The 132,830-nt window shown below is 32.1% G+C and overlaps 11 protein-coding genes, 4 long non-coding RNA genes and 1 pseudogene across 22 annotated transcripts; 7 read left to right on the forward strand and 9 right to left on the reverse strand.

Moving 5' to 3' along the window:
• Positions 1–192: 192 nt before the first annotated feature.
• LOC107929207 (CMP-sialic acid transporter 2) lies at positions 193–6,844 on the reverse strand. 3 transcript variants are annotated; one of them, XR_001692767.2, is made up of 5 exons: positions 6,385–6,844; positions 5,693–5,740; positions 1,409–1,457; positions 678–772; positions 193–366 (listed from the first exon to the last, which is right to left on the reverse strand). XR_001692767.2 is itself a non-coding variant. In XM_016860584.2 (4 exons), the coding sequence occupies exons 1-4, from the start codon at positions 2,341–2,343 to the stop codon at positions 312–314; spliced, it is 234 nt and encodes a 77-aa protein (XP_016716073.1). In that variant the 5' UTR covers positions 2,344–2,396; the 3' UTR covers positions 194–311. The 3 variants fall into 3 exon arrangements, 1 of the variants encoding a protein (XP_016716073.1); XM_016860584.2 differs by lacking the exons at positions 5,693–5,740; positions 6,385–6,844 and adding an exon at positions 2,309–2,396 and having other exon boundaries at positions 194–366; XR_005906167.1 differs by lacking the exon at positions 5,693–5,740 and having other exon boundaries at positions 196–366.
• Positions 6,845–8,687: 1,843 nt separating this feature from the next.
• Positions 8,688–9,489, reverse strand: LOC107929213 (BON1-associated protein 2). Its single transcript, XM_016860592.2, has one exon. It carries the CDS (start codon positions 9,375–9,377, stop codon positions 8,835–8,837), a length of 543 nt encoding a protein of 180 aa, XP_016716081.1. The 5' UTR covers positions 9,378–9,489; the 3' UTR covers positions 8,688–8,834.
• Positions 9,490–18,152: 8,663 nt separating this feature from the next.
• Positions 18,153–20,424, reverse strand: LOC107929222 (transcription factor MYB3R-3). Its single transcript, XM_016860600.2, has 7 exons — positions 20,158–20,424; positions 19,993–20,047; positions 19,653–19,710; positions 19,456–19,550; positions 19,233–19,336; positions 19,022–19,150; positions 18,153–18,947 (listed from the first exon to the last, which is right to left on the reverse strand). Exons 1-7 carry the CDS (start codon positions 20,226–20,228, stop codon positions 18,263–18,265), a joined length of 1,197 nt encoding a protein of 398 aa, XP_016716089.1. The 5' UTR covers positions 20,229–20,424; the 3' UTR covers positions 18,153–18,262.
• Positions 20,425–43,434: 23,010 nt separating this feature from the next.
• On the forward strand, positions 43,435–45,536 carry LOC107929256 (uncharacterized). Its single transcript, XR_001692771.1, has 3 exons — positions 43,435–43,484; positions 43,932–44,009; positions 45,434–45,536. It is a non-coding gene; the product is annotated as an uncharacterized lncRNA (long non-coding RNA).
• Positions 45,537–50,117: 4,581 nt separating this feature from the next.
• On the forward strand, positions 50,118–52,371 carry LOC121210889 (uncharacterized). Its single transcript, XR_005906168.1, has 3 exons — positions 50,118–50,167; positions 50,615–50,692; positions 52,095–52,371. It is a non-coding gene; the product is annotated as an uncharacterized lncRNA (long non-coding RNA).
• Positions 52,372–53,031: 660 nt separating this feature from the next.
• On the forward strand, positions 53,032–53,910 carry LOC107929281 (uncharacterized). Its single transcript, XR_001692773.2, has 2 exons — positions 53,032–53,290; positions 53,483–53,910. It is a non-coding gene; the product is annotated as an uncharacterized lncRNA (long non-coding RNA).
• Positions 53,911–54,737: 827 nt separating this feature from the next.
• LOC107929221 (uncharacterized) lies at positions 54,738–55,805 on the reverse strand. The gene is made up of 3 exons (XM_016860599.2): positions 55,799–55,805; positions 55,429–55,728; positions 54,738–55,116 (listed from the first exon to the last, which is right to left on the reverse strand). The coding sequence occupies exons 1-3, from the start codon at positions 55,803–55,805 to the stop codon at positions 54,983–54,985; spliced, it is 441 nt and encodes a 146-aa protein (XP_016716088.1). The 3' UTR covers positions 54,738–54,982.
• A 1,998-nt stretch (positions 55,806–57,803) lies between these two features.
• Positions 57,804–60,086, reverse strand: LOC107929220 (digalactosyldiacylglycerol synthase 2, chloroplastic-like; annotated as a pseudogene).
• A 155-nt stretch (positions 60,087–60,241) lies between these two features.
• On the forward strand, positions 60,242–64,054 carry LOC107929218 ((+)-neomenthol dehydrogenase). Its single transcript, XM_016860596.2, has 5 exons — positions 60,242–60,353; positions 60,866–61,112; positions 61,885–61,953; positions 62,051–62,227; positions 63,512–64,054. The coding sequence occupies exons 1-5, from the start codon at positions 60,331–60,333 to the stop codon at positions 63,887–63,889; spliced, it is 894 nt and encodes a 297-aa protein (XP_016716085.1). The 5' UTR covers positions 60,242–60,330; the 3' UTR covers positions 63,890–64,054.
• Positions 64,055–67,798: 3,744 nt separating this feature from the next.
• On the forward strand, positions 67,799–70,867 carry LOC107929190 (phosphomannomutase). Its single transcript, XM_016860555.2, has 12 exons — positions 67,799–67,987; positions 68,101–68,177; positions 68,294–68,338; positions 68,461–68,527; positions 68,619–68,695; positions 68,849–68,884; positions 69,072–69,127; positions 69,241–69,340; positions 69,573–69,668; positions 69,757–69,846; positions 70,319–70,370; positions 70,486–70,867. The coding sequence occupies exons 2-12, from the start codon at positions 68,109–68,111 to the stop codon at positions 70,542–70,544; spliced, it is 747 nt and encodes a 248-aa protein (XP_016716044.1). The 5' UTR covers positions 67,799–67,987; positions 68,101–68,108; the 3' UTR covers positions 70,545–70,867.
• Positions 70,868–71,809: 942 nt separating this feature from the next.
• Positions 71,810–82,448, reverse strand: LOC107929257 (K(+) efflux antiporter 2, chloroplastic). The gene is made up of 21 exons (XM_016860627.2): positions 82,180–82,448; positions 80,319–82,015; positions 79,815–79,986; positions 79,615–79,705; positions 79,223–79,359; positions 79,066–79,125; positions 78,867–78,986; positions 78,389–78,457; positions 77,843–77,908; positions 77,151–77,240; positions 76,629–76,733; positions 76,401–76,529; positions 74,753–74,962; positions 74,257–74,406; positions 74,082–74,135; positions 73,880–73,938; positions 73,360–73,426; positions 73,113–73,289; positions 72,966–73,022; positions 72,618–72,692; positions 71,810–72,198 (listed from the first exon to the last, which is right to left on the reverse strand). Exons 2-21 carry the CDS (start codon positions 81,941–81,943, stop codon positions 72,082–72,084), a joined length of 3,630 nt encoding a protein of 1,209 aa, XP_016716116.1. The 5' UTR covers positions 81,944–82,015; positions 82,180–82,448; the 3' UTR covers positions 71,810–72,081.
• A 2,072-nt stretch (positions 82,449–84,520) lies between these two features.
• Positions 84,521–85,975, reverse strand: LOC107929208 (uncharacterized). Its single transcript, XR_001692768.2, has 2 exons — positions 85,123–85,975; positions 84,521–84,866 (listed from the first exon to the last, which is right to left on the reverse strand). It is a non-coding gene; the product is annotated as an uncharacterized lncRNA (long non-coding RNA).
• Positions 85,976–100,795: 14,820 nt separating this feature from the next.
• LOC107929214 (LIM domain-containing protein PLIM2b) lies at positions 100,796–102,515 on the forward strand. Its single transcript, XM_016860593.2, has 5 exons — positions 100,796–101,279; positions 101,424–101,523; positions 101,663–101,682; positions 101,833–101,922; positions 102,034–102,515. The coding sequence occupies exons 1-5, from the start codon at positions 101,145–101,147 to the stop codon at positions 102,313–102,315; spliced, it is 627 nt and encodes a 208-aa protein (XP_016716082.1). The 5' UTR covers positions 100,796–101,144; the 3' UTR covers positions 102,316–102,515.
• Positions 102,516–103,500: 985 nt separating this feature from the next.
• Positions 103,501–108,157, reverse strand: LOC107929274 (acetyl-coenzyme A carboxylase carboxyl transferase subunit alpha, chloroplastic). The gene is made up of 11 exons (XM_016860646.2): positions 108,015–108,157; positions 107,330–107,746; positions 106,979–107,053; positions 106,434–106,541; positions 106,181–106,341; positions 105,911–106,025; positions 105,641–105,795; positions 105,232–105,283; positions 105,090–105,158; positions 104,898–104,975; positions 103,501–104,770 (listed from the first exon to the last, which is right to left on the reverse strand). The coding sequence occupies exons 2-11, from the start codon at positions 107,717–107,719 to the stop codon at positions 103,757–103,759; spliced, it is 2,217 nt and encodes a 738-aa protein (XP_016716135.1). The 5' UTR covers positions 107,720–107,746; positions 108,015–108,157; the 3' UTR covers positions 103,501–103,756.
• A 2,175-nt stretch (positions 108,158–110,332) lies between these two features.
• On the reverse strand, positions 110,333–114,231 carry LOC107929295 (uncharacterized protein At3g61260). The gene is made up of 5 exons (XM_016860675.2): positions 113,824–114,231; positions 112,022–112,072; positions 111,588–111,675; positions 110,899–110,980; positions 110,333–110,744 (listed from the first exon to the last, which is right to left on the reverse strand). The coding sequence occupies exons 1-5, from the start codon at positions 113,999–114,001 to the stop codon at positions 110,550–110,552; spliced, it is 594 nt and encodes a 197-aa protein (XP_016716164.1). The 5' UTR covers positions 114,002–114,231; the 3' UTR covers positions 110,333–110,549.
• Positions 114,232–118,438: 4,207 nt separating this feature from the next.
• On the forward strand, positions 118,439–121,373 carry LOC107929294 (tRNA-specific adenosine deaminase TAD1). 6 transcript variants are annotated; one of them, XR_001692776.2, is made up of 11 exons: positions 118,439–118,711; positions 118,794–118,914; positions 119,022–119,167; positions 119,264–119,311; positions 119,420–119,533; positions 119,687–119,856; positions 119,932–120,008; positions 120,095–120,214; positions 120,289–120,376; positions 120,739–120,847; positions 120,942–121,044. XR_001692776.2 is itself a non-coding variant. In XM_016860671.2 (11 exons), exons 1-11 carry the CDS (start codon positions 118,555–118,557, stop codon positions 121,020–121,022), a joined length of 1,236 nt encoding a protein of 411 aa, XP_016716160.1. In that variant the 5' UTR covers positions 118,443–118,554; the 3' UTR covers positions 121,023–121,373. The 6 variants fall into 6 exon arrangements, 5 of the variants coding, with proteins under 5 accessions (XP_016716160.1, XP_016716163.1, XP_016716161.1 ...); XM_016860671.2 differs by having other exon boundaries at positions 118,443–118,711; positions 120,734–120,847; positions 120,942–121,373; XM_016860674.2 differs by having other exon boundaries at positions 118,443–118,711; positions 119,264–119,302; positions 119,423–119,533; positions 120,734–120,847; positions 120,942–121,338.
• Positions 121,374–132,830: the final 11,457 nt, after the last annotated feature.

Raw genomic sequence — 132,830 nt, forward strand, 5'->3', positions numbered from 1 at the left:
TTTTTGAAATTTGAACTTTAAACAAATTTGAACTTTTATGGATAAATAAAAAATATTAATTAACTTAAATTTTCCATTAAAATTTAAACTTCAAAACTAAATATAAAATTTAATGAAATTAAATTTAATACATAAACATTGATTCAATATGTAATTTAATACATAAAAAAACACACAGGCAGAGACACACAAAGTATTACAATTTCTAAAACAAAATTCATCCTGCTGAGAATATAATGCCAAATCATCATCACCTCTCATTGCAATGCCTGCATATATAACTTAGTGAAGTACTTTGATCTTGATCTTGGTTAAGACTTGTTCCAGCAATAAAGAAAATTGTTAAACGGAATCTCGGTCACCTGACTGAGCAAAACAAGGAAATTAGCTATACCATCTACTGTAATGAAAGTGAAATCAGTAAAAAGTAAACCCATAATAAAAAAACTGATGCTAGGCTAATCGTAAATGCTACTGTAGTGAAAGTGAAATACAGAAATTATACATAATTGCTACATGTTTTGATCCAGACGAAATGCTATCCTCCCTATATGTATGTGCAGGACCAATTACCAGGCGGTGATGCTCTGAATTATGCTAGATGCCAGATTTGAAGCTTCAATACAAGAGAGACTATCTATTGTATGAATATTAAAATGTGGCCAGAGATAACTTACGTAGCACCGAGGAAGAAAGCAAGGGTAAGATTGAAGCCGAACAGAAACACTGAAACAACGGCAGTGAGAAGCATTGCCACTAAAGTAGAATAGACCTGCACCACATTGAATAGACAATGGAACTTCAACTGAAGGATTCAAAATGGTTACTAATATGCTATGAATGTACCATTTGATCCCTTTTATCACTTCTCTAAATAGGCTGATGTTTACTTTATGTTAAAAAGTTAATTTGCATAAGATTTGATCCATCGAAATAATTTTAGTTTCGAGTGTGGTTAAATAATTCACTGGACACGTGGAGTATATCATTAGGAAGCTACAAAGTCATTCCTTAGCTTCAATTTCTTTCGAGGAGGCTTCTAGTATGCAGCTAAAGATTCTTAAAATATTATTAAACCGCATACCACTTAGCTTGGGTTGCAGCAACGTTGTAAATAGTATAATCAAAAGACAGAAGATGACATTCTTGCTCAATAAAATAAATCACCTTACTTACAGGTTTCAGCAGCAAGAAAACTGGATATTACATATAGTGGAAGCAGAGGAATAAACAAGTAACCCAATCAACTTAAGAAAGAGAAGCAACTTCCTTCATTATGCCATGCAAATGCATGAACATTACTGATAACCATGACATGCCTAACAAGTTTCTTAAAAAATCAGAGAGATGGATGTAAATGCAGACAAATCAATGATTGACTAACATGAAATTTTGGGTCATATCTTACCTTCACAATATTGTCTGCATATTTCATTACCATTGATATAGCAATTCCACTGCAAATGAAACAAATATAAGCATATTTCAGAAAGCAAAATATGGAAATTAAAAGGTCTTTAAAATAGTACTTCACTAGGAAAACATTAGCAAGCTTGCAAGCAGTCAACAAAGCATCTTGAACTCTAGCAATCTGGTAAGTGTTTGAAGTTAAATACATTAGCTTAAGCCATCAATATTTTTGAGGTATTGAGAAGGAAATAAAAGGAAAGCTTTCGATGGTGCAAACACTAACAATGAAAATGAAGGAGGCCATATAACAATGATTTTAGGAAGACTTAAAAAAAAACTTTCTTTATAAAATGATTTTCAGAAATAATTCAATATAAAATGATTAAACGATTTTCAATCATTTAGGTTGTTCCTTGACAGCAAGTTTAGAGAGTTAAGAGGAAATAATTGACTGAGGGTGGAAATGCTATGAAATATAAGAATGTCACATGATGCATTCTAATAGGCTTCATGTGTCTGGGTTTCAAGTATCAAAGTGGACAAAAAAAAATGATATAATTAACTAATTAAGGGTCAAACCATCAATAAAGCCTAGAAGTTAAGATTCAATCTAATATCTTTTGCCATTTGCTGTTCAAATACATTCATTATTATCATTAACAGGTGTAAGGAATGCTTTATAACATCCTATCAAAAGGCTCACAGACAACTTGTAATGCCAAACTTAACCAAACCAAAAGCATTATTGCAATTAAGGATGAAATGTGTTTTGACTGAAGCACTTGGGTTTTAGAGTTGACATGTAAACTAAATAATAATAATTTAAAATTGAAAAAATGTCAGTCAACTTTCTGCAATCCCAACAGTTATCAAGCTGTGTAATGAATTCATGACTTACAAGTTCAACTTTATATCAGCTTCTTCTACTATCATGTTCAAGAGCTAGAGTTGGTAAATTGCCATGGCCTCACCATCAAGAATAAGAAGCTCGCTGTAACGCCCCAATTTTCGGGAATCCTGTGAATGTTGGCATAGGTTTAATTATGTTAGTGGGCCTCTAGAAGGCCCAAGCTTAAGATAGAACCCGGTAATTTTAGTTAATTTTTGTTCCATAAGAAAAAGGGAGTGAAATTATGAAATAGGACCTATGTGAAAATGTTTGAAAATGCTATAGGCTAAATTGAAGTGGCCAAATAAATAGGAGTGCAAAATAGAAGGATTTGCATGACAAACCTCCCATTTTACGTGAAGTGGCCAGCCATCATGTTGTTGTAGACAATATGAGCACTTGATATCCATAATTTATTGTACAAATTGATACAAATTGATAATAGGTTAGGTAAATGTTCCATGATAATGGGTTAGGTAAATGTTTCATGATAAGAATTTCATGTCATTTGTATTAAAGAATTAAATGAATGAAATATGAAGTTTTATTAAAAGAAAAAGGGGTGAAAAGAACAAAGTTTTGTCCATCTTTGTTCATCATAGCTGAAAGTTAGAGAAGAGAAAGGAGAGGAGAAAGCTCTTGAGTATTCGGTCATTAGGAGGAGGAAAATTGAAGGTAAGTTCTTGGTACCTTGCTTCTATTTTGAGGTTCATGAGTTCTTCTTGATTCTACCTTAACTCTTGAAGCATATTTTGGTTTTTGGTTGTGTTGTGAGCATTTGGTCCTGAATTAAAATGAAGGAAATGGTTGTTGTTTCATGTTCTTTTGATGAAAAATGGAAGATATGTGAAGTTGAGCCAAACAAATGAGCATGCATGTGCCTTAGATGCTAAAGGAAAAAATCGGCTAACATGTTGTGCTTTAAAATGATGAAATGGAGATTATGCTTAAGTAAAATCATAGATATGTCATGATTGATTGGTGATATACATGTTTAAATAACATGCATGCAAGATAGGTGTATGAAAGAGTGATTTGGTAATAAATCTGCTTGGGACAGCAGCAGTAACGTGACTTTGGAAAATCACCATAAATTGTGAGAGATGAATTAGAAGCTGAATAAATTATGTAATTAAAGCTTATTGAGTCTAGTTTCTAATGAAATAAACAAGAACATATTTTGAATTCTGTACAATGAGAAATTTGATTCGTAATGAAGAGTGGTCAGATTAGTCAAACAGTGAAACATGGGAAACTTTGAGAAAAATCTGGTATTGATTGGCTAAACCAAAAATTCTGAAAATTTTATAGATAGAAGATATATGAGTCTATTTTCAAGGAAAATTAACGGAACTTGATTTGGAGTTTCGTAGCTCCAGTTATAAATGATTTAGTGACTGTTGCTCAGGAAGACAGCTTGCAGTGAAATTATGATTATGTGGTAAACATTGACAAAAATTTGTTAATGAGTTGCTTATTGATTTCTTATAAGCTTACTATGATCTGTAGGTGTGGTTGGCCGAATATTGTAAGGGGTTAATACGTAGTTTGTATTTGAATAGTTAGATTAACGTGTTAGTAATCCAATTGTAGGCGGTTCGTGTGTGGATCTCGTCAGCATATCGTCGGAAACAGGTGTGTAACTAACACCCTCTTTCTTAGTCTAGATCGTCAAAAGTCGAAAAGCCGAAATGCCGAAAACCGGTATTTTGTAGATTTGCGAGTGTGCGAATGCTCGTGAGGTAAATCGATTAATGTTTTTGGTAAGCTACAATGTTTGGACTGCAAAGTGCATGATTTCTGTGCCCTCGATATTTTTGGGCTTAATGGGCCAAAATTGGAATGATGGGCCAACGGGCCCAATTCGGTAAGAACCCTCGGTACGTGATTCTGTTAGTACGTGAAAAGTAGGAATATGCATGAAAAACCCTGAAATAGATAAATTACTGAAATACCTTTAAAAGTGGAAAATTTACAGTTTTACCCTTAGTAGATAAATTACCGAAATACCCCTAGAGTTAAATTGACCTAAATGCATGTTTGACTGTTGTTATTTACTGCATGCCATGTTGTTATTATCTGATGCATGGGATTGGGATATTGACAGAGGAAGTACTGAAAGTGGCTTGTCCACGTACTGGAGGCTTTGCCTCAATTTACTGTTAACTGAGCAGCAAGGCTGCAACTGTGGAGTGTTGGGCTGGGTGGGTTGAGCTATTCCCCACATGGAGTGTAGGGCTGGTACAGGTGGAGTGTAGTGGTTGGTGGGTTGAGTAGTCTCCCCAAATGGGCTTGCATATGTTATTGATGTAGCATGTATTTTGAAATGGGCCTATGGGCCATACTGTCATCTGAATAAGGGGCTAAGGCCCAGTTTATTGTAATCTGAAAAGGGCTCTGGTCTAGTACCACTGTTACCTGAATGGGCTTAGGCCCAATAGGCTTGAGCTGACTTGAGCTTTGAATGGGTCTTCCTTACACACTGAGTTTCCCCAAACTCACCCCTTTTATTATCATCCACGCAGGAAATCCCCAACCATAGTGGGCTTGGAGCTGTGAGGGAATTCGGAGTGGCCACCCGTTCTGAAAGTTTGATTTTCTTCTGGTGAACTGGACATCCTTTTATTTACGTTTGAAGTTTTTGGGCTTTTAAATGTAATAAGGCCGCTTAATTATTTTTGATGGTTTTAATATGTATTACTAAGATAGGTAATACTTATTTTAACTGTTGAAATTGGATAGCTTTAGGGCGCGTTTTCAAAAACAACAATTGATTTCAAAATAACACGACAACAAGCAAAGCTTCCGCAATGAAAGTATTTTCCAAAATTAATCACTTTTCCTAAAAATGACTTAATCAAATCGGTTTCCTAGAAATATCCATGACGTTAAGGTGTGGCAATGGTGGTATGCATGTCTAGGATTGGATCCGAAGGGAGCTTGGTACTTAAGCAGTCTGATGGACTCACCACCTCTTTTCCGGTTTCCTACCTGGTGCACAGCTTCCATTCACTTTAACCCTTAATGAATTAATCTTTTGAACATCAAGTACGATTTTCTGGACTTAGAATGGAAAATTTTTTTTAACATTTTTGATGTGGCATGTCGGATCCGGCCATAACTTCTGGGCCGGGTTTGGGGTGCTACACTCGCCATTCTTGAAGCTCTTTGTTGATAGTTTTGCTCTGAACTGTGTAATAACACCGAAAGCATTAAGTCAAACACTACAATCTGTTGTTAAATTTTGAAAAATATAAAGGAGAAGTAAAAGTGTTTATGAGCAAAACTATCAACAAAGTGCTTTCGGTGTATGCAACTTATCTGTTGTTATATTTTTTTACTCAATTCAGGAGCAAAAATGTAAAAAGTGTTTATGAGCAGAAGAATGCTTACATTTAAGGCAATGATGAATTGATACAGACACTGTGCTTTTGAATTTATCTATCAAATGGAAAGCAGGAAACATTAAACAGAGGATACAAACACTGCTTAAGGTGATATATATATGATACAGAAGATTCATAATCATGAGCAACAAAACTGCATCACCAACATACAAGCACCACTTTTGGTTTCATGTACCAGATAATTTTATGCCACAGAAGTGCAGATGACAGTCGATTGATGAGACAAACCGTTTGCAGGCAATCGCATGAAATATAATAAAATTAGCATCCAAGAGGTAACAATTCTAGGTTCACAATACCATAGAACAAAGATGCAATCGTTACACAATCAAAGATAGGTCAATAAGAAACTAAAAATAAGCTTAAAATGTTGTATGAAGGCTTTAGATCGACATCACATAGAATGACAAAAAGATTAAAGCATATTAGAATAAAGCAAGCAGCAAATAGCGTCCAGAGTAATACAATAACAGTACAAGTGCTTGGATTGCATATTACATATTTTAAAAAAAAGAAACTTTAAATAAAATGAAAAGTCATAGACAGACATAGACATGATTTACCGAAGTACTGAACAATCAAACCGAGAACTTATTTAAATAATTAAAAACAACTATGGCGTTTGATCAAAGGGCTTCCTTAATGTTAACAGCAGGATTCGCAGGAATGTTAACATACCCTATTTTTTTAGGGCTAAATTCTTCGTCAGACTCATCATCCTCATGGTACTCGCAACGGGCCGTGAAGATAATCCAGACCAAGTAAATGGCGGTGGCAGTGAGAGAGCCGCGAAGAGATATATTATGTAACGAAACTGATAGCAGAAAGAGAAATTTCAGGTGACTTTTTCTTTTTCAATATACTTGACAGTAGATGTCGACAGAGATACAGCAGCGGGCTACCGACGGAGATGCAGAGGGCTGCCGATTTGGGGAAATTAGGGGAAAAGATAAAGGGAATCGGGGTAGGGGAGAAATGGTTTGGGAAAAATAAAATGAGAAAGAAAAGAGAAGAAATTTGAGTGAAATTTTAGGATTTCTTTGGGGAGGGGGGAGGGAACCGATTTTGGGGAAAGAAAGGAGGGAAGAAAGAAAGATTTCTTGTCAAATTTTGGGATTTCGGGGGGAAGGGGGGAACGAAAAAGTCTAATGCATTTTGGGTAACAAAATGGCACCGTTTTGTGTAAAAAATTTTGCGGCGTTTTTTATAAAAAATGCCACTATTACTTACTTTTTGCGGCATTTTTAATAAAAACGCCACAAAAAGTCATTTTCCCGTTTTTAAAGGTATTTTTAATAAACTTTATCATTATCTCTTAAATAATTTAAACTATATTTAATTATATGTATACACTTAAATTTTGATAGAGATACATTTCAGAATTATATATGAATTTCGGTTTGATGTGTAATTGTAGACTTGAAATTCTAATTGTGCCTTAAATGTATAGTTAAAACTTTAATTTTGATTTAATCATACACGTTTTAAAAAATAAATACATCAATATATTTTTATATTGAATAAATATAAATATTTATGTATGCAATATATAAATATAAAATGATGTTATATCAATAATTGTGTTCATAATTTATGCTTTTGGGATTTAACCCATTTTGATATATATTTTTAAAATAATAATTTATATTAATCTTATTTAGATTTATATTATAAAAAAAATCCAAGATACACAAGTTAAGTAGTTCACTATATTTACCCCTAAACCCTAACCTTTAAACCCAAAACCCTAAATCATAAATCATAGACCATAAACCCCAAACATTAACCTATTATTTAAACTATAATCATAATTTTAATATATTAAAATTAATCTTATCTCTTTTACAATTATATAATAAATTATTTAATATATAATTTACAAAACATTAATTAATCTAAGCCTTAAACCCCTAATCCTTACCCCCTAAACCCTAATTCATAAACATAGTCTATAAACCCTAAAAACCAAACACTTAACCCCTAACTCCTAACCTCTAAGTCTTAAACCCCAGCCCTTAAACCATAAACCATAATCACTAAACCCATAATTCATAAACCTTAAAATAGTAACTCATAAACATTAAACCCTTAACCAAATACCGTAAAACCTAAACTATAATGATAATTAATTCAATATTTTAAAATTAATATTATCTCTTTTACAATTATATAAGAAAATATTTAACATATAAATTAAAAAACAATTACTCATATACCAAAAATCTTTAAAATATAAACTAAACCCTAAATTCTTAATCCTTAATCCCTAGACCCTAAATCCTAAATCATAAAATATAAACTCTTAATCCTAGACCCCTAACCCTTAAACCATAATCCCTAAACTCATAATCCATAAAACTTAAAATAGTAACTCGTAAACCTTAAACCCTTAACCATATGCCCTAAATCATAAACCTTAAACTATAATGATAATTAATTCAATATTTTAAAATTAATACTATCTCTTTTAAAATTATATAAGAAAATATTTAACATATGATGTACATCAACATCCATGTGATGTTTTTTGGGGTTTAGTATTTTAGGAGTTATAGTTTAGGGTTTAAAATTTTTTAAGGTTTAAGAGTTTAGTGTTTTAAGGATTATAGATTAGTGTTTATGATTTTTTGATGGGTTTAGGTTTTTAAGGGTTATATGACTTTTAGCAGCGTTTTACCGAAAGCGCCGCTAATACTTCGATTTTTAGCGGCATTTTACCAAAAACGCCGCTAATGCTCTGGTTTTTAGCGGCGTTTTACCAAAAGCGCCGCTAATGCTCTGGTTTTTAGCGGCGTTTTACCAAAAGCGCCGCTAATGCTCTAGTTTTTAGTGGCGTTTTACCAAAAGCGCCGCTATTGCTCTGGTTTTTAGCGGCGTTTATTGCTCTATGTTTTATAATTTTTGTGACGTTTTTTGATAAAACACCGCTAAAGCCCTATTTTGAAATATCACTTGTCATCTGATTGGTTTGCGGAATTGAATTAAGAGAGTTAATTGATTTTTTAATTTCCTTTTATGTCATGACTGGATCCAAATTGATTGGATTAAACAAATTTGTTGGAATATATGTGTACTTTTTGTACAACTTTTGCAATTACTTCAATTGAATCACTACAAAAATCAATCATTTAAAACAAAGAATTAGATGGATAACCAGTCCATATTGGAATCCCAGTAACCACACCATAATCTCTTCGTCCATCAATGGGAATTCCCAGCCCTATCGCCGCCGCATTACCACCACCACCACCAGCCTGTGAAGAACAATCCTGCAAAGGCTCTTTCACTCTCAACGAAACATTAATAATCCCATTCTTCAATCCCTTGGGATCCCTTAACCGGTAACTCAAGAACTGCAAACAAGCTGCCGGCGAATACCCTCCGACGAAATCCATCACCGGTATCCTTGCTAACCCCACCGTTTTTTCCCCTCTGGACCCCTTGCATTTGACTAGAAGGGTTACAAACCGCGTCTGTGACGGCATTTCCATCACCAGCTTGTCGTTCCACGAAGGATAGCTACCTCCTTCTCCGTCGACCTTGGTCGCCTTGTTGTTGAAAGGGTCGACAGAAACGACGACGTAGGCGTTCTTTTTCACCGGTTTGTTGTCGATTCTCAGGTCTTCTGCTGATAAAACTGTGATCTCTAGAGTACGAGACTTGGTCTCCATTGATAATGAAGATTGAAAATAAAAAGGTTTCTAAGTATTGGGTTTTATTGGAAATTATGAGAGGCTATGGCTGATTTGAAGTTTTGACAGAGTTACATACATATATGTGTGTATATATATATGTATACAGAGGAAGATGACATGAAAGGCAGTGGAAAGAGAGAGGGTGGTTCAAGTTAGACCGTAATATCTTACAACCATTTTAGACTTTAAAAAAAAAAGGGTTAATTTTACTAGACATCCTAAACTATATCTCTGGTTCTAAATTGATCTTTAATCTACAAAATGTTGACCCCTTTTAGACAAGTCTTCAAAATGTTGCCCATTTGGAGGTGATGAACCCTTCAACAGGTTGGTATTGTCTTTGGGTTAAGTTGGGATTTTGTTCTCCAATTCTACAAAGAGCCTGAGTGTCTGAAAAGGTTGCTTGCAACACGAATTCACAAAGTGAGAATGCTTTATGGGGATGCACATTGGTAGGGTGCCCCTGACTTATGGCATATTTGTCATTGTGAAAAAGGGATGGTACCAGTTGATCTAACCAAAAGAAATGGTAGCATATGTGCCCTTAAATGCCATTTAGGGCTTGGGTTCAAACCTTATCAAAGGAAAATGGGCACTATTTCCTTGGTAGTGGCCGTGTGTCGCGAATGGCTCAATTCGACGAGGCATTCTTATTACATGAACTCTGTGCGGCTTTCAAAAGAGTCGGGGGATAAAATACTGACTTAGAACAATGCCAAACTTGTTGAGGGATTTGTTGACTCTGTGTGAATGAGTCAAAAATCACTCAATATAAATAAAAGCCTTCCAGGAACTTAAATGTAAGCTTAGGAGTTAAATATTAGCTTGGAATTAACAAGGAGCATATTTAAAACATATGTATCCATATCACATGGACAGTTTGGATTAAACATTAAAAATAAAAAGATGACCCTTATGATTTTAACACATTAGATTTAAACTTCTTAATACAATAGGTGGACACACATTTAAAATCTTATTGACATAATTTAAATATGCTTTACGTTAAATCCACACCGACATAATTTAAATATACTTTACATTAAATCCAGACCGACTTTAATTCTCAAGTTGATACCTAGACTAGCAGAAGGACTTGATTAATATGGACTTTATCAGAATATTTCAAATTTTGGGACCAATTTAAAATTAAGATCATAATTTAAGGATCATGTCGGAATTAACCCATATAAAAATGCGCACGTCTTGAAGGGGAGCGTGTCATAGTTGGGTCATTCAATATCGGCGTGTGCTGCGTTTTTGAATTTTCTACTCTAAAAATTTCTAGTGGCCGTCGCCGTAAATTCAACCTTTAATTTAATATTTAATATTTTGTACATAATTTAATATTTAAATATTGCCAAAGACAAATCTTCTTATCTTTTAACCCTATTTTAAGGGAAAAAAAATTACCATTGAAGATAAAAAATTATATATTCGAAATTTGAATTACGAATTTATTAGATATTATCTCATAAATAAAATTTTAATTTCTTTAAATTTAAATTAAAAAACTAAAAATAAATATAAGTATTGAAAAATACAATTTGAATCATATTCCTTCTTAAATCTTACACGGAAAAGTCTTGGAAAAAAAACATATTTAAAAATATTTTCAACTTTGTGTGAATTATTCTTAATATTTAATTTTAACTATGAAAAGGAATCAATTTAATTTCATATTGATACTTATCAATTAAGTCTTAACTCGATTGACATAAATATTATTGTTAATGTAGGAGGACGTAAGTTAGAGTATATTGAAATGCATTATTCTTTTATTTATAGATTAAAAAAAAGATTATAAATAATTATAAACATAGTATAAAAAGCACATATGATGAAAAGATTATTAAAAATATAAGAATGAAATTCAAATTAAAATTGGATAAGGAAAGTTTAGCAGACATGCTTTAATGAAACTTTGGAATTATAAAAAGGAAATTCAGAAATAGAAATTTTATATTAAAATATCAATAGTAAGTAATTTTAAAGAAATTATTTTCTATTATTAATTTGAATTTGAATGTGACAAGTAATGTCACTTTTTAAAGTATAATTTGGACAGTTTAATTTGAAAATTGTGGGCTGAATTTTGTGTTAAACAACGGGAGTTGAGCTGTTTGAGAATAATGAAATACAGCTGCCACTTTTTAATTGAAAATTTAATTTAATTTAAAAATAAAAAGTTTATAATATTCAGATTGGTTCCGCTTAAATTTAAACTGTTTCATTGATTTAAATTTCAAAACTGATATAAGTTTGAAATAATTCATTTAAAATAATTTAAGTTAATTAATTTTATGATAATTTGGCTCTAAAATTGAGTCTTAAACCTAAATAATTCGAACAAAAAATAATTCTAAACTGAAATTATCTAAATTTATATTGAGTAAAAAAATTTTAAAATTTAAATTGTTCTAATATAAAATAAATCAAATTTGAAATTGACACGAATTTAAAATGACTCAAGCATAAATAATTTGAGCATCAATTGATCAAAATATATACCGACCCGACTTAAAAATTAAACCTAAAATTCGAATAATTTGAACATAAAATAACTAAAAATTATTAAAATTAAGATAATTTAAAATTTTTAAAAAAATTAAATTAATCAAATTTAAAATCAATTTCACCGACCCAATTCACAAGTCTAATTAAAGTCAAGTGGCAAAGCTGTGCATGATGGATGGTGAGTGTTCGCAGGATCATGGAAGGAACTAAGTAATATCAAAATTTTAATTAATTTTGGACCATTTGATTGGAAATTTCAAGGCTAAATTAATTTGGTTAACTATCCTTTGACTTTGAAGTCTTCATTTTATTTTTGGGTAATAGCTTTAGGTATTTAAATTTAGCAACTTCATCTGTTTTGTACCTATATATTTTTTTGTCGATTTTGGTACTTGAATTTGACAATTAGATCCATTCTGATCATTGAACTTAAAAAATGTAGAAATTTGATAATTTGACACTCTAAGGTAATTCAAGTGATAACATGACACAATCTTAAAATACCATTTAGCCCTAATATAATGGTAAAATTACACTTTAATTCTTCCAAAAAAATTATGATTCATCTTTGCTCCATTCATAAAGCAATTTTCTAACTTCATCTATGCAACTAATTGTCAAGTTTAAATACCAAAAATAAATAAATAAAATACATATGTCAAAATGGACTTAAATATCAAATTTGAAAACCAAAACTTATAGTAACCCTTTTATTTTTAACCCTATTACACTCTCCCTCAAACCAACGTGATTTGCACTTATATTTTACCAAAATCTTTTAAAAATTATAGTAATTCCTCCTTAATCACGTGTGGTGGAAAAATTGTATAACAGCTAATAGATTATTCACATTGCTTTGACAATCTGCAAACGGGTACTTTAAGTTGACCATGTCAACTCAACTGTGTTCTTTCTTCTTGGATAAACTGAAAAAAGTTGATGAATCATGGCCTTGAGAGCCAACGCCTCTTCCTATACTTACATCACCACTCAATCGTCACTACACTACATCATGATTCATGAGTTGCATTGAGTTAAAGCTGGATTGATTTAAAATTTAAAATTTAAAATTTAAAATTTATTTTCTAAACTCTGGTTTGTAGCACCCTAAACCCGGCCCAGAAGTTATGGCCGGATCCGGCATGCCACATCAAAAACGTAAAAAAAAAAAATTCTATTCTAAGTCCAGAAAATCGTACTTGATGTTCAAAAGATTAATTCATTAAAGGTTAAAGTGAATGGAAGCTGTGCACCAGGTAGGAAACCGGAAAAGAGGTGGTGAGTCCATCGGACTGCTTAAGTACCAAGCTCCCTTCGGATCCAATCCTAGACATGCATATCGCCATTGCCACACCTTAACGTCATGGATATTTCTAGGAAACCGATTTGATTAAGTCATTTTTAGGAAAAGTGATTAATTTTGAAAAATACTTTCATTGCGGAAGCTTTGCTTGTTGTCGTGTTATTTTGAAATCAATTGTTGTTTTTGAAAACGCACCCTAAAGCTATCCAATTTCAACAGTTAAAATAAGTAATACCTATCTTAGTAATACATATTAAAACCATCAAAAATAATTAAGCGGCCTTATTACATTTAAAAATCCAAAACTTCAAACGTAAATAAAAGAATGTCCAATTCACCAGAAGAAAATCAAACTTTCAGAACGGGTGGCCACTCCGAATTCCCTCACAGCTCCAAGCCCACTATAGTTGGGGATTTCCTGCGTGGATGAAAATAAAAGGGTGAGTTTGGGGAAACTCAGTGTGTAAGGAAAACCCATTCAAAGCCCAAGTCAGCTCAAGCCCATTGGGCCTAAGCCCATTCAAGTAACAGTGATACTAGGCCAGAGCCCTTTTCAGATTACAATAAACTGGGCCTTAGCCCCTTATTCAGATAACAGTATGGCCCATAGGCCCATTTCAAAATACATGCAACATCAGTAAACATATGCAAGCCCATTTGGGGAGACTACTCAACCCACCAACCACTACACTCCACCCGTACCAGCCATACACTCCATGTGGGGATAGCTCAACCCACCCAGCCCAACACTCCACAGTTGCAGCATTGCTGCTCAGTTAACAGTAAATTGAGGCAAAGCCTCCAGTACGTGGACAAGCCACTTTCAGTACTTCCTCCGTCAATATCCCAGTCCCATGCATCAGATAATAACAACATGGCATGCAGTAAATAACAACAGTCAAACATGCATTTAAGTCAATTTAACCCTATGGGTATTTCGGTAATTTATCTCCTAGGGGTAAAACTGTAAATTTTTCACTTTTAAAGGTATTTCAGTAATTTATCTATTTTAGGGTTTTTCATGCATATTCCTACCTTTCACGTACTAACAGAATCACGTACCGAGGGTTCTTACCGAATTGGGCCCGTTGGCCCATCATTCCAATTTTGGCCCATTAAGCCCAAAAATATCGAGGGCACAGAAATCATGCACTTTGCAATCCAAATTTTGCAGCTTACCAAAAACATTAATCGATTTACCTCACAAGAATTCGCACACTCGCAAATCTACAAAATACCGATTTTCGGCATTTTGGCTTGTCGACTTTTGCCGATCCAGACTAAGAAAGAGGGTGTTAGTTACACACCTGTTTGCGACGATATGCTGACGAGATCCACACACGAACTGCCTACAATTGGATTACTAACACATTAATCTAACTATTCAAATACGAACTACGTATTAACCCATTATAATATTCAACCAACCACACCTACAGATCATAGTAAGCTTATAAGAAAACAATAAGCAACTCATTAACAAATTTTTGTCAATGTTTACCACATAATCATAATTTCACTGCAAGTTGTCTTCCTGAGCAACAATCACTAAATTATTTATAACTGGAGCTACGAAACTCCAAATAAAGTGCCGTTAATTTTCCTTGAAAATAGACTCATATATCTTCTATCCATAAAATTTTCAGAATTTTTGGTTTAGCCAATCAATACCAGATTTTTCTCAAAGTTTCCCATGTTTCACTGTTTGACTAATCTGACCACTCTTCATTACGAATCAAATTTCTCATTGTACAGAATTCAAAATATATTCTCGTTTATTTCATTTGAAACTAGACTCATTGAGCTTTAATTACATAATTTATTCACCTTCTAACTCATCTCTCACAATTTATGGTGATTTTCCAAATTCACGTTACTGCTGCTGTCCCAAGCAGATTTATTACCAAATCACTCTTTCACACCTAACTTGCATGCTTGTTATTTAAACATGTATATCACCAATCAATCATCACATATCTATGATTTTACTTAAGTATAATCTCCATTTCATCATTTTAAAGCACAACATATTAGCCGATTTTTCCCCTTAGCATCTAAGGCACATGCATGCTCATTTGTTTGGCTCAACTTCACCTATCTTCCATTTTTCATCAAAAGAACATGAAACAACAACCATTTCCTTCATTTTAATTCATGACTAAATGCTCACAACACAACTAAAAATCAAAATACTTCAAGAGTTAAGGTAGAATCAAGAAGAACTCATGAACCTCAAAATAGAAGCAAGGTACCAAGAACTTACCTTCAATTTTCCTCCTCCTAATGACCGAATACTCAAGAGCTTTCTCCTTTCCTTTCTCTTCTCTAACTTTCAGCTATGATGAACAAAGATGGACAAAACTTTGTTCTTTTCACCCCTTTTCTTTTAATAAAACTTCATATTTCATCCATTTAATTCTTTAATACAAAAGACATGAAATTCTTATCATGAAACATTTACCTAACCCATTATCATGAAACATTTACCTAACCTATTATCAATTTGTATCAATTTGTACCATAAATTATGGATATCAAGTGCACATTTTGTCTACAACAACATGATGGCTGGCCACTTCATGTAAAATGGGAAGTTTGTCATGCAAATCCTCCTATTTTGCACTCCTATTTATTTGGCCACTTCAATTTAGCCTATAGCATTTTCAAACATTTTCACATAGGTTCTATTTCATAATTTCACCCCTTTTTGTTATGGAACAAAAATTAACTAAAATTGTCGGGTTCTATCTTAAGTTTGGGCTTTCTAGAGCCCACTAACGTAATTAAACCTATGCCAACATTCACAGGATTCCCGAAAATTGGGGCGTTACATGGTTAGTCTGATTTAAAAATTAATCTAATATTTAGTTTACGTTTAGCTAAAATTTAAAATGTTAAAGTCGAGTTTGACCTGGTTTTGCTTGTATTAATATTTTAAAAGTTTATTTTTATATAAAAACAAATTTAAAAAAATACAAAATATCTAATACACAAAAAATATTAAAATAAATATTTTTCAATAAATTGAAAATACATTAAAAAAGTTTTTATATTTGAATAACATTAAGATAGTTTTTACAATAGTAGTAAAATTAATAATAAAATAGAGTTAGACAATACCCAAAGAATAACAATAAAATAATAACATTATAATAACAAAATGGTGGCAAAAGAACAATGAAAGAGAAAGTTTAGACTGATCCAGGCCGGGCCGAGCAAAAAAACTCCCACCCAAATCTAAATAGGCCTTATTTTTGTCCAAGCTCATTTAATTGGTTTATATTTTTACTCATTTGAGCAGACCTTTAGGCCTAGATGAGTGACCCAACTCATGATCAACTTTAATCGTCATCACTTTGTGATTAATGTTTTTGTAATGTATGCTAAGTGAAGTTAATAGTTTAAACTTATAAAGATTAGTTTGATATTTATGAGAGTTAATTAAAGATATTAGGTTAAAAAATGAATTTAGGTGGAAAGATTAGGGGTGAGTTTGGATGGGCAGTGCGTTTACCTGCGATTAGTGTAAAAACAGCGGTGGCGGTGAGATTGGATACTGTAGCGGTACTGTAGCGTGAGACAAAAAGTAAGCTAAACGCACTACACCGCACTACACCGCCGCCCCAAACCCACCCTAGATTCGTTTAGATTATAGATTCACCTTAGATTTTTATATTTAAAGTTTGAGATTCATTAAATTTGTTTTTACTTTCTTAATCATAGTATTTATAAAAAATAAATATAAAATATTAAAATTAATATATATAACTTAATCCGTGTGAATAGCATAGAATAAAAAAACTAATTTATTTAATATGATATATAATATTTAAAATAAATATTATTTAAGTTGTTAATGTTTAATATTTGAATAAAAGAAAAAAAATTGTATATAACAATAGAAAATATTAAATTAAAAATAATATATGTTTTTAATAAAAAATTAAAAAATAATATAGACATGCATATAAGCATAAAGGCTAGATATGCATGTTAAAATGTATAGTTTTTACCCAATATAAGTATCATACTAAAAAAAATCACATTAAAATGTTAAAACTCAAATATTAAATAATTATTAAACTTTAAAAAATTTAAATAAGAAAAAAAAATATTCTTTTATAAAAATAAACAAGTTTAAATGTCATGCAAATTATAATAGTTCAAAATAAGGATATAAATTAAAGATAGTATATAATATAATTAACCCAATCAAATTTAGACAATATATATAACTATTCAAAAAAATAATTTATATTGCCAAAGCCCAAAAGGCTTATTTAACATTCCCCTTCTTAAAAAAAATTTAAAGGAAAATTATGATTAAAATAATTTTTACAATTACAAATAATGGTGTATAATGTTGTAAGATCTTCACACATGATTAAATTGGTTAAATTATCAACTAAATCATTAAATTAATTATTAGTAAAAAATTAAAAATAAAATTTATTATTAATTGAATTGATTAATTTTTAAATTTTTATTTTTAAATATATAAAATTAATCAAATCATCTATTCTAGATTCAGTGTGTGACTGATGGATGAAACAATAAAGTTATAAAAATGGAAATCACTTGCACAACCTACGTTGCTTCATTGAATTAAAATAGTTTAAAATTGAAAAAAAATTAAAATTTATACATTTAATCCGAAACATTTTAAATTTCTTTCCACCAGCACTTATTATTATTTTATATTTACATATAAAGTAAGCATGTAGCATAAATATATGATTTAAATAGCCATATTCAATCTTTTATTGATACAAATAATTAAAAAATAATTAAAAGCAAAAACAAAAACAAAAACTACTAATTTTCCATTTCCCATGCTAATTTTCATGAGAACAAATAAACCTAAAATTATATATATTGTAATGAAAGGAAACAAATTGTTTACATTACATCTTACTGGCTTAACATTTATCTCACGCACACACAAAAAAAAATACAAAAATCAAATACATTAATATATTTATTTGGATCCTACTAATGGGAATATAGAAACTAAACTCATTATCACCAGCTAATGATCTAGTCATAACCTCGGATGTGCTTTGTTTTCGAGTTTAGGAGACTTTGTAGGTGATAAAGGAAGCTGATTTATATTGTGATTGTCAGCTTGTGTTCTAATTTGAGTAGTTCTTTTTCTAATGATAGATGGTGTGTTTTTAAAACTTTTAGCTGCACTATTCAATATTGATTCCAGACTAATGTAACTATTTGTATCAGGAAATTTACCAGTCATCTCATTGCTTGAGGACCCAAAACAAGAAGCTGAAACAGGAGCCTGTAATGAATCACTCAATGGTTGAGATGAAGATCCGGCATGCATTCTTGCAAGAAAGCACTGTGAAGTTATTCTTTCATGATCCCCAAAAGTAACATTATAGTATGATCGAGAATCACAAGAATGCATTTGACAGTTTCTTGGCAGAGGATCACAAGAGTGCACTCGGCAATTTTCGATAGTCAGATCTTCGTATCTCTTAATAGATATGTTTAGAGAAGATGGTTTCATTATCCCATTTGCATCTTTACACATTGAAAAGAAACTGATACTTCTTCCATGATCAAGATTCTGTTCAAGTGGTTTGCTTATGTCTAATGATATGCACTCCGCTTTTGGGCTATGATCGACTGCATTAATTCGAGAAGCAGCCATAGCGTCTACTTTCTTCCTCACCGAGGAGTTCCAGTGATTCTTTATCGAATTTTCTGTCCTGTAATAGGGAAAAATAAAGCTGTTGTTCATTTATTTTGTTCTGCATAGATCCATTGGATACTTTACACATACCTGCCAGGAAGAAGCTTTGCGATTTCCGCCCACCGGTTCCCATACGCCCCGTGCGCACTAATAAGAATCAATTCTTCGTCTTCAGTCCAAGCAGTTTTCTTTATATCTGGATTCAAGTGATTACACCACCTGAAACAAAAATGTACATATCAGAAAACAACATATGAATCAAAGCTATACGTTATCATGTTATCGACAAGTGATCAAGCACCTTTCTCGACATTGCTTGCCGATACGTCCTGGCAAGAATTTAGCTATTTCAGACCATTTCTTCTTCCCTTGCTTCTCCACAAGCTCAAAGATAAGATCATCCTCCTGAAAGACCGAAAGGGAAAAAAGAATAAAGCATTGCCATATCTAGTCTTCGACAGAGTCTTATCTGATATATAAAGCCGATACATAAAAAAGGGGGAAAACATCATTCCAATAGCAACCTCTTTGGTCCAAGGTCCTTTAACAAGATCGGGATTTAAAACCTTCTGCCATCGATGCAGGCATTGAACATCTGTTCTGTGAGGCACCGATTCGGCTGCAAATGATTAGGAAAACCATGTAAACAATCAATGTGCAACATGATACACTAAGAGATCATGTTCTGTCACACTTCATTTAAACACCAACACACACATACCTATCTTTTTCCAGTTTTTGCCATTAAACTTTTGGACAGCAATGGTCAACATGTTGTCCTGTTAAAAAAGACAAAGCTAACATTAGCAACTAATAAGAAACAACAAGTTAATATAAGCAATGGGATTCAATTAAATCGCAATAAAATCACCTTCTAATTCAAGCAATCTCACACACAAACACTAAAAGAGTCACTAAAGTTGAAACACTCAAAAGGATTCAACTTGCAATCATGTCACGTTTATCACATTTGTGTGTTTATGAATATCGTTCATTATTTAAATAGCATCTAATGGCACTTATCGTGCACATATCATCATTTAAATACTAATGATACTAACCTCCTCCTCTGTCCAACCTCCCTTAGTTGATCTTCTAGTAGGACCCGAAATCCTCCTAAAAGAACAAAATAAGCCTGGTTAGAGCAAAATTTACGATGAAATATATACACATTCATATTCATAATTGATATAAAAAAGAGTTAAAATAAGAGAAAATTAAAATACCCTTGAACAGATACTGTCGATTGAACAGCATCAATGGTTGTGGTGTTATTATCAGTATCAATTTGTTCCATGCTTGAAAATACACTAATCCCAATATAAGTAACTTTTTCTAAACCCTAAACGAAGCCTTAACCAGCAAGGCAGAGCCACAAATCCTTTTTTTTTTTTTCTAAACAAACCTTCAAAACTTGAACTTTGATCTTAAATCCAATGAAACATAAAAAAGGGTTTTCTTTTTTTCGAAAAGGACTGTTCTAAAAAGTTTCTAACTCCTTTAAAAAATATTTGAAATAATTAATAAAATCCAATAATTTAAAAAAAAAAAAAAAGAAAGAATGAAGGGGAATTGATGATATTAATAGATAAATACAAGAACTGAAGAATAAGTAGCAGAGTTGTCAAGAGCTATCTTTTTATTTTATCATAAAAATTGGCGGGAAAGTAAGTGATGGAAAGCTGGGAATAATAGGAATATATATATGATTTAATTAGAAATTTTAAAATTTTAAAATAAATTTATTAACAAATTTAATCAGCATATATTTTAAAAATAAAGGATAAATATCAAAATTACACATGAACTATGGTTTAATGTGTACTTGTATACGCGAACTTTGATTTTGTGTAATTTTATACACGAATTTTTGATATGATCCAATTCTTGTAAATTATTAACACACTTATAGATATAACATCATTTTATGTTTATATACCGCATGCATAAATAATTATATTTATTGAATATAAAAATAATTTAATGTATTTATTTTTTTAGATGCGTATGATTAAATCAGAATTAAAGTTTTAAGTATACATTTAAACCACAATTAGAGTTTCACGTGTAGATTACATCAAATTAAAGTTTATGTACATAATTATAAATTAAATTAAAATTCATATATAATTTTGAGATTTATCACTTAAAAAAAAGCATTAAAAGTCTTATATAAAAAATAAGTTGTTAAACCATCTCAAAAATGTCTACTAGTTGGATGGATAACATTTTTTTTGAAACATTCAAATTTTTAATCTTTTTGTTTTATTTTTTGCATTTAAATTTTAGATAACGTTTTTTAAAAATATTAAATTTTCTTTAATTTTTTGTTATCTATCTATATTTTTATAAAAAAATTTAGCCCGAACAATAAACACGACTAGTGCGACTCAAACCCAAATCACATTTGAGCCGATAAATACTTTTAACCATCATACTATTACATGTAGTTTATAATCATCCTTCTTCAAATAGCTAAATTACAATTTTCACATATAATGTTTAACTTTGTTAATTTAGTTAAACAATTTATTCCTGAATTTGTAGCAACATTTTATTTGAGGACCAACTCCTATTTGTCCCTATCAAACTTTATTAATTTAAGCTCTCTATTTTCTTTTTCTTTTTCTTTCTAATATGAAACTCACTCTTTTTCTTTATATATAGAAATCAGATTAAAATAGTTTCTGTATTATTAAATTAATTATTAAAGGGATTAATTTAATCTAGTCCCTATAATAAAGCGATTTAATATTTGCTTTTACTTATATATATAATGACAAATTAATTTATTTAACCCTCTTTATATAAACAATCAGGTTAGAACGAATGAAAAAATTAACGTTCATTAACTTTGTTAATATGGAATCCACGTGGTATGACATGTCAGTAATTATTTTTTTTATTTTTTATAATTTGTAATAATTTTAAAAAACAAATTTTATACTTTTTAAATACATCTTAGAACACCCATAAGCTCTATACAAAGGTTTGAAAGCTTGCAGAGTGTAGCAAAATGTCATAGAAACTCTAAAATATTTCTCTATAGCTTATTTAAGTGTCGTAAATTTGATCTTACACTTATATTCTTTTGTAACCATTAGATTGAGAGGACTTGACCTATAAATAGAGAGATATTTTTTTTTATTAGATTGAGAGGACTTAACTTGCATATATTTAAAAAAAAATTATATAAAAAAATATATTGTTAAATCATTTCAAAATTGTCTGCTTGCATGGATAATTTTTTTTTTGAAATATTAAATTTGTTTTAGTTTTTTGTTATATATATATTTTTTAGTTTTTTGTTATATATATATTTTTTAGTTTTTTGTTATATATATTTTCATTTAAATTTTGGATAACATTTTTAAAATTTTAAATCTTTTGTTATATAATTGTCGAAACCATTTTTTATATTTTGAAAAACGAGGATCGACTTTTAAAATAAAGCGTGGAGTCGCCACCAATCCTTTTGTTTAGGTGTGATTAGATCACCTAATAAAATATTTTATTTTATTTAAATCAATTTTAACCTACGAAATTTGAGAAAATGGGTTCGGGAGCCGGTTACGTTCGAGGAAGAATTAGCACCCTCCCTACGCCCAAAATTGGTACCAAATTGATTAAATAACGTCCTTTTGTCTAAGATTTCAAAAAATATTTTGAAATATGATTTCTTTTAAAACATTTGAATGACTCACATTGGACATTAGAATTCTCTTATTTCAAAGGAGTATAGTATCACATCCAGCACGTTAGGACATGATCCTTTAAACCCTCGAAACCACGATCAATTCTTGATTTTCAAAAGCTCATACATATTAAAATTACAAAAGGATGTTCAATTATTTGGTCCAACGAAAAACCGAAACCCAACACGTTAGGGCACGATTTCTAGGATTTCCAAACATAGAACATTGCCTTATTTTAAAATTTAGAAAACACAGATAAAATTCTAAAGAAATATTTGATTATTTTGGACAAACGAAAAATTTAAACCCAGCACGTTAGGGCACGATTTCTCGAATTTCTAAACATCAATCATTGCCTTCGTTTTAGGGAATTTTCAAATAAATAATTGTAAAACTAGTTCAAAACGTATTAGTTTGACTTGAAATAAAATGGAATAACTAATTTTAGAGCAAAAAGCTGAAAATTACAGAGGAACATTTGTGAACAAAAGGCGAAATTATAAACATGGGACCATATACACGAATAACGTACTATATTTAGTGAGTGAAAATAATATAATAGTATAATCTTAAGAAAAAAATTAACAAACAAAAAATAAAATATAACTAATCAAAGAAAAATATAACCAAATTTCAAACATGTATGAATAACAATTGATATAATAATACAAAAAAAACGAATAAATAATATGCAACAATAATATATGGAATAATATAAAAACAATCAACACATAATGTACAAAACAAAATAGAAACTAGGAGCTAATATGATACAAAACAATTTTAAAAATGATAGATTGATAAACAAATAACACATGCTAGAATTTGAAATAATTTACATAAAAAAAACTAAGAATATATAAATGATCATTAAAATAGATTGTAGCAACGTAAAAATTTACTTGATCGCTAATTGTGGCGATTTATTAAGAAACTTAAAAATTGAAATTTGATTTTAAAATAAACCGGGAGTCGCCACCGATCTTTTTTAGGGTGTGATCGAACACCCATTAGATTCCTTTATTTTTAAAATAAAATGAAGGATAATTTTAGGTCCACGTCAAATTCCAGAGACAAATTAGGGTTCGGGAGTCGGTTACGCGCGAGGAAGGTATTAGCACCCTCGCGACGCCCAAAATTGGTATCTTTTAAACATGTGTTGTCTTGATTTGCAAAAATACGAGTTCAATTTAAGTTCTAATCGTGATCTGATTAAAAAACGAGAAATTTTAATTTTTTGTCGGTTTTTTGAGAATGATATACCGTTTTAACACGAGCCGACAAATTCCATCCAACATAGCGATGAAATTTATGACTTAATGTTAAATCGATATGTTGCCTCGATTATTAATTAAAACATAAAAATATTTATGAAGTAAGAATTGAAAATAAATCAAAGATGCAAACAATAACATTATTAATGAAAAATGTTAACATGGGATACTAGAACATTCGAAAAACAATAATAATGATATAAAAATAAAGACAAATCATGAACAAATACAAAATACACTTAGTATTAATAACATAAGATAATATATACATAAGGTAACATGAAAATATATACAACTAATGATATGAGAGATACATACATAATGTAAAGTTAAAAATAATGTGCATAAGATAGTTAAAAATAATATCTATACATGTATTTATAAGATAAAATGTAAAATGTAATATAGCTTGAAAAATATATATATGACGTATATGAAGATATAATATTAAAAAGCTATGTATGCGTAATGCAAATACACCATGAATATATATATATATGTATTATAGTACTAAAATATTTACATAGTATATACACATTGGGAATAATAATAGAAACCTATTACGATACTACATAGATATACACCTATATACATATACTAGAGATATATATACATGCACACATAAAACATATGCTAAAAATTAACAACAATAGTAATAAAGATAAAAATATATACATACTAGATACATGTATACATAATATAAATGAACACATACAATATATATTAGGGATACTATAAACATAGAAAATATATTTATATACTAATAATAATAATAAAAGATGTATGTACACCAAATAATAATAATATATAAATGACAATAATGAAAATAATAAGTATAAAAATGAATAATATGATATACGGAAATAATACAAATAAAAAGTGTATATATATGTATAATAAAACATGTGTACTAATTATGCAATAATATATGTATAGTATGGTATTAAAAATATACATATACATGTAAGAGTATTTAAGAATATATATACATAAGATAATATGAAAATATGTACATGGAATAGTATATAAGAAATAACTAATAATATTGAAAGTATATAGATATATATAATATATGATAATGAACATATACCATACATATTAGAAATGCTAATAACATAAAAATATTAACAACACTACATAAATGTGTTTATGGGACAGTATAAAATATATACATGGAAATATATAAGTAATATATAACTAGTAATATCAAAATATATACATGATAATATATATAAAAATATATGTATATAATGTAATATGAAAATATATGTAGTATAATATTAAAATATAATAATACAACATTAAAAATATATGATATATATAAAATACAATATTAAAAGTATATATATAACATATAAAAATATATATAATATAATACCCAAGTATACTAAGTTCATATAGATATATAAAAGATACTATACTATATGTGTAATAAATAAATAAAATGACTATATAGACTATAATTTATAATAATATATAATAAAAAATAATAACAAAATAATTTGAAAACAAACAATAAACTAACAAAAGGACTAAATCGAGCACAAAAAAAACTTTGGGGTGAAAATTGAAATAAAATAAGCCACGGGGCCGAACTGCAACGCGCAAGTGACTCAGAGGGACCAAGAGCGCCATATTCCCATTTATACAAAACGTAGCGTAGCACGGGGGGACTAAATTGAAAAAAGGAAAAATTCTGGGGCCAAATTAAAATATAAAAACTTGATTGTAAAACGTTTAAAAAGCGGAAGGGCCGATTGCGCAAATAGCCCTTCCGTTAGAAAACACGCGGATCCTGTCGGAGCGGGTTGGGTCGACCCGACCTGGGGCCCAAAACGATGTCGTTTTATTATTAACCCGGGGGGACCAAAACGGTGCGTTTTGGTCCCCTATATAAGTCAAAAAATTTTAAAAAAAATCATTTTGAGCCGGGGAAAGGAAAAAAAGAAAAAGAGGGAGAGGAACGGGAGAGAGGGAAGGAGAATCTAGTGGGGGGAAGGAGCACCGGTCCGTTACCGGAGTCTCGCCGGCGTTGGTCACCGTGCACGGTGGCCGGATATTCGAAAAGGTAAAATTTTTCTTTCTTTTTTTTTGTTATTGTTTACTTTATTATTTTATTATTTTATTTAGTATGTACACATATAAAATAAAAGGCCGAAACTGAAATGAAGAAAAAAAAGAAAATCACCTTAGTGTTGATATCGATGCTTGGTTGTTTGGATATTTTGCTTGTATTTGAGTACTAATTAAAACTGCTACTTTGATTATAAACTTGAGATACTTCTCTTGTTCTTTTGTATTTTAGGTTGTCTAGAAAAAGAAAAGAAAGGGGGAACCCCCTTTCAATTTTTGATTTGGGTTTTTATAACCCTTTTACACCCATTTTTTATTGCTTTTGTCTTGTTTGATTGCAGGGTATGGAGGAGTTGGTGGGAGTCTGTGATGCCTGGGAATGATGCTGCAGAGGTGTGGGGTGGCAAACATCATGGGGTTGCCAGGGTTCTTTTTTTTCTTTGCTATTTTTTATTATTGGTCTGGGCTAGGGTTAGTAGTTTGGGCTGTTTTGTATTGGGTTTTAAGGGGTTTGAGTAATTGGGTTGTATTTGGGCCAAAATTAGCCTGCAACAACTGCCTCTCTTTGCTCATTGTCGTGTAATGGGAATAGAGCAAAGACACAAAGAAAGGTCAATTTTGCCCAGTCTCGCCGAGTCTTGACTTCCTTTGTACTCCTCTTGTTCAGGTAGTCTCTTTCCAGTCCACCGCATCTTGTAGCTTTGGTTCAATCCACTACATCTTCTGACATATGCCTTGTAGCTTCAATCTACTTCAAATTAACTTTGAGGATATGAAATTTGTGGCTTCGATCTGCTTCACTGCAACTTCAGGGAGATAAGATCTACAACCTTAATCTGCTCTTCTATTGCTTCAGCGAGATAAGGTTTGTGGTCTTCTCTTCTGCCACTTCAGAAAGGTAAGATTTGATATTATCGATCAACTTCACTGCAACTTCAGGGAGAAAAGATCTGGTGTCTTCAATCAGCTCCAATCTTCATTCTTTACTCGGCATGTGATCCTGAGCTTAACTCATTTCTCGTAATATGAATTGACTCCTTAAAACTTGACATGTGAACCCACGGCTCAACTCACCTCTCGCAATATGAGTTGATCTTTGAAAAATATAAATTGAAAAAACATAAATTGAAAATACCTCAGCATGTGAGCTGAGGCTCAACTCACCTCTCGCAATATGAGTTGGTTTTTTTTTTGAAAAGTGAAAATTGAAAAACAGAAATTGAAAATACCTCAGCGTGCCCTGAGGCTCAACTCACCTCTCGCAATATGAGCTGATTTTTGAAAAACATAAATTGGAGAAAACAGAAATTGAAATTACCTCAGCATGTCCTGAGGCTCAACTCACCTCTCGTAGTATGAGTTGATTTTTGAAAAACAGAAATTAAAAATAGAAATTGAAAAGACCTCAGCATGTGAGCCGAGGCTTAACTCACCTCTCGCGATATGAGTTGATTTTTGACAAACATAAATTGAAATTACCTCAGCGTGTCCTGAGGCTCAACTCACCTCTCGCAATATGAGTTGATTTTTTTGAAGAGCAGAAATCGAAAATACCTCAGCGTGCCCTGAGGCTCAACTCATCTCTCGCAATATGAGTTGATTTTTTTTTTGACAAACATAAATTGAAATCACCTCAGCGTCTCCTGAGGCTCAACTCACTTCTCACAATATGAGTTGATTTTTTGGAAAGTAGAAATTGAAAATACCTCAGCGTGCCCTGAGGCTCAACTCACCTCTCGCAATATGAGCTGATTTTTGAAAAACATAAATTGAAAATGCCTCAGCATGCCCCGAGGCTCCACTCACCTCTCGCAATATGAGTTGATAAAAACAGAAATTGAAAGTGACTCAACACGTAAGCCAAGGCTCAACTCACCTCTCGCAATATGAGTTAATTTTTTTGAAAGTAGAATTTGAAAATACCTCGGCGTGCCCCGAGGCTCAACTCACCTTTCGCAATTATGAGTTGATTTTTTTGAAAACAGAAATGAAACATCCACATACCCAAAATATGTCATCTGGTGGAGCTCAGGTGTCTTTTTCTTGATTCAGTATAACTAACATTGCATCCTCTTGCTCCGCTGGAGTACCTGTATATGTCATTCATGATGTTATCATGATATGCCATGTTTGTCTTAAATGCCTTTATGCCTATATGATTATGCTATGAGCTTTAGGCATGTTTGTCATATATCTCTTTTCGTCACGATTTTTGATGATCCGCGTTCATTGCTTCGACTCTTGACTTTCTCTTCAGTACCCGTACCCGTCCTTAAGCTTCACGAATAATCTGTGTTTCTCAGATATCACTCTTTTGCCCCTGGTTGAGCTTTGTTCTTGCGTTGAGACTCTTTTACTTATCAAATTCTTACCTGGGTAATGCTTAACATTTCTTTTGTTTAGAGTATGTCATTTCACTATTTATCATGTAATTGAACCACATAATGAGATGTATGAAAATGGTCAGGTAGGGACAAAAGGATACCTCACATTTATTCATTTCAAATGTAGCAAATAAAGAAAGTTAACCAATGATAGTAAAAGAGTGTCATAAAGAGGAAAGGGATTGCATTCAACGAATACAAATGCTCTAGATATTCAATGCATGAACTCTTCCACGTTCCTCAATCAAGAATATTTTCGAGCATGGCTTCTTGCGTAGAAGATTTCGAGCTTTCAAAAATGCTTCAGATACTGTAGTCTCACTATTTGACCCACCGTTCAAAACACCTTGTTCTTTAAGCCCGGGTTTGTTTCATTAGAATGCCCTTTCGAGTTTTCATCCTAATCTTTTGTGTTTAATCAAGACGCCCTTTTCGGGTTTTCACCTTGATCCCTTTTTATTCTCTCTCTCTTTTTTTTTAAGATGCCCTTTTCGGGTTTTCATCTTGGTTTCCTTTTTCAAGCATAATATTTCTTTACAGCATCTGAGTTCACTAGATTCGGTAACTCCTTCCCATCCATCTCGGTGAGAACCAAAGCTCCGCCCGAGAATGCCTTCTTTACAACGTATGGTCCTTCCCAATTCGGTGCCCATTTTCCTCGCAGGTCTCTTTGTATTGGGAGAATCTTTCTCAGCACGAGTTCTCCTTCGTGGAATTCTCTTGGCCGTACCTTCTTATCATGAGCCGCGATCATTCTCTTCTGGTACATCTGTCCATGACAAATTGCCTTTAGACGTTTTTCTTCGAAGAGGTTTAACTGGTCATATCGAGCTCGAACCCATTCTGCTTCCTCTAATTTCGACTCCATTAAGACTCGTGGAGAGGGGATCTCAACTTCGATAGGTAGCACAGCTTCCATTTCATAGACCAGAGAGAAAGGAGTTGCCCCCGTAGATGTCCGTACAGATGTGCGATATGCATACAAAGCAAATGGTAGCTTCTCGTGCCAGTCTTTATATGTCTCGGTCATTTTCCCAATAATCTTCTTAATATTCTTGTTGGCCGCTTCAACAGCTCCATTCATCTTTGGGCGATAGGGCGAGGAGTTATGATGCTTTATTTGGAATTACTCACACACTTCTTTCATCATCTTGTTGTTCAAATTCAAGGCGTTATCTGAAATGATTCTTTCAGGCAAGCCATATCGATAAATGATTTCCTTTTTCAAAAACCTGCAAACCGCAGTCTTCGTCACATTGGCAAACGATGGGGCTTCTATCCATTTTGTGAAGTAATCAATAACTACAAAAATGAATCAGTGTCCATTAGAAGCTTTGGGGGAAATTGGCCCTATAACATCCATGCCCCACATAGAAAAAGGCCACGGAGAAGTCATGACATGAAGGGGCAAAGGGGCTACATGAATTTTATCACCATAAATTTGACATTTGTGGCATTTTCGTTAGCCAGTAATATTAGAGTCTCATAATCTTCCTGGCCATAGTGAAACCATTGGTATGTGTCCCGCAAATTCCCTCGTGGACATCTTTAAGTATTTTTCTGGCTTCAACAGCATCTACGCATCTCGAGAGCACCTGATCTTTTCTTCTTTTGTACAGGATGTCCCCATCAAGAACGAATCCCGCTGCCATTCTTCTGATTGTTCTTTTGTCGTTCTCGTTTGCTTGTTCGGGATACTTTTGATTCTTGATATATTCTAAGACATCATGGAACCATGGTCGTCCATCTGTCTCTTTTTCAATGCTGAAACAAATGCTGAAACAATGTGCAGAGACTTCATATATGCTCATTTGAAGAGACATTATTTCTGTTTCTCTGTTTGCTTTGAACATTGAAGCCAAAGTGGCCAGGGCATCAGCCAATTGGTTTTCTTCTCGTGGGAGGTAATTAAAAGTTATTTCTTCGAATTCTTTAATCAACTCTGCCACTAGATCTCAGTATTTAACCAGTTTCGAGTCTCTCACTTCCAAATCTCCACGGATTTGGTAAATCACCAAGGCTGAGTCTCCGTATACCTCTAAAGTTTTGACGTTTCGTTCAATAGCTGTACGAAGTCCCATGATACATGCCTCATATTTCGCTATGTTATTAGTACAGAAGAAGTTCAGCCTGGCAGTGAGTGGGTAATGGTTCCCTTCTGGTGATACTAGGACTGCTCCAATCCCATGCCTCAATGCGTTCGATGCACCATCAAAGCTCATCTTCCATGACTTTTTTTTTGATGACTCGCCCTCTTTTTCTATAATGCACATCAAATCTTCATTCGGGAAATCAAATCTCAATGGCTCATATTCATCCATTGTTCGAGTTGCTATGAAGTCAGCTATTGCGCTTCCTTTTATTGACTTTTGACTCACATAGACGATGTCGTACTCTGATAGTAAGATCTGCCACCGTGCCATTCTTCCTGAGAGTGCAGGTGATTCCATCATGTACTTTATTGGATCTAGCTTTGAAATTAACCATGTCGTATGATACAACATGTATTGCCTGAGTCTCCGAGCTACCCAAACCAGAGAGCAATAGTATTTTTCAATGGATGAATACTTTGCCTCATATTCAGTGAATTTTTACTGAGGTAATAGATCGCCTTTTCTTTCTTTCCTGACTCGTCGTGTTGCCCCAGTACGCAACCCATTGAATTTTCGAACACAGTCAAATACAATATCAATGGTCTTCCCGGAGTTGGCGGTACTAGCACTGGATGACTAGATAAATATTGTTTTATCTTATCAAATGCCACCTGACATTCCTCATTCTATTCTCCCGGATTATGTTTTCGAAGAAGCCGAAAGATTGGGTCGCATTGGTTGGTAAGTTGAACAATGAATCGGGCGATGTAGTTTAACCTCCTTAAAAATCCTCTGACTTCCTTTTGCATGCGCGGAGGTGGTAACTCTTTAATAGCTTTTATTTTATCTGGATCAACCTCGATACCTCTTTCACTGACAATGAAGCCCAACAATTTTCCCGAGGTAGCCCCAAACGTACATTTGGCCGGATTGAGTTTTAGCTGGAACTTTCTCAGTCTGTCAAACAATTTCTTCAGGTTCACTACATGCTCTTCTTCCCCTCAGGATTTAGCAATCATATCGTCGACGTAGACCTCTATTTCTTTATGCATCATGTCATGGAATAACGTCACCATAGCCCTCTGATATGTTGCCCCAGCATTCTTTAACCCAAATGGCATCACCTTGTAGCAGAATGTTCCCCACATTATTACGAAGGTAGTTTTCTCCATATCCTCAGGGGCCATCTTGATCTAATTATACTCCGAGAATCCGTCCATGAAAGAAAACAATGAATGTTTTGTTGTGTTATCCACCAATGTATCAATGTGTGGTAAGGGAAAATTATCTTCAAAACTTGCTCGATTTAGGTCACAATAATCCACGCACATTCGTACTTTACCGTCTTTCTTTGGTACAGGGACTATGTTAGCCACCCATTCTGGATATTTGGAGGCTTGCAGGAAGCCAGCATCAAATTGCTTCTTGACTTCCTCTTTTATCTTCAACAACATCTCAGGTCTCATCCGTCTTAGCTTTTGTTGAATGGGCTTACATTCTGGCTTTAATAGGAGCTTATGGACCACTACATATTCATCCAGCCTTGGCATGTCCTGGTATGACCATGCGAATACATCTTTGTACTCGCAGAGCAAAGCAATCAAATTATACCTGGTGCCCCCTGAAATAGAAGTCCCAATTTTCACTTCTTGCTTCCTTTCTTCAGTTTCCAGATTTATTGTTTCAACAGATTCTTGATGAGGCAAAATCTGTTTATCTTCTTGTTCCACCATTCTTAGCAAGTCAGGAGACGAGACATAGTCTTCAGCATTTTCTTCGGCTTCGAATTCTCCTAAACAAACAACCTTCTCAAAATCGATTTCAGGACTCGTAACGGGTTTGTTCATGCTGTTGACATCTGAGCACCTGAAAGTTGAATGGAAAAGGAAACTATAGAGGGGCATCCAAGTATTGAAACCAACAAACGAAATGTTATGGCATGGCATGAGGCAAATGTAAGGATTGGCTATGAAATGAGAAAATGATTATGAAATTAGTGATAATGTGAAAGATTATGACAAAATGCATCTTCATTGATATTCATTTGAATGATAAAGAGCGAATGCAGGCTCTTACAAACGAATTCTATTATATCTAGGGGCATAACAGAATGTTAACGTTTGAGCATTACTCTGAAGACTTATAAACTACAAGAAGATCCTCGGCAGTCCAATTGTTCAACCTAAAACCCAGGGGACAAGGACGTATCCTTGAGACGTCTTCACTTGCGTTAGCTCCTTTATCAATGACATTTATACTGATATTCTAAAAACCTTTTTCGATCATTAACATTGTGCCTTGTGTATTATCCTGCCCCGGGTATATCATTCCCGCAGACGTAAATGTTCTTGACAAAAGAGGGAATTCTATAGGCTCCCATTCTAGTTCTCGGCCTAAGGTTCTCGCGATCCTTCTTTCTTGATCTTTCTTCCACTGCCTTCTTCTTTGATGCATGTCCGGCTAAAAACCTAAACCGTATCAGGCCTTGTGGTGTACTGGCCTTAGAGCCCTAACTATTCCTTGCAGATATCTCCCTAAACCTTTTCTCGCTCAAGCTCCCCTTCCTATAGTCAACTTGATACCCATCTTGGTATTTCTCGACAGTTTTGGCTCGGGAATTTTGTTACCCTCAGCGATGAATGTGGCATTGACAAATTCAAGGGATCGGAAGGAACATTCTACTGCGTCTTTGCTTACTTCAAGGTATAGTGCATTAGCAGAGATAGATGCGACAATGTCTTCTTCTCCCTAGACAGTGACCAAACAACCATCCATGATAAATTTCACCTTTTGATGGAGGGATGATGGGGCTGCTCTAGCAGAATGAAACCAAGGTCTTCCCAAGAGACAATTGTATGATGGTGTAATGTCCATGACTTGAAACTCAACATCGTATATGTAGGGACCCACTTCTAGAGGGATCTCGATTTTTTCCATAACTTCTCGTCTTGTTCCATCGAATGCCCTTACTGTAGAATGGCAGGGCCTTAGATAGGACAAATCCATCGGAATCTTGGAAAGTGTGGCCAAAGGCATGACATTGAGTGCCGATCCATTATCGATGAGCACGTTCGGTATTATATAGCCCTTACAACGGGTTGTGATATGCAATGCTTTCACTGAGCCTCTACCATTGGGCGGTATTTCATCATCACTAAAAGAAATGAAATTATTCGCATTCAGGTTGTTTATCCATCTATCCAGTTTTTCAACGGATACATTGTTTGCCACATAAGCTTGATTTAACACTTTCAACAGAGCGTTCCGGTGTGGTTCTGAATTCAACAGCAGAGATAATACCGAGATTTGCGCTGGCTGCTTACTCAATTGTTCTACCACGTTGTACTCACTGTGCTTGATAAATTTTAAGAATTCCTGTGCTTCCTCCTCGTCCACTGGCTTTTTAGCTTCTTGTTCAGGCACAGTTTCATGCTCATATTCGGTCACGTGCATCGGTGCTTTTCCTTTCTGTTCCAAGTCACTGTTCTTCTTTATCTCCTTCGAATAACATCTTCCACTACGAGTGAAATGACCTACTTCCCCGACGCTTCCAGTCATGGCTTTGGGTTTTTCATATTTAGGTGTGACGATATTAACGTCATATTTCCATGGTACTGCTTTATTGTCCTTGTAAGGGAAAGGAGATGGTACTTCAATTATCATTTTTGGTTTCACCGGTTCCTTCCTTGCATCGTAATAAATTACGAATGGTCGATCGGCGCTATACGGGCAACCTGACGATTGATTGTCAGAGGCACATACTTCTTTCTCATTGGCCTCTCCTTCATTAATAATCTCAATCTCCTTATTATCTATCTGGTCTTGCAGTAACCTTTTAAATTTCTCACATGATTGAATGTCGTGCCTTACAATTCCATGAAAATCACAAAAAACCTGACATTCTTTTCTGAGATTATCATCGGGGCGACAGAGCAATCCATTCTTAACCAATGCCCCCCAGATTTTCTGCAGAGGCGTCCTTATTTCTGAAACATATCTTCTAACTTGCCATTCATCTTCTTTCCTCACTGTGCTCACATTCCCTTCAGTATGGTTAGGGAACGGGTTCCTAGTTGCATTACTGGCACTATCGAATCGTAGGATACCCGCATCAATTAGTCATTGAACTCTCCTCTTAAAGGCTAGACAAATTTTCGTGGAATGTCCCTGGTTTCCCGCATGGTATGCATAACTAGCGTTTGGGTCGTACCATTTCGGGTATGTGGGCCTCAAGGGTGCCATATAATGCGGGGATATCAATTGCTTCTCCAAAAGTTTTGGGTACAGTTCCCCATATAACACGGGAATAGGGGTAAATTGTAGTCTCTCGGAATTGGGTTTTGTTGGCCTCTGCTCGTTTTTGGGTTGACCTTGGGCGGGTATTATATTTTGTGGGAATTTGGCGGTTGATCTCGGGTTACTTGTGGCGTAAACAGGGTAAGAAGAGTAAAGAGGCGGTGTTTGGTAGTAAGGGGTTTGAAGAGGATAATAGAAATTCGAAGGTGGATAATTTCTAGGTCAGGGTTGGTTTGGATACGGATTAGGGGTATAATGGCTTCCCATTCCCACCATGTGGGCTTCTAGTTTTTTCTTCTTCATGGGCGCTACCCTTCTTTAACTTTCTTAACCTTCCATTCTACCACTCTTGACGATGTTCTCTATAAGCTCACCGGATATTACAATATCCGTGAAGTCCTTCGTGGTGCTTACCACTAGTTTGTCATAAAACGGCGTCTTTAAGATGTTGATAAAAAGGACGATTATTTCCGTTTTCATCAGTGGGGGTTCCACTTGGGCTGAGACGTCCCTCTATCTCTGCGCATACTGTCTAAAAGTTTCTGACAGTTTTTTCTCTATCATTTGTAAAGTCATTCGATCAGGCACCATATCTGATACATGCTTGTACTGCTCACGGAATGCTGACGCCAAGTCTTTCCAAGATCGGATCCTTTCCTTACTGAGCTGGTTGTACCACCGAAGAGCCGATCCTACTAGACTATCTTGAAAACAATGTACAAGTAGCTTATCTTCGTTCACGTAACCAATCATTTTTCCGCAAAACATGACAAGATGTGCTTTTCGATATCTTGTCCCATCGTACTTTTCGAAATCAGACACCTTGAACTTCGGAGGCAGGATTAGGTCAGGTACCAAACTGAGTTCTTTAGCACCTAGTACCGAGAAGGCTTCAGTGCCTTCTATTGCCTTGAGTCTTTCTTCCAAACTCCTATACTTCTATTGAGCCTCGTGGTCATCTATTTTCAACTTGGCTATTTCGACTGGATCATCTAAATCTGGAACTACAGGATTGGCAGGGGTTGCTCCGGGATTTGACATAAATGTTCCTTGCCCTAGATGAGCAAATGGCATAGGTCGTTGTTCCAAGCCTGTGGATTCCCCTTGAGTATACCCTCTTTGCGCTACGTGGGCATGTGGTGGAGTGAATCCTGGGGGATAGAGTGGATCCTGGTCATGATTAATTCTTGATTGAGGTTCCATACTGTTGGGGTTCTGCATGGGTCTTTTCCTTTGACCAAAACTGATATAATCTCCATCATTCTAGCCATTTGATCCTTTTGTTCAAGTGATTCCTCTCGAGATCTTACTATCAAATCCCTCGTTTCTTGCTGTGACTTAGCCAGTTATTCTTGTAATTCTTTCTGGACTCTTTCCATCCTTTCGATTCTTTCCTTGAACTCAGCCTCGTCGACGCATTTTATACGAATGGCGTGGTTCCAGATTTGAAGTGTTGCAACTGTGAATTATATGATTCTAACCTTAGCGAATGATTATGGGATATGTATATGCAATGAATGAATGAATAAATGTTGAATGAATGTCAGTCATGAAAGAAATGCGAGAAATTGGTGTTGATCTCGAGATAGTCCCTATTAGGTATTTCATTCATCAAAAGAGTTCATTACAAAACATTTCGCCATTTTTGATTCGGCCATTACACAAAATTCCTAGCTATATCGTTATATTTCTTTACTCGCTCTAAGAACTCTGATATGCTCGATTGTTGGCTCGGCGGGAATTGGAAACTGAAATCCTCTGCTTCATCTGATAGTTGTATCATGTGCACAGCCGCTTCACGGATTTTGTTGATCAAAAAGCCAAGTTGCATTTCTCTTTCTTGGAGGTCTGTTTTATAAGTGTGAGTGTCTCTATCATATTGATCATTCTTTTCTTCCAAAGCTTTTAAGAGAGTATCCAATTGTTGCTGACGAGCTCGCAACGCATCTTCTAGATCGCGTACTCTTTCTCTTAAGCTTTGACGTTCAGATTGACTGGTTGTCCATTTGGTAGACATAGCTTCGTGTTCAGCACTTTTCTTTCTCAATTCTATCATAACTCGCGCAGCCTTTTCCTTCTCCTTCTCTGCCCTCTTTTTTCCAAAATTCCATCCTGCCTTTAGCATTGTTTAATTCTTCTCTCTATTCTATTGACGACTTACCCAACCCACTATTCTTGATAGTGACTCTTAACTTTTTATTTTCCAGATGAAGGTCCCTTAAGTCATTTCTTACGACTTCAACTTCTTTTTGTACTTTCTCGGTTTTAGACCTTTCGATCTGGATGTCGATCTTCAACTGGTAATTTTCTTCTTGAAGAATACTAATGTCCCGCAACATTTTGACCTTTTCGCGCTCAAATTCCTATCTTGCTGTTTTTAGCTCGGATGGCACTTCTACCGAGAAAGGATTCTGGACGGTGTAATTTGTCTACGAGGTTTGCTGGCTGTTCACCCGTTGCTTTCTCCATATGTCGTAATCTTGGGTGAGGGTATCAGCATATAGAGCTAATTCCATATGATGAATTCTCTTCCAAGACTTTGCAGTATCTCGGACCCTCTTTATATATCCTTCACCCGCAAAAGCAAACTCTGATTGTGCTAATCCTCCGGTGGCGGGTACGAATTGTCATGAAAAAAATTACCTTTGGGCCATTAACGGGCATATTCAACTCCTCCCCATAACCCGAGTAGTGGCACCCAATCTTGTTCTCCAACCTTGTATAGCAGAACTGACGGGCGTATCCATGGTGCTCTCCAAGTTACGTCCTTGGCGCGAAGATTCTGAAAGACTGAGACCTAGTGTTGTTTGGTGACCTCCCTTGGCCATTCTTTCTTGAGATAAGCTTCTAACGGGGAGAATGTTTTAGAAAACATATGGAACGATGTGCGCTCTACTTTCCAGAAGTGGCTCAGAATCCATACATTGAGTAACTACGCGCATCCGATAAAACGACCTTCCTCTTTCTTCCTACAGCTACTTAGTGATCTGAAAGTTTCAGCCAGGATAGTTGAGACGGGGTTGATTCCTTGTTTTAATCTTTTGAAGAAATCTACCACCGTAACTTCTATGTGTCCAAGGACCTTCGGGAAGATGATCAAACCGTAAATGGCCAGAGAGAACAGATTTACCCTTTTCAACATGTCGGGATGGTTCAGAATCAAGTCTCGTAAGGAAGACCATGGAATGCAAATGGTTTCATTCTTTTTCTTTATCTGTTTTTCGGCCCACGCGTCAGTCATGTCTGTCAATCTCACTAACTTGTTCTTGAAAGTCATTGGCTTAGGTTCTTTCACATATATCTTATAGGGTTGTACGTTTTCGACACGAAGCAAAGCAGCGTACTCTTCTATAGTCGGGGTCAGGTCTTCCTGATTGAAAGTAAAACATTGGTAGGCTGGATCCCAAAATCTGACCACGGCTTGGATCAATTGTTCGTCTACATTGACAGTAATCAAGTTGGCTATGTCCCCATATCTTTCAGTGAAGATACCCTTAGTGTCCAAGTCCCACTGATTCCAAACCCGAACCAAATCTTCAAGTTTATTCTAACGAACATTCACAGTTACGTGCTCGGGCAAATTGGCAATACATCCCTCCACTAGGCTATCCCCTCTTTCTTTCTGAGTCTTTAGAGACCAGTCTCGAACCGCGGCATTCCTCTCGGTTGTTTGTATAATTGACTCTTCCATTAGAAACCCGTTTTTTGGCAACCGATCTCTAGTCAACACCTTCCTAATATGATGCCTATAATGCATGATGTAAAATAAGAATAAAAACAAACAAACTTGGTTAGCACCACACATATGAATAGAGAAAAACTGTGGACAATCTAATAAATTAAGCTACTTGGTCCAATGGACTCGATTCCCTTGCATAGAAAGCGTAAATGTAAAAGAAACAGAAGGTAAGATGTGTTTTTCCCGTGTACTTATTTCGGTGACTAGTAAACGGACGGAGATTTGGCACGGCTCTAGTTGGATGGCTCGTATGGTTCACTATATGCAGTTTTGGTTCTAGATGGGTACTTGAATCATCTGTACTGTCATCTACTAAGATTAGTGCAGAGCCTCAGTCATGGCCCATCATAGGCTTACGAGATCAATTCGAGGGATTACATTTACTTATGCCTATGTGGAGGGACGACTTAACTCACGAAAGCATAAGTCATATGTAACCCGAAAGTATTCACTAGCCTGTGCGGAGGAACGAGTTAACTTACGAAGGCGTAGCGTTTACTTTCACTTAACAGGGACGGAGCCCGGGTAATGAGCTCATGTTATGCAACAAAAATGCATGTGCACGGTGCGTGGGGAGAAACTTGCAAACCTTTCATTTATTTTAAAACTACAAAACTAAAACCATAAAACTTAAAGCTGAAAAACGAAAGATAAAACAAATTAGAAGATATGTATGTATGATTTTTTCGAAAATAAAACTTAAGGATCATGATTAAATATTAATTTTGAACAAGGAACTTTGAAAATTTTGACAACACGCGTTTAATTCAACTCGACTCTCAAAAATGGTCCCCAGTGGAGTCGCCAGTTGTAGCGACGTAAAAATTTACTTGATCGCTAATTGTGGCGATTTATTAAGAAACTTAGAAATTGAAATTTGATTTTAAAATAAACCAGGAGTCGCCACCGATCTTTTTTAGGGTGTGATCGGACACCCATTAGATTCTTTTATTTTTAAAACAAAATGAAGGATAAGTTTAGGTCCACGTCAAATTCCACAGACAAATTAGGGTTCGGGAGTCAGTTACGCGTGAGGAAGGTATTAGCACCCTCGCGACGCCCAAAATTGGTATCTTTTAAACATGTGTTGTCTTGATTTGCAAAAATACGAGTTCAATTTAAGTTCTAATCGTGATCTGATTAAAAAACGAGAAATTTTAATTTTTTGTCGGTTTTTTGAGAATGATATACCGTTTTAACACGAGCCGACAAATTCCATCCAACATAGCGATGAAATTTATGACTTAATGTTAAATCGATATGTTGCCTCGATTATTAATTAAAACATAAAAATATTTATGAAGTAAGAATTGAAAATAAATCAAAGATGCAAACAATAACATTATTAATGAAAAATGTTAACATGGGATACTAGAACATTCGAAAAACAATAATAATGATATAAAAATAAAGACAAATCATGAACAAATACAAAATACACTTAGTATTAATAACATAAGATAATATATACATAAGGTAACATGAAAATATATACAACTAATGATATGAGAGATACATACATAATGTAAAGTTAAAAATAATGTGCATAAGATAGTTAAAAATAATATCTATACATGTATTTATAAGATAAAATGTAAAATGTAATATAGCTTGAAAAATATATATATGACGTATATGAAGATATAATATTAAAAAGCTATGTATGCGTAATGCAAATACACCATGAATATATATATATATGTATTATAGTACTAAAATATTTACATAGTATATACACATTGGGAATAATAATAGAAACCTATTACGATACTACATAGATATACACCTATATACATATACTAGAGATATATATACATGCACACATAAAACATATGCTAAAAATTAACAACAATAGTAATAAAGATAAAAATATATACATACTAGATACATGTATACATAATATAAATGAACACATACAATATATATTAGGGATACTATAAACATAGAAAATATATTTATATACTAATAATAATAATAAAAGATGTATGTACACCAAATAATAATAATATATAAATGACAATAATGAAAATAATAAGTATAAAAATGAATAATATGATATACGGAAATAATACAAATAAAAAGTGTATATATATGTATAATAAAACATGTGTACTAATTATGCAATAATATATGTATAGTATGGTATTAAAAATATACATATACATGTAAGAGTATTTAAGAATATATATACATAAGATAATATGAAAATATGTACATGGAATAGTATATAAGAAATAACTAATAATATTGAAAGTATATAGATATATATAATATATGATAATGAACATATACCATACATATTAGAAATGCTAATAACATAAAAATATTAACTACACTACATAAATGTGTTTATGGGACAGTATAAAATATATACATGGAAATATATAAGTAATATATAACTAGTAATATCAAAATATATACATGATAATATATATAAAAATATATGTATATAATGTAATATGAAAATATATGTAGTATAATATTAAAATATAATAATACAACATTAAAAATATATGATATATATAAAATACAATATTAAAAGTATATATATAACATATAAAAATATATATAATATAATACCCAAGTATACTAAGTTCATATAGATATATAAAAGATACTATACTATATGTGTAATAAATAAATAAAATGACTATATAGACTATAATTTATAATAATATATAATAAAAAATAATAACAAAATAATTTGAAAACAAACAATAAACTAACAAAAGGACTAAATCGAGCACAAAATAAACTTTGGGGTGAAAATTGAAATAAAATAAGCCACGGGGCCGAACTGCAACGCGCAAGTGACTCAGAGGGACCAAGAGCGCCATATTCCCATTTATACAAAACGTAGCGTAGCACGGGGGGACTAAATTGAAAAAAATGAAAAATTCTGGGGCCAAATTAAAATATAAAAACTTGATTGTAAAACGTTTAAAAAGCGGAAGGGCCGATTGTGCAAATAGCCCTTCCGTTTAGAAAACACGCGGATCCTGTCGGAGCGGGTTGGGTCGACCCGACCTGGGGCCCAAAACGATGTCGTTTTATTATTAACCCGGGGGGACCAAAACGGTGCGTTTTGGTCCCCTATATAAGTCAAAAAAAATTTAAAAAAAATCATTTTGAGCCGGGGAAAGGAAAAAAAGAAAAAGAGGGAGAGGAACGGGAGAGAGGGAAGGAGAATCTAGTGGGGGGAAGGAGCACCGGTCCGTTACCGGAGTCTCGCCGGCGCCGGCCACCGTGCACGGTGGCCGGATATTCGAAAAGGTAAAATTTTTCTTTCTTTTTTTTGTTATTGTTTACTTTATTATTTTATTATTTTATTTAGTATGTACACATATAAAATAAAAGGCCGAAACTGAAATGAAGAAAAAAAAATCACCTTAGTGTTGATATCGATGCTTGGTTGTTTGGATATTTTGCTTGTATTTGAGTACTAATTAAAACTGCTACTTTGATTATAAACTTGAGATACTTCTCTTGTTCTTTTGTATTTTAGGTTGTCTAGAAAAAGAAAAGAAAGGGGGAACCCCCTTTCAGTTTTTGATTTGGGTTTTTATAACCCTTTTACACCCATTTTTTATTGCTTTTGTCTTGTTTGATTGCAGGGTATGGAGGAGTTGGTGGGAGTCTGTGATGCCTGGGAATGATGCTGCAGAGGTGTGGGGTGGCAAACATCATGGGGTGGCCACGGTTCTTTTTTTTCTTTGCTATTTTTTATTATTGGTCTGGGCTAGGGTTAATAGTTTGGGCTGTTTTGTATTGGGTTTTAAAGGGTTTGAGTAATTGGGTTGTATTTGGGCCAAAATTGGCCTGCAACATAGATGTTATAAAAAAAATTTTGAATCAAATTATGTGCAAAATATTTAAAAAAATGATACATCTATTTAAGGTTGACAATATACATACAATAAAAGATAATTTAAATAATACATAAAATATGAAAGGATAACAAAAGTATATAATAAAATATGTTCTTAGGGAATGAACTATATACATAATAGATTTTAAAACACACACACATATATATATAGATTTAGAAGAAATTATATGTATAAAATAACATGGAATTAATAATGTATATAGGATCAAATTAATTTTACCATGAACTATATATGTATAAATATATATAAAAACATTTAAATGAAATATTATACAAAATGTTAAACTAATATGATATAAAAAAAAAGAACTTCAAAATAATGATTTCATAAAAACAAAGTAAAATTATTAAAGTAACTCAACATGTATATAAAAAAATAAAAAATATTAAGTGAACTTTTTTTAGAAAAAAAATGAGCTATACAAATAGAAAACTCAATTAAAATAAAATTAAAATAAAAGGGATAATTTATAAATAAAATAAACTATTGAAATTAAAATAGGGACCAAAGCGCAATGCGTGCGAATGCACTGGGATCAAATGTAACGACCCGAACTTTAAGGTTATTAGAAAAGTATATTTTCGGGTCACCGTTTCTGAAAAATGGATTAGAAAATATTTATTAAAAAAAGTAAAAATATTTATGAAGTTAAGTGAGTGATTAATTAAAGTTTAATTAAGTAAATTTAGCTTAATTAAGGATAATTGCGTAAAAGATTAAATTGAATATAATGTGAAAGTTTAGTTTTAAAGTAATAGAAAATAAAAGGATCAAAATGGCAATTAAGCCATACCCATGAAATGAGGCGGTGAATGGAAGAAAAATCAAGATTTTTCTTGAATTATGTATATTATTAAATTATTAAATATATATGTATATATATAAAAAAAAAGAAAAACAAGTGTATAAAATGATTGGTACAAGTGTTAAATAAATATTTGTTATTAAATAGATTTTTATTATAGTTATTATTGTCATTATATATATATAAAAGAAACAAAAGAATAAAAAGAGGAAAGAAACAAAATAGCAGGGGACGAAACAGAGAAGGGAGAAAGGAAGAAAAGAAAAAGGGAAAAATAAGGTTTTAAAGGTTCCAAGTTAATTTGGTAAGTCAATTTAGCCTCTTTTCTTATGATTTTTGAGTTTTTGGAATCCTAGAGATAAATACTACTTGTTTTATGTAGAAATTTTGAAAGTCATTAGATTTCTAAGTATGGTTCATGTTGAATAAAATGATGGAATTGGGGGTTTATTTGATAGAAATTTTGATTGGAATTGAATAAAGGATTGAATCGTAAACTAAGCTATAAGTTTTGAGTTTTAGGGATTAAATGGAAATAAATTCGAAATTATGAAAATATGCTGGAAATTTAATAGTTAAGTATGAGTTTGGACAAAATTTGAATGGAAATGAAGTATGAATTGAGATAGAAAAAGTAAGTGAATCTAGTTAAGATTAAATTGAAATTAAAGTAGAAATTGAACAAAAATTGTATTAATTAGATATAAATTAGTAGTGAATTAACGAATATGAATTGTTTGAATTCCCGTAGCTAATGTTGTCTCGGGAAACCTCGGCTAAGCAAGGAAAAAAATGGCAAAGACAAAGGGAGTTAGCTCGAGAAAATACGGTTTGTATTTCTATAATCCGAACCTAGTTATTAATTGTTATATTTTTTTTATTCAATGCATTTAATAAATGTTGAAGTGAGAATTATTGTGTTTATAATGGAAATGGATTAATTTGGTATGTGATGAATTTATATTGATTGAATTAAATTGAATTATATATTATAAATATATATATATGTGTGTGTGTGTGAATGAGATATTATGCAATTATGATAATTGAATTTTGGATAAATATTATGATAAATAATTAAGATGGGAATTATTTGTATTGTGTCTTTATAATTGAAATGAATTGATTTAGTGTGTGATAAATTTATATTGAATTGATTTATGAATATCTGTTTTATTGAATTTATATTGATTGAAATTATTTTGATTGAATTTATATTGATTGAATTATATAATATATATGATTTATGTAGAAATTTGAATATTGAATGAATGTTATATTGAAAAATATATTGATTGGAAATATGAGGAAATTGATATGAATATATGAGATTGTGATATTTGAATATTAGATATTGAAAAATGAATTGAATTGTATTGAATTATGAATTAATGTGAATAATTGAAATATATTGTTGAATTGAATGAAATTGTATGAATTGTGAAAATGGGTAAATATATGTAATTATCTGAATGAGATATTGATGAAAGAATTATTAAATTGAGAAAGCGAATGAAATACCCTATTAACTAGTCGGGCTAAGTCAGATATAATTGGCATGCCATAGGATCTGAAAGTGTACGGGATTTGCCGGCTTTACCATTTAGGCACTTTATGTGTCGTATTTCAGGCGCCTCGTGTGTCGTATCAGGCACCTCGTGTGTCGTATCAGGCACTTTATGTGTCGTATACTGATCAGGTACTATGTACCGTTTTAGGCACAATGTGCCGTACTGGTGTGTTTGGGTTGGAATCCGTGTATCCGTCAAAGTCTGGATTTGTTAATAAGGCTAAATAAGTGAAAAGATAAATCGACTGAATTTGATTGATTGAACTATTGGAATGAAATGAGAAATTGAATTGAGAATTGAAATTGAGATATGAGATTGAAAATATGAACCAAAAGGTTCATGAAATGAGTGAAGTTCAAATGGATGATGATTGATGTTAGAATGAATTAAAATGGTATATTGTTAAGAAGTAAAGTGTGAATACAAGTGAATTGTGAATATATTGAAAGAATTTATACAGTAAGCAAATGAAAAGAATTGAGCAAATATGTTGTTGTGTTTGTTATATGGCTTGTATAGAATTTTTATGGTAAGTAAATGAAACTTATCTATAAAATAAATAAATGAATGGTTATATTTATCATTGTGATTTTAAGTTTAATTGTTATATTATCAAGTGTTCGGATTATAGAAATACCACTGAATATACCATACTCAACGTACAGTTTGTTTCCGTGCGCAGGTTTAGTAAAGATAGAACGTTGAATCAACATCCCAATCCGATCCCGAATTCATTAAGGTAAAGTGTGTTAATTATTGGTAATGGCATGTACCTAGGATGTCTTATGTGTATGTCATTTTGAAATTGTAAATGTAATGATGAAATAAATAAATTTAGATTTGGCTATGGTATAAAATAGGATTTGACTAATTTGGTATGAATTCGAATTTTTGTGAGATAATGTCAGATTGATTTTGGAATTCCCTATTCTGAATTGGGAAAATCATTAAAAATTGTATAAAAATAATTACAGGCTATAATTTATATGCTTAGAATATTTAATGAGTCTATTTTCAAGAGAAATAAACGGGAACATCATCCAAGTTCTGTGCTATAAGATAATTAAATTTTAGTAAAGAAAGGTCGAAACTGTCAAACAGCAGATCAGGGGTAACTTTGAGGAATAAACTGTACTGATTGGCTAAACCAAAAATTTTGAAAATTTTATGGTAGAAAGGTATATGAGTCTAGTTTTAATAAAAATTAACGAAACTTAATTTGGAGTTTCGTAGCTCTAGATATAAATATTTTAGTGACTGTTACTCAAGAAGACAGTTTTGACATGAACATAAGAATGTAAATGAAATTGTGTGTAATTATTCTGTAAACTCCGGTAATGCTCCATAACTCTCTTCTGGGGTGGTTTGGGGTTAGGGGGTGTTACAATTGTTGGTATCAGAGCTATTCAGGTTTAGTCGATTCTCGAATAAATCGAGCTCGGAATTGAGTCTAGAGGTACATGCCATAATTGAGTCGAAATTGAGTCGGGATCGGATGCTGATATTTTTGTTTGGTACTATTTTATAGTGAAAATGTTAGACGAAAATATCGATGGTATTGATTATGAAATGTATACTGGAGACTAATAGTCTCGTGAATTAGATGAAAACTGAATCAACAACACTGGGTATAAACTCAATGGGTAATTAACTACTGAATGATGATTGATGAAATAATAGAAAAAAAATGATACATAATTATTTAGAATTATAACTGATGTTCTTCAGTGAATAGAAGAAATTGTATTTGTTATGATATATGCCCCTCCTGTTTCTCAATCGGTTCCCGAAGTGCTTCAAGGTACAGAGTTTGTCTGAATGGATAACATATCTGTTGTTAATATTTTGTACATATAGTGTGGAAGAATTGAAAATTACAGCTGAACATATCTGTTGTTAATATTTTGTACATATAGTGTGGAAGAATTGAAAATTACAGCTGAAAATGATCTTGAAAGAATTAAAATTTGGCAAGAGAATATTATCAAGGCTGTAAATGAATTGCTTGGTTCGTCGAATAAATGATAGGAAGGTATGATATTTCTACTAAAAGATTCAATCTACCAAAGGTGGAAAATATTGATTTATGCTGTAACTATGAAAGGGTTATTTGGAATTTTCTAAAATAAGTTCTGAAAGAAATATATGTTAGTCAGAGATTTCCTGATTAGAAATGCAAAGAAATTTTTGAAGCTTAAACAGGGTCATATGATTGTAACTAAGTATGAAGGGAATTTGTTTGATTGAATAAGTATATCAGAGGGTATATTCCAATAGAAACCATAATGTACAAGTAGTTTGAAGATGGTTTAAATGAAAACATAAAGTCGAAGAATGTAGAATAAAGAGTGAAATATGAGTTAGATATGATTCTTCTGATCATTATCTTAGTGATTGATTGAAGAGAGTTGAAAGAGATATTATTTAAATTTCAAGACAGAATACAACAGTTATTAGAGGTAGATTACTCTGTAACCTAGAAATGCGAGTGGTAGTCGAAATGTGATAGAGGATTTCACTATAAAATCTGGAGAATGAATATCAGCCAGGGCATATGTTAATTGTATATAAGAAGATGTTTCTCTACCGGGTGTCATTACAGGTACCTTCTTCTTTTATCGGCACTGATATGATTATTTTAAATTGATATTGGTTTTATTTATTCGTATGATTGCATGAATTTAGCATTTATTAAAGATTTTTCTGTTTAGTTCGACGAATTATTGGTTGAAGTATCAAATTTTTCGGATCAGTATTTATTGATTGATAAAATTACAAGAACTGTTTGATAATGATATTAGGGTACTGTTTCCTGATTGATTTGATGTTATTATTATTTGATGTTATTTCAAGAACGGAATGGTTAATTCTACATGATATGGTGGTGAATTGTAAGCAAAAGTGCATTATACTGCAAGGTTAGAACGATGAAAATTGAACTAATTGTTTATTGTGATATTGAAAATGTCAACACAGAAATGTGCTAGAAAAGGGTTGTGGTATTTACTTTGCTTATGAATTGGATATTAAAGTATCTGAGTCAAATTTTAATTCAATGGCAATTTTGATGTGTTTCCGGAAGAGTTACCCGAATTACTGTTGGTTGAAGAAGCTAAATTTATTATAGATCTTGTGCCTGAAATAATATTGAAAAATGTATCTGAAATCAGAGAATTTTTTAGATTAGTCGGTTATTATCAGAAAGTTAAAAAAAGATTTTTGAAATATATGGTTACCATAGAAAGATATGGCATTGTAATGATCTGATAAATGTCAGTAAAGTTTTAATCAGTTGAAAACTCAGTAAACTGAAGCACTAGTTCTGGTTTAGCCTAAAATCCAGTAAAGAAACTTGTGATTTACAGGGATAGCAGTGTTTGACGCAAGAAAATGAATTAACGGTTTATGTTTTGGAAAGTTAGAACTACATGAGAAGAATTATTTGATACATGATTCGAAAGTGATAACTATTGTCTTTGTATTAGAGGATCATGATTTTATAATTGAATATCATCCAGGGAAAAAAAAAGCAAATGGAGTTATGAACACTCTATTGTCATTATCTGATGATCGCTCAATTCTAATTGAAATAAAGGTTAAACTTACTTCTCTACAGCAGGTCTGCAAAGTTCAGAAATGTGACAATGAATTAATGATTAAATGGGTATAGTGAACAAATGATTTTGATTGAAAATTTCAGATTGAATTTGATGATTATTTGCTGTTTAGAAATAGAAGCTGTATTGAAGAATTCAGAGCTTAGACAGAAGAATTTGTATGAAATTTATAGCAATACTATGTCTATGCATTCTGGAAGAAATAAAATGTACAGTGATTTGAGGAAGATGTGTTGAAGACTGGGAAAGAAAAGTAGTACTTTGAAATTGTATATAAATGTTTATATCAGATACAGATATCTTCAGAACTATTACAGCTAGAAAGGATATCAGAATGGAAGTGGGATATAATTTCTATGGGTTTGAATTAGAATTATCTCGATCTTTGAAAAAGAAAGACGGTATTTGAATAATCGTCGAAGGTATGGTAAAGTCTGCAAATTCTATTTAGGTATGAATAAATTTCTTAATAATTGTCTGAAATATAGGTTTCTGAGATTATCAGATTTCATGGTATGGTGGTTTCTATTATTTTTTTATTGAGATACGTGGTTTATACTCTGATTATAGAATAAGTACAAAAAGTTTTGGGTACGTGATAACAGTTTTCAGCAATATATGAAGTTTTGAATGATTATGATGTAAAACTGCATAAGATCTGATTAAATACAGTGAGAAAAAGAATATGCGGAATTTTTTAATTCGTGAAATTGAAGAAAAGTAGAAGTGATTCGAGATAGATTGAAAGCAGTTTTGACAGACAGGAATTATATGTGGACTTGAAACGTTAGGATATCGAGTATTTTGTTAGTGATATGATATTTCTTAAAGATTCAGTTTGAAAGAAAATTTTGAAGATCAGGTTGAAAAAGAAATTGAGTTCTTATTCTGTTGGGCCATGTGAAGTTGTAGAAAAGTCGGATCGGTAAAATATTGCTTGGTTTTGCTTCTGAAGTTACAGAAAGTTTATGATAATTTTTCCATGATTTGAAGCTTAGAAAATGATATAGATTAGATCTGTTACATGTTATATCGACAAAGGATATTGAGATTTGACGCAATCTATCGTATGAGAAAGAGCCGGTTGAGATACTAGCCTGAGCGGTAATGTCATAATATTGAGGAAACAATACGGGAACCGAGAGAAACAGCGAAATCTTTGTACTTGTACCCTCGCCTCTCTTATGAAAATTTCAAGGACGAAATTTATTAAAGGGGGGAGAAATGTAACGACCCGAACTTTAAGGTTATTAGAAAAGTATATTTTCGAGTCACCGTTTCTGAAAAATGGATTAGAAAATATTTATTAAAAAAAAGTAAAAATATTTATGAAGTTAAGTGAGTGATTAATTAAAGTTTAATTAAGTAAATTTAGCTTAATTAAGGATAATTGGATAAAAGATTAAATTGAATATAATGTGAAAGTTTAGTTTTAAAGTAATAGAAAATAAAAGGATCAAAATGGCAATTAAGCCATACCCATGAAATGAGACGGTGAATGAAAGAAAAATCAAGATTTTTCTTGAATTATGTATATTATTAAATTATTAAATATATATGTATATATATAAAAAAAAGAAAAACAAGTGTATAAAAATGATTGGTACAAGTGTTAAATAAATATTTGTTATTAAATAGATTTTTATTATAGTTATTATTGTCATTATATATATATATATAAAAGAAACAAAAGAATAAAAAGAGGAAAGAAACAGAATAGCAGGGGACGAAACAGAGAAGGGAGAAAGGAAGAAAAGAAAAAGGGAAAAATAAGGTTTTAAAGGTTCCAAGTTAATTTGGTAAGTCAATTTAGCCTCTTTTCTTATGATTTTTGAGTTTTTGGAATCCTAGAGATAAATACTACTTGTTTTATGTAGAAATTTTGAAAGTCATTAGATTTCTAAGTATGGTTCATGTTGAATAAAATGATGGAATTGGGGGTTTATTTGATAGAAATTTTGATTGGAATTGAATAAAGGATTGAATCGTAAACTAAGCTATAAGTTTTGAGTTTTAGGGATTAAATGGAAATAAATTCGAAATTATGAAAATATACTGGAAATTTAATAGTTAAGTATGAGTTTGGACAAAATTTGAATAGAAATGAAGTATGAATTGAGATAGAAAAAGTAAGTGAATCTAGTTAAGATTAAATTGAAATTAAAGTAGAAATTGAACAAAAATTGTATTAATTAGATATAAATTAGTAGTGAATTAACGAATATGAATTGTTTGAATTCCTGTAGCTAATGTTGTCTCGGGAAACCTCGGCTAAGCAAGGAAAAAAATGGCAAAGACAAAGGGAGTTAGCTCGAGAAAATACGGTTTGTATTTCTATAATCCGAACCTAGTTATTAATTGTTATATTTTTTTATTCAATGCATTTAATAAATGTTGAAGTGAGAATTATTGTGTTTATAATGGAAATGGATTAATTTGGTATGTGATGAATTTATATTGATTGAATTAAATTGAATTATATATTATAAATATATATATGTGTGTGTGTGTGTGAATGAGATATTATGCAATTATGATAATTGAATTTTGGATAAATATTATGATAAATAATTAAGATGGGAATTATTTGTATTGTATCTTTATAATTGAAATGAATTGATTTAGTGGGTGATAAATTTATATTAAATTGATTTATGAATATCTGTTTTATTGAATTTATATTGATTGAAATTATTTTCATTGAATTTATATTGATTGAATTATATAATATATATGATTTATGTAGAAATTTGAATATTGAATGAATGTTATATTGAAAAATATATTGATTGGAAATATGAGGAAATTGATATGAATATATGAGATTGTGATATTTGAATATTTGATATTGAAAAATGAATTGAATTGTATTGAATTATGAATTAATGTGAATAATTGAAATATATTGTTGAATTGAATGAAATTGTATGAATTGTGAAAATGGGTAAATATATGTAATTATCTGAATGAGATATTGATGAAAGAATTATTAAATTGAGAAAGTGAATGAAATACCCTATTAACTAGTCGGGCTAAGTCAGATATAATTGGCATGCCATAGGATCTGAAAGTGTACGGGATTTGCCGGCTTTACCATTTAGGCACTTTATGTGTCGTATTTCAGGCGCCTCGTGTGTCGTATCAGGCACTTTATGTGTCGTATACTGATCAGGTACTATGTACCGTTTTAGGCACAATGTGCCGTACTGGTGTGTTTGGGTTGGAATCCGTGTATCCGTCAAAGTCTGGGTTTGTTAATAAGGCTAAATAAGTGACAAGATAAATCGACTGAATTTGATTGATTGAACTATTGGAATGAAATGAGAAATTGAATTGAGAATTGAAATTGAGATATGAGATTGAAAATATGAACCAAAAGGTTCATGAAATGAGTGAAGTTCAAATGGATGATGATTGATGTTAGAATGAATTAAAATGGTATATTGTTAAGAAGTAAAGTGTGAATACAAGTGAATTGTGAATATATTGAAAGAATTTATACAGTAAGCAAATGAAAAGAATTGAGCAAATATGTTGTTGTGTTTGTTATATGGCTTGTATAGAATTTTTATGGTAAGTAAATGAAACTTATCTATAAAATAAATAAATGAATGGTTATATTTATCATTGTGATTTTAAGTTTAATTGTTATATTATCAAGTGTTCGGATTATACAAATACCACTGAATATACCATACTCAACGTACGGTTTGTTTCCGTGCGCAGGTTTAGTAAAGATAGAACGTTGAATCAACATCCCAATCCGATCCCGAATTCATTAAGGTAAAGTGTTTTAATTATTGGTAATGGCATGTACCTAGGATGTCTTATGTGTATGTCATTTTGAAATTGTAAATGTAATGATGAAATAAATAAATTTAGATTTGGCTATGGTATAAAATAGGATTTGACTAATTTGGTATGAATTCGAATTTTTGTGAGACAATGTCAGATTGATTTTGGAATTCCCTATTCTGAATTGGGAAAATCATTAAAAATTGTATAAAAATAATTACAGGCTATAATTTATATGCTTAGAATATTTAATGAGTCTATTTTCAAGAGAAATAAACGGGAACATCATCCAAGTTCTGTGCTATAAGATAATTAAATTTTAGTAAAGAAAGGTCGAAACTGTCAAACAACAGATCAGGGGTAACTTTGAGGAATAAACTGTACTAATTGGCTAAAACAAAAATTTTGAAAATTTTATGGTAGAAAGGTATATGAGTCTAGTTTTAATAAAAATTAACGGAACTTAATTTGGAGTTTCGTAGCTCTAGATATAAATATTTTAGTGACTCTTACTCAAGAAGACAGTTTTGACATGAACATAAGTAAATGAAATTGTGTGTAATTATTCTGTAAACTCCGGTAATGCTCCATAACTCTCTTCCAGGACGGTTTGAGGTGTTACATCAAAGCTGGAAATATTCCAGATCTCAAAACGTAGCATTGAGGCGCGAGTCAAGTTGATTCATGTACAAATTACAGAGATAAATTTAAAAAAAACAAAGTAAAACAAATGAAGCTCAATCGAATGACAGTGCGAAAGGGGAGGACCAAGCGCACAATTAACCCTCTAAGACCAAAAGCGCGGATCTCATCCGAGCATGGGTCGGGTCATTGGGTTATGACTCCCAGATAGTGTCATTTTTAAGCCATTGAAATTGGCTTACACGACGCTATTTCAGATCCTTTATAATGGCTAAACCCAACCAAGAAAACCGTTCGGTTGAACGAAACCCTAATCCCTTTCTTTCTCTTTTGTCAAACCCTAAATCCCTCACTCCAACTGCAGATTCACCTCCACAAACAGCAACCAATACATTCAAGCTTGGAGGGATGACTTTTTAGCCTTGAGATCTCCTTTCGGCTTCAATTTCAACGAAGCAAAAAGAGATTTATGGCATATTCGCAAGGTAAGACTCCTCTTTCTTTTTTCCTTTTATTTTCAAACGCAATGATGGAAGATTTGAAGGCAATAAATCGCAAGGAAATGCAAAAACTTAAAGAAATTTAAACAGAAATCAACTTCTAAAAATTTTGACTGCTTTCTTTGTATTCAATATGCGTTCGTCCTCTTTTACACTGATTTTCTCGGCCTTTTATAGCCGATTTACAGGATAAATAGAAAAAGGAAAAAAAAACTCTAATTTTTTGCTGTCATCTGCTGGTTTATTTTCTGTTATTGGGGCTGTTCTCGCAAGTTCTATGGAGAAACGGCCGTACGAAAGAAGCCGCTCGTGGTGACATGGAGGCCGTGAGTGGAAAATCCCTCGTGAAAACCCGATTCCCTGGCTGCAGTACTAGCGTGTTCTAGAAACCTCTAGGTTTTTGGTATTCTCAAGTTGTTGGGCCTTTTTGGGCCATTTTGGCAATGGGCTACTGTGACTTGGACCAGGGATTAAGTTGGGGGATTTTGGGTGTAATGGGACTTTGGGTTAAGGTCTAGGTCAATAGATTTTGGGTTTCAATTTTGAGTCTCGGGGTTGAATGTAAAATTTGATATTTAATTGGGCCAAAACTGGGCTTGTTGTAATTGGACTTTGGACCCTTTATTTTTATTTTGGTTTATGGTTTTATTTTTTATTTTTTTTTTGTTTTGGTTTTGGTGTGGGCTCGGGTGAAATGGGCCTATTACAATAATTTTTAAAAAATTAAAAGATAGTATATAATATAATTAACTCAATCAAATTTAGCTTAAAATTGAAAGAAACAAATTACTTACCTTCATCTTATTGACTTATCATCTATTTGCCAATAAAAAAAATATAAAGTTTAAATACTTTTAACGTATTCAATTGAATCCTACTAATGGAAGTATGAGAGCTGACCTTATATTTGTTATCAATGAAGAACCAATAGTGCAGCTTAGGTGAAATTGGTTCTAAAATGAATTATCACCTACTAATGATTAAATCTTGGATATGTTTTGTTCTCGAATTTGGGAGATTTTGTAGGGTTAATTTGCAGTCTATGTTCTAATTTGAATTTTTTTTTTCTAATGATGGATGCTGTGTTTTTAAAATCTTATTTGCATTCCTTAATATTGATTCTGAATTAAATGCTTTTTAACTATTTATATAGGAAAGCTGAAAGAGGAGCATTTAATAGATGGTTGGGATGAAGGTCCCGCATGCATACTTGCAAGAAAGTATTGTGATTCATGATCCTCAGAAGTAACATTGCAGTGTGGTCAAGAATCACAAAAATGCATTTAGCACTTTCTTGGTAGATGATCACAAGAGTGCACTTGGCCATTTTGGATCTTTTTATTTCTTAATAAATATGTTTAGAAAAGATAGTTTCGTTATCTCATTTCTATATTTACTTAATACTCTGCAATTTTTTCTATCATAATCTAAATTTATTGAAAAGAAATTTTTACTTCTAAGATTCTGTTCAAGTCATTTGCTTACACCTAATGATATGTGTACGGGCCCAAATTTGCCCGGGCCCGATATAAATAAACCAAAATAATAAGTCCAAATTTAAAAAGTCCATTTACAAAAAATATCAGATTTAAAGCCCAAAACCTAAACCCATCTAAGCCCAAACCCTGATGGCCGAATTGGCCCAATGCTTAAATCAAATTTAACCAAAGCCTAACCCTAGCTTTCTCTCGAGCGCCGCACCCCACGTGCCTCCGTCAGCGCACACAACGCCCGAGGCTCGGCTTCCCTCGTCACTTTGCACCGAAAGGGAAACCTTTGCCCGTTAACCTTCCACAGCCCTGCAAAACAACCTAAAAACGAGCAAGGACAGCCAAAATACAGCAACAAAAGCAAGGGCAATAGCGAAAAATGGGGGGGATTCGGCTATATAGCCAAAGAACAGAAATGTAAAAGGGGGTTCATTTTTTTAAAAAAATTTGTATTACACATATTTTCAGAGAAATCGAAAGCAGAAAAGAAATCTAAGAGGTGTTTGTTCTTATTTTTTTTATCTTTTTATTTTTTATTTTTCCATTTGTTTTTATTTTAGTTATTTTGCAAATCTTTTTCTTTATAAAAAAGAGGTTTGAAATAAATAAAAAAGGAGGGGAACAGGAACTTACCGAATCGCGTCGCCGGAACTCCTCCCTCCATCATCGGGTTCGAACTCCAAAGGGAGAGGGAGAAGCCTCCCGATCTCGATCGCCCAGGCCTTGAAGGCTTGGCCTTCAAACGTGGCTTGATCAAGGGCTGAAAAGCCCGTTCGATGCTGCCAAAACCACCGTCCACGGTGGAGGAATGAAGGACCACCTGCGATGATGGGTTTAAAAAAAGAAACCTAGCACAGAAAAGAAATTGAGGGAAAGGGGCTGCTGTCTGCTTCTGAAAAAGAAAGAAAAATAAGGTTTTTTTTTTTAAATAGGCTTAAGTAACCCTGGAAACGACGTCGTTTTTGGGTGGGGGTCCAGGTGCCAAAACGACACCGTTTTGAACCGCCCATGCGCGACCCGACCCGCCTTCTATGGGATCCGCGTGTTTTACCTTTCAATGGGGAATTTTCGCGTAAAGTCCCTCCGCATTTGCTGCTCTTCCAAATCCAATTTCCTTTTATTCTAATTTGTGCCTCATAATTTATTTCAATATTAATTTAGTCCATGTTTAAGCACTGTGTTTTTTTAGTTTGGGGTAATTTCGTTATTAGTCCCCGTGAGTTTACGGATTATCTTCTTGATTTTATCTTTATCTCAATTGAGTCCTTTTCCTTTTAACTTCATTTTTGTAAAATTGTCTCATTATTTATTTTAGGTTATTATTCACTTTTATATTATTCATTATTTTAATTTATTTTTTATCGTTTATTTTCTATCTATTTTCGTTTGTATATTTTTAAAATACTTTATTTATATAATTTACTCATTTGTTTTATTTCTCTTTTATGTATATTCTTTATTTAAAGTTTTATATGTGTCAAGGTTATTTTAAATATTTTTATACATCGTTATTATATATATGTATTATTCATTTACATTCTTGCAGTCCTTTATTTATCATCCTTCCAATCTTTAATAATCTTTTACTAATTATTTAGTTTATTCATGCCTTTATTTTTATCTATTATTATTAATTTATTCATCTACTTGATTAATTATCATCTCTTTTATGTCTTTAAGATTAGACACCTTTTTTACTTATATATATATATATATTATTCCTACTATTATGAATTATTATTATTACTATCACATTCATTTATACATGCTTTACTATAAATCGGGCCATCAATTTTGTTTATGTTTTAGCGCCAATATTTTTACAAGCCCTTTTTTCTTATATTCATATTTGCCTATTATTTGTTAATGTTGCCATTGCTATTATTCATTCATTTTGTATGTTTCATTGTTAGAATTTGTTCCTTAAAATTGCTATTATTGTAGTGCATTAGTACTATTATAACATTCATTTACTATAGTCGCTTCATGTTATTCCATTATTATTACCCCATATATTATGTTCAAATATAGTCAGTCGTCTTTATATCATATTTCAAATCAGCTCATATTATTCTAAACTTATATTTGATAATTACTTCAAAAAAGAGAAACTCTCAAAATATGGCAATATTTCTTTCTTTTGGAAATTCGAGAAAACGTGCCCTAACTTATTGGGTTTCGATTTTTCTCGTTTAACCTAAATAACTTAATATCCTTTCAAATTTCAAAAATATGAATTCTAAATAAGATAAGACAATATTTCGTATTTTGGGAAGTTCGAGAAATCGTGCCTTAACTTATTGGGTTTCGATTTTTTTCTCGTTTAACCCAAAATGATCGAATAACCTTTCAAAATTAAAATGCATGAATTTCGAAAATCAAAAGACAAGCTTATTCTCGAGGTTTTAAAATGTCGTGTCCTAATGTACTTGATATAGTATTTTGTTACTTCGAGACAAGAAGGTCTTTAACATCCGCTTCGATTTATTCAAATATTTTTGTAAAACAAACATTCATAAAAAGGGATCATACTTCAAACTTTATTTTAAATCTTTTTAATTTTCGGCATTAAGACATTAATTAATTGATTAGGTACCATTTTTTGCGTTACGAGGGTGTTAATCCTTCCTCGTACGTAACCGACTCCCGATCCCGTTTTCTCAAAATTCGTAGACCAAAATTGTTGTTTTAGTAAAATGTTTTATTAAAATGACCAAACTTCTCGATGATCCGATCACACCTAAATAAAAAAGATTGGTGATGACTCCTAATTTTCATTTCCATTTTCAAAACCAAAGTTGATCCCCGTTTTTTTCGACAATATGCACTCCGCTTTTCAATCATTTCGAGATGCAGCCATAGCATCTACCCTCTTCCTCCCCGAGTTCCAGTGATTCTTTATCAAATTAAATAAAATTTAAATTCAGATCAATGAAGTCGGGCTTTCAAAATCGTATCAAAATGGAGAACTCTACTTTCATCTGTTAAGCAATTTTCACCCTGTTTAAAGTAAAAACCTTCAAAAAGAAATTTTACCAATAAATGATGTGCATAAATAATTCGACAATGTAATTGGACTGCATTGAATTGCAAAGAATGTTTCAATCAATTATCTTTTTTGGACCCTACTCTCCCTATAAGAGTGAACAAACCAAGTTCTTTACATTGCTCTTCATCAGGATACAAGCTCCCAGGAGCTGCACCAAATGCTCTTCTAGTTGTTTCAAATCCTAAAGCCACGTAATGGAGATATGCTGACGTTGCCTCCATGTTCTTCTGCAGGTTTAAAGATATCGATGCGAATTTCGTTGACTGATTTTTATCCAATTCTTTTGCAACGACCTGGTTGAGTTCTTAAACTCCTAAAAACCGCTCTGTTGTTGCCTCCCATGACAACTCGTACCTCTGTGCATCGGTCAATGGAGCAGGCTCTGCATTACGTGTGGCTTCAACGAAACCGTTGCCATCATCATAAGTTCGGCAATTCGAGAACTGCTAGAAGAAATCATTCGAGGGGTGATTGGCACAAATAACGATTTTTCCCATAGCCAATGCTTCGGCTGTGATTGTGCAAACAACATCTGTGATGCTAGGATTCAAGAATATTTCGTAACTGAAGGGGAAAGCCAGAAAAGAAAAAAATCAAAATTAATTGATCCCGATCCAGATATGAAGAGAGAGTGGGGGACAAAGTGAGGCTTACTCATGGAATAAAGGATCAGCATGATCACAACCAGGAACTATTTCAGCTTGTTAGCAGCTTCCTTAACTTGATCGGAGTCTTCTCCATTGCCATACAGATCAATCTCGAGACCAGCTAACTCCTTTTGGTGATCACGAATAAGTAGTTCCCCGTAGCCTTTGCTCCAAACCATCTTCCCAATGTAGTAAGCCCCTTTGGTGAAGGCTTTGTTACGGCTCTGTTGTTGCTCGAAAATTTTTTTGCCTACCTCGAGAAATTTGGGATTAACTCCATGAACATTGCAGATGATGGATCTGGGATAATCCTGAGTGGCAGCAGACAACCTAATTACCTGCAATAACAACATGATTACAATCAGATGAAATTAATTATATTATAATATAATATCAAAACTTGGAGAGGCGAGGAATTCGATTTTCTTCTCTCCTAGTGCTCCTTTCTTCTCTATCAGCAGCATCAACAGCTAGACTATGCTAGTAAAATCAGAGACACATATCATTCTAGTGGACCAACAAGGTGGCACTGATTCCTGTTAGGTCGGAACAATATATCACCCGAGGCAAAGTTGCAATCTTTGTCTTCCTTAAATAATCTAGCCTAACAAGTTAATAAAGTATCCAACAGTGCAAATTTTGTATAGTCCTATAAATATCAAGCAAAAGTCGCTTTAACTTGTTGGCAAGCACAGAAAAATCAAAGCTTATTAGGAAGCTTACCTTATGGCAATAGATGCTAACAACCTAACTATTTAAATATTTCAGAAGAAATGCTAGCAATCGTCCATTTTCCTCCCTCTTTACGTACTCCAAATAATTGGTATGAATTATTCCTATGACGAGGCGAAATTTCGTTTTCCATCTCTTCCCATGATGAAACCACGTAAGATGCTCGGGCTCCTCGAGGACAGCAGTATCTGCCTCTTCATCAGGGATGATTTCCGATATGTCTCCTACAGGAATTATGCTTTTTTTAACTACAGCAAAGTGCATCACAATTAGTACTATAAATTATCATCAGATTGTCACCATGGTAATTAAATGATGGTTCTGATGTTTAAATTATCTATGTTCATTTAACTTTAGGAATTTGTTAAAGGTGTGCGATTACCTTTCCAGGATAAAAGCATATACCGAAATCAGGTATAAATGCAATCCTCCGTTCAAGCCATTGACGAAATAAGACTCTTGCTCCCAAGGTGAACCGAACATAGCATTGTCCGACTATACTAGTTTTTGATCTTTCAAAGACAACCAAGGAATCACCAATGTGATCTTTCTGTCTCCACCTTTGGCTATATAAGATGGTAGAGATAAATTATCTATACGTTTTCATGAGGCCTGAGGGGACTTTCACAGTAATTGTTGGTTGAGTCATGGAAGATCATTTGTGTGTGCCCTTGGATGTAATTGAAAAATGTATTAAACTGCTAAAAGAGCTCATCTAGATTTTTATTTGACTAACGAAAACCCATGTGTTTGTACATTTAAAGCCCCATTGTCTTAAGAAGGATCTGAGAGTCGCTCCTAAATGTGAGTAGAGAATTAACTCTCATACAAAACGACAAGCAGCTCGATGCAGCTGCTTCCATTTTTTTATTATTATCTGCAAACAATGTCCTAAAAGAGTGCAACAAGGTGCCCAATTAACTCTCTTTCTGTAACTCTCAATGTATCCTCATCCATTAATTTATTTAGCAAATTATACATTAAAAAATTGTAAAATATTTCTTGGGTACTTATCTATAAACCATAAGAACTTGACCAAAGTTTAATCATTTTTCCATTGTTATCTTCACCCCAAAGTTTTCAGATCCATTTCCAGCTTCTGTACCAATGTCAGATCAGCCAACAAAGAGGTATATATATGTTTACGCTCAAGGTTGCTAAATTCATTTAGTTTTAAAAAGTTATAAGATAGTTACTGAATTATTTAAAAGTTTTTATTTAAATTATTGAGCTGTTAAAATCGTTACTGTATGGCTTTTCCATTTGCACCGTATGCACCAGTTAAAATCTCTCTTTTCCTTATTTTTTATATTTTTTTTATGAAATAATTTTAAATATCACGAATTTACTAAATAAAGTCTAAACGGTTTTCTTCTACGATCTCAAACATTGACCGCTAGATCTACTTTAGATTTAATGAAATTTTTTTTACATCTTGATGAGCATTGATCCATCGTACCGATCATGAAATCATCATTTAGAATTTAATACCTAGTTTTTTTTTTGTAAAAATAACTAGACTGCCCAATAATTTAAACAAAAAATTTTAACTTACTAAAAATCAATTTACCCATATATTTATATGTATTTATTTTGCAATTAAGCATAAATAAGCTAAGCTCCATTGTTGTTCCTTAAATAGGTATGCAGTGGTTACGGGTTCAAACAGGGGCATTGGATTTGAAATATGCAAGCAGTTGGCTACAAAGGGTATGACGGTGGTGTTGACGGCTAGAGACGAGACGAATGGTGTTGAAGCCGTCGGAAAATTGAAACAGTTTGGGTTCTCTGAAACTGTGGTGTTTCATCGACTGGACGTGACGGAGCCAACGAGTGTTTCGAGTTTGGCCGAATTTGTAAAGACTCAATTTGGAAGGCTTGATATCTTGGTAAAATCATTTGGCTTTTCTACCTTCTTGGATTGTCTTTTTTCTATATCTAATTATTGAGTTCCAAACATTGTTCAAACACTGATTTGTTTAACCTAAATTTGAATCCGATCCAATAAGTGACCTGAGGGACTTATATAAAACTTTTAAAAGTTTTATGAGTTTTAAGAATTTCTAAAAAAAAATTAGGGTTTTGATTAAAATTTTTAAAACTCTTGAGAAGATTAATGAAATTTTTCAAAAAAAAAAAATTGAATAGTCTAATTAAAATTAACAAAAATTGTAAAAAGCATAATGAAAATTTTCCAAAATTTTGAGAGACACAATGCCTCTAGTTTTAAGGACGTACCACCCATTATTCTATTCTATTCACTATAAAAAGTCAACAATTTGAATCAAACTCAAAAACAACTTAAATTTGAAATTATTTAAACTTAAAATGGTCTAACTTGAAAAGTCTGATTGACAAACTTGAATGACTTAAACTCGAAATAACTTGAACCTAAAATGATTCCAACAAAAAACAAACTTAAACTTGAAATGACCTCAATCCGAACTTAAAGTGAGACAAACCCCAAAATTAAGCTACTTTGAAAAAACTTTATCGGTAAACTCGAATGACCTTAAACTGAACTTAAATTTACATGAATTCGAGATGATCCAAACTTAAAAAGAGTAAAAAAATTTAAAACCCGATTAGATTCAAATCAACTTGGACAGCTGAAGTGAGAGGTCTAGGTTGTTATAATTATTTGATTGAAATTGTATGTAGGTGAATAATGCTGGAATTGGTGGAGTAACAGCAGATGAAGATGCTTTAAGAGCTGGTGTTCTTGGCAAGGTAATCTGGATTTCATGGCTTAACTTGTTATTTCATTTGGAGAAAACCAGGGATTAGGGTTGGAAATGAAATTGAATTAGTTGTGGCTTAATTTCAGCCTGCTGCTACAGTCAACTGGAGTGGAATATTGATGGAAACAAATGAGTTAAGTGAGGAATGCCTCAAAACAAACTATTATGGTGTCAAAACAGTGTGTGAAACACTCCTCCCACTTCTCCACTTATCTGATTCACCAAGAATTATAAATATTTCTTCTTCAATGGGACAATTAAAGGTAAATGAGGTCAACCCCGGTAAAAGTTTAGTTTCTCTATTAAAAAAATAAACAAGTTAACTTTTATACATTTCGAAACATGCAAATTATCAATTAAATGATAGTGGAGAATATTAATTTAAATAGTTAATTGTTAATTTGGTTCGTGAACTATAGCTAAAATATTGTTTTGATTTTTTATTTTTTTCTTAATAATAATCCTAAAAACTTAAATTATTTTTAAAAATATGGTTAGTGTCTCATTGTATTAGATAATTATCATCAAATCGAGAATTTTAAAAATGAAAATATTTCTCCGTTATTGAATGAGAGTTCAATTTTTCAAAAAATAAAAACATACCAAAAAAGAGCTCCTTTGAATGTAAGTTTTGGTTTTAATAAATCTGAGTTTGATTTTGTTTTAACATAAGTTTTAATAATTTATATTTATTTTTGAGATTTTTTTAAAAAAATTAGAATTATTGTTAAGAATTTTTAAAAAAAATTTAAAACGACGTTTTAGCTATAGTTTAGGGTCAAATTAGTAATTAACCATTTAAATTAACGTTCTACATCATCATGTAATAGATAAATTTTAATAGAGAGACTAATTTGCATATTTTAAAATGTATAAGGACTAATTTATCTATTTTTCAGTAGAGGGGCCTTAAGTTCAAGGACTTCTCTAGTACTTTTACTGTCAACCTCATCTCTTTTTTAATTAAAATATTTTTTGAGTCAGTTTTACTATTCTTAAATGGTTAATTGACCTTCCTAACAATGACATCTCCAATATTCAAACTTGAATTTTTTTTTTTACATATTAGAATATACTTATGGTGACACCATAATTATACTATAGGTTTGATTAGCTTGTTTTAATTGAGAAAACCAAACATATAGTGTTTTCATTACCTTTTCATATGGGAGAATTTGGTTATTTTGATTCAGGTTATTTTAAGTCAAATCAATTTAGATTATTTTCGGTTCAAGTCATTTGGGTCATCTTAAGTTTTAGTTATTTTGGATTACTTGTTTGAGCATTTTGAGTTTAGGTCATTTTAGGATTTAAGGTCTTTAAGTTTGAGTAATTTTTGAGGTTTAGTTTTCTTTGCTAACCTTAATTAGCTTTTTAGGTCGATTCAATTTAGTTTTTAAAATTCTTAAGTAATTTCAAGTTTAAATTATTTTAGATTTAAGTCATTTAAGTTTGTCAATTCGATTTTCAAGTTAGGCTGTTGACTTTTTATACTTAAATCAAATTTAACTATATTCAAAATTGAATTAATTGGATTGAATTTTCAGAACATATCAAATGAATGGGCAAAAGCAGTACTAGGAGATGCTGAAAACCTCACAGACGACAAAGTGGATCAAGTACTGAGAATATTTATGAATGATTTCAAGGAAGGTTCATTAGAAGCCAAAGGTTGGCCTACACTTTTGGCAACATATTCCATCTCAAAAGCAGCCATGAATGGCTATGCAAGGGTATTGGCTAAAAAACACCCAAGTTTCCAAATCAATTGTGTTTGCCCTGGCTCTGTCAAAACTGACATCAACTACAATACTGGCCTATTACCTGTTGAAGAAGGAGCTGAGAGTGCTGTGAGGTTGGTTTCGTTGCCCAATAATGGCCATTCTGGCCACTTCTTTGTTAGGATGGAACAATCAGAATTTTGATCATATAATTATTTCAAAATTCGTAGCTATCCCTATTAATAAATTTACCTCAAATATTCGAACTTAATAATTCTCTCTAAAAGAATAATGTAACTTATCACTGCACTCAACACTTAGTTGATTTGCTTATGAACATTTATGAGACTATAACTCTAATAAAAGACAATGGCAATTCATTTTTATTTCACTTTGGGGGTATAAATGAGTAATTGAGAATAAGATAAAAATGCTAAGGACCTATTAGCAAAGGTTTGAGGTTTTGGGTTCTTGAATATTCAAATTTAAGTTTTAGTTTGAATTATTATAATTTTTATTCGGGTTAATTCATTTTTTAGTCTATTTGCGCTTTATATTAATTTGATGATTTTGTAGTTGCTCAAACATGTATCTACAATTGTACTATAATTGTAGTCTACTTGTATTTGCAATGAGAATAAAATAAAAAGGTTATCGGTACTAAAATTTGAATACCATATTAAATTGATATAGTATGAACCAATTAAATCAAATCTTAAATTTTTCATCCAAAATTTATAAATCAAATAGCAGCATTGATATATTATGGACTAGACGATGACACATCACTAAAAATAAATTAAATGAATTTAGTTTTAAAATTTCATAATGATGTGTCATTATTTAATTATTATTATTATTATTTTAATAATTGGGACAAGAGAATAGGATACGACATAATACTTTTCTCACTAACTTATGTTACGTAGATATAGGATTCAGGGTTCCAACCTTTTCTATCCCTTTGAATGTGTATGTTGTAGGAAATTGCCAAATGGTCCCAACCTTATTAGATAAAGGTGAGTTCCACAATAAGTGACGGTGAGAAATTTCCTTGAAAATGAAAATAAAAATGTTCAACTTCCCAAGTCTTACTTTTATTCACCTCAATCCCATTAAAAGCTAAATTTGGTTGCTTCATTCACATTTCTTCCACAGAAAATTGGTTTTTTTTTATTGGAAATATGCTTTTACTATTTTGTTTGTTGTCTTTTAATAGTTGGAGAGTTATAAGTAATTTAAGAATTGTATAAAAAAAATAGGGTAAATTGTACAAATGGTCATTCAACTATGTCTGTGTTTTTGTTTTGGTCACCTTACTTTAAAAGTTTTCAATTTAGGTACTAACGTTTGAATTTATTCCTATTTTGGTCACACGTCGTTAAATTGATTATGGAAAGTCTTTTTCTAACTGACATAATACTACATTTAGTCTTCAATACTTACTTATTTTATCAATTTGATCCTAATTCCTAACAATTTAATAAATTTAACCCTTTACATTTACAAATTTTATCAATTTGATCCTCAAACTTCCTAATCAAAGCTTTCAGCTTTTAAAACAGAAGCATTCCACATCTATAAATTTGTAAAACCCAAAAAAGAAAAAAAAACTTCTTTCAACTAACAAGCCCTTTTTCAAAATAATTCCTCATACCAATGAGTTTATCTTGAAACTTTTTTTCTTTTTTTTTTTCATTAATTTCTTCTAAATATAATATTTTATAACCCTTTAATTGATAAAATTTTAGCTAATGAAAATGGAAAAACCTTAAAAAAAACATTTTAGATTTACTCTTGTTGTTAACAATAGAATGTTTCCTTCAAGGTACATAGGAATAGTCCTGAAGTTGGTCCTTGAAATCGGAAATTAAATCAAGAATTAAAAAAATATGGTTTTAGAAAATCCAATTGTTTAATAAATAATTATATAATAAAAATTATTAACATTTAATTTTTCATAAGAACAAGATGTGAAAGAATTAATTGAATTTCCTTTTGTAATATTGATAATTATTTTTTTAATTTTATAAACTGATTAAGAGACTATTATGTGTTCTATTAATTTTTAATTTTTTTAAAAATTTTTAAATCCATAATAAGCAATACATATCACTAGTAATTTGATTTAGTGTCAAATCATTTACTAAATTAATTAAAAACTAAAATTATGCTAGTCAAAGTGAAAGATTGTTTTTTTACGAATATTAAATTATTTATATTATATTTTTTAAATTTTATTTTTTAATTATTTTTAATGGTGTTTAGTTAATTTCTAACATTAACTTCTTAAAAATATAAACAAAAAGGGTTATGCATCAAATTGGATAATTTCAACTGTAAATAAAACTATTAATAGATGTGGAATGTCTCTGTTTTAAAAGCTTTTGTTAGGAAGTTTGAAAATCAAATTTATAGAATTTTGTAAATGTGAAAGGTTAAGTTTATTGAATTATTTAGAATTAGGATCACATCAGGGATTTAAATTGCGGTCGCGGTCGCGTTTTCGGTCGCATTGCGTTTATCGCGGTTGCGGACATAACGGATGCTATTGCGGTCATTGCAGGTATCGCGGTCGTGAATTTTACATTACTTATTGTGTATTGCGGGTATAGCGGGTTTCGGCAGTAGCGGTTTCGGACGGTGCCGCTACCGCTATATAACGGCCGCTATTTCGGTAACGGACCGCTATTTAAATCCCTGGATCACATTGATAGAATAAGTAAGTATTGAGGACTAAATGTGTTATTATACCAGTTAGAAAAGGCCTTTCCATTATCAATTTAACGGTGAGTGACCAAAACAGGAACGAATTCAAACGTTAGTTTCCAAATTAAAAAATTTTAAAGTTAGGTGACCAAACTAGAAATGTGGGCATAATTGGGTGACCATTTGTATAGTTTACCCTAAAAATAAATATCAATTCACAAATGTATTAAAATTTAGGTTAAACATGCTACTAGTTTTTATACAAGTGTAATTGTAGATTTAGTCCATGTAATTTAAGTTGGTCATTTTTAGGCTTGTATTTTTTTAATTTCTAAATTTTAGTCCTGATAAATGGTAGTTGTTAAATTCTGTTGAAAATTTAATGCGGCAAACATATCATCATATGTATAATGTCTCACAAAAAACCCAGATAATAGATTTAAAGGTTGTTTGTTATGTCAAGACTAAAATTTTAAATTTTGAAAAGTATAGAGGTGAGTAAGAATGATCCAATTAAAAGTACAATGACTAAATCTACATGTGTTATCGGTTGGGTCAAAACTAAAATTTAATCAAACATATGTAACTACTATCGTTTTAGATTAGGATCAAAATTTCAAAATTCAAAAAGTACAATAAATTAGAAAAAGCATAGGTACTAAATTTAGCAAAATTATAAAAAAAATACTAAATCCACAATTTACATAGTGTATAGGGACTAATAAAACATTTGACCTAAAATTTATATAAATCTCCTCACTCTCCGCCAATCTCTCTCCTTTGTGACTTTTATGGATAATTAATTAATTAATTTTGGACATCTTTGCTAATCAATTTATGAATAACCAATAAAAATCCAGGTTATAGATAGTCAATAAAAAATTTTCCTTCGATTTTTCTCACCCATAATTTAAAAAATTTCAATTAAATCCTCAAAGTAAAATTTTTTATATCAATTGAGTACTTCTATCAGCTTAACTATCAGTTTAGCCATTAAATACTAATTTGAATTTGACTTAAAACATATTTAGAACACTATATTAAATTATAAACACGAGTGTACCTATTATATTAATAGTTTAGATCAACATGTCATAAAGAAAATAGAAATTTATAGAGTTTTTTTTTTTCTGACATTGCATATTCAAATTGTTAACACAGTAATATATATATTTACAATTTGATCCACAACTTTTAAATATACTCCAAGCTCACATTTAATACCCATAGTGATGGTTTAAAGGAAGGACTTGATTGAATAAGATACTAATATTTTAAAATTTCGATAAGAATATTTTGAAATTTAAGACCAATTTAAAATTTACACCATAAATTAAGGACATGTTATGCAATTAATCTAAACAAATTTCTTCAAACTACCTTTGCTAATTTGCTATAATCTAACACATTCTTTAATCTCAAAGACTTGTCTTTGACAATAAGTAATCTCAAAGACCAGATCTCATCTCCCCAACACATTATTTAATTCCCCCTAAGTTCCGCCATTAAAGCTCTTCATTAAATTCATTCCCTTTGCTTATTTTCTATTACAATTACAGCCCATTTTTCTAAACTCCATCAATATTCAAAAAGGTCATAACTTTCTTATAATCCCATTTAAATTTCAATCTTTTATCTTAAAAGTTGCATCTTTTGATGTTTTGGGTTTATTTTTTTTACTAAAAGCATTGTAATTTTGATTGCAGGAACTTCAATGGCTTTAAAGAAACCTGGTTTGATTGCTTTATTTGATGTTGATGGAACACTTACAGCTCCAAGAAAGGTATATATATATGTAAATCTCTCTTTTTTATATTTGGTCCTTTAAATTTCAATTATATGCTTATTGGGTTGCTGAATTTAAGTGAAAATTGATACATTTTCATTTAAATGGCATAGGTGGCTACCCCTGAAATGCTGGAGTTCATGAAGGAACTGAGAAAGGTATATGATTTTTCTTATGATGACCCTTCAATTCCTTTGGTTTTATTTTGTTGAATCTTTAAAAAATAGAAAAAAAAAGATCCAATTTTTATTAAAGAACTTTGTTTTATTTTCAATTATAGGTTGTTACTGTTGGAGTAGTAGGTGGATCTGATCTTATTAAGATATCTGAGCAACTTGGGAAATCAGGTTTGCTTACGAAACCTTGTTGTTTTCATTGTTTCTTTTTTAGTCCCTTTGATTATTGAACTATTAGTTACAATTTTTTCTGTAAATGCAGTGATTAATGACTATGATTATGTATTTTCTGAAAATGGACTTGTTGCTCATAAAGATGGGAAACTCATTGGAACCCAGGTATTACTCACAGCATGTATTTTCTTTTTGTCCAAACACCTTGTTTTCTTGCCATATGATGTAAATTTAAGAACTAATGATAAGTATTTTTTTCCCCCTTTTGGATAAGTTGAACTTAATTTCATTAACTCGGTCTCGGTTTCCTTTTTCTAGAGTTTGAAGTCGTTTCTCGGAGAAGATAAGCTGAAGGTTAGTCTTTTTCCCCTCTTAGATATGATGGTTCTTCCATTTGATATCTAAAATGGATTACGTTAAAAGCTTGGTTTATAGTGTCGTTAGGACTCTATTGATTTTCATTATTCGCTCGTGATGATGTCTGATTACCATTAGAAATGGTGTATGCTATTTGTTTCATTGATTGCAAATGATTGTGCAGGAATTTTTAAACTTCACATTGCATTATATTGCTGACTTGGATATCCCAATAAAAAGGTGAGAAAATCGGAAGAACGGAGTTCATTTTTTAAGTCTGCTGCAACTCTATTTATTCCTCTAATCGGTCAAGTTGAATAAGATCACCTCTTTATCGTTTTTCTTCGGTTTAGGGGGACATTCATTGAATTCCGAAGTGGGATGCTTAATGTATCTCCGATTGGACGTAACTGTAGCCAAGAAGAAAGGGATGAATTTGAAAAGTACGACAAGGTATAAAATATAATAACCTTTTAGTTTTTGCTATCTAAAATATACAGAGTTAGGGCGCATCTAGCATCATTTTTGGCCTCCAAAAGCAATGGTAAACGAAGAGCTTTTGCCATCGAAAGTGTGTTTAAAACGTGCTTTTGAAACCAAATATAGAACAAACAACAATGCTAAATTAGCTTTTAGTACTTTTTAGGTGCATATACTTAAATAAATCAAACTATTCGAGTTTCAGGTTCACAATATTCGCCCGAAAATGGTGTCTGTACTTCGAGAAAAGTTTGCTCACCTTAACTTGACATTTTCAATTGGAGGGCAAATAAGCTTTGATGTAAGTAATACATATATAGTTTGTTTCAACATTTTAAGTACCATGAACGTCAAAAGGATTAGTGATTGCTTTGTTTTGATCGTTATAGGTTTTCCCCGAGGGCTGGGACAAAACATATTGCTTGAGATATCTTGAAGAGTTTCAAGAAATCCACTTCTTTGGGGACAAAACTTACAAGGTTCGTTCCATTTTTTTCACTTTGGTCTTCCACTAGTAAAAGTACCATGGAGGCCCTTGTATTGGATCACATTTTGTCCCCTCTATTTAAGAAATAAGTGGTCAAAGAGCAAACTGGTCATGTTAAAAATTTCATCCGTTTCTACTAACAAAAACTAGTCTTGTACATCAACATAAGGTACATCTGGCACATTATGTATCACGATCTAGTTATTCTGTCAACCATGCTAATTTTAAACAGAACAAATGGATGAAATTTTTAAGAAAAAGGACCAATTTACTCTTTGAACTAATGTATAGAGGCTAATTTGCCCATTTTTTTAGTAGAGGCAAAACGCAATTTGAAGCATATCCATTTTTACTGCCTTCCACCCTATATAAATCCATAAACTTACAGTCATTATCCGTTTTTAATCGGCTTTCTTTCGGCCTTTACCTTCATTCCATTTACTAATGGTCTTTTCCCTGGTCAGGGAGGTAACGATCATGAAATTTATGAATCGGAGAGAACAGTAGGACACACAGGTCAGTTGTTATCTCGAACTATTTACACAGATTCTCAATGTTCAATGGTCTCAAAATGCAGTGATTCAATTACCCTTGGCAATATAACAATATGTTTTATTTTGGTCATATGTAGTTACAAATCCTGATGATACAGTGAAGCAGTGCAAAGCTCTCTTCTTAAGCAACCCTTGAACGATACCGCTTTTCTTCTCGGTATTACCAGGTTGTATCGAGTGGTTTACAGGAAAGAATAAGTGGCAAGCCGGGTGCTGGCTCAAGTATGTAGTTTTTATATTATTCAGTAATAGTTCAAAGTGGTTAAATTTTGGGTATTTAGAACTTGCAGAAAATATGGTATCACCATGATTCTCTTTTACTATCATTCGAGGGAATCATGAATTTTGGACATTCACTTTATTAAGGTTGCAGCAATTTATATATGTATTTATATATACATTGAAGCCGGCAGGATGAACTGCTCAATAATAAATATAATCTGCGTCTTATATTATAAAGCTCCATTTGTTCATGGCAATTTTTTTTCCATTTAACTTAAATCGGAAGAGAAAGGAAAAATACCCTTGAGTTTGGCTTTTAGTTTTTTTTTTTTTTTTCACTTTGTCACTTGAAATTGACAATTAGATTCATTTTGGTCTTTGAATTTGAGGCATTATTATTTAAAAATTTATATAAATTTTCAATTGAGATGTGATAAAAACTTAAAGTATTACATTGAGTGTCATAATAATTAAACAAATAGTTAAACAGGTTAAGCTATTGATTCCTAATTCAACATGTTTGATTGATTCAACCATCAAACATTTTATACAGCTTAACAGTCTTTAATATAGACATAATAGTAATTTTAGCTCCTCACGATTATAAATTATGCTAACTTAATTTTGATTCTAAAAAATATAATTCCCTAACATTTATATGGTATAATTTGATATTTTTTTACAATTTTGGCTTTGTTTGTAATATTCAAGGTTAGATTTAAAACAATAAAAAAATGATAATTATTATATTAAAATTTTAAATTTTAAATTTTAATATATTTTCGATCAAATTTAATTGATAAATTTATTTTTTAAGTCACATAAAAAAAGCGAAATTATAAAAAGAAGAATATCAAAACATACAAGGTGTAGATGTTAAAAATTATTTTTTAGAATCAAAATTAAATTGATACAATATATAAATATTGAAGAGTAAAGTTACTATACAAATATTAAAATTATCACAAAATTTTCCATTAACCTAATAACCAAAAAGGACAAATCGAACAATTAAATAATAATTTTATAACTTTTCATAATTGAATGGCAAAAAAAAATATCAATAATTGAATGACTACCTGTGTATTTTACCCTAAATAATTTATCAAAAATTATTTAATTTTAAACTAGGACGTAAATATTTCAATCGACATATGAAAAGAACATGAAAAACAGTAATCCATGAAAATGTTCCTTTCCTGTCTGTTACCATTTAATGACAAAGTACAACAGTTGATCCTTTTTCTCTTAGAATAAAACAAGCAATTAATAAAAGTCCCATCAAAAATTTTTCAACCGCTTAAAATTTTGTTATTACTGGAAAAAAGGTCCTTTTTTTTGTACTATTTTCTGTACAACTTACAACAATGGGAGCATGTAGTTGTTCTATACAGTTTTCCCCCCTGAAAGGGGGGGAGGGCTTATTATACCTGGTTAACACGAGGAACCTTTCATATCGCCAATTCAGTAACGTGGTTATCGTCCGAAGAATCCGGCAGTTGAGTTTTAGGTTTATTCGTGACTCGCGAAAACCCATAACCGAGAGAACTTCCACTAGCTTGGCATAGCTGTGGAAGTGAAAACACGTTGGGATTATGATAAAAATATTCCTTGAGATGTTAGGAAATAAACAAAAATAAAAGGGTAAAAGTACTATCTAAGCCCCTGTACTAAGAGTCCGATTGCATTTTACTCTACTAAAATTTTATCCATTTGTATTGTTAAAAACCAACATGGCTGCCGGAATAACCAAACAATGACATGAGGCGTGCAACGCATACCTCATACTAATGTAAAGAGACAAGTTTTTAACAGTAAAAATGAATAAAATTTTGAACAGAAAACCAATTTGCTCTTTGATCTACCGTATAAAGATTAATTTGTCTATTTTTTTTTGAGAGAGGGAGAAATGCAATCCGTCTCCTAGTCTAATGGCCTCTACGATACTTTTACCAAATAAAGGAAAAAGTAGGGGTGTAGGGAGTACCTCTGTTAGTTCCGCAAGATGGCGAGACCTAAATTCGTTGATTGTTGCTGCAATCTCAGATGTTGGGAGTTTAGCCTGCAGAAAGACGGGAAAAGAAACGATATGGATTGTTTAAGATATCAATATAAGTACAAAAAATAGAATAGAAGTGGAAGCATCGGATTAACAGATGAATATAAGACATCTGCACGGTTTAACGCAGGATTAATCATATTAATAAGTGACCGATGCAAGTGTTGCACATCCAAATCATGACCTCTAGCTCAGAGACAATGTTAAAACCACTATGGCCGAGGAAAGCATAACGGAAACAAGGTGCCCGGGATTTGAAAATGTAATCCATCATACCTGAGCTAGGACAGCAGCAGCCAACTGCAGACTTGGTTCCAAGGTTTCTGGCACAACCTATACTCAACAAGGCAGAAGAGAATAAGGAAAAACCAGAAGAAGAAAAACCACAGGCGGTAAATTTAATAGAAGGTAAAAGAATATTACAGCCGTAGCCCCAGCTTTTTCCAAATTAAGGCCGTGATCAACATCATGAGCGCGGACAAAAGTTTTCACATTAGGGAAATACTTGCTCAGAGCCCAAACAGTTCTATAATTGGCACCAGGTGTATCCAAGGTTATTGCCGCAGCACAAGCTCTTTCAGCACCAACTTTGTGAAGGACCTAATCACCAGTGTAAAAGAAGTCAAATGGTGATCTCCAAGTCGGCTTATTTTGAACGAATTTTGCTTACCTCTCGACTACCAGCATCTCCAAAATAAACAGGAATGTCCAGGGAACGCCCCATTGCCACCCTATCACTGAAAGGAGCAGAAACTTTTAGTACTTGCCATGATTAATTGATGAATTTTAGATATCTGCTATTTTGTGATGTGTACCACTGGTATAGGCTATGAAAGTACAACTACTTGATGGCCATTTCCAAAATGAGTCAGCCTATTTCCATGAATGTCTTAAGCTTCTTCAACAAAAATGTCAATCACATAGTAGGCAAAAGCGACTGTTTTACATTAATCGTGAACATTTATATGCATCAATCTCTAGCTCATAATCATGCGCTATATCAATACATTGGTAATATAGAAAATCAAAGACAAACTCATGAGTCACGGTATGGGCAGGTATCTTGGAGGAATTAAATTGGCATACACAAAGGATCTATACCCTAGATTAAGATGGAGTCAGATGTTTGCAAAATCATAAGCATTATGATCGATGATTATTTGACTTCTCTTTAAAAAGAATTATGTTACCTCCGCACATCAAGGGCAACGAATGGAATTAGGCGCTCCGAAAGTAGCTGAGCTATGATCTGAAAACATGCAAAGAAAAAGAGAAAACACGACATTGTTACGGACATGTGTTTATGGATTATTAACTAATTTGAGAAGAGGTTCATCAGATTAACACTTTCAGACTAATTTTTCAAATTCAAGTGTGCAAATATATAAATACCTGCCCAACACGCCCAAATCCACAAATGATAATATGATCTTGCAAATCATCAGTCTGGAAATAAAACCAAGTTAAAGAGACAGATTAATAACTATTAGAGATCCCATTACATCAAAATCAGATGCTTAATATATTGAAAAGAGATTTACTGCATAAAGATACTTTATTATGTTACCTCACTCTCGACAGGCAATAAGCTTCGAACATCATGTAGCTCAAAACGAGAGGCAATTAACTGGCCTCCAGCAGCAAGCCATGGTGTGAGGGCCATTGAAATCCCCACAACAAGGAACAACAATGAGGATAGCTGAGAAGACATTATTCCCTGCCAAAATCCCCCCATTAATACTTGCATAAGTGATAAAACACTGCATATTAGCACTTGGGTTTCATTATTCAAAGAACAACGATTCTTGTTGATTTAGTAAAAAAACGTGCCCATTTACCTAAGATATATGATACAGTTAACGAATATTCCAAATTATAATGGAACAAATATGTGAACAATATATCTTTCTCAAATGACAAACCACCCTTACACTGACAAAACTCAAAAGTAAAAATCAATAACCCAACAGGTTAACTAAAAATTTACCAAATACAAGATAAACTATTAGATGCGGATGAGATAATCCCATGACCAAATGATGTTAGTTAATAGTGAAAGAAACCTGATTAACAGCTTCACCAAAAGCCACAAATGCAAATTCTCCACCTGGAGCTAGAAGAAGACCAACCCTTATGGCGGATATGATCGAAATACCAAAAAGTTTACCAACAACTGCCACCAATATGGTCTTGCCACCAAGTAAGAGTGCCAATGTCCCCGCAATGACAGGAAAATTTGACACAAGAAGCTTTGGGTCAATTGACATTCCAACCTGAAAAGTCAAAATGTCAACAGTTGCATATGCTCGATCATCAATGTATGGCAGTAACAATAACCTAAACCAAAAACAAGCCAAATTAAGCAAGTGTTATCATTCTCAAAACTTAGTAACGTAGTAAATGATATGAAGACTTTATCCAACCACCTCTTCCAGTTTTCTCCTACTTCCACCTATGAGATAAAATCATCCTCTATGTATAAAGAATCTTGGTAATATGATTGTTGTATAATATTCACACTAAGGACACGTTTGGACAGCACAGAGTAAATGAATGAAAGTGTAATTATTAGGGTAGTAATTATACCCTTGTAATTACAACAAATTGTAATTCCCTAAATGTAGCTGACATAAGATAATTAACATCAACCTTATAATATTTGGGTTTATAGTTCAAATAGTTTGTAGCTTTAATTATATAAACTTAATTTGACTGACAAACAGTAATTAGCATCAATCTTATAATATGGTGCAAAGAAAACCATTTCTATTTGCTTAATTAGTATCAAGCTTATAATATTTGGGTTCATAGTTCAAATAATTTGTAGTTTTAACTATAAATTTAATTTAGATAATGACTTATGCTAGATTATATTTCTTTCTATAATATGTAAATTAAGTAAAAAGTAATATAAAATTTATAATATATAAACTTTATAATAATAATAAAAAAGATTTTATAAATTGTCCAAACCTGATAAAAAAAACTATAGTATTTTTTATAATTAAGCAATAATAATAAAAATAAAAATAACTATAATATTTTTTTTATGATTATAATATATAGTATGTACACGTAAATAAGTTATGTCCATACTTCTTAGTCATAACTTTTTATAAATAAATACATTATGCAATTTTATAACATGTACATTATTTTTTATAATATATTATAAATAAATACATTATCTTTTACCATTATTTTAGATTTTTTTTAGGATTTAAATAATATATTTTTATTATAACTTTATAAAATACAAAAATTATTTTTATAATAATTTTTAGAAATTAAAATATAAGAACCGTTATACCATAAACATCCAAAACACTTATAAGTGTTTATGCTTATAATATAATTTTCATAACTTTGTATAAAAATAATTTTTTAAAATTGGATTTGGGTATAATTACCTGTGTAATTACCCCAATTCTCACCCTCCCCTCTAAGAATTGGAAAGTGAAATTGGGGTGCTCCAATTACACCCAATTCAATGGGACCCACCAATTATAATGGTTACACAAACATGCCACCCTTGTGTACTTACAAGCAATTACGCACAAACCCAATTACTAGATGGCTTTCCAAACACTACCTAAATGGCCTTCATAAGAAATGAGCACCAGGTACAACTACAACTGAAGCAAGAAAGTAATTCAATGAACAGACAATCTAGTCATCCAAAATGGAGAGGCCACCAAATAAAATACCCACCGTCATGAAGAAGAGACCCAATAAGAGGCCACGATATGGAGCAATATCTGATTCAACCTGCAAAGAGAATTCAGTCTCTGCAAGAAGCAAACCAGCTAGAAATGCTCCCAATGCCATGGAAAGTCCAGCCTGTTCAACCAGAAGAGTAAAAACAAAATGAAGGATCTAAGGTATTATTACTACAACAGAAGAAAAAGAAAAATTGACAAGAATGTATAGTTTTCGTACCCTAGCAGTAAGGAGACTTGTCCCTAGAATAACAAGGAGGGTATTGGCTGAGAATATTTCTGCATTTTGATTTTCTGCTATTTGCTTATAAATTGGTCGAAGCAACTGCAAGAAAGGAAAAAAGTATACAAAAATCAGCAGCTGCTGCGTTTCTGAAGCATTATCCATTTTCAGAGTCAAGCACAGGTATCAACAACCTTAGTAGATTCTGAAGATTGTGGGTAAATTGCATCTATGAGTTAAATACCTTTCTTTTTTGTTACGATTTATGAGTCAATACTATCAGACTATTAGATGCATTTCTTATATGTATAACAAAGCTCTCACAAACTATCAGTTAGCTCCACTAGAATGATACCACGTACATCCAACCAGGTTATATTTGAACGCTCTTAATAGACAATTTGCAATTTTTTTAATCAGCAAAATATTACAGGATAAGTTAAGATAAAGTAAAACAATAAAAATTTAATGTCCAAACCTGAGGCCATAATTTATGAATGTCTTAGATATAAAACTTACCAACCGTCCCCCAGCAATAATTGCAGCAATGGCAACTGCTGCCTTAACAGCAGCCAGTCCAAGAGCTTCAGCAATGGCTCTAAAACCAACCTGAAAACCAAAAAAATTACATAACTCAAAAGTGCAAATATAAAATGTAGAAGTATCAGCAGCGGTAACAAGAATGTGGCAGATAAACCAGACAAGGGGCAAATTTCACTTCTTCTTAACTTGCCTTAGCCATCAAAGTTCTTTCATGTTTTTCCCTAAATATTTCCACTTGCAAATGTTTCCAAAATACTTCCTTAGAAGTTCATTAGAACCATTTAAGGAGGCAACCATCAAATAATAAAAGAAAAGATTTTGGGGAAAGCACATGCTCCCTCAAAGCAAACTAGTGGAGTATGCTGCAAAGAAATAAACATAAACAGCTATTAAGAAACCCAAGGAGATGAAGGAGCAGACAGCTTTCCACTAATAGAAGCTTAGGAAAATCACTCATCAAAACCCGAGCCCCAAGAGAGCTTTATGGTTCATTCATCAAAATTTGAGCCCCAAATGAACTTCATGATTAATGCAAGTATCAGAATAAAGAACATAGATGTATGTGAATGACATACTATCAAAGCAAAGCCAATTAGAATATTCAAGGTCAAATGAGGAATAAAAAGGAAAAGCAAAAAATGGATATATTAGAATTTAGAAGATCTTACCCCTCCTTTTGATGAATTTGGTGAGATAAGAGGTATGAGTATAAGCAAAACAACAACAGCCAAGTCCTGGAAAGAAGAGATATTAATCAATAAAAATTCACAACCAAAACCATCCAAATGAACTAAATGTCAAAGTGAACTTCGAAAGACTAATGAGGGAGGATTCCAAACATATCTAGCAGGTATTATTATGTGTCCTAATTGCCAATTTAGTCGGATCATTCATAAAGCATTTTTAGTACTATGGGAGCAAGATGGCTTAATTGCATAGGCGATTACCATGTTGCATTGAGTATATAACTAATTTCATCTTTGCTTACTTCAACAGTAAATATGTCTGTTTAAAACATGAAGATTGGGAAAGAAGATTTAAAAATAAGAAGAAAAAGAAAGGGACAAAAAGTAGAAGCAGGCATACACGTATCGGTTATCAAGACATTCATTTGTATAATAACTGAATAAAGAACTATTATCACTGACTGTAAAATTCAATTCATAAAAAATGCCTCCTGAAGTCAATCCCTTTTCTCAAGATCCTAGGACAACCTGAAAAAGTAGGACTGAAAATGTAGCACGCCCATGGCGTGAAGTACTCTCACCTCGCTCCTGTAATACCTGCAAATGAAGACAACAACAATTATAAGACCATTAATGGAGCCATGAGGTCTCTTTATCTTCTGTGGTAGGTATGTTATTGTAAAGGAACAAAAAATATGAAAAGTAAAACAAATGACAAGAGTTTGATACAATCAGGTCACATTCATGCTATTACTAAACCTATTAGGTAGATTTGTGAAGACAATCGCAAGAAACCAAGTTATCTTCTAATTTCTAAAGATTTTAAGAGGTCGCAGAGGAATATAAGAGGAAAATAGATGTTTATAAATATTCAACAAAAATAAAATTTGAATCTTTTGCCCTAGCAAGCTTGCTAAAATTTGTGTCCTTCAGGATGTGCAAGAGTAATAATAATACAATGTCAAAATTAATAACATCTGAAGCAGAATGTGTCTATGTTAATTACCTGCAAGACAACAGCAGTTGAAGATAATGCCAGGCCATTCCCAATCACAATTGCAGCTGGACCAGGCTGCCCAGCAACAAAATGAGCAACCAAGCCAACTACAACTGCAGTCACAAGGACCTGCATCACATAAAAGTATAAGTTAAAAGAACTTTCAAAACATATGTGACAGTAACAGAAAATTTATTTTCTCAATCACCTGCGCAGAGCCTAATCCAAAAACATATTTCTTCATGGAACTTAACCTTTCGACGGATAACTGCAAAAGGCAAAATATGGGCACATGTTTAATACCATCTTATAATGATGGAATTCAATGTAAAGCTGCAATTATGGATGTATAAAATAAACTCCACCTCAAGGCCAATATTGAATAGCAAGAAAACAACTCCAAATTCAGCTATTGCTTTGGTCCCATGCACATGACGGATTATGGAAAGACCATAAGGTCCAATCAAGATGCCAGCAGCCAAATATCCAAGAACGGGACTGCCTAAAAATAGGAGCAGATAGAAGAAAAACATCAGTAAAGGAAAAATAGAACAAATAATGGTAAGGAGAAGGAAAGAGAAAAAACATTGTTTTCTCCAGACTGTGAGGAAACATCATAAAAAGCAAATAGAGAATTCAAACATGAGCACCAAAAGTCTTTGCAAAAGTTCATATTGACAAAAGATCATGCGTTTTTTAAGAACGCCGACTCGATGCTGCATACTAAAATGAGCTAAAGGATAGAGAGTTTAGTCACCTCCAGGAATTTTCTGAAATATAGGCACAAATATTACACTTGCAAGAAGTAACCACAGCACATCAAAGAGAGAAGCCTCCTCCTCATTCATCTGAGAAATTCAAAGATTGAAATAAGCTTCTGACAAGCTGCTATATTCAGTATGATTACAATCATAAGAAACAAATGGAGAAACTAATAAATGGTGTAGGATCACACACCTCTTGATGTGGAAGAAAAGCAATTAGTTCTTTTAGTTTTTTAGGAATTTTCTTTATTTGTTGCATCAGAGGTTTTGCATTTAAGGAAATGTCGTCTATACTAGTAGTTATGACATCTGGCTGCTGCATCAACAGAGCTCTCCTCTCTGCCTGATTAGCATAGAAGGCAACCCTGTGATCAAAGGCAGGCAATCATTTTTGCAGGCATCGAATCTTATAAAAAAGTAACAAACTGATAAAACACAAACTCAATAAAATGGTTCCTTCCAGAGGAGTTGATCCATTGTTTTTATTATAGTCAAGCAGTGAATTCTCTAGATCTAAACGTTTGATCTAAGAAGAAATAGACATAGCATTCCAAAAGAAAAACATCTTGTTTTAACAGAACATGCCATTTTGGTCATGAAGGAGAAATTAACGCTCACCAAAGACATATACAGGAATTTGAGAGGAGTTATAACTAATTTAGTTAATATAATACGGTAGTAATATTCAAAAACATACCCAGCTCCCAAGAGCAGTACTCCTACTACCAGTTTAGGAATTTGTTTCCTTGCAGACTCCAAAAGACTCTGGGCGACTGACAATGGTGTGAACTCTGTCCCATCATCGGCGAAGGAAAAAAATGATGCAGGGAAGAAACGTGAAGATTTCTTCAACAACGACTTTGAGGAATTAGGGGGTGAAGTCTCCCTTGTCAGCTCCTTCTGAGATTCCGACTTCTTCGATTGAACACTTTTTGACTTTTCTGCTTCAATTTCAGCTTCTGTTGGAGAATCTAAACCCAGGATTCCGTTCTCATGATCACTTAGATCATCAAATTGTTTGATATCTTCAGAACTTTTTCTAGCTTTACCAGATATGATGTCTGCTGTAGGCTCAGCAACCACCATGCCACCATTAATCAAAGCATCCCTTTCTCTTTCAACAAAAACATCATTAGGACCCCCGGGACTGATCTCCTCCTCAATAACAGTCTCTTCAGCCGAAACCTGCTGCTCAACAGTCTCAACAATCATATTAGAAAGAGACTTTTCAGCTTTTTGCAGAGCTATCTCTGCATCATTCACATGCTGTGTAGCTTCCAATTCAAAAGCAACAGCTTGCTCAGCTAAAAGCATGATGTTTGCAACTTCTTCCTCAGCTTTCAATGCATCCATCTGTGCTTTCTCTGCAACCTCATTCAATCTATCTGCTTCTTTCTGCAACTCCCCCTTTTTACTCTGCAGGTGCCTTAACTCCGCTTGACAATTTTCTAACTTCTCCTTACATTCTCTAATCTCATTTTGTGCAGTCAATGCTGCTCCATTATCTTCCCTAATATCAATTTCCACATCACTCTCTCCAGAATTTTCTGGGGAATCGTTTCCCTTTTTCAGAGATTCAGATGAGTCTGCTGTCACCTGAAGCCTTGCCTCAGCTAAAGACAATGCCATCATTGCCTTTTGAACAGCCTCTTTAGCAACGCACTCACCATTCACAATATCTTGAATCATATTAAGTGTGCTATTAACATCATTCCAAGCATTGGCTGCTTCGTCCTTCAAAGCTATAGCTGCTTCTGATATTTTCAGAGCCTTTTCCTCAAACATCCTACTGTTAAGACGTGCCACTTCCAATTCCTTAATCGCCTTCTGCAACACTTCCCTCAAGTCATCCAGACTAGGTGTTTCCACTTCACCATTTAGATTTCTATCTTCTTCTTCCAAACCATTCCATACAGTACCACTCAAACTCCCATCACCACTCTCTGCAAATTCCACATTCCGACCATTCCCATCAGCATAAGCCAACGAATCATTACCTTGACAACACAACCTAACTACTCTTACTTTCGACACATCACGCAAACCGTAACACAACGACCTACTAGAGTACGCACTGCACAAATGACGGTTAAATTCCCCCCCGAAAACCAAATTCGAACTTAAACAACCACCATAAGCCATACTTTTCCTCATTTTCTTCAAACACCGAGTTTTGGATCCAATCATGGGATCAACAACACTGTAACTCAAATTCCTACATTTAAATCTAGGACATAACGGATCCAGCATCCTATAACTACTAATACTCCCTTCACCACCATGAAATACCATAGGACGCTTAAAACTACAAGCGAAATCCATCTTTCTTCACCACACCGATCTTTATTCTTAGCAACGCATTTCAAGAACTCTAATTGACCTTTTATCAAACACCTGGAGCAATAAAAAAAATTAAAGAATCCACGCTAGTAACCCTAGAACAGCAAAACCAGTACATACTTCACAGTTTATACTCATACAATACAACATATACATAAAATCGGTACTGAATAAAAATCAATAAGTAAAAAAAGAAAATGAAGAGAAAGCGAACTGACCGATCAAAGAAACGGCGGAAATGTAGGAGAGAGGCGGAGTTTGAGAGGAAAATCTTATGACTAAAAAGCAAAAAGAAAAAAAAAGGCAGAAAATGACACAACTGATAAACAAATCAACGTGGCCTTTTTTTGCTTTTTCAATTATGAAATTCACGAGTTTATTTTACTTTTTTTCTTTGATTTTTAATTTTTTCCCTCTATTTTTTTTTCTGTTTGGGAAGTAGGAAAGGGAGGAGGGAAAATTTTGTTTTTTTATTTGGAAATTAGATGATTGGTGGATAAATTTTGTTTTTTTATTTGGAAATTATTAAAACAAGTTTTAATTTTGTAGATTTGGTCTTTTGGTGGTAAATTGCATCTAAGGTCACCAAACTATTAATAAACTTACATTTTGGTCACTCAACTTCAAAAAATTACAAAATTATCACTAAACTATTCGAAAGTTTTCATTTAAGTCGCTGCGCTGTTAAATTATTATTGTATGGCCTTCTATATTCACACTACCTGCAGCAATCAAAAGTTCTCATTCTCTTTCTTTTTTACAGTTTAATTTTTTTCATGAAACAACTTTAAATTCACGAATCTACGAACTAAAATTCAAACAACTTTTTTCTCCGACCCTCGATTTTAATTGTCAGATTGACTTGGATCTAAAGTAAATTTTTCTACTAATCGATAGATACCATTCTATCATATCAATCTCCAAATTGTCATTTGGAGCACATTGGCCCAATTTTTTTAAAAAAAGAATATACTAGTGACTTAAATAAATTTTTAACTAATTCAATGACTTAAATGAAAATTTTTAAATAGTTTAATAATTATTTTGTAATTTTTTAAAGTTAAATGATCTAAATATAAATTTACTAATAATTTAGTAACATTGATTACAATTTACCTTTTTTTTGTTGAGGGTGACATGATTTTATATGCTCTTTGGATATTCCAGTTATGATATCATATGCAGTCGCGTCAACCACGCGTGGAAGCTACGGATTCTTTATTTGTCGTTGCTTGTCCGTCATTATTTGAATGGTCACGGCCTCTGGTGCGAGTTGGGAGGCGCGTAGAGCCAGGGACTGAAAGTGAGCCTCGTTCATTCGCCCCCATCTGGCTGCCAAGAGCCGCTCGCTCCACGCCTCTCCCTCTATTGATGTTATTAAGCTTTTGGTTTCAACTCTTACTTTCACGTTTTTTTAATAATAATAATAATAATTATTAGTGTTAATCTATTAGTGTTAATTTATATATATATTTTTGGCTCTTGAATAAATTTATTTTGATATATGTATTTTTTAATGTTTTCGGTAATTGGATTGATAGTCTAACTTGTTAGACTACCAGTTTTTTGTCCGACTAATTTATTTGAGTCAATTAAATAAAAAATAAAAAAATGCTAAAAAATAAAAAAAATCGATTCAACCTCTAGCTTAATTGATTTTTTAATCCGATTCAATTGGTCCAATTAACCAACTCAATTGATTCTCAAGCCAATCGGTCTAACCCCATATTTTAGCTCGATTTTGAAAAACGTGATTCTTTTTATCTATTTTAGTATATGAGTTTTGGGATTTTTCCTTGTTTTAATCTCCAAACTTGAAATTAGTAAAAATTTAATGATGTTACACTTGAAATTGTGTTACATCATTACTTGAAATTGAAATATATATATGTATATTTTTTTTAAATTTCAACTACACTTTTATAAAATCCAATGTTAAGACTCAAAGTGGATCTAATTACTAAATTTAGAGATTATAGTCGATAAAAATTACAAGTACTAAAATATACCTAATTACTAAGTTGGTGAACAAAAATTATATTAATTATAAGAGATAAATATAAAAATTATACATGAACTTTTAGCCAATGTACAATTTTATATGTAAACTTTTATTTGTGTAATTATACACATAAATTTTTAATTGTGATTTAAATGTATATATAAAATTTTGATTTTGATTCAATTGTATATATTTAAATAAATACATTAATTTTTTTTATGTTTAATAAGTAGACTTATTTTTTTTTACAAAATGTAAATGTAAAATTATGTTATATTCGCTTGAAATCCAAACCATTTATTAAAATTGATTTAAAATAATTTAATTTAATATTGATGATGTCTTTTCCACTATGGATTGAGTTTGAGGGTAATTTGCACATGATAATAGTCCCAAGTTGGAGGTTGGATGTATGTTCAATATAGATATAAAGATTTGTGGGTATATTTTTTTAATACATGGATCAAATATTAAAGAAAGCATGAATAATGTAAGAGAAAACTAAACAATTAACATGATTGAGGGTGGGTTTGAATAGGCAGTGCAGTTATATGTGGTTAGTATAAAAACACAGTAGCGATGAGATTAAATATTGTAGTTGTAACAGGCCTATTTTGCCCGGCCCAAGCCCAAAGTAGACAACCAAAAATTACCAGTCCAAAGTCCAAAATTCAAAGCCCAATTACAATATCAAACTCAAACCACAACCCAAAATCTCTAACCCAATTCATATTGGCCCAATAGGCCCAAAAGACTAAACCAACTCAGAAACCCTAGGGTTTCTGAACCTTTGTAGCGCCGCACCCCTCACGTGCTAAGTCAGCACGCTCGTCCCCCGAAGATTACCATTCTTGGCATCTTGCACCAAAATAGTAACCTCTACCTCGTTGACTTCTTCATGACCTACAAATGCAACAAAGAAAAGAAAGTAGCAAAACAGAGAAAGCAAATAGGAACAATAGAAGCAGAAGCCTAAACAATAAAAATCAAATCAAATCAATATTACGGCTATAAAAAGCCCCAAGACCAGATTGTATTTTTTTACGGATTCTTGAATAGAAAAAAGAAAACAGTCAAAAGCAAACATTTCAAAGGTGCCTCTTTTATTTTAATTTTTTTCATTTTACTCGAAATAAAATCATAAATGATAAAATCTCACCGTTGGTCCATTCTCCATCGTGGTTGAGAACCTCTAGTGACCCAAACATCACAAAACCCATTCGGGTTCCAACGAGGGTTGGAGGAGTGGCGAAGACGGAGGTTTTCTTCCCTTGCAGTTCACCCTTTCTTTTCGTTTTTGTTGTTTTTTTTTTGTTTTTTTTTTAAATCTATCCTAGATCTATTTAAAAGAAAAAAGAAAAAAGGAGGGGGATTCGAAATGCCATGGCAGAGCCACAGCGGAGCCATGTCCTAGACTCGCTGGAGCCACGCCGGACCCCTTGGCCGGATTCTAGAATTTGAGGGAGAGGGTTGAGAGCCCCTTTTGTTTTTTTGTTTGAAAAGTAAAAAAATGAAGTTTTTTTAAAAAAGAAATAATTTAAATAGCTTTTGTGAAACGGCACCGTTTCACTTAGGCTTTTAAAACATAAAACGGTGCAGTTTCAATGAAATAACCCGAGACCTGACCCATAATCGACTAGGATCCGCGTGTTTTTGGACTGAGGGCATATTTGTGCCGTCAGTCCCTCCGCTTTTAAGGATGGTTTCAATAGGGTCCTATCATTTTTCTGTTATTTTTTAAGTTGGCCTCTTATTTTTATTTTTGTTTTAATTTGGTCCTTGGGACATTTAAAAGGGTAAACACCTAAAGCGGTGTTGTTTTGAGGGCAGGGAATAATTTCCCATTTAATCCCCATCTTTTGTCGCGTGTTATATCTGGACCCTCATTCTCTATTCTTTTAAATTTGACCCTTTAATTTTATTTCATTTTTTATTCAGTCCATTTCTGTTCTTTTTTTTTAAATCTCACTCTATAATTTTATTTTTATTTCACTTCAACCCTTTTTTTAAAAATTCATTTATTTATTTACTTGCTTATACATTCATTATTGCTTTATTTTACTCATTTGCTTGTTCATTTATTTGTTATATATGTATATTCCTTTTATTTATTGTTCTTCCAATCTTTAATAATCTTTCACTAGTTATTCATTTTATTTACGCCTTCATTACTATTGGTATATTATTATCTATTATTATTTCATTATTATCTATTCATCTATTTATTTATTACCCTTTTTATATCTTTAAAATTAGATTATTTTTTCACTTGTACATACATATTGCTCCTATTATTTATTTATTTATTTATATATGTTTTATTACAAATTGTTCCTTAAATTTTATTTATATTTTAATTTGGTTCTTTACTTCCAATATTTTTATAAATTCTTTCCCTTATATTTATTTATTATTTTGTTATTATTGTCCTCACTATTATTTATTTATTTCATCTTTGCTTATTCATATTTATATGTTTTATTATTGTTGTAATTCGTTTGTTTATATTACTATGATTATTATAGTACATTAGTATTATCATAACATTCATTTATTTATCATATATACTCGACTCGTATAGTTGTTTTATATTATTGCATTATTATTACCCCATGCACTATGTTTAAATATAATCGATTGTCTTTGTATTATATTTCAAATAAGCCCATGTCATTTTAAAATTACGTTTGGTAATTATTTAAAAAGGAAATTTTTCAAAGTAAGGCAATGCTCTTTATTTGGAAATTTGAGGTAGTCGTGTCCTAACTTACAGGGTTTTGATTTTTCTTGTTGAATCCAAATGACCGAATATCCTTTTAAAATTAAATACATGAGGTATTGAAAAAAAAAACGAAGGCAAACTTACTCTCGAGTATTCGAAGTGTCGTGTCCTAACTTACGGGATGTGGCATTTTGTTGCCTCGAGATGAGAAGGTCTTTAACATACTTTATGATTTATTCAAATGATTTTTGAGTATGCACATTAGTATAAAAAGGGATCGTATTTTAAATTCTTTTCAGATTTTCAACTTTCGATATTAAGACATTAATTAATCAACTAGGTACCAATTTCGGGCGTTACGAGAGTGCTAATCCTTCCTCGTGTGTAACCGACTCCCGAATCTGTTTCCTAGACTTCATAGACCAAAAATTGTTGTTTTAATAAACCAAACATTTTATTAAAATAATCACGAGGTAATCCGGTCACACCTCATAAAAAAGATTGGCGGCGACTCCCATTTTTCGTTTTTAAAAAATCAAAGTCGACGCATTTTCAAATAAATGGTTTCAACAATAGTGATACTGTAACATGAGATAAAAAATAAGCTAAACGTACCGCAACTCATCGCCCATCCAAACCAACCTTGAAGCAATCTTGTTGCCTCTTTATCGACCTAATTCAAGGCTTTAGCATAAATGCTACCTATACCAATATGACTTAAAAAGACTCCACAATACTATGATGTCCTCCTAAATAGGTTGAATTATATGGACCTTTTTACCTTCAAAATTTGCTCTTAAGAATTTATTCTTGTAACACCCCCTACCCGTATTCGTTGCCGAAATAAGGTACGAGGCATTACCGGAGTTTACGAATTAATTTTTTTTAAACTCAATATAACCGCTTTATAGATATCTAACCTTCCCTGCAATTTTAAACCAAATACAATCCACATCGACCAATCCAATTCAACATATTTTCAACATAGATTAACGCATATAGATTCACGCATATTTATAAGATAACGTCATCACATACCAAAACCAAGTTTGTCAACCATACCAATGGCTAACTTTACATTCATTTCACGTTAACATTTACTTTATTAACTTATACATGCCATTGATTTCCAAAATAAAGTGTTTTTATATACCGAAATCTTGAGGTTGATAGTGTGATGTGTCTCCGACCAAATCCGACCTCTGAGCTCTCAACACTACAAAATAGGGAAAAAGGAAATAGGGTAAGCACTTTGTGCTTAGTAAGCTCATGTAACAAGAACTATACTTACCTAATATTTTCAATACAATGCAATAAACATTCATATATCCATTCAATGCATTATTACCCTAACATGCACAAACTCAACATTTAAGTTAGTCCAATAATTTCCATGTGTCAATAATATATATCATGATTGATTTACTCATCAATACTATGATTTCCATTCCCTTATTATTTTTCCATATTTATCCCGTTGAATTTCTCGGAATTTCTATGGATTTTCAAAGGTACACTTTTAGTGTACATTTCCGGGTCCGTCAATTCATATTCATGTGCGCACATTTCCATTTCAGAGAGCACACTCCCGCGAACCTCATCCTTACAGCGGGATTACCAGTCCAGGCTAAATTTCTTGCAACGACAATTACTCTAATGAGCTTGGATTTGAATTACTAGTCCAGGCTAAATTCAGACCCTAATTCGAATTACCCATCCGGGATAAATCCATTTTACACATATTCTTCGGGAGGGCTATATCAGGATAGGATCACCCGTCCGGGCTAGATCCTTTTTACCGTCAATTCCTTTTCAGAGATCCATCGAATTTTCCTTTCATTCAACAGGGATTTCTTCCCCTTTTTATCAAATATATCAATGTTTCATCAATTTTCATACAATGAATATTCAAATCATATTCACATCAATGGCATACATTTCAAGCATTTAAGAATATAATTCAAGTTACACGAACTTACCTCGATACTTGTTCGTATACACAAATCTACTGATCCCGAACTTTTTCTTTTCCTCGATCTAACTTCATATTTGAGTTTTCTAGATCTAAATAAATGAATTTAATTATCAATTTAATACATTTCATGTTCATATGCAAAATTCTCTATAATTCAACTATTATTTATAGTTCATTCAAAGTTGTCTACTTGAGTCATAGTCACTAAATTATTTTTATCTTGAGCTACAGAACTCCAAATTAGGATCCGCTAATTTTCCCTGAAACTAGACTCACATATCTTCTTATCATAAAATTTTCAAGATTTTTAGTTTAGCCAATAAGTACAGTTTATTCTTTAAAGTCACCCTTGTTCTGCTGTCTGATAGTTCTGACCCTTCTTCACTAAAAATTAATTATCTCTTCATACAGAATTCGAATGATGTTCTCGTTTATTTCTCTTAAAAATAGACTCATTTAGGATTCTATACATATAAATTTAAGCCCCTAATTATTTTTCTTCAATTTTTTATGAGTTTTCAAAGTCAGAATAGGGGAACCCTAATTCATTCTGATCTTGTCTCACAAAATTCATTATATCTCAAGATTTACAAATCCATTGCTTACACTGTTTCTTCTATGAGAAACTAGACTCAATAAGGTTTAATTTCATATTTTTTTCATCTAATAATTCTATTTCTACAATTTATTGTGATTTTTCAAAGTTAACCTACTGCTGCTGTCCAAAACTGTTTTAGTGCAAGCTATTTATTACCATTTTTCCCCTAGGCTTTTAATAAATGATAATTTCGTCCCTACCCAATTAGCCTCTCAATTGAACTGATTTTTCTCAATTAACACTTTATTCTATCACCTTAAACTAGTTTACAACCTTTGGAAATCATAATTTCAGCACTAGACTTTAATTCCAAACATTTTCACATTTAGGTCATAAAAATCAATTTCTATTGAAATTACCTAATAAAATCATCTCATAAACAAATTAAAGCTTAAATTTCATTATATTTCATCATAAAATTACAGCACTCAACCATGGTGACTTTCAATTTCATTCATGAAATCAAAAACTAATGAATTTAATAGTAGGACCTAGTTGTACAAGTCTTAGAAACACAAAAATTATAAGATATAGGCAAGGATTAACTCACTTGGTGCAAAAATTATAAAATAAAAGCTTAGATAACCCCTCCTATGTCTTTTTGGCTGATGAGAATGAAGAAAAATGAAGAAAAATCTAGATATTTCCTATTTAGTCCTATATTTATTTAGTTAATTATGCAATATTCCTATTTTTCCCTTAAATCATCAAATTTCCTGCTGATTTCATGCCCTTGCCGTCCAGCCCAAATAAATTTTAGGTGTAATTTCCTTTTAAATCCTTTCTCATTATACACTTAAGTTATTTAATTATTTTAGCAACTTTTACACCTTTTACAATTTAGTCTTTTTTATTTAATTGACTACCCAAACATTAAAATTTCCTAACGAAATTTTAATACCACATCACTAACATTTAATAAATATTTATAAAAATAATTTCGATTTGGTTTTATGAGATCGAGATCTCGATACTTTGTTTTTACCTAATTTCTTCAATAATTTCTTTTTCTAACTAACCGCTAAATCGGTAAAAAAATTTTATCAATATTTTCATACGATTTTCCTATTATATTAATATTCATGCAATATTTTTTTTAAATAATTTCTCTTTAAATTTGATTTGTGATTACGAAACCACTGTTCTGATAACCTTCAATTTAGGCCATTACAATCCTTAGTCCAAAAAGTTGTTGAAGTAATACCCATACGACTAGATGGCATCAGAACAAAATTGAGCAATTAGCAGTTTGTCATTGACTCCATGTACCTGATCGAGTCATTCTTAGATTACTTCCCTTGTTCTAAACTCGGGTGTTTGGAATAAGATGACCATATCAACCTTTGAATTACCTATTTTCCATTCAATAAAGATGTTGAAACCCAATGCTGGACCATTATCAAGTTTCATGTCCAACCTAACTTGTCTTTTAGCCTTTGGGTCCATCCAATTCTCATAAGCTCTAATTGTCGGATTTTTCTGTTCTAACACACTAACCAGATTTGGGGATTTTACTTCAGAAATGGCTTTATTTCTATGGATCCATATGTTTCATAAGATAGAGGCAAATTTTGTAAATACTTATCTTCCAGGATCCACTATTGTAGAGAATTCACACCAAGTTTATTTGATGTAATTCCCAGCTTAGACCCAAGCCAAATTACTCTCGTAAAGGTGTAATCACAAAAAAGGTGCTCCAAGTCCTCTCTTTCTCCATGGTATATAGCACACCCTCTGTCCACCACTTGAACCCATTTCTGGATTTCCAATTTACACGGTAAAATATTTAGAATTTTCCAAAAGAAAATGGTAACTTTAAAAGGTAATTTGCTCGACCACAACAATTTCCAATCTCTTTCATTAATCTATACATTATTTTGCCTCGTGCCATGTCTCATTCTATCTTTGCACTCTCCAAAATAGGCTGATCTTATCGAAAAATTATCATTTGGAGTGAATTTCCATCTTAGTTCTATGCTTCCTTCAAAAAAATGACTTTCATATTTCCATCAACCAATAGATGTATTACGGATCATTTCCTTTATATCCTTTTTTTTACTTTCATTTATATTTTCAACTCATTGCATTGGGTTTGTCCTTTGCTACGTGATTCCTTGCTCAACACCTCATACTTGACTCAATCGTTAAGTCCAAGCTATGAAATGTCACGACCATTATCGGTGAAACTAACATCATATAATCATTATACAATCATCATCCATACTATTAAATATAAATCATATTCACATTACTTTAATTAATTATTTTCAACCTCACACAAGCTTACGAAAGTTTTTTTATTAACTTGTGGGTGATTTAGAACCAAATTGTAAAGTTTTCAAAATTCTGGATTGACGTCGCGACTTCATAACCTCTATGTCGTAACATCATCAAACAGTGAATCACGTTGCAACTTCAAGCAAGTCGATGTCACGACGTCACTCATTGTTGGCCTATGTTGCGACATCGAAATCTCGAGGTCGCAGCATTGCCTCTGTCTTAACAATTTAAAATTTTGGCACCTATTCATTTTCTTTCAAACCAATATCCAAATGGCTTCTATCAACCTATTACAAATATGGTGCCTTTCAGCCATGTCAAACAAACTCAATTCAAACATATAATTACCTAAACCAACCACTCAACATTATACAATTCAACCTTTCAACCTTAAGGCATAATCATTTCCATATCAACTATTCATATCTAAAGCAAATAATTTGCTAATTCAATCATGTCATTGTTGGGAAATGTGTCCATATTATAATAAACCTATAATTGTTTTCTATGTATTTGAACGATTGATAAATAAATAAAGTTGATTTCACATTTCACTATTATATCTTCATGTTTTTACCTTTCATGTTTTATATACATAATGAACTTGTGACAATCAAATATTAGCTTATTGATTGTCTAAGTTCAAATTGATGATAAGTGGCACTGTAAGAATGTTTACATTACGAGAAAGATAATTTACTTGAGTAGATAATTTAAATGAGTCCATAATCTCATAAAAAAATCAAAATGAGCATTTGATTCAAATACATAGAAGGATTATTATGTTGTCCAAAATTCTAATTAGGGAGATGTCTAATCTTGTTTATCAGAGCAGTTGACTCCACGGGTAAAAACATAAATGTACTCATTGGAAGAATGATACATTAGACTTAACCCAAGTTGAATTAATTCTGAATTTGTTTGTGAATTAATTCACTTGTGACGTTAATGATGTGACTTACCTAAATACTAAGTTAGTCACTGACCATGCGTATGTAACTCATGTGCTTTGATATAAGTGGAGGCTTATGCTCTAAAGGTGATCGAGCCGATAGCCAATGTGTTGGGTACATGACTTTACTAGCAACATGGAATTCATAGCCTGATTAAAGTGTTAACGATATTCTCTCATTGACATTGTGTGGATTGATAAATATAAAACCTAGCCATGAGTTTCCTGTACTCTAACAAACAATTTATCACAGTCATTAGTTGGTAGTAATAATATTAATCATTAAGAAGACACAATGGTGACAAAAAATAAAATAAGATCGTATTAAGTGAACAAATTTAACTCAAAAGAACTAAGAATATCATATGAGGGCAACACACACATGGCGAGGTCATTGGACAAAACAGTTGGATGAATTGCTTTCGTAAAGAGTATACTTAAGTTTTTCATCATGAAACTTCTTATGGATTGACTCCATGATTAAGTAAATTGTGAATTATCGGAATGATGCTTCTGGACATAATTGCAATTGCTCGAGCCTAATTTTATGTGTTTGGTTGGTCTCTCTGCTAGCTCAACAAAAACTCGATCAGACTGCATTTGAATAAAAAAATTCTACAACTTTGGAAATAATTTAATTGGGTCTATTTACTCATGTGGAATTAAATTAAGTGATTGTGACTTTTTCAATTAGAAAATCTGATTAAATTTTTAAAAAAAATTTAATTTAAAATATCTCAATGATTTTTGAGAAAATTAATTTTAATCAAGTAAAATTAAATTAATCAAATTAATATGATATTTTTAAAATTTAATTTTAAGTCAAACAATTAACCCCATGGGTAATTAAACTTGAAAATTAGATAAAAACTTACAACAATGTGATATGATAATATTTTCATTAATGGTAAAATGGTTCATATATGACATTATCAACTCCTCCCACCACATACAAAGTCCACAACTTTTACCTTTACTTCCTACTCCTAAACATCCATTAAAAACTAAACAATTACCTACTAGCAACATATAATTTAAGGATTTTCTAGTCTCTTTGAGGAATACAAAATCAGGTTGGTAAGGAGCATATGTAACTTAACGTTATAGGTCATCCCATCCCTCTAGTGTTCCAACTTATCATGATCATGGCTCCGGTAAGGGTTGTTTTGGGACAACCTATTGTCTTTCTCTTCATCATCAATTGCCATAGGATTTTCCAACTTCATTATTTTTCCAAGCTGACGTCTCTGCCCACTGTTTTGAACCACTTCCATTTTCACATTCTAGCTCTCCAATCTTTTTCTTTTACTGTTGCTTAGCTCTTATGTTTCCATCATGCTTTGAAACAAATTTGATTTGCTATTGGTAATGACAAATTGGTCAACCAGTAAAATAACTTAGCTCCCTCTCTAATGACCCGATTTTTGTGGTGTTGGAAAAAGTTAGCTTCGGATTGAAAATTTTAGGTTGAGATGTTTGGGAAGTTGAAACAAGGAAGTCATAAGTTAAACACTGGAATAAAAAGTAGAATTAGCTAGTAATTAAATCAATTAAGTTAGTATGAATTGAGTTTATGGTGAAATAGGTTAAAATTATAGTAAAAAGAGTTAAATTAAGCCCGAGTCAAGCTTAAATTTATATAGTTAATTTTATGATGTTAGAGACTAAATTGAATAAATTAAAAATTATCAGAAAACATTATCAGATTTGAAAACTAAAGGTTTTTAGTAAAAAAAATGTGAAATCAGTTTTCAATTCGATAAAGAAAATCAAAAGTTACGAGTAATTAGAATATTAATGCATATAGGACCAAAGTGAATAAAATGCAATCATATCTATATAGTTCTGAATTATGTTTGAATTGTGTGATTAATGTGTTTCTATAATCGAGTTTAACTTTTATAGCTAAAGATGATGTAGGACATTCTCGGAATAAGGGAAAAGCTAAAGCCATTAACGAATAGTCGCTTCTGGTTTGTGCTTTTATAATTTAGTTTCAATTTGCTTACGTAGATTAATTTGGTTGTTATAATCAAACATGAATATACAATAGTATCTTTTCCCTACTTTGAATGATGGATTCGATACAGTGATAGTTGAAATATGTGGAAAATGTTCGAAATTATGTTTGATATGTATATAAATGTTGAGACATTTGTATTATGATGACATGTGTTACAATAATAATTATGATGATAATGCCCCATTAAATGATGTTAGTCATAGTTCGGATATAATTGACATTCCATAAGGTCATTGATATAGTGATTTATTAGTCATCATTGCTGGGCAATCTGGGATGGTAGAATAAACAGTACAAACAATTATTAAAACCATCGTTGTTGGGCAACCCAGGATGATAGAGTAAGACAATCCCAATTTATAGATAATTGTGGACTTATTGGTTATATATATCTGAGTATTTGACCTAATGTCTATTGTCAAATAAGAGGGGTCAAAATGAATAAGCATTAAAGTTGATATTGAAACGTGAAATGGAGAAGAAAGTTGGAAAATGATTTGATAAGTTAAAAGTAGTATTCATTGATGTAATGGATACTTGTCATTTATAGTTACTTTAGTTTATTCTTAACACAATGTATTTGAATTATATTAGAATCACCGAGTATTTAGTACTCAGCACGAGGTTATGTCTATTTTCGTGCCCAAGTACCGAACGTAAGTAGACGTAGATTTTAAATGATCAAGCATCCAACTCGACAACTTAGCTCGAAACACGCCTTATTATTTCTTTTGTATTTATATATGTGTTAGTATTAAAATGGCATGTACCTAGGTTGCTTTGGGCACATATCTTAAGTAGTCATTTTGGTATTTTTGGTACTTGGTCTATTAGGTTTTCTAAGATAAATTTTAATCTTTAATTAGTAGATAATTATGTTAGTTTATATAAGTTTTGATGATGTGAATTAGTTGGTTAAATGATTCGTTGATGGTTATAATTTGACGATGTTTGGTTGTGTTTGTATGTGTTAAATTGATGGTCTTATTTTGATGTAAAGTTTAGGTATATTTAATGTACCATTTAGTATGGTTTGGTTACTTGAAAATGTGCATTTAGAGTTATTTTAATATTAAGTCTCGAGACAACATGAACATGTCTTGAGACCATAAGAAAAAAATTTACCTTGTATTTTGGCATACATGCTTAGTGTCTCGAGACTTGGCAAGCTACTCTCGAGATAGTCCTATTTAAGTCTTGAGACAAGTCAAATTTAAAGCTAAATTAGTTTAGCCTTGCTCTAAGTCTCAAGAGAATCCCTTGTCTGTAACACCCTTAACCCATATCCGTCGTCGAAACTGGGTTACGGAGCATTACCGAGATTTACAGATCAAATACAGATATTTCATATCACTTAGCATTCACACCATAAATCGATCATATTTAATCATATTGTCCGTTATATGAGCCTTCGAGGCCCATAATGCACATTAGAAACAAGTCGGGACTAAACTGGGTACTTAGAGAATTTTTTACAAAATTTTAAATTTTTTCCTAGGTGCAGGGGACACACGCCCATGTGGCCAGGCCGTATGGCTCACACGGCCAAGAGACACTCTTGTGTCACAGGCCATGTGGGCATTCGAAATGGGGTACACGACCGTGTCCCAGCCCGTGTTTGTACCTGTTTAACTCTCTGACTTGGGTCATACGGCCAAGTCACATGCCTGTGTGCTAGGCCGTGTGAATACGTAAATTTGCATTAAATAGGTGCAAGTATCACATAGCCAAGCCACACGCCCGTGTGCCAGGCCATGTGATCAATTTTGAGCATTCTGTTTTGAAATTTTAAAGATGCAAGGGACGCACAACCGAAATGCACGCCCATGCGCTAGGCCGTGTGTCATACACCTCTGAGACACACGCCCGTACCTCTGCTCATGTGGAAAAAATAAGGTCATTTCCAAGCCTTATTTCTCACCCAAACTTGCCTTCCACCTACATAAACACTTAAACATATTCTTAAGTCAATCTAAGACATTTAAAGCAAGCCAAAATCAAGTCTTATGCATAACATATCACTTCATAAATTTATATATCCAAACTTACCTATTTGACAAAAAATGCATATAGATATACTTATGAAGTTTACTATCAATTAACCAAACTAAACACTCATATCAAACATGACATTATCTCATATATTTAAATCAAAACACATTCATCATAAGCCATTCCAATGACTAATTACAACCAAAACATTTATATGCCAATATTGGCTATATAAACCTATACATGCCATTATAACTAAAATTAATTTACTATTTATATCAAAATGAGTTGATGGATAGTGTGATGTGTCTCCGACCAGCTTCCAACCTTAAGAGCTTCCGAGCTACTATAAAACAGAGGAAATAAAACAGAGTAAACATTTAATGCTTAGTAAGTTCGTATAACAGGAAATAAACTTACTATTCATTTACATTTAAGGTAAGCATACAAAATGCATCCAAGCAATTTGGCTAATAGCCTAAACACACAACTTCATCAACATGTTAGTCATGTATTTTATGTGAACATCAAGAATCACGGATGAGCTCATCAAATATCAAATTCCCATGTGTTTTTAGGTGTATACAAGTAGTATCTCATTCAAATTTCACCTTAACTTATATTAGAAATTTGTCTGTTGAACTATTTGAAATATCGATGGATACATAGTAATACACATGAAGTGTATGAATCAGTAGTATGTTAATTCATATTTAGGAGTGCTCATTAAAGCACATAATCGGGAAGCCCTCTCTCTAGCCATATAACGGGAAGCTTATGTAAGCCATATAACAAGAAGCTTATTCGGGCTGTATAATAGGAAGTTCATAAGAGCCATAATTAGGAAGCTCATACGAGCCAATAACGGGTAGCTCCGAAGAGCTATTAATCAGGAAGCTCTGAATAGCATATCTCAGGAAGTTCAAGCGAGCCATATGGGGAAGCTCCGGAGAGCCATTAATCAGGAAGCTCACAAAGAGCCTTTAATCTGGAAGCTCATGAACAGCCATATATCGGGATACTCATAAGAGCTGTCATGTGTCTACAACACATGCAGAACCACAACCAATCGGGATGCTCCGAAGAGCTATTAACGGGAAGCTCGCAAGAACCATATAATGGGAAGCTCAATAGGGCCAAATACCGGAATGCTCATAAGAGCTAATAAAGGGACGCTCTTTCAAGCTATGGTGTGTCCGCAACATATGCAGGACCACAACCAATTTGGGAACCCTGTATCTATCAAATCTCATTTATCCAAACGAGATTTATTATTTATCGGGTATTATCGGATATGTGATCAATTTCATACATATGGTATTTAATCAATTCAAATATACAACATTAAATTCAAACATATAAATATATACAACTTAATTACACGAACTTACCTTAACAAGTGTTCGTGAATTGTAATTTACTAATCTGATATTTTTTCCTTTCCTTGACCCAATTATGTATTTGGTCTATCCGAATCTATATGAGTAAATTTAACTCAATTTAATACAATTCATATTCAATTCAATCTAATTCACATCTTAGGCAAAATTACCATTTTGCCCCTATACTTTTATTTAATTATGATTTCATCCCTAGGCTCGGAAAATGAAATTCATGCAATTTAATCCTTATTCCAAGCCTAGCCAATTTTTACATGTAACAATAGTAGCCCATGTATTTCAAAAAATTTATAATTTTTCCATGAATTTTACAACTTTTCAATTTAGTCCTTAAATCACAATTTCATCAAAATTCACTTTACAAAAGTTGTTTATCTATCAACAAATTTTCATTTTCTACCATAAAATTTCATAATTCATGCATACTCATCCATAGAAAAACCTTAGTACTTTGATAACTTTACAAATTAATCCCCGAGATAGTTAAATTAAACTATTACGATCTCGGAAATATAAAAATTACTAAAAACGAAACAAGAATCCATACTTAATTGAGCCAAAACAACTTGCTTGAACTCAACACCCCAAAACTATGGTTTCCATGTCTTTTAATTGAGATGGATGATATAAAATGATGATATTAGATATTTATTTTATTTATCATCTTTTATTTATTTACTTTCCAATTTAGTCCTTTTCTTTTTTTAAATTTTCATGGATGAATCACTATACTTATCAACTAACTCCTCTTAATGATCTATTTACTATATAAGGACGTCAAATTTTGAATTCCATAGCTATTTGATACTTATAGCTACTAGAACTCACTTTTGCATTTCATGCAATTTGGTCCTTTTATCAATTAAACTTGTAATTGGTAAAATTTTCTTAACGAATTTTTTATATAATATTCCTATCATACGGTAAACCATACAATAATTTTTCTTACAGACTCGAATTTGTGGTCCCGAAACCACTATTCCGATTTCACTGAAAACGGGCTGTTACATTGTCTCGAGACATTCAAGCATCAAAGCTAAAATAAGAAAATAAGGGAGGTTGGTCTCGAGACAATTTAATCTCAAAGCAAAATTACCTAAAATAAATGAAAGTCTGTCTCGAGACACAACATTGAAACTTGATCATTGGGCTTGGATTTGAGTCCTAGCTCCTAAATTGACTTAGTATCCCCTCGTAACTCAATGAATCAAATTGTTATACTCTATGAAAGTAAGATTGTAATTGAAATGGATGATTAATTTGATATGAATGATAGTTATGCTCTAAATGTTATGATAAAAAAAGTAAGTTAACTTGAGTTGCTTCAACAATATAATGTGACATTACGCATTTGAATTTGACAATCAAAATGGGACTGAAATGTTACCCCTTCTATCTCAATATTTTCTAATTGTGGTCTGTCATACTTGCATCAAAACATTTCGATACTTAAATCAGTAAAAATACGAAAGATGAAATAAATAAATTAGTTCAGGTCTAGAGTATAAGTAATTGGTTTATGTTTACTTTTTAAATTTGAACCCAAATTGGAATTGGACTTCATTATGGTTCTCATTTTTATTTTTAGATGTACTTTTTAAAATTTAATTATTGACAATTAATTCATGATAAATTTCAGTTTAGAAATTTTATAATTTTATCTCATGCTTTAAATAGAAATTTTTTGAACTTAGTTCTTGAATATCATAATTTGATTCGATTTTAGTATTGGTTTATTATTATTAAATTAAAATATGCCATCAGTTGATGTACTTTAAGAAAAAAAATTGAGTTTTAATTTGTATATTTTAAAATTAAAAATGAAGTCATTTTACTTTTTAGATCTAAAATCATAATATGATGATTGGTATTTTTGATATTTTTCATCAAAATTTGCTAATTTAATATGTTGATTAGATTTCTCTTATATGACATGATTTATGATTGATGGAAATGAAACATGGCAAGCTAAAAGATTTTGAAGAAAAATATGAGGATTTATTTTTTAACTTTTAGGGATTAAAACTCAAATTCTACTAAAGTACAGGACTGACTGCATATTTTTACCTTTTTTTAATTTTGAACATATCGTCATTATTAGTTGGATGGCTCTCATTTTTGATAACCCCCCCCCCCCAATTTCCAATCTTGGGTTATTATTAGGGATAAATCAACATTTAGCTCTTAAACTTGATTTTTTTTCTCAATTTGGTCTTTGAATATTTTTGTCGGATAGTATTTTTCAATTTAATCCCTAAACTTAAATTCTATTAAAATGTAATAATGTGGCACAACCCCAGAGTATTATATTATCGTACCTTAATGGGATCCAAGTTTAAGGATCAAATTGAGAAAAGTTGCAAGTTTTGGCACTAATGTAAGCAAAAAAAGAGTTAAAAAACCAAGGTGGGAAAAATTGTAAAGTTCAAGGACTAAATATTACTTTATCCCTTATTATTATTATTATTATTATTATTATTATTATTATTATTATTATTATTATTATTGTTTGGATGGTTCTTATTATTGACAATCCAAAAATCCCTCTCCCCGTAAAATTTTGCTATCTCGGGTTATTATTTCCCGAACTTGGTATTTTCTTAAACTTGGTCCTTAAACTTTTTTTAATCTACATTCATCTCAGAATTTAATAATTTTTCTCAATTTCATCCTTGGATTTGGATTTCATGAAAATATTATAACGTGCCACAATTTCAAAGTGCCACATCATTATACCTTAACAGAATCCAAGTTCAAGGACCAAACTGAAAAAAGCAATAAATTTTAAAATTAACTTGGACAAAAAAAATTCAAGGACCAAAATGAAAAAAAAACAGAATTCATCCCTTATTATTATCAATTGGATGGCTCAGATTATTGATCCCCTCCCCCTTTGAAATGTTCAAAACTCAGAACCCACATTTTTCTCTTCTCCAATGAAACACAAACAAATTCAGTCCAAATTTAGGACCAAAATCAAACATTCCAAAAGATTGGGACATCCAATCACGTGTCTTTCAATCAACAAAAATGGAATGGCAGTTTTATTCTCTGAACATATGAACAGTTTTTATAAAAACAGAGGAATAGGGCAATTCTTATTTGTCCTTCATTTGTCCGAGGTTAATTCCAACAAACGGGGGCAAGCTGCTGTGTGTTTTTTCTTCTTTCTCTTGTCCCACTGTTCCTTTGATCTGTTGCTGAAATAAAATAAAATAAATAAATAACTTCGACAAAAAATGGCATTCACTGGAACTTTGGACAAGTGCAAGGCTTGCGACAAGACTGTCCATGTGGTCGATATGATGACACTCGAAGGAGTGCCATACCATAAAACTTGTTTCAAATGCAGCCATTGCAAGGGTAACCTTCAGGTAAGTAAAGTGAAGAAATTGTTTTAGGGTCAATGTGAAATTTTACCATCAAGTTGGTTTATAATTTCGAAGGGAGTGAACAACATATTTACTCTTTTGAAGATGTTTGATGAAATTAACCCTTTTCTTTTGTTGGATTGATAGATGACCACTTATTCTTGGATGGATGGAATACTGTATTGCAAGCCTCATTTTGAGCAACTGTTTAAGGAATCTGGGAATTTCAGCAAGAATTTTCAAACAGGTTGAACTTTTTCTTAAAAGAATGCCCATTTTCTTGTGTGTTTTTCCACTTTCTTTCCCTTTATTTCATAATTTTTTAAAATTTAGCCTGGATGGCCATGGCTAACAATAATAATCTTCTTTGATGATCACTTTTGCAGGGACCAGGCCGACTGAACTGGTATGTCTTCCTTGCTTTATATATATATATATATATGTGTCGGGTTTCATCACCACCCACTGGAATTAAGGGTCCACCACTCTATCAATAGATTACTTGTCTTTCATCTTATATATATATGCCAAGAATCTTTTGTTTAACTTGTTACAGAATAGGACTCCCAGCAAACTTTCATCCCTGTTTTCTGGAACCCTAGACAAGTGTGCAGCTTGCGAGAAAACAGTGTACCCGTTGGAAAAGGTAAATTTTGTATTCATTGTTTTTTATGTACCTTGTTCTTTTTTCTTTTCTTTTTTTTTTGTTGTTGTTGTTGTTGCTATTAACTATGGTCGACATTGTTGGGGAGGACAGGTTACTATGGAAGGTGAATGTTTCCACAAGACATGTTTTAGGTGCGCCCACGGTGGCTGTCCACTGACACACTCATCTTATGCTGCTCTCGACAGTGTCTTATATTGCAAGCACCATTTCGCTCAACTTTTCATGGTGAAAGGAAACTATAACCACGTTCTTCAAGCTGCTACCCATAGAAGGAACAATTCGACGGCATCGTCGTCTGAGAATGTGGAAACTCGTGCCGAACCGGAGGAAAGTGCTGCTGATGAAGAATCCAAAGAGGCATCTGATAATTGAAACACACACCATTTGGTTCTTTTATAATTTCCTACCACCATGATGATGATCTTTTTAGAGCTTTTGCAAATGAAACCAGTTTGATTGAGTGGCAGACCATCTCATCAAAAACTGAATGTTCTTTTTTGGATTGGATTGATTTCTATGTATGATGATTCGAACAACTTGCATGATCAATTGATAATATATACCTTGAATAATTTCCGATTCTTTTTTTTGTTTTCTCTTGATTTTATATGCGATTTGGGACCTTTTAAAAATAGTTATAATGTACTCCTTCCAAAAAAAAAATATGTTGGACTTCTGAATAGGTCAGAATTGTCTCCTATTAAAGTTTTGTCTTTCGACTTTGCGAGGGTTGGAATTGTCTCCACTTGAGGTTTTGTTTTTCGACTTTGTGGAGAACCTTGCAAGAGAGGAGAATACAGGTGCAGGTATGTTCCTTGGCCTCCCAAAAATAGAAAAATTGAAATTCCATCCCCTTATAATTGATGAAATTATAAATTCATATATATGATAAAATTATGCTTTGGCCCCAAAATAGAAAAAAATTCTATTTAATCTCTTAAAAAATGATCGAAATTATAAATTAATACAACCTTTCAAAAAATTACAATTCAGTTCTGCCTCCCTAAAAAAATTTCTGGACCATGCGAGTTCAATAGAGCAGGAGCAACCCATTGGATTGAACCATGCATGGTGCATTGCAGGTCAGAATTGACCCTAATTAAGGTTTTGTCTCACAACTCAGAGCCTGAATGTCTGACGTTGCTTGAAGAGGTGGAGGGTCAATAAAGCGAGAGCATATCATCAGATCAAAACATGCGAGGTGCACAATCAAGTGTCAACTTCCAAGTGGACATGAGCATCCGTGCTTGTAAGGTTTGAACCTCCGACCTATAGCTGGAGGGAGTAGTAGATCAAGTGGTAGCATAAATGTCTATTGATATCATTTAAGGGCTAGGGTTGAAACCCTACCAAGTGCGGATGCTTACATCCCTTGGTAGGTGGCTATTTGCCATGCACAGCCAAATCTGACAAGGTGTTCCTATTTTGTTGAATATGCTGCCTTTTCAAGCAACCTCACACACTTGAATTCTCCACGAAATCAAGAGACAAAACTTTAATAGAGAACAGTACAACTCATTAAAGTCTCCCGACAGATAGTGATCAAAAAAATCAAAGTGAAAATACCCTTAAAAAGGGTTAACATTTTTACTCGTTGCATTGCATCATAGTTTAAGTTCTTCAACATACAAAACTATTCAATTAACATAAAATAAAAACAAAAAATAAGACAACAAATAAAAACAAAAAAATAAGACAATACCATATGCCAAAGGATAGCATTTTTAATGTAAAAAAAATACTCATTGTATATATCCTGATCTGCAACATGAAATCACACCCTTACTCTATAATATGTAAGATGTTGTGTTTTTCACCATCTTCCATTTTCAGCGATAACTTTATCGTCGATAACTTTCTCGTCGATAACTTCTTCTGAGGATGTTGCAAATTCTCTTCTTAGATTCTCAACCTTCTGTTTCAATGCTGTGTCATCCAAGGCGGTACGAATCTCCTCCTTGATCTCTGCTTGTAATTTTTCTACCTTTGGTGAACTGGAGTCTATCACCATCTCCGCTTTCAATTCTTCGATTTTTCCATGAAGACCGGCTACATCGATTACCCTTTCAATCTCTCCATCAATCTCTTTCTTCACGTTTACGATCTTCTCTTGTAGTTCCGCAGCGGCTTTTCTCTTTGCCACTCCAACAATTTCCAAGTTTGCTGACTTCAAAACTTCAATCAGTTCTTTCTTAGCTTTTACTGCCTCGGCCACCAAATCTTCATCGAGTGGATCCCCTTTGGATAAGTTCGCCTGAGCAGTTTCCAATTGTTCCAACTTTTCTTTGATCTCAGATGGAATCTTCTGATTAATCTCGGCTTTCAGTTTCTCACCTTTCTCTTTCTGCTCAATGAGTCTGCTAACCATGCTTAGCTTTTCAAGCTTTTGTTTTAAACCAAGATGGGCCCCTGGTCTTGACAAATTTTGCTTAAATTCTTGCATAAGTTTATCCACCTTCACCTTCAAATTACGATTAAGGGTTTGATTATCAGAGGCTCGGGATAACTCCAACTTAAGTGATTCAAGCTTCTCTTGCAATCCCATTGAAATAAATGCTCTCGTGACCTCATTGTCAACATCCTGCTTAAGTTTTTCTATTGCTTGGTCCGTGATAGGATCGGAAGGTACCTTAGCCTCCAAGATATTCTTCTTTAACTTCTCAAGATCGGATTCTATATCTGCAGCATTTAACCTGCTAGCATCCGAAGGCTTCATGTTTCGTTTTCTTTCAGGTTCCACGGGCTTGCCTTCTTGGAAACCTCCAATTGATCGAAATTTAAGCATACGATGATGAAGCAACTCTTCCATATCCATTTTTGTTAGTTCCTATGTTCATTTGAACAACATTGTAAGTTCCCAACAACTCGGAAATCAACTAAAGGAAAAGAAAAAGAAATATGGTAGCCAAATCAATCCTGCAACTAAAGCAGAATTTCCGGTTGCCATTACTTACATCCATGGCCTGAGTGATTGCAAGTCTAATTTGTTGGGAAGTCCATACAGGATCAGCATGTGCGCCTCCAAGAGGCTCCTATAAATCAAACAAATATTGAAAAAATTGAAAGAAAGAAAACAGCCAGAGACATTTTACTTGACCGGAAGGCTTGAGAAACAGTATAAAACTTTATATGTTGAAGATGCTTACGGGGATGATACCATCGGCAATTTTGCGCTTGTAATGTTCTTGAGCTGTTATCCTCAGTTTTTCAGCCGCCTGTACAAGTATGAAACATCAGTAATGACATAAAACAGTTCTCATTTCAACCATCGTATAAGAAATCACTTACCTTAGGAGCTGCTTGGGAAGATTTCCATAGTATAGCAGCACATGCTTCAGGGCTAAGAGAACCAGAGTCAAAAGCAACACGTACTTCAGAGTTCATCGATAAATAAAAACACGAGTACATGACAAGCCAAAGACCGCATTAAAAGCATAGAAAATATAGCTGTAAATATGTCTATTGTCAGTTAAGACAAATTCGAGAAACAGAAGTTATACAAAATGGTGCAGAAGTACGAGTAGTTTGGCAATAAGCTGATATTTCTGTTGCTTTAAAAACTAAAAACTCAAATTAACATGTAAAGCATCTTTTTAAACTTGGAAGGATTAGTTATGTTTGTGTTCGAGTTAATAACTTCATGCATCATAATCTTCAGTTTGTTATTTTCCGAGCGAAAAGAAGGAACTGATCCCACCTTGCAACGTATAGAACAGAGTTCTCGAGCATAAACAATTTATTGGGACAAGCAATGGCCAAAGCCCCACCAGAACCACCTTCACCAATGACAACTGTTACAATTGGCACTTTAAGGCCAAACATGGTCCTCAGGTTGTTGGCAATTGCTTCCCCCTGTATAGGGTAAAAAACATGAAATGGGTCATGTTATTATATGAACTAGGTGTTTCTGAATACAGAGTAGGTAGTAATATCACGATTTCCAACATTAGAAGCTAGTTCGACGCACTTGACCAAGTTCCTCCGATTTAAGATCAGCATATGCCCCCGGAGTGTCAACAAATGTTACGATAGGAAGACCATGATGATCAGCATACTTCATCATTCGCAAAGCCTTCCGATATCTGCTTGCAGAAAGAACTTTCATATGAGTAAATAAGATTCAAAACTATTTTGAATAGACTTTATTAAATATCAGGGACTACAATCACATCCCTGTAACCTATACAAGCTGAACCTTGAAGTTATTTTGTTCAAATAAAAGATCCTTGAAACGTACCCATGGGGAGTCGGCATTGCAAAATTGCGAAAAATGTTCTCCTTCGTATTCCTACCTTTCTGCTGGCCTATAAACATGTAGCTCTTACCATCCATGGTTCCTATACCAGTTACCATGGCTGGATCATCATAGCCAGCACGATCTCCATGGAGTTCCACCCACTATAAGATAGTAAAAGAGCAAGACTGTAAGAAAATAACTTCATATTCTTTTAGGTGTATAAACACATAAAAGTTTCATTCTGTTGAAATACCTTCTCTGTGATATTCAATATATGATCAAGAGCTGTCGGCCTGTTGGGATGTCGAGCAATGGCCAGGCGTTGAATAGGTGTCAAATGTGTGTATAAATCTTTCAGAGCCTGATGTTTAGAACAGATTAAAAAGTTATAGACATGGCAAAAAGGATGTCATTGAAAAGTAAAGGTGGATTGCAAGTTTAGCAGAACATTTAAACAACCGAAAATGGCCTATGCAAAGATTACTTGGCACGAATCAATGAATTTCTCACTATTATAATTGATAAACTAGGAGCCTAAGACAAAGGAATGCATGCCTACATTTCGACAACTACATGAAAACATAGAATTCAGAGTTACCACATATAATGAATGACAAAAGTTACTATACCAGTGATCAAATATTAAAACTTGGGTTTTGCGAGCAAGTATCCTTAGGCGCCATTTTGAGGTCACTTAATATTCTATTTATAGCCATAAACTTGTATTTAATGGAATAGATGAGAACTTCATTGATGATTTCCAACACTTAGGGTGAAGGTATTGCTTTATATACCAACCTGTTGATACTTGTTTTCCAAAGCACCAATTTGATCAGTAAAATCCAGACCAGTTTCATCAGCCATTCTGCATACCTGTCCAAAATTATAGCGAGCAAAATAAAAAATTTATTAGAATCTAGAGAGACTCTACGTCTCAATTTTGTGCTTTACAAACACCTAGAATATCATGGAATGAGGAAATCAAAATTGCTCCGTATTGACATAACACAATAAAGTTGAACATTAGTCCTCGGTTCGGGTTTTCACTCTCAAATGAATCCTCATCATGTAGCTTAACACACATAATGAATGTTGAAACAACATGTTCTATTAAACAAATCAACAGGAAACCAATGAAAAACAACTCACCTCGATAATCTTTTTCTCAAGATCAACCAATGGCTTCTCAAATGGTAAGGTCACCGGTTTCGGTTTCTCGGCCAAAGGCTTGAAATGAGACAAGTAAGTTAAGTGCCCGTCTTTGATATCCAGGTCGATATTATCCGGCCAAGGGTAATCATGCTTCTTCCCTTTCTTAACTCTCGCAATAACCCGAAACCTCCTCCCGTTTCCGTTCCCGAAACCTTTTAAAGCTTTTGACAAACACCCATTTGCTTTTCTTCTAAATGGATTATTATTAAACAAGTCACTAGCCAAAAAATCTTTCCCAAGATATAAATTTGACCTGAATTCAAACCTCCCATCTTCATATCCTCTTCCTCTTCCACAATTCCCAGCTACTAATGATATTGTAGTCATCTCTCAATGATCACTTCATACAAAATCCTAAAAATTGCTACCATTAACATTAATTCTTCATGTAACAATGATACATTTTTTACAATTTTGCATAATTGATTTAAAAAAAAAACCAAATTTCCTTTCAAACAACATAATCCCCCCATTTCAAAATTGCTATTAGTACTATAATCTAATCTAAGAACAGCAATTAAAAGACAGAAAATTACTAAAATGTAAAACAATAACAGAAATTCTTCAATTTAAGCAATAAAAAAAAGCTCATTAAAAGTGTTATGCTGATTATGAAAATTACCTGAATGTTGATGAGAAAGAAGCTGATTATGCTTACAAATTTAGGGTTTTGAAAAGAAGTGAGTTAACAAATGAAGGAAAGTAGGAATTAACGATTGAGATGTCATTGTTTGAACAAACAAAAATAAAGCTAAATTCCGTTTTTGGTTTTATTCATAAATTGGACCCTAAACTATATCCAATTCTCAGATTGGTCCTTAAAAGTTTTTTATCAGGAGTAGTCCCTAAATTTTTAATTTTGTTCCATTTTACCTAAAAAAATGCAAGGCACCCCATAAGAATATGTTGTGTGTCATGTTCTTATTGGATGATATCACTTTTTTTAAACTGTGACAAAATTGATAGTTTAGGATTAATCTTTACCAAAAAATAATAATTTTAAGGACTAATATAGTAATTATAGTATAGTTTAGGAACTAATTGAAAATAAAGCCTTTTGTTAATTAAATATGGTAATTTAAACTAAAACTGAGATTTTGAGGCGACTAATAAAGAAACATGAGGCTTGTAACTACGGAGTGTTTGTAAGGGAAGCGATTTGATTGGGCGGTGTGTTACACGTGATTTTAATGAAGGTGAAATTTGACAAAGTTTTTATCCACGTTGAGGATAACGATCAACTACCACCAAAATTTAATAGTCCAGACCAACGGTGGGACCCACTGAAACTGACGTTGTATCATGCAATTGGTGCGTCAATTTTTTTTTGTTGAGTTAGGCCATTAATTAATTTCCTTATCCATTTGAGGAATGAAAAAAAAAATTACACCTAATGTCATTAAACTATTAATAAATTTATGTTTTAGTCACACAACTTTAAAAAGTTACAAAATGGTCACTGAACTATTTGAAAGTTTTTATTTAAATCATTGGATTGTTAAGTCTTTTAAGTTTGACTAGTAAGCTCTAGATGACGATTTGACGATTGATACGGTGGATTAGTACCCATCGACGAGTAGAAGAACATACCTTAAATCTAAGTTGATCTGACGGTTAGTGTTAAAGATCGAAGAAGAAAACTGTTTGAATTTTGGTTCACAGATTTATGACATTCAAAGTTGTTTCATGAAAATAAACTTAATTGTAGAAAAGAAGGGAAAAAAGAGCTTTTGATTGGTTAAGGTGGTCCAAACAAAGAAGGCCATACAATAGCGATTTTAATTGCCCAATGACTCAAATGAAAACTTTTGAATAGTTCATTCACCATTTTGTATTTTTTTTGAAGTTGAGTGAACAAAACGTAAACTTACTAATAGTTTAGAGACATTAGGTATGGTTTACCCAAGAAAAAAAAGTAATCTAAAATGGTAAATGTCGATGTTATTGTTATAGGGATAAAGCAACATTCAGTCACTAAACTTGGTAAAAAAAATTTTTAATTTAGTCCATAAACTAGTCTTGAATCTTGACAAATTTTCTTAATTTAATGCTTGAACTTAAATTCTCTTTAAGGTATTTTGAAATTGTGTGGTATCAATCACTTAACAATTTAAAAGAAATTATATAAAGTCTTAAAAATATATTAAGAAAATTATTAAGAAATTTTTTAAAAAAATATTGTTCCGTGAGAAAGTATTCAAATTGTACCATATTAAAGCTCTATTTAAATCCAAAGGAAGCCATAGTTAATAGCCTCACAGGGGAAGATACATTCGAAACATCGATCAACATTATTAGCCATCTAATCAACAACTCCATTGAATAGGTTTTCTTTGTTGCGGCAAAAGTTGTAAGCTTCAATTGATAAATTAATTTAGAATGAACATAAAACACAATTCTTTCACTTTTAAGAAAGAGAATCTTGTCATTCAGCTTCATAGCGTCCTCGAAAACAAGTTTTCTCTCATGCTTCTTACCTAATTTTAGACATTTTAATTCAGCAAATTATATTGGTTTTGAAATGAATCAATATGAATAAAATTAACTCCAATTTTAAATTATTGAATCATTTAAATTTGAATCAAAAATGGATTTGATGATCGAGCATTTCAAGTCGAATCATTACAAATTTAAAAAATGTGGGGCTCTAGCCATTTCAAATAACAATTCGAATCCTTTCAAGTTACTTATTCAAATAATTCAAATAATTGGGTTTGAAATTTTGATTTTGAATCATTGATATGTTTGGACAGTACTATAATAGATATGAGCTTCAGATAATTCGATCATTAATGTTTAATACAAAAATTGATAATCGACCAACTTAGCTTGTTTTAACTAACCAACCCAAAATCAAAATTGAATTAACCGAACCGAATCAAGTAAGTAATCTCGATCATAACCCAAATTAGAAAAACCCTAAAAAAGTTGTCCTCAAAGAACAATAAAATAAAATTGTATTCCTATAACAACACATCCAATAATACATAATTTGTAATGATGTCCTTCCACATTGCTCAAGACACAAAAACAACATAGAAACAAACAAGATAGATAAACACAATTGAAAACATGGAGTTACAAACAAGGAAAAAAAAAAGTGTTTGCAAGCAAACAAATTTTAATGAAATTCATTTCAATACCGGACCGGAAACTTTCAGAAACACCCAAGGAGCTTTTTCGGACTTTGTCCGGTCGCACGGTATTTAGCGGCTATTTCTTCGGCCTTGAGAACCTCTTCTCCACGTTTGGCTTCGACCATTGCTCTCTTTTCTTCTGCTTCCTTGTGAATTGAAGCTACCTTGTTCTTCATTGTCTCGGCGTACTCGGCTTTCTTCTTTTCCAATTGTTCCTGTCGATACTCAAGACACGTTAAAGTTACCGAGAATATGATATGAATATGTGTTTGATTCGAGTAAGTTCCATTTTTATCGTATGACAAACACAAATGTCGAATGTTCAGCCTTTTGTTATCCAGAAAATCGAGCAAGGATGGGGAAAAATACCTCAATTTTTTTGAGTTTTGCTTCAAGAGCTGCTTTCTTGCTGTTCTCCCATGCTACAATAGCAGAGAGCTTTTTCTGGGCCCTATTCATAAATTTCAGTAATGTTGACAAACTATTTAGCAAATAAGCTCCACATAGAGATAGAATATTTAATTAAAATTATGATTTTGGTACCTCTATTATGCTCAAATGTGAGATTTAGTCATTATACTTAATTTAACATAATTTGATTCTCCTATTTTATATTATTACCAGTTAGTCCAAATACTTAATGGTAATTATTACTGTTAAAATGATGAGATGAAGTCTTTTTTTAAAGCACCCTTCCAAGTTCCAAACTCATTATTCCAACATGGATTTTTTTATTGGAAGGGGTAAAGATTTTAACCAAAATCATTAACTATCTAGACTAACTAATTAAGACTAAATTATGCTAAATTAAAGTACATAGATTAAATCCAAATTTGAGCATAGTAAAAGGACCAAAACCATAATTTGACCAGAATATTTACAGCAATGGAACACTAAATGGAAGATTATGAAAAGAAAATTTCTATCTTTACAAGGGGAGAATTCATACACCAATTCATAATTTTCAATTTAATGCAATTCGAAAGGGTCTCGAACTTAAAAGAACACTTTAATTATACTAAAATATATAGCTAATCAAAGAGAGTTTTGAGCCTTACTTGTTCTCAGCTTTGGTTTTTTCACTATCTTCCCATGCCTTAATGAATGACAATTTTTTTTCCTTTTCAAGATCCGCAAGAGCAACATCTGAATACCAAAAAAAAAAAAAAAGTGATTCATCTTAAATATCCTCTTTTCGTATTCTCTATGGAGACTATGTGAAAAAATAACAGTAAAAGATAATACGAACACAAGAGAGTATCAAATTCGGTCACAGTGGCCTCGAAAGTATTCGAAAATCTGATGATAATGATTGCCTCAAATAAGGTATACCTCTACCCTAATGAAGCCTTGGGAACTTTGAGAATTCAGGTTAGAATCACACCTAATATAAATGTGTGGGTTCGTTAGTCTGCTAGTTAGTTTGATTTGAGTTAATTTCATTCGGGGCTTGTAATGATAGATTAAAAAAAAAAAAGAAAAAGAAGTATACCTCTATCATGTGATCCACTCGAACTTTTCTTTGGTGCTGGCTCAGGGGCTTCTGTCAAAATGAAAAGAAAAAAATGTTGGAGCTACTAGAAGAACGATGACAATTAGCTTATGCAAATGATATTGGAAAATGGTGCAACATTTGAATTAAAAATGTAAGCTCACTCTTTGAGTCCATGGAGGAAAAAGAAAACTCAGGTTGAAGAAGAATATATAGTAAAACTTTCTCTAAAACTATCAACAAAACTGAGAAAATTTATGGGATTTCTATATATAGAGAAGTTATATATATATATATGACATTGCAATTGAAGTTTGTTTATTCAATCTTAAAAGCAAATAAATAAGACAGGGTGTAGCATCAAAGCAACTTTATCCAACTTTAATATTTTACCTTAAAAAAATAAATTAAAGCAGCCATAATGGTTAATAAATGCCACATGATAAACAAATTGAAGAACAATGTTCACAATAAGATCATATATATATATAATAAATCAATTTGCCAGCCTAATTATATTAGTAGATTTGAGAAAAGAATTTTGATTTTTTTTAAAAAAAGAAAAAAGAAAACCTATAACAGAAGTATCCCTTTCATAACATTAATGAATTTTGATGAATTAAAAGGAGAAAAGAAGAGGTCATTCCATAAAAAAAAAGCCTAGCTTCAAAAGTAGGATTCTACTTCTAGAAAACTATGCTTTCCTTAGGGATCTAGTTTTCATTTTTGACGTGGAAATTCAATTGATTTATTCATAAATTAAGTGTTTCTCAATCTGTTTTTCTAAGCATGTATTCAAGTTGGTAGAAGATAAAAGGTGATGATGAGACTTTGGCTATTCTTAATGCTTATTAAATGCTAAAACATAAGAGTGTAAATGAAACACTGATGTTAAGTTATTTGGATTTGACTTGACTCTATTTAGTAATTATTGAGCTAAGCTCAAATAACTCAAGCTATTGATAAAGTCAAATTCGAGTTCAATAATACTTTACTTGAATGGCTCGTGAATCTTATCAAATTTTTCATTTTAATATATATTTTAATATATGTTTTAAATATTTTTATATTATTAAATTGAGTCTTAATATATATTATTAACCCTAAGTCTAATTATCAAGTCTACCTTAATAATATCTTGAGCCGAACTTGAGTTTTAAAATAAATGTTCAATTGAGTTCAAGCTTGGGGCAACACCAGAGTGGCTGGTTGGGGTTTTGGCTACCTAAAATTTGAATTAATACGCGGTAAAATTACATCTTAATCTAAAATAACAAAAAAATTGATTTAATTTTTTTAAATATTCAAAATATATAAATTATTAAAATAACAAAATTAATTTTAATTTTTATAAAAATATATAATTTAATTCCGAATTCCAACAAATTTTCTACCGTCATCCTTAATTCGAGCTTACTAGTATCGAAGCTCCACTCAACTTGTTTTCACCCTTACTAATTACTAACGAGCCGAGCTATGTTGACTCTCAAGTTCAAAATTCAAAATTTACAACGAAGCGATCTGGTAGCTATTTTAATTGTAACTAAGAAGAAATTGACTAACATTTTGTCTCAATTTGAATTAAATTGACACTAGAGAAATCGATTCAATATATAACTTTATACTAAACAGCCTTAAGCTCTGTTTTTTAAAGATAATTTAAATTGATTACAAATTTAATGAACTTAAAAAGATGATGGAATTTTGGATTATACGAAAAGTATCGTTATTATAATATATAAAACTGAAAGAAAAAAGTTTAATCATAAAAAAGATGAGTGGCGATGGCGAACAAGGCTTACTCTCAACGACGGCAAGAGCCTTCGATTCATCGGATTTTTCCTCAGCTGGCGGTGGAGCTAAAGTTGTGTTCTCGGAATCAGCTTTAAGATCCTCCGCTACCAGCGTTGGAGCTTCCACTGCCGGCGTCGGAGCCACCGGCGTTTCAGCCGCAACCTCCTTCTTCGTTTCCTCCGCCATAATTAAAGCTTATAGGTGTAAAAAGAAAAATGATAATAATTTGGTAATGGATAAGTCTAGAAAATTTTCAAATATCTCTATAATATTTAGTAACATTAGCTTTAAATGATATAAATTCATTTAATATCTGTATGCAGTTTTATATACTGCACAAAGTGCGTAAATAGTGATCCATTTGCCGTTGATTTTGGATACTTATCTTCAATTTATTCCATCCAACGGTTGGTTTGTTCTGAAAAGAGACAAATGTGTTGTAGAGTGTAAGTAGGGATCGGTGGGACTGAAGAAAAAAAATATATCCAGAAATAAAAATTTATTAGAATCCGTGGTCGGTTTCTTTCGCTCAAATCGAATGATAGAGTTAATTTTACCGGTTAAGTTTTAGTTCAATTAATGTAAACATGGTTATTAATTTGAGAGGATGTAAGTTTTAGTATGTTAAAGTGCATTATTTTTTTATTTATAGGTTAGAAAGGGACTATGTGTAATTCTAGACACTGTATCAAAAAGAAAAAATTATAGTTAATTTTAAATTTTTTTATGATTTAAAAATAAATATCTTTTAAAAACTATAAAATATTGTATTTTATATTTTTTTGTTATTTTAGGTTTTAATTTTTAAATTTTAGTATTGTTTTGTAAAAAAAATTGACTAAATCATTAAATTTTTAACGATAATGATATGGTTGTTCGTGTGATAACTATTTATACTTCATAAAAATTTAAAAAGCTTACAAAAATTCATAATTTTAAAAAAATCCACATTATCAATGAAGTCTGTCACATGAGTTGTCACATTAAAACTGTTAAAATTTTAACAATTTTATTAATTTTTTATTTAAAAAAATAATTTAACTAAATTTTAAAATCTATAATTAAATTGATCTGGAAAAGAGAATTAAAGCTAAAATGATAAAAAAACATAAAAATTAAATTTATCATTATATTTTTTATTTGAAAATTATTTTTTCAATTAATATTAAAAACCATAAAAAATCTAAAATTAATATAAAAAATTTAAAAAACTAATCAAATTCGTGATGATTTTTTTTTTTAAATCTAAAAATTTAATTGAAGGGAATAAAATGAAGAGTAGGGGTAGGGAGTGAAATAAATTTATGCCGACAGGTAAAGCGGTTAAAGTATGCCACGTGTATGGGCAAGTGAGATACGACGACGTGGAGTAGATTTAAGGCATAAATGCTGGGAACTAACATTGTGTCAAGTAGTGACAGGAAAGACTAGGGGCCCCACCACCAGCATTGATTAGTTTGAGGATATTGAAAGGCTTTGCGCCGTTTGGGGGAAAAAAAACAGGGACCTGAAATTGATGAGCTGGCGTGAAGAATCCCAGGTGTGTCTTGTCGTTTTCCAACGGATTAATTTTGTCTTAAGAAAAAAACAAAATCTTTTTATACCTTATTTGTTAATCCGCAATCAATCTGGATAACCACACTCTTTTCGGAATTATATCGATTTAATCGATTAGATAAAAAATTTATTAGAGTATCAGTTAATAATAAAAGGTTAAGTTTGTAGACTCGTGAATGGATCAAATTAGGAAGTTGAATTGATTTTTTATGTTTTAATTTTTTAATTTTTAATAATTTATTCAATTGAACTAATAAAACAAAGAATTGATGGCTAAACTTTTCATAGTTAAGAAGACTAAAAAAATATTAATAATTAGGTGACTATTAGTGTAATTTATCTTAATTTTTATTGATATGTTTTCTTTAATACACCATATCAAAGCTGTTTATATAATAAGTACACTCATATTTACAAACTGCTTTACATGTTATAAATATTAAAAATCCTATTACATGTGTATAAATGTGAAAATCACAATTTTAGAACATAAATGTGTATTTAAAAATAACATACAATAAATAATAAAATATATGGTTCAAAACTAATTAATAATAACACATTAAATATGTGCAATATTAAAATTTTAAAAAAATAAATCATTTATCATCGTGTTGTCATTAATCTTGAATCGCTGTCAAGTTAACACTTGTGACACAACTCAATGAAATATATTATTATTAGAAATCATATTATACTAACTCAATTAGGAACTTCAATAATAGTAAGTATAGATATACAATTGATGGAAGTAATAAAGCGTGAATAATAAAATTATAAAAATAAAGCTTTAGTTGAGTGGTAAATTAAATGTTTTATTAATGCAATTAGTTCAGATTTAAATTTCACAATATGCATACTTTTTATTATTTTTTTAAAAAATAAAAAAGACTAAAATACTCTCAAATAATATACCTTATTTTAATTATGAAAAAATATTTTCATAATTTTACTAATTGAGTCGTTAACTCGATTGAGGGTTATATCTATTCTCCCAAAAACTTAAATAATAATGATAATAAATATTTTACATTATATTCGAATCAATATTTAACACTTAAATTAATAATTAAACCGACAAATCAGGTAAAATTTAAGGTTTAAAATTTATCGAGATGATAAAGGAAATCATTAAATGGAATAAAATGCGTGATGATTGAGTTAGTCTTTTAAGAGAGATGTTTTTAGATATAAGTTGGAAAATATTAAGGTTTAAACCCTAATTTGGGTGGTGACCAGCCAAGCAAGCATGTGATGACGTGCATGGGATCCCTTTGAATGATTCGATGCTACGCTGTTTGCTAATCACTTGGTTGGCCATTTTGCAATAAAGGGGGACCAATCACCTTTAATGCTGTCTTTTTTAATATTTTATTATTAAAATTATTATTAATTTAATGTTTAGGCTTCTTTAATCTTTACTTTTCAAATATAATTTTAGCTACAGTATTGCTACCATATTTAATCTCATTGTCACTATAAATTTTTTATTAATTGTAGGTAAACTCACTACATATTTAAAAATATCCTAAAACTTCTTTTACATAGCGGTGAGGTTAATTTTAAGTTTCAAATCTCAAATTGATTAGATTTGGTCTAATTCATTATTCTCTTGATAAAATGATTTGAAGTCATGTTAGTTTTGAAAACATGAATTCTTGATGAATAAATCATAATTTGAAGCTTGCTCTAATTTATTGTTTAAAAAATTAAAAAAAAATTTAAAATAAATAAAGAAATGAGTCATTTGAGCATTTCGGGTTAAGTCAAATTCAAGATTGGGCTCAGAAATTTCATTAATACCTCTATTTTAGTATCAATGAGAAAAAAAATATGTTAATTGATTAATTGTTGTAATAGTTAAATTGAATATTATTACAATGAGATTATAATCAGATAATGGGTGGCAAGGTCCAGCCTCCCTTAAAATGAATTTTTTTTATATGATTCATTTAAAATTTTTAAAATTTTAAATTAATAAAGATAAATTTGCACTTTGACCCCCTAAAATATAAAAAATTGATTTAATCATTTAAAAATGATAAAAATATAGTCTATTAAAATGGTGAAATTGTATTTTTTCTATCATAAAAATTACAATTTAATTTCGGTCCCCTTAAAATAATTTTCTGATTTCGCCCCTAATTGTAATCTACAATGAGATATATATTTGGATTTAAATGTAAGAACCAGACGACAATAAGGTGAATTATAATAAAACGAGAAATAATCATTAATGACATTTTATCATACTGACATTTTTATGTTAAACTGTATGTGTAAAACTAAAATTATACCTATATTAAATTATAAATTAATAAAATAAAAAAGAGTAAAATAGGTAGAAGTACCATGGAGGCCTTATATCAAGAGCTGGATTTCATTTTGACCCCTCTACTTAAAAAAAGACAAATTAGTCCTTATACGTCAGATCAAAGAGTAACTCGGCCCTTCTGCTAAAAATTTTATCAATTTCTACTGTTAAAAACTAATCCCTATACGTAAGTATGAGGTACATGTGGCATGCCATGTGTCATAATTTGATTATTCTATCAGTCATGTTGGTTTTTAACAATAGAAAATGAATGGAAAAAAAAGAAAAGAAAAGAAAAGAGAATAAGATGCTCTTTGATCTAATGTACAAATACTAATTTGCCTATTTTTTGAGTAGAGGAGACAAACGTAGGGGCCTTCATGATATTTTTACCGAATAAAATATTATTTTGTATTATTTATTATTTATGTGATTACTTATTTTTAATCCATCATATTAATTACGATAATAGATTATGTTTTTGTATGTTTGTCAAAGTCAACAAAATTTAGCATGTCATTCTGTCCCATTAACAATTTAGCATAAAATGCTAACTAATTTTAAAAACAAGAGCTTTCGTGAATAAAATTTAAAGGCCAGGGCTAATTTGGTTATGAAAAAAGGATGTACATGAACAAAGTGTAGAAGTTAAAGGATTTGTTTAGTATATTATCCTTTTCTTAAATTAACGAAGAACACGAAGGTTTAGGGCAAGCCCAACAACGAACTGTGTAGCTCGAAGAATCCCCCATTCGCCAACCACCAGCCCACCCAGCCCGAGTCCAGTCAAAGTGGAAAGCTTCACAGTTCACAGTCTCTCCTTTTCAGTTTTCACCTTTCACCTTCCTTCCTTGCTTGACTTACTGCCATGGAGGAATCTCAATTGGAACTTGACGAGAAACAATGGGGACCCATGGTTGCAGACAAAGTGTTTTCACTCTACAAATCACTTCCCAAGAAAGGGAAGCCTCAAGGACGTGAAGTCACCGTTTTATCCGCTTTTCTTCTCTCATCTCCCTCTCAAGGTTCAATCAATTTGTTGAAGATGGTGCTTCCATGGAAATACTGAATTAATTTACTTACTTTTTATTCTTTTTTGCAGTTCAGATACGGAAGTGATTGCATTAGGCACGGGAACAAAATGTATAGGCCGCTCAAAATTAACCCATAGTGGTAACATTGTCAATGATTCCCATGCTGAAATTATTGCTCGCAGAGCTTTATTAAGGTTCCCCCCTTTTTTTTTTTGCTAAAATGGGTTTTAGGGATTTTTATAAAATTAAGTTTTAGGGTTTCTAAGATTTTATATATTTTCCCCTTTTGTGATTGAGCCAGGTTCTTCTATGCAGAGATTCAATGTCTTAATGACAACAATGGTTTTCAAAACTCGATTTTCGAATCGGAATTGGATGGTTCCGGCGGAATAAAGTATAAAATCCGAGCAGGGTGGAAATTACATTTGTACATATCTCAATTACCATGTAATTCCTTAATGGTTTTCTTTTTTTTTTTTAGTTTTCAATTTCTTTTTTGAGAATGCATTTTAAGTTTCTATGCCTCTATGTTGTGTTTAATAGGTGGGGATGCTTCACTTTGTCTGGTACCGTCTTCTATCGGTGAGCATGGTCGGTTTGTATTTAAGATTTCTGTGAAATGGTTATACCATACGTTAGTTTTGATAGTAATATGTATGATCCTCGTGCCTTTGATTGAATCGGTACCACCGTTTTCAGAAGGTTGTTCAGAACTAATTGGATTGGTTCAAAGGAAGCCTGGTCGAGGTGATACAACATTGTCAGTTAGCTGTTCTGATAAGATAGCTCGTTGGAATGTTGTTGGTGTTCAAGGTTCAAGGTTCATCACTTGCTATTATATACGTAGTCTTCTATCATTAGCATGCTACATGCTTTGTTTCTACTATCATCAATACTGAAACATGGATAACTGTGCGGCATATATGTTTTCCTTTTTATGATTTTACATTTTGTGTCTCGTCTTAGGGGCTCTCCTTTCATACTTTCTTCGACCTGTTTACCTGCATTCTGTTACTGTCGGAAGATCTCCTTATGTTTCCGAGGATGTTTGCTTGGTGAAACAATTGAAAAGATCCTTGTTCGAGCGGGTTACACCATTGTCAAATGAGCTTATAAAACCTTTTGAAGTTAACAAGGTTTGTGAAGTTTACAGTTTCTGAATCCTATATATAGGACAGGGGGGTTTTGATACTTTAATGCTGTGTGAGCAGCCGATATTTTCTGCGGCACCGGTACCACCAAAGGAGTTTCAACATTCTGAGACTGCTCAAGCCACCTTAACTTGCGGGTACTCATATTGAATATACCAAAAAATAGGTGTAGGTATTGTTTTATACTTTTGCTTTTTATATTGATTTATATATTGGTTTTTAGGTATTCTGTATGCTGGAATAAATCGGGGCTGCATGAAGTTGTTCTTGGAACTACCGGACGAAAGCAAGGCACATCTTCTAAAGGGGCAGTTTATCCATCGACGGAATCATTCTTGTGCAAGTAAGTTAAAAGTATGCTAATGGAACCAAAACATGTCATTAACGTGTTCTTATAAAAACATTTTTCCTCCCTAGGAAGCGACTTTTGGAAACTTTCATATCATTGAGGCATGAATGCAAAATCAGATGCTCATCCAACGAGGTTTCTTATCGAGAACTCAAGGTAATGATTCTTGATGCTTATGGACTTACATTATTAAATTTCATTCTCGACCTTGATATATTTTTGGTCTGGTTTGCAAATATGAAGCTGGTAATAGATGCAAGAAAACATGCTTTTTTGAACCAACAGATAACTCTCGGTATAACTTGGTTGCTTGTGTACCCTTTTAATGGCTTCGATTATGAGCTGAAAACTGAGTTACTCATTAGTATGGAATGCTGATATCGGTTTTACTTTCCCATTGACTTAACCTCGAACGATACAAATTATACTCCCTAGTATCCTAATTTTGGAAAAATGAATACGCGTGCATCGGTGGCATGGACTACTAGTGATTACTGGGTTTGCTTATTGCAGGACAGGGCTGAAGAATATAGCTTAGCTTCCAAACTCTTTAAGGGAAGACCTCCTTTTCGGAATTGGCTATTGAAACCTGTAAACTTGGAGAATTTCTCAATTATTCATAACGAGGTATGCAGCGTACTGCCATATACGTTTTAGTCTTTTGGAAACACTGACGAGTATTCTTTTGATATCGGCCTCCATTAATTGCCTTTTTCGATAGGGCAATTATCCCTCCGCAACTCATGTGACTTTCAAGGGTGATCGTTTGGTTGATTGCTTCAAGCTGATGTTGGGACAATAGAGTTGGATATAGAAGAGAAACACATGTCCGATCAAAGCCGTTGGATGTCTGTATTTCCATCTATGTTGTCGGATTTCTTAAAACACCCCTTTATCAGTGCATGGTGTTTTTTTAGGTGAAAGTATCTGATACATCCTTTTATTAGAGGGTTTGATTTAAATTAGTCTTTATACTATAAAATAGATCAATTTAGTCCTTGTATTAGTTAAGTCAAAATTTAATAGAGTTAACATTTATGGTTTAAAATGTCATTTACTATTTAATAAGTTAATATTTTTAAAGCCTTTATGATTTTGCAAATGAAATTTTTTGTTTAATAGCATAAAATTTTGTTGATATATAAATTTATTATTAGTTAAACATGATTGATTGGTTTTTTCACATGATCTCTTTAACCATGTGATCGAATAACAATAAAAAGGTAAAAAATACAATGGAGGCTTTTGTATTTGGAGTTATAGTGCATTTTGCTTTCTTTATTCAAAAAATAAGTAAATTAGTTCTTATATATTAATTCAAAGAGCAAATTGGTTTTTCTGTTAAACATTGTATCTATTTTTATTGTTAACTGGTGTGGTTGATAGAATAACCGGATAGTGATAGTAACGTGCTACATGTACATCATGTTGATGTACAAGATTAGTTTTTAATCGTAGAAGTGGATGGAATTCTTAACAGAAGAACTGATTTTTTTTATCTAACTTATGGTCTGTTTGTTTCATTGAAAATAACTTCTGGAAAATGATTTCTGGAAAATGACTTAATTTCTTGGAAAATTTAATAATTTCTCATTTTCCAAAAAATGAATTATTTTCTTGAAAAATTTAATATTTTTCGGTGTTTGATGAATCTTGTAAAATATTTTCTATTGTTTGATAGATTTCTTAAAAATATTTCATAAAAGTTGTTTTCAATGAAACAAAATACATTTGAGATTTTTTTATTGTTTAATTGAGTTTATTTTATATCTATAAATTTATATTTTACTTTATTTTTTATATATTAAAAATATTTTGTTAAATTCAGGTCCATTACAATGTCATTTTTTAGTTGACTACCAAGCCAGTATTTTTTATTTAAAAATGTGACATTAACAAAATTGACAAAAAAATGTGACATTTACGTCCATTACAATTGGACTTGATTTTCACATTTGAAAAGTAAAGGGAATAAATTCAAGAAAATAAAAGTACAGAGACTAAATTGCAAATTCGTGAAGAGTACGTGTAGACTTATGACATATTTTAATCTTTATACTACAAAATATTTATTATTAAAATATTAATATTGAAATTTTTCAATAACATGTGAAGAATATTATTTAAAATTATTATTTTTAAAATTTATTATTAAAATAAAATTAAAATATTAAATAATTTATTATTTAATAAATTATATTAGTAATTTATTATATGGCTAAATATAAATAATAAAATATGTTTGTTTAATAATATTAAAAACTATAATATTTTATATTAATAATTTAAATAATTTAAATATTTTTAAAAATAAAAATCAAATTTATTATCAATATAATAACACTAAGCTTGATTTAAGTTAATTTTTATATAAAAATAAAATTACCTACAAAGGAGCTCTTTTCGAAAAATGATTTACGTCTTTTAAAAGGGTAAATCATTTTATAGGAAAAATGACTTATTTTCTGTTGACAAATTTGTTTTTTATGAAACAAACACAGAAAAATGCAGAAAAATATTTTTCGTAGAACCTTTTACATGTAAACAAACGTACCCTTACATGGACTAATTTGCCCAATTTTCATTGAAAGGGACAAAATACAATCGACTTCTAATACATGCACCTCCATAATACTTTAACCCAATTAAAAATCCAAAAAATTACTTTCAATGACAACTGTAGAAGCCCAATTTCGTCCGGTAAAAAAAAATCCATTAAATAGTCCATATTATAAACCCAAATACAAAAAAATAAAAGCCCAAAAAAATCCTAAAGCCCAAAGCCCACTATCTAAATCTAAACAGAAATAAACCCTAATCCCCTAAGACTTCACCCATAGCTGCCACTTCTGCTTTTCCACGTCAGCAAGCATTCCTCCTGAAGTCCCCACGCCTCAAGGTTTGCCTCTTCTGCCACCATTTCACCAAAATGGCAAGGGACGTGCCTCTCCACCACTGTTGACTCAGTCCCTTGCCATGAAAAATCTGCAAAAAAAAGAAAAAGACAAAAAAAAAAAGAACAAAGAGTAGAGAGCAGTAGAAACACAAAAGCAGGAATAGCAAAAACAAAAAGAAGAAAGCAAAAAAAAAAAAAACAAAAACTAATATCATGTAATCTATTTGGCTATTAAAGTCAAAATCATTTTAACACAAGAAAAAAAAAGAAAAATATAAAAAAAGAAAACAACGAAATTTCAAAAATAAAAGGTAGTTTATTTATTTCAGTTTTTTTTCAAAAAATGAAAAAAAAACAAAAAAAAGTTTAGATCTTTACCTGACGTTTCATCTCACTGTCAACGTGGGTGGCCTCTCCGATTCGAAAGGTCTCCAGGCCCCCTTAGGGTTCGTCGAGGGTCTCATCGGACAAGAAAGAAACTGAAGGGTTTCATCTTCTTTTTTGGAGGTTTGATTCTTTTTAGGGGGTTTCACCCTAGACTCACATTCTATGCGTTAAAAGGTTTCAAAAAGTTTTTTTTAAAGACTTTTTGGCCATCGGAGGCGGCGGTCACTGATGATCAGTGGCCGCAGAGGATGTGTGATGGCCTTGTGGTTGAAGGAGGGGAGTCTTGAGAGAAAAAAAAGAAAGGAATAAAATTTTTTTTGAAACAAGTTTTAAAATGGTTTTTTAAAATATTTTTTTAACTTATATAGGTTTAATGAAACGAAATCGTTTTGGCTTGGCTTCAGAAGCCCCAAAATGACGTTGTTTTGACGCGACCTGAACGTTCGACCCGAATATCATAGGATCCGCGTGTTTTTTTTAAGAAGGGGTCAAAATACTGCCCAAGTCCTTCCGCCTTTAGGCGCTTTTCAATGTGGTCCTGTTTTGTTTTTTCTTCTTTTTAAAATTATGCAATTTAATTTTGATTTGTTTTCATTATGGTCCCCAGACTATTAACCCTCTAGGGAGTGACACGTGTACTAGGGTTGGGTTATTTGCCCTTTGGGTCATTGTATTTTTATTTTATCCTAATTTAACCCTTTTATTTTCTATTCTTATTTATTTATACTTTAAATTTTATTGCATTTTCAATTTAGTCCCCTGTCCATTTAATTAAGTCCCTGTACTTGCTTTTTTTAATTGTCGCCCTTTAAGTTGCATAATTTATGATTTCGCCTATGAATTTCCTGATTGTTTTATTTCAGTATTTTATTTTAGTCATTGATACTATTAATATTATTAAGTAATTATCATTGCTAATTAATATTAATTTTTTTAAAAAATTTGCTCAAATATCAATATTCTATGTAATTATACATACATTTTTATATTATTTCACTATTATTATTATTATTATTATCATATAGTATTATTAATTGAATATTATTATTATTGTTATTATTATTTCTTATTAATGTATTCCCTATAGTATTGTTATTTTATTCCATTATTTATTCCATTAAATGGTGATTATTCTTTGTTTTCGAGGATTCGAGACCTCGTGCCCTAACTTATGGGGCATGATCTTTTCTTCTTGATTAACTCGAAATAAGAAAACTTTTTCCATAAAATTTAATTTAGTTAGCGATATTTTAATTAAATAAAATTATGCAAAAAATGGGATCGTACTTTAAATTTTCTTTAAATTCTCAATTCCCGACACTAAGATATCAAGTAATCAACTAGGTACCAATTTTGGGCGTTATGAGGGTGTTAATTCTTCCTCATGCGTAATCGACTCCCGAACCCACTTTCTGGATTTTGTATATCGAAAATCATTGTATTAGTAAATCTAACCTAAGAAAGTCAAGTTGCAAGTTGATTACTTTTTGGTCTTTTTCAAAAATTGAGAATTTGGTTTAAAATTGAGGATCTCTTTCTTGCATTTCATCATTCGTGTTCTATTTTGGTGAATGTCTTTGTTAGTAATCTTGGGATACACAGTGATCTAAACATATGTTCTTATTTTTTTGGTTGAGGTTTATGTAATGACTCGATAGTTGGGTAATCGAAAAGTGCATTTTCAGGTCATCGTTTTCGTAAAACGAATTCTCAGTAGAGTGGTTAATTACATTTTGGCTAGGTGAATTAGTTTGAATTAAGGTTAATTTAGTGTAAGGACTAGATTGAATATAGGGTAAAAGTTGAATTATAGAATCAAAAAAAGTTGAAGGACTAAATTAGTAATTAAGCCATAAGTGCCAAATGTATGGTAAAAATTAAATACATGTGTAATAAATATTATACATACATTTGTAATACATGTATGTATTTACTTATTATTTAAGTTAACAATAACTATTACTAAAACATAATATAATAATAGAATAAAACATAACATAAAATAAAAGAAATAAAATAAAACAAAGATAAAGAACATAAACAGAATAGCAAACGAAAATAGGGGAAAAAGAAAGGAAAGAAAGAAAGAAGGGAAAATTTGGGTTTTAAGGTTTCAAGCTTAAGTGGTAAGTCAATTTAGCCCTTGTAATTTTGATGTTTTTGGAATCCTAGAATAAAATATTACTTGATTTATGTGGAAAATTTGAAAGCTAGTTGATTTTTAGATGTGGTTTATATTGAACTAATTGAAGAATTAGGGTTTGAATTGAGAGAATTTCAAGTTAAAATTGAGAAAAAGATTAAATTGGAAAACAAATCATAAGTTTTATGTAGTAGGGACTAAATTGAAATAATTTTGAAATTAGGGTTTTATGGTGAAATTAGGGAGTTGAAATTAGATTAAAGTGGAAATTGAATTGAGATAATGAATTAGTTTTGTAAGAAAATAGTTAGTTTGATTTAAGGACTAAATTGGAATTAAAGAAAAAGTTGTATATGAATTAAAATATTCAATGTTAAATTATAGTGTATTGATAAATTTTAATTGTTTTGATTTCCGTAGCTAACGTTGAGCTGGAGACATCGGCTAAGAAAGGAAAGGAAAAAGTCAACGAAGATTAGCTCGAAAAATACGGTTTGTATTTCTATAATCCGAAAACAAAAATTATTTGTTGTATTTATTATTATGTATGGTAAGTGAAATTGAGGTGAGTTTGATATATTGACATTGAATTGAATTATTTTGTGAAAGTATGTGTATGATTGAAAAGTGTATTGAATTGGAATTGATTGGAAATTGAATTATGTATTGAAACACCTTATTAACAATATCGGGTTAAGTCGGATATAGTTGGCATGCCATAGGATTGGAAGTGTTTAGGGATACTTCGACTTCGAGTCGATGAGGCACCATGTGTCGTATTATTATTGCTTTAGATAAATCCGATGAAGTACTGAGTACCATATTGTTTTACTTCGGCATGGCCGATGAGGCACTGAGTGCCGTATTGGTGTGTTTGGGTTGGATCCGTGTATTCGTCGGAGTCCGGGTCGTGTTAATAGGGATATATGAATGATATTGAATAAGAAATGAATATTGATATTGAAATTGAGAAATTTATTGTGAAATGCTATTGAATAGCAATTGTGAGACTAAAATAGAAGATATGATGGTTTGAAAGTGATGTGGATGATGAGTTTATGAAATTGATTATTTATTAAATGATTATTATTATGTATGATTATGTATATAAATATTATAAATTTTTGTTTAATAAGTATTCGGATTATAGAAATACCACTGAGTGTATACTCAATGTACGGTTTGTTTCCGTGCGCAGGTCAGGTAAAGTCTGATTATTGAATCAGCATCCAAAGCCAATCTTGAACTCAAACACGTGGTGAAGTATTTTCTCTTTTGAGAATGACATGTACTTAGGTTTTCTTTTGATATCATTTTGAGATGTGATTATTAATGGTGTATAAGATGATATTGGTTGATTTATATATATATAAACATATGTCTTATAATATAGCCATTTATATGGTTTAGTTTGAATTGGTTGAATGGTATTTAAATGAATTGATTAGATAACTTATGTTAGATATCTATGAACATGCCTGAGTTAGATCATCACATTGATAGTTCTGACATGTTTTAAATGTATTTAATTATGTTTTGGACTGATTGAAAGATTGGATTTTGAGTTTTTTGTCGTTCAAGGTTTGCAGGGTTGGTAAACTTGTCGTATAAGGCTCATTTTGAGTCCACACGGCCTGGAACACGGTGTGTGGTTAGACTGTGTGAGGCACACGGCTTACACATGGGCGTGTGGTTAAGCTGTGTGTCCCCTGCAACTTAAAATTTTAAAAACAGAATGCTCAGGTATTGCCACCGGGCAGAGACACGGGCGTGTGTTTCAGCCGTGTGAGGGACATGGCCTAGCACACGGGCATGTGCCAGGCCGTGTGAAAACTACACCTAAAATTCGAAAAAATAAATTGACCACACGGCCTAGCACATGGACGTATGGCTTGGCCGTGTGAGGTAAGTCAGAGAGTTACACAGGGTTGGACATGGCCTAAAGCACGGGCATGTTATATGGTCACACGAGCGTGTCCCTAAACCACATGGGCGTGTGAGCCCTGCACTTAGGAAAAAAATTGAAATTTCTCAAAAAATTCTCTGATATTCCAATTAAGTCCCGATTCGTTTTAAATACATATATTGGGCCTCGAGGACCTGTAAAAGGGACAATATGATTAATTTATAATGTGTAGGCAATTTAATTTATTTAATGTTTGTTATAGGCCAATTTTGGGCCCATTTACATTAAACCCGAATGGCCCATTTACAACTATTACCCCTAACCCATTTACAACACAACCAATTAACCAAGCCCAATTAAACCCACAAACCCAATACAAATTAAACCCAAATTTATCCATTAGCTAACCATCAGCCCAATAGACTCAATTAGCCTAACCCAAATACTACTAGCCCAATACCTTAAATTAACCTAGCCCAGCAGCCCAAAACAAATCAGAAAAGAACAAACCCTAATCCCACTTGCCTTCCCACTTGCACCGCAACCACTGACACCACCGGCCACCAACTCTGCCACCACCTACTCAGCACCTGCTCCATCAGCCATCCCCTGCAAGACCAGAAAAGAGACAAGACAACAAATATTAAACAAAATATTGTAAAGGCTATAAAAGCCGATTGAGAGTTCTGTAATGGGGGGATTTCTTCTTTTTGAAAATACAAAGAAAATATTCGGCAAATGAAAAAATAAGAAAACAGTGACCATTAATATTCACAAGCAGCATAGATTGAGACTAAAAACAATTCAAGAACACAGAAGCAATAGTGAGTATTCGAAGGAAAACCAAAGCAAACGGAAATAAAGGTTATCTTTCTATTTTTCTTCTATTTTTTCGATTTTCAGATTATATATATACATATTCCTTATTTTATCTATTAATATAAACATAAAATATATATTTAAAAACTAAAAAATAAAAACGAACGGCGGTCGGCGATCGGCCGGTGACCGGCCCCGTGGTCGGATTTCCCCCTGGCCGGAGCTCCTTCCTCTCCCCCTCTCTTTTTTTTTCTTTTTTCCTTTCTCCTCACCAAATGATTTTTTTGTCAACTTTAGCCTTATATAGCCCACCAAAACGACGTCGTTTGGGGCTGCCATTTAACCCCAAAACGACGTCGTTTTACTTTTCCCGACCCGATTCAACCCGAACCCGCTTCAGGATCCACGTGTTTTTAACTTAATGGTATATTTGTGCAATTGGTCCTTCCGTAATTTTGTATTTCGCAATCAAGTTATCTTCGGATTACAGATTGGCCCTGAAATTTAATCTGTTTTATAAATTGGTCCCTTTCAATGCGCAGCGTTTTAATAGTAGGGAATATTTGCTGTCTTGGTCCCCTTAGTTTCGCGCGCGTTACATTTTGATCCCTCCTCTTTATTTCTTTTAAATTAGCCCCAAAATTTAGTTTCCCAATTCAATTTAGTCTTTTTTTTACCTTTTTCTCGTTATTTTACTTTACTTTAATTATTATTATTATTAGTTTACGTTTTATATATATATCTATTATATGTATATGCATTTAATATACTTATGTATTTTGTACATATCATATATATTTCTAACGTTGAATTATTATATTTTAATACTATATTATATCTATATTTCCATATGTATATTATGTACATATACTTTCTAATATTATTTTTTTATGTATTATTATGTATGTGTTTTAATATTATTAGTCATATATCTTCTGTACTATTATATATATTTTCTAATATTACTATATATATTTCTAATATATATATTAAAAAATAGATATATGTATGATTATGTAGGTGTGGATAGCTTTTTATATATATCACAATTATTTCTAAATGTATGTATATATTGTGTATATTTTGTATATATATATCATACTTTTTTTTATGCCATTTGCTATATGTTTCTGTTGCTATTTCATATATATTTTAAATACCATAATATTTATATTTTATACCATCTCATGTATTTATTTTTATGTTATTCTTATTATCATTAATTAGTATATGTTTTAATATTTATGTATATATCTTTAATTCATATAGGTATATGTTTCCGTAATATTATGTGTTTTCAACATTATTATTATTATGCATTTTATATATTACATATATATACCTTTTAGTATTGTATTTTTATATATCATGTATATATTCTAATACTATATTATGTTTTCATACATATTATGTATACACTTTAGTATTATTGTTATATATTTTTATATGACCTTATGTACATATATTTCATTATTCTTGTATACACATTTTACATATAGTATTATTTTCGTATATCATTATATTTATTATTATACCTATGATTTTCACTATTATCACTTATCATTTTATCTTAATATTATTATGTTTATGTTTCTCATATATGTCACGTATATACATTTTCAATGTTCATTTTATTCATGTATATATTATGTATATATTTTAACATTGCAAGTTATGTTTTTATTATAGCATATACTTCTAACACTATTTTATTCGTGTATATATATTATTTTACGTACGTATTCTTAATATTATTATTATGTATATACATTCATTGTTTTCATTTCATGTTCAATTCTAGTATTACATTATATCTTTATCGTTTCTAATATTATTGTCATGTTCGTTACTTGCTTCAACGTATTTCTGTCTTTTATTTATTTTTATTTCATATCAACTTGCTTTGCATTATTCCGAAAATCTTATTTTGGTTTTCTAATTAATTTCAATGCATGAGGCAACATATCGGTTTAACACCAAGTCGTCGATTTCATCGCTATGTTGGGTGAACATCAATTGACTCGTGTTAAAACGGTATGTCCTTCTCAAAAATCAAATTGAAAGTTCTCGTCTTTTCAATCGGATCACGATTAAATCTTATATCGAACTCGTATTTTTGAAAATCAAGACAACACATGTTAATGAGATACCAATTTTGGGCGTCGCGAGGGTGCTAATACCTTCCTCGCGCGTAACCGACTCCTGAACCCTAATTTTTTTTCGGATTTTCACGTAGACCTAAATTTGGCCTTCATTTTTAAAAATAAATGTCTTTTCAAAAGAGATGATTTATTAGGTGTCCGATCACACCTAGGAGAAAGGATCGGTGGCGACTCCCCTTTTTTATATATAAAACCGAGTTCCTAGATTCTATTTATTAAATTTTCAAATCAAATCCGCAAATTAATTAGTCATGACTAAATTGTTTTTTACTGCTTTCATGTGTGTATATTTTCTACTTGGTGTTGTTTTTTTTTTTGTTTTTTTTGTTTAGTTTTTAAATCTGGTTTGTATTTTCTAACCTGTCATTATTTTGCTCATGACTCTATAGGCACTGTCGTTTGAATAACGCTATCGTGATTTGACATCGTGATTGGTTACATAACTTATCTTTCGTGAGAATTGTCCCTCCGTATAGGCATATAAATGTATCCCTCGAATTGAACTCGTGAGCCTGTGATGGCTACGGCTGAGGCTTCGTACTAATCTTAGAAGATGACAGTACGGACAATTCGAGTACCTATCTAGAATCGAAACAGCATATAGGTGAACCGTACAAGCCACCTAACTAGAGCCATGCCGAACCTCCGTTCGTTAATGGTCACCAAAATAAGAACACGGGAGAAACGCCTCTTGTCTCTCATTTTCTTTATATTTACACTGTTTATGCAAAAACTGAATAGGGTAACTTAATTTGTTTCTCAAATAATTGTTGTGGTTACTAACCAAGTTTGTTTGTTTTCATTCTTATTTTACATTATGCATTATAGGCATCATATTAGGAAGGTGTTGACTAGAGATTGGTTGCCAAAAAACGGGTTTTAATGGAAGAGTTAATTATACAAACAACCGAGAAGATGCCGTGGTTCGGGACTGGTCTCTAAAAACTCAGAAAGGAAAAGGGATAGTCTAGTGGAGGATGTATTGCTAATCTGCCTGAGTATACTGTGAATGTTCACCAGAATAACCTTGAAATTTGGTTCGGGTTGGAATCAGTGGACCGGACATTAGGGTATCTTCACCGAGAGATATGGAGACATAGCCAATTTGATTGCTGTCAACGTAGATGATGATTGATCCAAGCCATGGTCAGATTTTGAGATCCGCTTCCAATGTTTTACCTTCAACTGAAGATATGACTCCAACTATAGAGGAGTATGTTGCTTGCTTCGTGTTGAAAATGCGTAATTCTAGAAAGTATACGTGAAAGAGCCTAAGCCGATGACCTTCAAGAAAAGTTAGTGAGATTGACAGACATGACTGACGCATGGGCCGAAAAATAGATAAAGAAGAAGAATGAAACCATTTGCATTCCATGGTCTTCCCTACGAGAATTGGTTCTGAACCATCCTGACATGTTAAAAATGGTAAATCTATTCGCTTTGGCCATTTACGGTTTGATCATTTTCCCGAAAGTCCTTGGACACATAGAAGTTGGTGGTGGATTTCTTCAAAAAATTAAACAAGGAATCAACCCTGTCCGGATATCCTGCCGAGACTTAGATCCTGGTAGTTGTCAGAAAAAGGGGAAGGCGATTTATTGGATGGCACAGTTGCTCATGTTTGGATCTTGAGCATTTGGAAGTAGAGCGCACACCGTACCAATTTTTCAAAAATTTTTGCTCCGTGGAGGCATCTGAGAGAGAATGGCCAAAGGATATCACTAAGAACATTGTTCTTCAGAACCTCGACTGAGTTAATAAGACCGATGCTTCTGTATACAATTGAAGATCAAGATGGGTCCACCCGGAATGGGGATGGATATGCCCGCTATACCAAAGAATTCCGGACATTCAACCACTGGAGGATTAGCACATCCGAGTTCACTTTTGCAGGTGAAGGGTATATGAAGAGGATCCGAGACACCTGCAAAGTCTTGAAAGAAAATTCACCTCATGGAATTAGCCTTATATGCTGATACCCTTACCAAGATTACGACATGGAGAAAGCAACGGGTGAAACAGTCAGTAAATCTCGTCAACGAACTACACCGTCCAGAATCCTTTCTCAGGATCGGAGCAAATGCCAGTTGCAGCAAATTCTCGGACCTGTCCTTTAGAGGCACCATGAACTACAGATTGAAGCAACAAAAGTGCAAAAAGAAGTTATGGAGAAACTTAAACCCATGATAAATTAAGAGGCAAATAAAAATTGAGTAAGTCTGACGAATGGAAAGAAGTAGCCAAAAACGTGGAATTTTGGAAAGGAAAAACGAAGAAAGAGGAGGAAAAGGCTGCGC

This window comes from Gossypium hirsutum, chromosome A12 (genome assembly GCF_007990345.1).
Source record: "Gossypium hirsutum isolate 1008001.06 chromosome A12, Gossypium_hirsutum_v2.1, whole genome shotgun sequence".
NCBI lineage: Eukaryota > Viridiplantae > Streptophyta > Magnoliopsida > Malvales > Malvaceae > Gossypium > Gossypium hirsutum.

Excerpts from the sequence above, each read along its gene's own strand:
- LOC107929207 (XM_016860584.2), bottom strand. The coding sequence starts at position 2,343 with ATGATAGTAGAAGAAGCTGATATAAAGTTGAACTT. Across the intron at positions 1,458-2,308 it reads GCTGATATAAAGTTGAACTT|TGGAATTGCTATATCAATGG; the intron begins GTAAGTCATGAA and ends TTTCATTTGCAG. Across the intron at positions 367-677 it reads GCTTTCTTCCTCGGTGCTAC|TCAGGTGACCGAGATTCCGT; the intron begins GTAAGTTATCTC and ends TGTTTTGCTCAG.
- LOC107929213 (XM_016860592.2), bottom strand. The coding sequence starts at position 9,377 with ATGGAGACCAAGTCTCGTACTCTAGAGATCACAGTTTTATCAGCAGAA.
- LOC107929222 (XM_016860600.2), bottom strand. The coding sequence starts at position 20,228 with ATGGAACAAATTGATACTGATAATAACACCACAACCATTGATGCTGTT. Across the intron at positions 19,551-19,652 it reads CAAAAACTGGAAAAAGATAG|CCGAATCGGTGCCTCACAGA; the intron begins GTATGTGTGTGT and ends AATCATTTGCAG. Across the intron at positions 19,337-19,455 it reads AAGGACCTTGGACCAAAGAG|GAGGATGATCTTATCTTTGA; the intron begins GTTGCTATTGGA and ends TCGGTCTTTCAG.
- LOC107929221 (XM_016860599.2), bottom strand. Across the intron at positions 55,117-55,428 it reads AGTTCCGGCGACGCGATTCG|GTTGTTTTGCAGGGCTGTGG; the intron begins GTAAGTTCCTGT and ends GCTCGTTTTTAG.
- LOC107929218 (XM_016860596.2), top strand. The coding sequence starts at position 60,331 with ATGTCAGATCAGCCAACAAAGAG. Across the intron at positions 60,354-60,865 it reads TCAGATCAGCCAACAAAGAG|GTATGCAGTGGTTACGGGTT; the intron begins GTATATATATGT and ends TTCCTTAAATAG. Across the intron at positions 61,954-62,050 it reads GAGCTGGTGTTCTTGGCAAG|CCTGCTGCTACAGTCAACTG; the intron begins GTAATCTGGATT and ends GCTTAATTTCAG.
- LOC107929190 (XM_016860555.2), top strand. The coding sequence starts at position 68,109 with ATGGCTTTAAAGAAACCTGGTTTGATTGCTTTATTTGATGTTGATGGA. Across the intron at positions 68,528-68,618 it reads TGAGCAACTTGGGAAATCAG|TGATTAATGACTATGATTAT; the intron begins GTTTGCTTACGA and ends CTGTAAATGCAG. Across the intron at positions 69,669-69,756 it reads GAGGGCAAATAAGCTTTGAT|GTTTTCCCCGAGGGCTGGGA; the intron begins GTAAGTAATACA and ends TGATCGTTATAG.
- LOC107929257 (XM_016860627.2), bottom strand. The coding sequence starts at position 81,943 with ATGGATTTCGCTTGTAGTTTTAAGCGTCCTATGGTATTTCATGGTGGT. Across the intron at positions 79,126-79,222 it reads TATTCAATATTGGCCTTGAG|TTATCCGTCGAAAGGTTAAG; the intron begins GTGGAGTTTATT and ends TGCCTTTTGCAG. Across the intron at positions 74,963-76,400 it reads TGGGTCTCTTCTTCATGACG|GTTGGAATGTCAATTGACCC; the intron begins GTGGGTATTTTA and ends TTGACTTTTCAG.
- LOC107929214 (XM_016860593.2), top strand. The coding sequence starts at position 101,145 with ATGGCATTCACTGGAACTTTGGACAAGTGCAAGGCTTGCGACAAGACT. Across the intron at positions 101,280-101,423 it reads ATTGCAAGGGTAACCTTCAG|ATGACCACTTATTCTTGGAT; the intron begins GTAAGTAAAGTG and ends TTGGATTGATAG. Across the intron at positions 101,683-101,832 it reads GGACCAGGCCGACTGAACTG|AATAGGACTCCCAGCAAACT; the intron begins GTATGTCTTCCT and ends AACTTGTTACAG.
- LOC107929274 (XM_016860646.2), bottom strand. The coding sequence starts at position 107,719 with ATGACTACAATATCATTAGTAGCTGGGAATTGTGGAAGAGGAAGAGGA. Across the intron at positions 105,796-105,910 it reads AATCGGAGGAACTTGGTCAA|GGGGAAGCAATTGCCAACAA; the intron begins GTGCGTCGAACT and ends TACCCTATACAG. Across the intron at positions 104,976-105,089 it reads TTGCCGATGGTATCATCCCC|GAGCCTCTTGGAGGCGCACA; the intron begins GTAAGCATCTTC and ends TTTGATTTATAG.
- LOC107929295 (XM_016860675.2), bottom strand. The coding sequence starts at position 114,001 with ATGGCGGAGGAAACGAAGAAGGAGGTTGCGGCTGAAACGCCGGTGGCT. Across the intron at positions 112,073-113,823 it reads GGCTCTTGCCGTCGTTGAGA|AAGCCCCTGAGCCAGCACCA; the intron begins GTAAGCCTTGTT and ends TCATTTTGACAG. Across the intron at positions 110,981-111,587 it reads AAAACCAAAGCTGAGAACAA|GGCCCAGAAAAAGCTCTCTG; the intron begins GTAAGGCTCAAA and ends ATTTATGAATAG.
- LOC107929294 (XM_016860671.2), top strand. The coding sequence starts at position 118,555 with ATGGAGGAATCTCAATTGGAACTTGACGAGAAACAATGGGGACCCATG. Across the intron at positions 119,168-119,263 it reads GTACATATCTCAATTACCAT|GTGGGGATGCTTCACTTTGT; the intron begins GTAATTCCTTAA and ends TGTGTTTAATAG. Across the intron at positions 120,215-120,288 it reads ACGGAATCATTCTTGTGCAA|GAAGCGACTTTTGGAAACTT; the intron begins GTAAGTTAAAAG and ends TTTCCTCCCTAG.